We start from the raw sequence: 144,179 nt of genomic DNA on the forward strand, positions 1-144,179 counted from the left end.
TGAGCGACGAGCTGCGTCAATTCCTGCTCGACAGGGGCACCGCCTCTAGCAGGACGACCAGCTATAACCCTCGGGGTAACGGACAGGTCGAGCGGGAGAATGGTACCATCTGGAAGACCGTACTACTGGCCCTCCGGACCAGAAATCTCCCTATTTCCCGATGGCAAGAGGTGATCCCCGATGCCCTGCACTCTATCCGCTCACTCCTCTGTACTGCAACTAATCAGACACCTCATGAACGTCTTCTTGTTTTCCCCAGGAAGTCGTCCTCCGGATCCCCTCTCCTGACGTGGCTGGTCACCCCCGGGCCCATCTTGCTCCGGAAGCATGTGCGGGTGCACAAGTCCGACCCGTTGCTGGAGCATGTCCAGTTACTCCACGCTAACCCGCAGTACGCGTATGTGGAGTACCCCGACGGTCGGCAGGACACGGTCTCCCTCCGGGACCTGGCACCCGCCGGCGTGCGGCCCCCCCCACCACAGACCCCCCCTCCCCTTTTTCACCCCAGCACCCCACTCAGCTTCCCCATCCCTCATCCATGGCGTCTCCGCGGCCAGCTCAGGTGACGGAGACTACTCGAAGTCTATCGCTCCCAGACTCCAGGACATCAGCAGGACCATCAGCCGATCCGACGTCAACTCCTCCACTGCGGCGCTCGGCCAGGACGTCAAGGACCACCAAAAGACTGATCGAATCCTTCTAGAGTTCTACAGCCCCATGGACTTTCGTTTTGTAAATATCGTTATGTCTGGGCCAGTGGGAAGCCCCCAAATTTGATAAGGGTATGGAGAGAAAATTTATTCTCCCGACGGCTACTCATATCACCAGTTCTTCCCCCCCCCCCCCCCCCACCCACCCCACCCCACCCTGGGTCTCGTTCACACCCCCCCCCCCGCCTTCCTTCTCCGTAGGGGGTGAATGTGGTGATATGATCTGCATACTCGTCTGCCATTGGGCCAGAACGTCGGCTTACCATTGGCCCTGGTCGGTCATGTGCCTCTCGACCGATTGGCCGAGAGGCTGAGTTAACCACGCCTCTATTAACGAGGTATAAATGGTCAGACGCCTGACGATCGTCCCTTTCCATTGTAGACGATCGCAGAGCTGTGTTCTAGTCAATTAAAGCCAGACTTTGGTAAATCACTCGCCTCGCGTACAATTGATGGTACATCAGTAAGGAAACGGGCTGTGGAGGAGGAGTCGATTTGGATGCGGGTGGAACTGGCATCGTGTACGAGAACGAGCTTGAGGGCTTTGTTGTTGGATCTTATGCTGTTGGCCAGGTATTCCGTTAATCCAGTGGAGGTGTCGACCTTGAGGGTCTGGGGGCAGTGTCGGCAGCACATGGGGTCAGAAGATATGTCGTGTGGGTGCTTTTTTGTGATAACCATAGGTTTGTGCCTGTGAGACTGGATGTGAGGTTCCGGGGGGCTGGCGGCAGGTGGGGAGTGAGTACTTCAGGGACTTGTTTATAAGGGGCAAATTTGCGGGGCTGGAGGAGTCGGAGTCATTGTATGAGTTGCCCAAGGGGAATGAGTTTAGGTACCTGCAGGTTCGGTATTTTATGAAGAGAAAGGTGCCGTCTTTCTCGGGGTTGCCATCTCAGGTGCTGCTGCTGTCAGAGGATGAAATGGGGGAGGGGAAGGTCTCAGATGTGTTTACAAGGAACTGATGGAGAGGGAGGGCGCCCCTGTGGAGGAGGTTAAGTGCAAATGAGAGGAGTTAAGAGAGGAGGGGGGGCTGGGACATGGGCCAAGGCTTTGCAGAGCGTGAATGTGTCCTAATCATGTCACATGAGTTTTAAAATGGTGCATAGGGCCCACATGCAGTGGCGAGGATAGGTTTGCGCGTTCCCCGGGGTTCCACGAATCATGTCCACATGTTTTAGGTGTATCCAAGATGGAGGCGGTTCTGGCAGAGGTTCTCAGATTTTATGTCCAAGGTTCTGGGGGGTCAGGGTGCCCCCGAGTCCGGAGATTACAATATTTAGTGCGTCGGAAGACCCGGGAGTGCAGTGGGGGAGCGAGGCTGAGGTATTGGCCTTTGCCTCCCTGATAGTCCGGAGGTAGATTTTGTTACATTGGCGGGATTAGGAGCTGCCAAAGGCAGGGGTGCGGGTGAGAGACCTGGCAGAATTCCTGCGATTAGAAATCAAGTTCGCTCTGCAGGGTTCGTTAGAAAGGTTCACTTGGAGGGGCCAGCTGGGGCGCACGGTGGTACAGTGGTTAGCACTGCTATCTCACAGCGCCAAGGACTCGTTCGATCCCGGCCTCGGATCATTGTCCGTGTGGAGTTTTCACTTTCTCCCCCTTTCAGTGTGGGTCTCACCCCCACAATCCAAAAATATGCAGGGTTGGTCGATTGGCCACGATAAATTGCCACTTAATTGGAAAAAAAGAATTGGTTACTCTAAATTTAAAAAAAAAGATTGAGAGGGCAGCAAGGGGAGGGGTCTTTTGGGGGGGTTAAGGGGGTTAAAAAGGAAAAGGAGGGACATGGACAAAGGGCAGCGCGGAGCACAGTGCTTAGCACAGTCGCTTCAATGCTCCAGGGTCCCAGGTTCGATTCCCGGCTTGGGTCACTGTCCGTGCGGAGTCTGCACGTTCACCCCGTGTTTGCGTGGGTTTCCTCCGGGTGCTCCGGTTTCCTCCCACAGTCTGAAGATGTGCAGGTTAGGTGGATTTGTCATGCTAAATTGCCCTTAGTGTCCAAAAGGGTTAGGTGGGGTTACTGGGTTACGGGGATAAGGGTGGAGGTGTGGGGCTTAAGTATGGTGCTCTTTCCAAGAGCCGGTGCAGACTCTATGGGCCGAATGGCCTCCTTCTGCACTGTAAATTCTATGAGTCTATGATTCTGTGGTTGAGGGTCAGTGCCAGGGGGTCTGAAGGGTTGGGGTTGTTTTGTTGGGTTGATGTGATATTCTTCTGATGCACTTTGGTTGTTCTTTTGATATTTTGTACATATATATTTTGTTGAAAAGCCTTGAATAAAAATATTTTAAAAATAAATAAATAAAAAGAGAATTGTTTCAGGACTGTTTCTTGGTGTTTAAAACGCCAGTGTTGAGGGTGGACAAACTTTATCAAAGGTTTAAATGAGGTTAATATAAAGGCCAGTATAAACTTAGGCTGAGATGGTCACCATCTTCAGATCAGGGACTATGTTATGCAGAACTTTCCACCGTGAGAGTAAATGTGGGACAAGCTTATTATGATTGTGATCAAAAACTGTAAAGATCTACATATAATGGAAGATCTTTTGATTTTCAAACATCTTTCTTTTAAATTCAAAAATGGCTCTCTACAAACTGCATGTGTTTAATAATAAACAGGAACTGTGGCACAGTGTTCTCAAAGGACCATCGATATGCCCCAAAATAGAGTAAAGAATAAGGAAATGTGGAGTCAGGACGGGAGTGGAATGGATTGCTAACTGACTTCAAAGAGAGAAACTGGGAATAAAAGTTATTCAGAATGCTAGAAGGTGAAGTGGTGGTTCAAAAGATCAGTGCTGGAGTCACTGCTGTTTACACAATTTACACTAACAATTTGGACTTGGAAACAAAATTGCAGTTGACATCAAATTGGGGAGTGTCAATACTGAGGAGGACTGGAACAAAGTACGGGGACATTATTAGCCATGTCGAATGGGGGGAAAATTGTCACAGTTGAATGAAGTAGTACATTTCTGTAGAAAGACTAGAGGTCACTTAATACTTGCAAGGCAGAAATCTATGTGGGGTGGAGAAACAAAGGGATCTTGGAGTACAAATGCCTCATTGAAATGTCGTGCTGCAGGTTAGCAAGGACATTAAAATGGCAAAAGAAGCACTAGGCTTTATTCCTAGAGGAATAGAATTGAAAAGCAGGGAAGTTATGCTAAACCTGTATTGAACCTTGGTAAGGTCACGCTTAGAGAACTGAATGTAGTCTGCTCATCAGTCAGATGATACAAAGACACTGGAGAGGGTGCAGAGAAGATTTAAAAGAATTATCAAGTGGGAAAGGAAGAATAATCTCAGTCGAAGCTAATAACTTTATTTCAAATTAAAATCCGAAATGGTAACTATTTACTGAAAGAATAACGACACAAGATTCCACAGTTTAAAATCAAAGAATTTTTATCACTCAAGAATCAAACTAAACAGGCATTAAGTATTACTTCAGACAACTACTTCTATTCCAAAATCTAGGATCAACATAAGTTAAACATGAACTGACAGGTAAAATGTGGGTGATTATAAACTGTAAATTACACAATAAATGGCAGACGTGACTAAAACATTATGGGCACGAGGAGAAAGGCAGGAGAGCCCCTAATCAAGGTATGCACTGGGCGGCAAACGGAGCATCATGCTGCCGGGCACTGAAATCATTTAAATATGCATATCCGGATTCTAGCCAGAGTCTCCCGGCTCCCGGGATTCACCACCCCCATCAGCACAGCGTGAGGCCAGCGGAAATCACGATTGGCTCTGTCAACAGAGACCTCTTATGGGTCAGGGTTTAGAGAACCCCAAAGTGTATCATGGAGTTCACCTGACCCACAACATTTAATAGATTGTGGTATGGGGCGCACACGGCCCACTCTACAGGGGTGGTACAGCAGAAATGGAAAAGTATTTTTTAAAGCAACACAATGTTTATTCTATGAACTCAAGTTAACCTTTTTAAAACATACAGTGAACATCTTAGCAACCATCAATTCAAATACAACCCCAAAGAATACAATACTAAGTAATCCTTAATAAACTTCCCAAACAACATCCAGAAGACAAAAGAAACACCTTTTAACAGAAGCACATTAAGTTTACATTCACTACTGGGAACATTTATAATTCTGAATTCACCAAATGATTAAGAGATAGTCTTTTCATGGCAGAGAGATCAACAGTACACCTGCTCTGTCTGGCTTCAGTTCCAACACTGAAAACGAAACTAAAGCACACCCTACAGCAAACAGCCTAAAACAAAAATAAAAAGCTGACAGACAGCCCAGCTCCACCCACACTCTGACATCACTGATAAACACCCACACAAGTAAATTCTTTAAAGAGATCTGGCACCTTCTTATCAATCACCTCTTGATCAGGCTGTACAATCTTTTGCACCTCCTTCGCTTCACTTGGGTTTTCCTTTACCACTTGAACAAACCCCACTGTCTTATCCTGTTTTACCACATCAGCCTTCCCAGTGCTTTTCTTCAACCACCAACACTGTGACTTTACATGGCCTAGTTTATTACAGTGAAAACATTTGAAACTTTCCATGTCTCTTCCAGTCTCCTGGATTTCTTTTTTAGTCTGAGGTACACTTCCCTTATTATCTCCCATCAGATCACCTTTACCTTTGCCATTTGAGTATTTCGCATGTCCCCAGCTTCTATCCCTCACAGGCTAAAACTGATGTCGGAAACCAAGCTCTGATTTATGAACAAATTCATAATCATCTGCCATTTCTGCTGCTAACCTCACAGTTTTAACCCTCTGCTCTTCCACATGAGTTCTCACTACATCAGGAATTGAATTTTTAAGCTCCTCCAAAAGCATAATTTCTCTGAGAGCTTCATACGTTTGGTCTATTTTCAAAGCCCTTATCCGCCTATCAAAATTACTCTGTTTGAGCCTTTCAAACTCCATGTATGTTTGACCAAATTCTTTCCTTAAATTTCTAAACCTTTATCTGTAGGCTTCAGCCACTAGCTCATATGCACCTACAATGGATTTTTTCACCTCCTCATACGTCCCAGGGTACCTCCTCCGGTAGTGATGCAAACACTTCACTCGCCCTACCTGCCAGCTGTGTTTGAATCAGTAACACCCACATGTCCTGTGGCCATTTCATTTGTTTATCTACCTTCTCAAATGAAATGATAAGGGCTACTACCTCCTTCTCATAAAACCTTGGCAATGCTTGGACATATTTAAATAGATCCCCACCAAGCCTTCGACTATGCCACTCTTTCTCACTATCCTCATCACTATCATCCAACTGTACGTTTCCCTTTACGTCTGCCAATTTTAACTGACTGTCATGTTTCATGGCCATTTTTTGAAGTTCAAACTCTCTTTTTATCTTTTTCCCTTATCTGTATCTCTCTTTCTCTTTCTTTTTGTTCTGCTAGGGCTATTCTTTCTTTTCTCCTTTCTTCTCTCTCCTTTCCTTTTCCTCTCTCTCTCTCTCTTTCGTATTCAAGTTGCTTTAATTCTTTCTCATGTTCCATTTATTTAATTTGTAACTGAATTTTTGCCATTTCCAATGAGTCAAACTGTATCTTAGGCAACTTTAAATGCTTAGCCACCACCATAATTACCTCACCTTTTCGCATTTTGTCAGGTAATGTTAACTGCAATGTTTTTGCCAAATCTATCAGTCTATTTTTAGTCTCTGTCCGTAAGGTGCTGCATGTGACCGTCGCCACCCCAAAAAACTTCAGAGCCTCTGAAAGAGCCATTGTCCACAACACACTCCCCACTTAAAATGGAATACGACACCTGTAAAGCAACCACAATATGCTCACCCCTCACTGTCTTTAAGTTCACTAAGCCAATCCAGTAGATAGACTTTTATTCCCCCCCCCCCAATTTGTTATGGGCCAGGGCTTAGAGAACCCCAAAGTGTATCATGGAGTTCACCTGACCCACAACTTTTAATAGATTGTGGTATGGGGAGCACATGGCCCACTCAACAGGTGTGGGACAGCAGAAATGGAAAAGTATATTTAAAGCAAAACAATGTTTATTCTATGAGCTCAAGTTAACCTTTTTAAAACATACAGTGAACATCTTAGCAACTCTTAATTCAAATACAACCCCCAAAGAATACGACACTAAGTAATCCTGACTTTCCTTTTAACATCCGTAAGACTTAAAAAACCTGTTAACAGAAGCACATCAGGTTTAAATTCACTATGGAGAACAGTTATAACTCTGAATTCACCAAATGATCAAGAGGTGGCCTTTACGTGGCAGAGAGAACAACATTACATATTCTGTGGCTGACTGCAGCTCCAACACTGAAACGAAACCAAAAACCCACAGATACACCCAAGCTTTTCTCAAAGTGAAACTAAAAGCTGACAGACAGCCCAGCTCCACCCACACTCTGACATCTCTGCAGTAATAAACACCCATTTCTTAAAGATACACCCACTACAGTTATTCTATAAAAACACCCATTTCTTAAATATACTCTCACATGACAGTACAGGTATAAATAGAGTGTAGAGACTAGTGTTAGTTGAGTGTAGATTGTAAATTACTAGGAGTAAGGGTCGAGCTTTAGAGTGGGCGTGAAGAGGATGTTTCCACTTGTAGGAAAAAACCGAAGCAGAGGACACAATCTCAGACTAAAGGGACGATCCTTTAAAACAGCTGAGGAGGAATTTCTTCAGCCAGTGGGTGGTTAATCTGTGGAACTCTGCGCAGAAGGCTGTGGAGGCCAAAACACGGAGTGTCTTTCAGGCAGAGATAGATAGGTTCTTGATTAATAAGGGGATCAGGGGTTATGGGGAGAAGGCAGGAGAATAGGGATGAGAAAAATATCATCCATGATTGAATGACGGAGCAGACCTGATGGGCCGAGTAGCCTAATTCTGCTCCTATGTCTTATGGTCTTTAATAAATAGCGTAAATAAATGTTAGCTTTGTTAATGAACTTAGCTTCTGTGGTATTTGTGAACACTGCAACATTCATCCTGAGAACAAGAATCACAAAGAACACCACATGTTCCTCAATATTCAGACATCGTGGTCACAGGTGTCAGTTCGGAGTTACTCTTCCTTACATTCTGTAAACGTTTGATCTGTGCATTGCAAACTGTCCTTTAAATAGGTCATTTGTCTAACGGTCTCATTTCAGTTGACTAAAACTCCCCACCATGTCTGCAAGCAGTCATTTTAGCACAAACAGGACCTTATCACTACACTATCCCTCAACATTTCAGGGAGGTACAGCCCAAACTCGCAATGCTGTACCTTTTATGTCCTCATGTTCCGGGATGGGGGTTCCACAAGTGAATCTGGAGTTTTCCTTTGTCCTCATCGACAGTTTAGTAACTTGAGGAAGCCAGCAGTTGTGGAACAAGGATTTATTGAACTTTGTACAATATTCTGCCAACTCTCGCCCAATCCAGTTCTTGTTCGGACAACCAAACACTGCAGGCCCTGCTTGGGTCGGCTTTTATGTGTAGTCTTTAATGAGCTCCAGCACCCTACCTGGGATGCCCGTACACCAGAAGTCTCACAAAGAGATCGGCAATGGCTTCCCCGTGGTCCTTGTGGGGGTAATGACAACGTCTATGCTAAAAGCCTGGTCAAACGGGTTATTGAGAGACTTCTGGTGGTGACCATGGAGTGAGCGGTCACATATTTGGCAGCTCCCGCTCATGGTGGTCTTTTTGTGGCCTTTACGCTGGTTTGTCGCAAGAATTTTGTGGGGAAAAAGGTGCAGAAGTGGGAGCAGAAGAGAGTGGGAGTGAGCTGAAGATCAATCTGGGGGGGTGGGAAGGGGAGTGGGAGTGGGGGGGGGGGGTTGGGTGGGGGCGGGGTCCGACAGCTGATGGGGAGGGGACTTTCAATGTGTATTCCCGGATAGACTTCTTTGTGATGGACAAAACGCCTCTGGCTGAGGTGGTAGATACTGAATATTCAGCAATAGTGGTGTCAGACCACGCCCTGCACTGGGTGGTCTTGTAAGTCAGCAAGGGAAAGGCCCAGAGCCCGCAATAGAGCTTGGATGTAATAATCATAATCGCTTATTGTCACAAGTAGGCTTCAATGAAGTTACTGTCAAAAGCCCCTTTGTGGGGCTGTTTGTGGCGGATGTGAGCGGGTGAGGGAGGCTATTTGGGGATATAGAGGGATCAATGACACGGGTGAGGTTTCGGCAGGGTTGTTTGGGAGGCACTGAAGGTGGTCATTAGGGGGGAATTCATCTCAATTCGGGCCCATAAGAAGGCTGAACGGGCAGAGTTGGACAGGCTGGTAGGCAAAATTTTACAGGTGACAGGAGGTATGCGGAGTCTCCAGATGATGGGCTTTTGAAGGAACGTCAGAGACTTCAGCTGGAATTTGGGCTCCTGTCGACAGGTAAGGTGGAGGGACAGCTGAGGAGGGTAAAGGTGGCGGTGTATGAGTATGGGGAAAAAGCCAGCAGGATGTTGGTGCACCAGCTGAGGGAGCAGGAGGCGGCGAGAAAGATTTGGAAAGTATGAGATGCAGGGGGGAAGGTGGTTTTGGATCTGGCGGGAGTAAATGATGTGTTTCGGGAGTTTTATAGTAAATTATATAAATCGGAGCCCCCAGCCAGGGAGGAGGGTATGAAGTGATTTCTAGGGGGACTGGAGTTCCCGGGGATAGATGAGGAGTTGGTGGAGGGTTTGGGAGCCCCAATTGGAGAGGCAATAGACAGATTGGGGGTGATGCAATCGGGTAAGGCCCCGAGACCTGACGGATACCCTGTTGAGTTTTATAAAAAGTTCTCCGGGCTGTTGGGGCCGCTCCTGGTAAAGGCTTTTAATGAGTCCAAGGAGCTGGGAGTGCTCCCCCCCCCCCCCCCCCCCCCCCCCCCCCCAACGTTATCGCAGGCATTGATTTCCCTTATTTTGAAGCGGGATAAAGATCCGGAGAGCTGTGGCTCCTATAGGACAATCTGCCAGTTAAATGTAGATGCAAAATTGCTGGCAAAGATCTTGGCCACACGCATGGAGGATTGCGTTCTGGGGATAATAGGGGAGGACCAGATGGGATTTGTGAAGGGACGACATCTGTCGTCCAACATTGGGCGGCTCCTAAATGTGATAATGATGCCTGCGGAGGGGCGCGAGGTCGAGGTGGTGGTGGCCATGGACGCAGAAAGGCCTTTGATCAGGTGGAGTGGAAGTACCTGTGGGATGTTCTGGGAAGGTTTTGGTTTGGGCAGGGATTTGTGTAGTGGCTCCGGATGCTATATCAGGCACTGGTGGCAAATGTGAGGACAAACCGGGTTTGATCAGAGTATTTTAGTCTGTGTCGGGGGATGAGGCAGGGGTGTCCACTCTCCCCACTATTATTTGCCCTCGTGATAGAGCCCTTGGCAATGGCGCTGAGAGTATTGAACATTTGGCGAATGTTAGTGAGAGGGGGGTGGACGATTTGCTCCTCAGACCCGTTGGGGGGAATTGCAGGAATTATGGGAATACTGGAGGAATTTGGTCAGTTCTCAGGTTACAAACTGAAAATGGGCAAGAGTGAGGTTTTTGCAATCCATGCAAGGGGGCAGGAGAGGAGACTGAGGGAGATGCCGTTTAAAGTGGTGGGAGGGAGTTTTAGGTACCTGGGGATTCAAGTGGCAAGGGACTTGGGTCAGCTACATAAACTAAATTTGGGCAGGGTGATTGAGCAAATGAAAGGGGACTTCCGTAGGTGGGACGTACTCCCGCTGTCATTGGCGGAGAGGGTACAGACTGTGGAAATGACTGTCCTCCCGAGATTGCTGTTCATATTTCGGTGTCTTCCAATCTTCATTCCCAAGGCATTTTTTAGGAAGATGAATGCAGCGATCTCGGGTTTTATATGGGCCGGGAGAGGCCCGAGGGTGAAGAAGGTCCTTCTTGAATGGGGGCGTGGGGAGGGGGGCTTGGCACTTCCAAACTTTATTACTTACTACTGGGTGGCTATTATATCGATGGTCAGGAAATGGGTAGTGGGGGAGGGGTCGGTGTGGGAGTGAGTGGAGGCGGCATCTTGCAAGGGCACGAGGCTGAAGGCTTCGTTAACGGCACTCTCTGCCATTCTCGCTGGCGCAGTACTCCACAAGCCCAGTGGTAGTGGCAGCCCTGAGAGTGTGGGGGCAATGGAGACAGCACATGAGACTGGAGGGGGTGGTCGGTGTGGTCACCAATCTGTGACAATCACCGTTTCACTCCGGGGTGGGCGCTGGACGGGGGCTTTAGGAGGTGGCAGCGGGCTGGGATTGAGAGATTTGGGGATATCTTCGTTGAGGAGAATTTCCCGAGCTTGAAGGAGCTAGAGGAGGAGTTTGAGTTGCCGGGTGGGAACGGGTTCCGGTACCTGCAAGTACAGGATTTTGTTCGGAGGCAGGTCCCGAGCTTCCCTCGCCTCCCACTAAGGGGATTAAGGATAGGTTGTTGTCTAAAACAGGAGTTGGGGAGGGGTGGGTCTCGGAAATATACAAGGAATTGATAGAGTGGGAAAGGGTCCCAATTAGGGAGGTGAAGAGGAAGTGGGAGGAAGAGCTGGGAGGGGAGTTGGAAGTCGGGTTGTGGGAGAAAGCCCTGAGTAGAGTCAATGCATCCTCATTTTGTGCCAGGCTTAGCCTGATCCAGTTTAAGGTGGTCCACAGGGCACACATGACTGTGACTTGGATGAGTAGGTTTTTTGAGGAGGTGGAGGACAAGTGTGGGCGTTGTGGGGGAAGTCCGGCGAACGATGTACACATGTTTTGGGCGTGTCCGAGGCTGAGGGGATTTTGGCAGGGATTTTCAGATGTCATGTCAGAGGTCCTGGAAGGGAGGGTGATTCCGAGTCCAGAGATGGCAATATTTGTAGTGTCAGAAGATCCGGGAGCCCAGGGGTGGAGAAAGGCCGACGTTTTCGCCTTTGTCTCCCTGGTGGCCCAGAGACGGATTTTGCTGGGATGGAGGGACTCGGAATCTCCAAAGTTGGGGGTTTGGGTCAGTGACATGGCGGGGTTTCTTAGCCTGGATAAAATCAAGTTCGCTTCAAGGGGTTCACTGCAGGGGTTCGCTCGGAGGTGGCAGCCATTCATCGACCTCTTCAAGGAAAATTGACCTTCAACAGGGGTGGGGGGGGGGGGGAGAGAGAGAGAGGCATGGAAGTGATGACTAAGGGCAGGGAATCTAATGTGTGGGTAGTTAGGGTTTAGGTTGGGGGGGAGTTGGGTGTGTTATTGTGGGGTTTTTTTGCGTGTGTTAGATCTCTCTGTTTAGAATGTTAAAAATGTTAAAACTATAAATGCCTCAATAAAATATTTCCTCAAAATAAGGGGTTATTGAGATAGAATAACAGCAAAGGGAACATATATATAGCAGGGTTAATTGGAGACAGTAGTGTGGTGATATGCATCACTGTAGATAGGGTTGATTCAATATCACGCCCACCACGTGGATTGTAGCAGACTGGTTCGTCAGTCTGAGTAAGTATAGAAGGATTAACAGTAGAGGCAAATCCGAGTAGGAGAATTATAAATAGTTTAATAAACGTGTTGAAGTTATCTCCACGTCTGAACTTTCCTTTGTCAGAGTGCCAAGAGCATAACAAGACAAGTAGTAGAGGAGAGAGAGAGAAAGAAATAGCTAGCAAGCAGGACTCTCCCATGAAGCACAGAACTCCAGTCTAAAAGCTACTGGGTTTTAGATACCTCAGAGAACAACTACACTAAATGGAAGAAAGGCTCTCCCAAACCTAAAGATAACTCATTGGTGGTAATCATCGGCTTGTTTTAACTCACAGAGTTACACTGAGTGGGATGTTGCTTTGGGAAAGGGACATTTCTCAGAGTTCGGGAATGTCGATAAATGAGAATGGGGTTAATTTCATAAGAAACTCTGTGTGTGTGTATGTGTAACCTTTCTGGTAGTTAAGTGTACTGTTGGCTTGTACTCCAGACTTTCTTGTGTGTGTTTTTTTAAAGTTAATGACCTGGATTCTCTGCATTGCGACACCGGAAATGTGGGGCTGGAAATTGCATTCGGCGATCGGCCGGAGAATCACAGTCCCCGAACAAATCGGGGGTGGCGCTGCTTTCGCGATGCCCCACTCACTCTAACGCGGCATACTCTCCGAGTGCACCCCTCGACGTAGCGACGGCCTCAGGGCATTGGGGGTTCCAATTTATACAATTTACTATAAAACTCCCAAAACACATCATTCCACCCCCCTGCCAGATCCGCCCTGTATCTCTTAATTTCCCAATCTCTCTCAGCACCTCCTGCTTCCTCAGCTGGTCAGCCAACATCCTGCTGGCTTTTTCCCCATACTCAAACACCGCCCCCTTTACCCTCCTTAGCTGTCCATTCACCTGACCTGTGGACAGTGATGTGTTGGGCTGGCTGGGTCAATGTGGGCTGCACTTGATGCAGTGTAGCGAGAGGCAGACCTCCAACACTTGATAAGATACAACACGATTTTATTTAACGTCTTAACTACTATACATGTCCAACTGTGGATTGACACTATACTGTGTAGCCTAGTGTAGCCACCTGGGGTGGCCACGTCCCGATTACAAAATGGACACTTGCAGAGAATGAAGGGAAAAATGGACAATGCTGAGAAAGCAAGCAGATGCAAGGTTTGTCTGTTGACTGGAGTTTGCAGCTTCCAGACAAGACCGATACTGCAAAACCATTAGCATACAAATGAGCCATCTCCGGGAACAAAAGAGTAGCATTTAAGTAAACGATAAAGCAGAAACCCCGGCGCCAGAGGGGATTAGAACAAAGCAGGCCAACGGCCACCAAGGGCAGCAACCCCTTCATTGGAGGAAATCGATACCAATGATCAGGATACGGTCCAATTAATTGGGACCAAGTTCAAGGCCCGTCCAAAAGCGTGCGAAGCCCCCTTTAGGTATAAGAAGAAGCCCCCAAGAGAGAATCATTCTTCTTGGCCTTGGCTCTCAGCGACAAGGGACCTGCCGAGCAGCTGCACCAGAACAAGTAAGTCCAAAGTCAACGCACGCTACAAGATAGACGCACCTAGCTACTATTCTGTACCAGCTCGACCCCAGCAGCCTCAAAACCGGACAACGGCCATTGTTCCTCTGACTGAGTGGGCGCCCGAAGCTAAGTATAGGCTTTAGTAGTAGTGACAGTTTAGTTGGTAGAGTTTGTGCATGAGTATAATTGACTGTGTGTAAATAAATGAGCATTGATTTCGAACTTACTAACTGGTGTATCGAGTCTTTGATCAGTGTTCGGTTTTGAACCTTGTGGCGGTATTGAAAGATACCTGGCGACTCTTGAGCAAGCGTAATTAGAATTAAGGAAGGCGACCATATTAACCACCATAAACAAAGCCAATTAAAGAGAGAACACAACGAGCAACACTAGTAGTAGCCTGACCAGACTTACTAGCGACCGCATGGTGTTTGCACTGGCTCGCTCACAAACTCTGACTATCTCAGTGGCTGAGTCCAGAGAGAGCGGGAAACCTAGTGCCCTCTGGCTTTATAGTGGTAGTCTCCTGTCTGGTGATTGGCTTCTTGGTTCTGTGTGCTTACTGGTCATCCTGTGTGTCAATCACTGCCTGCCCTTCATTATATGCATAGATGTATATTATGACATCTCCCCCCCGTTTTTTTTAGATAATAAATATTAAGGTGCGTGTGCGTGGGGATGTATATATGTGCGTGACTATATACAGAATGTGCTAAAATTAAGTTATATACATAGGAAGGTGTCACTAGTGCAGATATAGGGCAGATGAAACGGTAAACCGATATTTACAGATGTCAAAACGATGAGGTAACAAGATGTACAAAAGTTCAGTCTATAAATCTAGTCTTTGTAGCGGGCGACGAATTCTGGTTGATCGCCGCAAGGGTGGATCAGGGGCCGCCTGCACTTGGATAGGCGGGACCGCTGCCAATGCGGCGGGCGCAGGGGTCGGCAGGATTGCTGGTAGATCGGTGGCCTCGTGGTAGGGCACGTCCGGAGGAAGCATTGTGGGTGGCGGGGCATCTCAGTCAGGTGGCGGGCGTGGAACTCTGCGCAGTGCCCTTCTGTTGCGTCGTAGGAAGGAGCCATCAGCCATACGGATGAGGAACGATCTCGGGGCCACTTGCTTAACCACCACAGCTGTGGCGGACCAGCCGCCGTCAGGCAACTGTAAACGAACACAATCAGTTGTGACCAGCTCGGGGAGATCCGTGACATGAGCGTCGTATGCTGATTTCTGTTGGGTCCGAGACTGCTGCATCTTTTGTATGACCGTGAGGTAGTCAAGGTCTGGAACATGGATGGCTGGAACCGTGGTTCGCAGAGTGCGATTCATGAGCATCTGCGCTGGAGATAACCCAGTGGAAAGCGGGGTTGCCCTTCCGCAGGGCCAGGTTGAAGTCGGAGCCTGAGTCTGCAGCCTTGCATAGCAATTTCTTAACAATATGGACCCCCTTATCGGCCTTCCCGTTTGACTGCGGGTAGTAGGGGCTGGAGGTTACGTGACGGAAGTTGCATAAGTGTGCAAAATCAGACCATTCCTGGCCGTAAAAACAGGGACCATTGTCACTCATCACCGTGAGCGGTATCCCATGCCTGGCGAATGTTTGCAGGCCTTAATCACTGCCTGCGACGTGAGGTCGGACAGTTTCACCACTTCTGGGTAACGGGAGAAGAAGTCGACCAGGAGGACATAGTCACGCCCCTTGACGTGGAAAAGGTCGACACTGACTTTGGAACATGGGGAGGTCACTATCTCATGTTGCTGCAAAGTTTCTTTGGGTTGAGCTGGCTGGAATTTCTGACATGTAGGGCAGTTGAGGACCGTATTGGCAGCGTCCTGGCTGATGCCTGGCCAATAGACTGCCTCCCGAGCTCTGCGTCGGCATTTCTTGACCCCCAGGTGACCCTCATGGAGCTGGCCGAGCACCATAGCTCGCATGCTCTGAGGAATCACGATTCTGTCGAGCTTCATGAGGATGCCGTTCACCACCGTCAGGTCATCTTTGACGTTGCTGTGTCAGTTGAGGGAACCATCAATTCAAGGTGACCAGCTGCACTTGCGATTACTGGAACTCAGTAGAAATTCAAGTTAAAACTTGTCAGGTGCAAATAAGAATTGTTTTATTTGTCTTCTATTGATTACAAATAACTTGAAAGTCATTTAAAAGGCAATTCGTAGTCTATTTGAAGCTTTCAAAGAATCACAGGAATTATCTTCTTAGATAAACAGCTCGAAACATAACTTTTAAAAGTCAAAGTCTGAAGTCAAAGTCTGAAAATGAAATATGAATACAGAGAGACAGTGAATAGTTCAGATCAAAGTATAGATACTTCTAACCTACCAACAAAAACTATCCTCAAACTCTTTCTCTCTCTCTCTAACCCTCTCTCTCTAACCTGACCTAACCTAACCCTAACCCTAACCTAACTCTAACCCTAACCTAACTCTATCTAATCTAACCCTAACCTAACTCTCTAAAATGGCAGCAAAATCTTCTATTGTTATACTGTTTCATATCTGTTTTAAGCGATCTGATCACACCCCAATATAATCCTAATTGGTTTGGGTTAGACTCAAACACATTTGATTTGATAGTAAGCTGTCCATCTTCACTATGTAACATTATTTCTAATTGTTACCTGTCTGCCTATTTGTGCATGTTAAAGAATGCGATATTGTGCTTTATCAAAGCCAGCAAAAACTGGTTTCATGCTGACCTGACTACTGTAACAATGGAGGCCTCATGCTATCTCGTCATGCCATGCTGGACATGACTCCAAAAATATAATTCAAACTGTCTATTTCAATCTAGTAAAGTAAATTATGCTGCTTTTATAAAATTGTTGTTTTGAGAATGTTGGAATGAAATATATATTTGATTCGATGTTCTAACTGTCCATTTATAAAAAACAAGGCAACATAGTCTAAAATGTTTCAGCTTGTATAAGTCATGGGATGTGTTTCGCCCTAATCTCGAACGGCGTGAGAACAGTAGAACCTTCGCTCCTGCCACCTCGTTGCCATGGATTCAGCCCTTGTCCTTGGAGAAATGTAATGAAAAGTGTTTGTCTTATCAGACTTCTGTGTTACTTTAAAACTATGACAATGAGTTTGCAAAATATGTGCTTTCATTAATTTTAAAACTCGGGATTAATATTTATGCTTAAACAGCTATCTTTTACCTATATTAGGTGTATTAGAAATACCTTATTTCTACATAGGGCAGTTGAGGACCGTGTTGGCAACGTCCTGGCTGGTGCCCGGCCAATAGACTGGCTCCCGAGCTCTGCATCGCCATTTCTTAACCCCCAGGTGACCCTCATGGAGCTGGCCAAGCACCATAGCTCACATGCTCTGAGGAATCACGATTCTGTCGAGCTTCATGAGGATGCCGTCCACCACCGTCAGGTCATCTTTGACATTGTAGAACTGGGGACACTGTCCCTTCTGCCAGCCATTTGTAAGGTGCTGCATCACCCGCTGTAGCAGAGGATCCTTGGCTATTTCCTCACGAATTTGGAAAACCCTCTCATCAGAGGCCGGAAGGTTGGAAGCACACAATTGTACCTGCGCGTCGATTTGGCAGACGAAGTCCATTTGTTCACAGGGTGTGGTAATTGACCTGGAAAGGGCATCTGCAACAATGAGTTCTTTGCCTGGCATGTAGACAAGTACAAAATCATAGCTGCGTAGCTTGAGAAGGATTTGCTGTATCCGAAGCGTCATGTCATTTGAATCCTTCTGGATTATGTGGACTAGTGGTCTGTGGTCTGTCTCTACCGTGAATTTTGGGAGGCCATAAACATAGCTGTGAAACTTGTCGATTCCCGTTAGGAGGCCCAGGCATTCCTTCTCAATCTGAGCATACCGTTGCTCAGTGGGCGTCATGGCTCTGGAGGCATACGCAACTGGGGCCCAGGAGGAGGAGTCATCCCGTTGGAGGAGCACCGTCCCAATACCGTCCTGGCTCGCGTCAGTGGAAATCTTGGTCTCCTTGGTTGGGTCGAAAAACGCCAGAACCGGTGCTGAGCTGAGCTTTGCCCTCAGTTCACGCCATTCTTTTTCATGAGCGGGCAGCCACTGGAATTCCGTCGACGTTTTGACGAGATGGCGGAGGGCTGTGGTGTGGGACGCCATATTGGGAATGAACTTCCCGAGGAAGTTGACCATCCCTAGAAAGTGGAGGACCGCCTTCTTGTCCTCTGGGGTCTTCATGGTGTTGATCGCCGAAACCTTGTCAGCATCTGGCTGCACGCCTTGCTGCGAGATGTGGTCACCAAGGAATTTGATGTCTGATTGACGGAACGGGCACTTGGCCCTGTTGAGCTGGAGACCATGCTCATGGATTCTGTGGAATACCTGCTTGAGGTGAGCGATGTGTTCTTGGGGAGTTGTGGACCAGATGATGACATCGTCAACATACACTCGTGCCCCCTCGATACCCTCCATCATCTGTTCCATGATGCGGTGAAATACCTCTGAGGCAGAGATGATGCCAAAAGGCACCCGGTTGCAGCAGTAGCGACCGAATGGGGTATTGAATGTGCGCAGCTTGTGACTGGATGCGTCCAGCTGTATTTGCCAGAACCCCTTGGAGGCGTCCAGCTTTGTAAAGAATTTGGCATGAGCCATCTCGCTGGTCAACTCTTCTCATTTTGGTATTGGGTAACGCTCACGCATGATGTTGTGGTTTAGATCCTTGGGGTTGATGCAGATCCGAAGCTCCCCTGACGGCTTCTTGACGCAGACCCTGGAGCTGACCCAGTCCGTTGGTTCTGTGACCTTTGATATAATGCCCTGGTGCCCTGGTCCTGGAGGTCCTGTAATTGCTGCTTGAGGCAATCCTTGAGGGGTGCCGGCACCCGACGTGGTGCGTGAATCACAGGGGTGGCGTTTGGTTTGAGCAGGATTTTGTATCGGTATGGGAGCGTGCCCATTCCGTCTAACAGACTGTGGTACTGCGTGATGATGTCATCAATTTCAGCCTGGAAGTTTTCATCAGGCGAGACCGTCGCCTGTGAGGATGACATGGTGTGGACTCACTGAACCAGGTTCAGGCGTTTGCAGGCCCGAGCACCGAGCAGGGATGCTCTGTCAGGTCCTATGATCTCAAACCGCAGTGCCGCTTTAATTGACTTATTGGACACAACAAGTTGGCACGAGCCACTGGCAGCTATGGCATTGCCATTGTAGTCAAGGGGCTGGCAGGCCGGTGGAAGAATTCTTGGTCTGACGCGGATGGTGTCGAGATCGGATTTGAACCGGATGCCAGCCTTGTTGACTGTGAGGACAGCACACCACTCGTCGTCGGGATCCACGCTGAGGATCGGGAGGTGGTTCACTATCTTGGTGCAGCGCATGCTTCGTAATGATGCCCACCCGGTATGGGGTTCTAAGGCACTCAGCATCAGGATCTGTTGGGCTGTCGGGGTCGGAGTCTGGCACGGCCTGCTGTATTGAACGGACGCTTCTGCGCCGTGGCTGGGATCGCTGGCTGCTGGGCAGTGCAGCAGATCTGCAAAGGGCTGCGTAGTGGCCAAGCTTGCCACACTGTATGTTAAGTAATGGGTTAAGAAACATTGCAATTAGTTTGCTCATTTATGTTAAGTGTTCAATGATTGTCTCATTTATGTTAAGTGTTCAATGATTGACACTGATATGTAAAGGGGCTTCAGGTGGACTCTGGATCTTGTGATGTGATGATTGAGTTTAGTGCAGAGTCTGTTAAAGTGAAATAAAGGTGTTTGTGAAAAGGAGCTGGACTTTTGTCTCTTCACACCACAGCATCCATTCGTTTAACAAATGGTAGCAGAGAATGGTTGCTGTGAAAATGTGAAGGGTTGAAAGATACAATTTTTCCAGATCAAACCAAGGAGTGAAAAAAAAAAGGGGATATATGGCTGAACCCAGGACGAAGATGGCCGGATATGATTATCCTCCCTTATTCTCTGAAAGGGAATCATACGACCAATGGAGAAGTGCGGTAGTTATGTGGACTAAGGTGACTGCTTTAGGAAAGAGAAAGCAAGGTATGGCATTGGCTCTTTCTTTACCGTATGGCAGTAAAATCCGAAACAAAGTGCTTACTGAGCTGGTGTCGGAAGAGTTAGACTCAGAAGAAGGTCTGGCGACTTTATTACTTTATATGGATAAGATTTATAAGAAAGATGACTTGTTAAGTGCGTATGAAGCATGGTCGGATTTTGATAAGTTCCGGAAAATGGAGGATTTATCTATGGAAGACTATATAATGGAATTTGGCAGACTATATAAAAGGCTGCAGAAACACAGGCTGGAATTTCCACAGTCTGTGTTGGCCTTTAAATTACTTGACTGTGCTAGAGTGAGCAACATGGATAGGCTCCTGGTTTTGACAGGAGTTCAGTTTACGGATAAGGATACCTTATTCGAACAGATGACAACAGCTTTAAAAACATTTTTGTGGAAACATTCAATTCCAATGGCTCTGATGACCCAAATAGGTCAGCCTGCTATAAGGCAGCATATGGAAGATACACTACTAACAGGATGCCTAAATCGTATGGCTACGAACAGGCCTCAAGACTATAAAAGGAGACCAAGACAAGGAAATTATGAAGACAGAAACCCAGTTAGAACCTACAATAGGAGGATGAACCCCAGAAATGCACGGGGCATGATAAATCGATGTTTTCGATGTGACTCTCAATACCATTATGCTTTCAACTGTCCAACTCGTTATGATAGAGTATTTGAAGCGACACATGACACAGAAGAGTCAGAAGAGGAAAAAGATAGTGACCAGAAAGAAGGCATTGTCCTATTAACAAGCTGTTTTACACCGGTAATGAAGGTGTTGGTTGCAGAATCTTTTAACTGCTGTATTGGACAGTGGCTGCACATCTACTGTGTGTGGGATTGACTGGTTAAAATGTTATCTGGACTCATTGGATGCTGAAAATCGTAACAAGGTTAAGGAATTTAAAAGTTCCACAAGTTTCAGGTTTGAGGATGATAATACTCTGAAGTCGCTGAAAAGAGTGGTGGTCCCTTGCAATATTGCTGGAGTGAATCATTTTATTAGCACGGATGTTGTATCAAGTGAGATACCTTTGCTTTTGAGCAGACCGTCGATGAAGAAAGCACACATGAAGCTGGATATGGAACAGGATAAGGCAACAGTTTTTGGAAAGACGGTGGACTTACAATTTACACAGTCGGGACATTATTGTATTCCATTATTGACAAATAATGTTTCAAGTAGAGTGGTTAAGGATGTGTTAATGGCAGTTGATAACGCGACTTTAGCTGGTAAAAAGCTTATTGTAATAAAACTGCACAGGCAATTTGCACATCCGTCTCCTCGGAGGCTGAAAAATTTATTAAAGGATGCAGGGGTAAGGGATGACGACTATTCTAAGCTGATAGAACAGGTTAGTGATCGCTGTGAAGTTTGCAGGAAGTACAGAAGGACACCAGCACGACCGATAGTAACCCTACCTTTGGCCAGGGATTTTAATGACATTGTGGCCATGGACCTTAAGATCTGGGATAAAGCAAATAATATATTTATTTTGCATTTTGTAGATTTAGCAACTAGATTTAGTCAATCAACGATTGTCCGAAGTAAAGAAAAGAGAGTAATTTTGGATAAAATTGTGGAAAAATGACAGGACAGGGACAGGAATGGGTCCACCAGCAAAAAATTTTACGGACAATGGGGGAGAATTTGCAAATGATGAGTTTAGGGATATGTGTGAAAACATGAATAACAGAGTTATGAACACGGCTGCAGAAAGCCCATTTAGTAATGGTGTCTGCGAAAGAAATCATGCTGTTATTGATGACATGCTTCGGAAAATTTTGGTAGATCGACCAAACTGCACGCTAAATTCAGCTTTAGCATGGGCGGTACTTGCAAAGAATTCATTGCAGATGGTTGGGGGCTATAGTCCTTATCAATTAGTGTTTGGTAGAAATCCTAAAATTCCCTCCATTTTGGATGGCCAGCCTCCAGCTTGGGAAGGGACTACAATTAGCTCAGGTTTTTCTGAATATTTAAACGCGTTACATAGCAGTAGAAAAGCTTTTTTGGAAGCAGAAGTCTCTGAAAGAATTCACAGAGCTTTAAGACATAATGTACGGCCATAAGATGCCGTTTTTCAGCAAGGAGACATGGTATACTATAAGAGAGACAATTCTAATGAATGGAAAGGCCCAGGGAAGATCATAGGCATAGATGGCAAAACATTTATTTTGCAACATGGTAATCAAACTGTTAGGGTACATTCATCAAGGATAATGGGTACTGATTACAAATTTTCAAATTTAGACAGAGCAGACAGACATGACGAGGAACCAGAGTCATCTGGTACGCATGTGTTACAGAACTATGAGGACCAGTTAACTGATATAGACAGGGTTTCTGTAGAGGAACACGACACTTCTGATAAATTAGATCAGGCCATTTTTCCAAAAGGGCAACTGCCAAAGGTTGGTACAAAAGTGACATACTTGCCTGAGGGGTCTAGTCAATGGAAAGATGCAACTGTTATTAGTAGAGCAGGGAAGGCCACTGGAAAGTATAAACATTGGTTGAATGTACAGCATTCAGGGGAGGAAGTTAAGACAATGGATTGGGAAAACGAAGTTCAAAAATGGAAGGCACAGAAACGCAGTGCCAGTTCAGATAGTACATCGGATAGTGAACAGGTTTGCAGGAAAAGGTCGAGAACTATTGAAAGGACATCCCGCTACAGAAGAGAAAGATCAAGCAGTAGCAGTACAGAACGAGATACCAGGCAGGAAAGGGGACGTAGTTTATCAAGATCTCGGAACAGGAGTAAGACTACGAATACTAATAGAAGTAGAAGCCCACATGCACGTGAGATTTCTGTAGCTTCAAATAAATTAGATGAAAAAGTTATCAAAGATGCTAAACAGCAAGAATTGCATAGTTGGAGTGAATTTGGGGTATACACGGAAGTACCGGATAGGGGACAAAAAGCTCTATCCCATAGATGGATTTGTACAGAAAAGGTTCTTCCAGATGGAACTTATAAGGCAAAGGCCAGGCTTGTGGCAAGGGGATTTGAAGAAAACTTAGACGATCAGGACTTAAGGGTAGATTCACCTACAGCAGGAAAGGTTATTTTAAAGATCTTCTTGGCTCTATAAGCCACAAAGGCATGGGAATGCAAATCTATAGATATAAAAGCTGCCTTTTTGCAGAGGCATCAGCTCCAGAGAGACATTTTTCTCCGTCCTCCTAAAGAAGCAGCTAACACAGAAGGGGTACTCTGGAAGTTGAACAAATGTGTATATGGATTAAATGATGCATCTAGAGTGTGGTACTTTTCGGTAAGGTTAGTCTTGTTAAAGTTAGGCTGTTGCCAGTTGAAAGCAGATCCTGCAATGTTTTACTGGTATTATAAATGAAATCTTGCTGGCATTTTCATGTTGCATGTTGATGATTTTTTGTGGGGTGGGACTAGTGATTTTGAAGCTATTGCAATCTCTGGTTTGAGGAAAGAATTTAGGGTTGGAAGTCAGGCTTCCGGTGCATTTAAATATATTGGTTTGGAAATTGGACAGACTCAGTTAGGGATCAGTAAGCAATCTTACTTGGAAAGCATCAGTCCAATAGCAATTAGCCGTGGCCGGGTTTCACAAAATGACACAATGGTTTCGGAGATAGAAAAAGAGCAACTGCGAAGTTTAATTGGGCAACTGAACTGGTTGGGAAGACAGACTAGACCGGACGTGAGTTTTGATGTTTAAAGTTGAGTACAAAGATGAATGATCCCAAAGTGGAAGACATAATAAGAGCAAATAAAGTGTTGGCCAAACTAAAAATGCAGGAGTGTGTTTTGAAGTTCCCAGTTTTAGGTGATCCTAGGCATTTGAAACTCATAGTTTATAGTGATGTGTCCTATGCAAATTTATGTGATGGAGTTTCAAGCGCAGGAGGTTTTATAATTTTCCTTTTGGGGAACAATGGTAAATGTTGCCCTCTTGTGTGGGAAACAAAGAAAATAAGGAGAGTGGTCAAAAGCACTTTGGCTGCTGAGACGTTAAGCTTAGTGGAATCGGTGGATATGGCCTTTTATATAAGTCAGATATTAACAGAAATTTTGGGATTAGGGGATTTGGGTAATATACCTATTGACTGTCACATTGACAATAAATCCCTGTTGGAAAATGTGCACTCTACAAAAAGTGTCAATGAAAAGAGGTTACGGATAGACATTGCAAGTTTGAAGCAGATGTTGGACAGAGGGGAAATAACAAAAATTAAATGGGTTGACAGTAGCTATCAACTGTCAGACTGTTTTACCAAAAGAGGGGCTAGTTCACAGAAACTTTTAGATATTATGAATGACGGCCGCCTGTTTCTGTGAATGTTTTTTTTTCTTCTACTTAAAAAATAAAGGGAGGGAATGACGTGTGTATTTTAGTTTCTTGAAATTTTAGTTTCTTGAAATGTTGTTTTCACCTAATTGTTTTTTTTCTCCAAGGAAGGAGAGACTGTTAAGCAATGCGTTAAGAGACATTGTAATTAGTTGTCTCATTTATGTTAAGTGTTCAATGATTGACACTGATATGTAAAGGGACTTCAGGTGGACTCTGGATCTTGTGATGTGGTGATTGAGTTTAGTGCAGAGCCTGTTGAAGTGAAATAAAGGTGTTTGTGAAAAGGAGCTGGACTTTTGTCTCTTCACGCCACAGCATCCATTTGTTGAACACTGTGGACATCGTCGTGATTTTGCCGGACATTGCTGCTTTAAATGAACGGAGCCACAATTCGGACACATCATGGCGCCAACGTCAGCGCGTTCCGTGCGCCATCGCGCATGCGCAGTGTGGTCGAACGACATACACATTTGCGCAGTCTGGTCATCTGTCTCGCCGTCCACTCGGTCGTGGCTCACATGCGTAGGGGCCTGGGAAAAGCGCGTGAAATGGCCACTCTCGCTGGTCAGATTTCAGCATCACTCACTGGTACCATGATGTGTTGGGCAGGCTGGGTCGATGTGGACTGCACTTGACGCCCTGCATTTGTGCGATAGCCTGCACCCGTTCCGCCTCGCGGGAAGCTAGCTTTGCAGTTTCTGCCGCCCTGATGTGGGAGTACTGGTTGTTAGCATGTTCATGGACAATGCACGTTTCAATGGCAATGGTGAGGGTGAGCTGCTTGACTTTCAGGAGCTGCTGGCGAAGGGAATCGGAGTGGACCCCGAAAATGATCTGTTCCCGGATCATGGAATCAGTTGTCGAGGCATAGTTACATGACTGCGCGAGGATGCGGAGATGGGTCAAAAAGGACTGAAAAGGTTCATCCTTACCCTGAAGCCTCTGCTGGAAAACGTACCGTTCAAAGCTCTCATTCACCTCAATGTCGCAGTGGCTGTTGAACTTCAGCAGGACTGTTTTAAATTTCGTCTTGTCTTCGCCTTCAGTGAATGTAAGGGAGTCGTAGATGTGGATGGCATGGTCACCGGCTGTGGGGAAGAAGAGTGCGATCTTCCTGGCATCCGATGCGGCCTCGAGGTCGATGGCTTCGAGATAGAGTTGGAATTTTGTTTGAAGATCTTCCAATTTGCACCGTGGTTGCCGGCGATGCGGAGCTGCAGAGGAGGGCGGACGATTTCCATGTCACTGGATGGCTGTTTGCTGGTCAATGCTGATTCACTCAAGGTAGGTCCATCAAATTTCAGCATCACTCACTGGTACCATGATGTGTTGGGCAGGCTGGGTCGATGTGGACTGCACTTGACGCAGTGTAGCGAGAGACAGACCTCCAACACTTGATAAGATGCAACACAATTTTATTTACCGTCTTAACTACTATACATGTTCAACTGTGTGTTGACACTATGCTGACTTGACTGGAAACCTTTGTACTAGCCTGACCAGACTTACTAGATACCGCATGGTGTTTGTACTTGCTAGCTCACGAACTCTGGCTGTCTCAGTGGCTGGGTCCCGAGAGAGCAGGGAACTTAGTGCCCTATGGCTTTATAGTGGTAGTGTCCTGTCTGGTGATTGGATGCTGTGTGCTTACTGGTCATCTTGTGTGTCAATCACTGCCTGTCTGCACTCCATTATATACATAGATGTATATTATGACAGACAGGAGCCCAAATTCCAGCTGCAGTCTCTGATGCTCCTTCAAAAGCCCATCATCCGGAGACTCCATGTACCTCCTGCCTCTGGACTGAGTCCAGCTCCAGCACAGGCTGGGGGGAGCCATTCGGGTGGCAGGGGGGGCTTTGGCGGGGGCTGAGGTGACTGGTGGGGGGTGGTCCATGGTGGCGAAGCTGGTTACCTCTATTCTCTCCTTCCTCATGTATACAATAAGCCAACTGTTAAATGCTGGAATGCTCTCTGCTCCATATGGCCACAGGTATTTCACTCCCTGTGTAAAAATAATTCCTACTTTCACTTTGTGGCTATCTTATATATTTAGCTCCAGGTTCTAGACTGACCACAAGTAGAAACATTTTCTCTATATTCGGCTATATCAAGCAAATTCATAATCATTTCCACCTTGCCCTTTGTTCCTCTTATGATATGTTTCTGACTTCTGTTCATCCTGGTGTCCTCTCCCATCCATCACCTTCCACAATTAGTGCAGATAGTTTTTCTTCTTGATCTCACTTTAATATGTTTTTAAAAATTTATTCAGCCATGGGGCATTTATTACCCATCGGCAAGAGTCCTTCAGGTGGTGGTGAACGGCCATCTTAAACTTTTGCAGGTCCATGTGGTGTAGGTATTCACACTGTCCTGTCGGTGGGGAGATCCCTAGACAATAATAATGAAATGGTGTTACATTTCCAAATCAGGACAATGTGAGACTTGTAGGTGTTGGTGATCCTAAACTCCAGCTGCCCTTGTCCCTCCAGGCGCCGCAGGTTTGAAAAGAGCCTTTGATGTTGCCTTGGCAAGTTGATGGAGACCATTTTGTCGATGGTACCTGCAGCAGAAATGTTACATTGATGGTGGAGGGTGTGAATATTTAGTGAGGTGGAAGGGGTGTCACTTTGTTAATCTATTTAGGGTCACAATTGTTTTGTTTGAACTTGTTACTTTGGTGAAAATGTATTGATCTTACATGTTCAGTGCTGCACCATTTCAAACCCTCCAAAGTATGAATTTCTGGCTGGCACCTACTGCAATCCAAACTTACAGCTGATAGGAATGATGACTTAGTCAGTTATGTCCTTAAAGGAGATCATACTTAAATATAGCCATGGTATCATCTAATGCGTGATTACATGAATATAAAAAAAATAAAAAGTTAAAGTTTACAGATTTTTAAAATAATGGATTTGTTGTCGAAATGCCACTTTGACAACTGTTAATCTGACAGCAGCCTAATCAGCAGCACGGATAAAATATGGGGAAAACAATGAGTTCAAATCCTACTATAGCAGTTTGAGAATTTGAATTCATCTTAAATAATCTGGAAATAAATTGCTAGTATCACCAAAAAATGGCCATGAAGTATTGTCACGAAATCTCAACTGATTGACCAATATCCTTTAGGGAAGCAAACCTGCTGTCCTAACCTAGTCCGGCCAATATATGACTCTAGTCTCACACCATTATAGTTGACTACAGTGCCCTCAGAAGTGGCACCTCGCAATTGCTGCAAACCATTACTAAGGGGAAGATACGCACCAGGTGGATAGCAACAGATTCGAGAAAAATACCCAGCATCACCTTCTCAGCGCACAAGGGATGATGGGTAAGAAATGCCACCCTTGCCAGCATTACCCCACAACCTAAATCAAATTTTAAAAAACTACCCAGTGGAATTTATAATTCCTGTTTTGGAAATTAGAAACCTATGATCACATATCCTTTTTAAGTGGCCAAGTATATTTAATTTCTCTCCAGCAAATAAACCCAGTCAGTAAAGACTGTGACCAGTGGAATATTTTGCAATGCTGAACATACTCTCAATATTGCTAATTGTGACTTTCGTCAGGAATGTCTGGATCAATGTGCTCGTCTGAAGAGTTTTTTTTCCCTAGAAACTCCAACCAAGAGAAAATGGGAAAATCCACAGAAACACTTTATTTTCTTTCAAAATGTTCACATTGAAAAAATAAATGCATCAAAACCCCAACAAAAGCCCCCACTGAATTTTTGTAAGGAGAACGATCCAAAACCACAGGAATGAATATGCTCAAGAGAACAAACCATTTTGGAGAGGACTGGTTACTGAGACAATTTTGTTTTTAATAGATCTCTGGACATTCGAACCTCAACTTACTATTGCCAAAGCATTACTTTATTTTCAAGACAATATTAAACAGATTTTGGTTATGAACATTCGAGAATCTTCTTAAGGTGACTGTAAAGTGTATCATGTTCTTGTTTCACCAAAGCAAATATCCACAGCAATACTTTACCTTACAAGTAGAATTATTTCATTTTTTATCTGACATTAGGGAGCTTTTATGCAAAACAACTTTGAATTGGACAGATAAAAAAAAAGGAAAAATAAAACAATTTATATATAATCAGCATCGTATCACATCCCCCAGACGCATCTCAAAGGGCCACAAATTCAATGAATTACATTGATGTGCAGTGACTTGATATGCAGGCAAATGAAACAATCAATTTGTACAGAGAAATATCCCATGAACAGCAATGAGCTGAATGGCTCGGCATGCATATCATGCTGTTTCAGTAGATGGGAGCTCTTACCAGCTATTCAGGATGTTAGAAAAAGCACAAGGGAGCGACAAGATCATAAGAACATAAGAATTGGGAGCAGGAGTAGGCAATTCAGCCCCGTGAGCCTACTCTGCCATTCAATACGATCATAGATGATCCCCTCTCGGCCTCAACTCCACTTTCCTGCCCGTTCTCCATAACCTTTCAACCCATTCCTAATTAAAAATCTGTCTATCTCCTCCTTAAAGTTACTCAATATCCCGGAATCCACCACACTCTGGGGTAGTGAATTCCACAGATTCACAACCCTCTAAGAGAAGTAATTTCTCCTCAACTTTGTTTAAAATCTGCTCCCCCTTATCCTAAAACTATGACCCCCTCATTCTAGAATATACAATGAGAGAAAACATCTGCTCTACTTTGCCAATACCATTTATCATTTCTATTATCTCAATAAGATCTCATCTCATTATTCTAAACATGAGAGAGTACAGACCTCAACTGCTCAATCTCGCTTCATAAGACAAACCCCTGGAATCAATATCATGGTCAATCACAGAAAACTTCCAAGGAACTGAGAGTTTGGAGAAAAGGGGATGGACCATGAACTTCACAAGTGAAAGATGGAAGATATGAATGGGCTCTTCTACCTTGCTATAGCTGGTCAGATTTCTCTTTGGAATACATGTTGACTTGCTCATAAACCTCTTCCACAACATCTTGTGTCCTGTGGAATACAGCACCCATCTGCTTCACCTGCAGCTAACTCTCCCAAATACACACATTCATACTTATTTGCTGATATTTCAACTGTATCTTTTTAAATATTGTTCTATGCTATGCTGCTGCAGCAGTCAGAGAGTTAGTGTGAAGCACTAAAAGAAACATCAATGGGTTCCCAGGGCAGGAAATGCTTTAATTTTGCTTTGAATTTACATGGGAGAATGGCTACCATCAAACATGAAATACTTGGCTCAATTACTATTTCTTAAACTTAAAAAGAACACAGCTTCATTCCATTGTGTCCCACAGCACATTATTAAAGTTGATCCCTAATTTTAGTAAAACTTTTACCAGCTGAGAACGATAAGAACGGGTCAGCCATAAAAATTCCTTTTGAAATAATTTCAACTTCATGACCTTGGGGTGGCACGGTAGCACAGTAATTAGCATTATTGCTTCACAGGTCCAGGGTCCCAGGTTTGATTCCCCGCTGGGTCACTGTCTGTGCGGAGTCTGCACGTTCTCACTGTGGCTGTGTGGGTTTCCTCCGGGTGCTCCGCTTTCCTCTCAGAAGTTCCGAAAGACGTGCTTGTTAGGTGAATTGGACATTCTGAATTCTCCCTCTGTGTACCCGGACAGGCGGCGGAATGTGGCGACTAGGGGCTTTTCACAGTAACTTCATTGCAGTGTTAATCATAGAATGACAATAAAGATTATTATTGGGGTGGGACAAGGTTGCTGAGAAACGGAATTCTGTATTTTGCTACCAAATTGTATCCCCTGCTCACCTGTATTAGGTGCCATGTTAGATACGTAAATACATAGGATTAAGATTTGCTTTCGTCTCATGTGATTTTCAAATATATTGGCTACCCTCCCCCGAGATCTGACCCCTCCCTCCCCAGCAGTGCTCTCCCCACCCCAGTCTCTCAATCACGACCTACATGCCTCCTCTGCCTAACCTCCTCCTTCTCCCAGGTCTCACATCCCTTTCCCACTGTGAGATCCCTCACACCTCCCTAGCCCTGGCCTCCAGGTCTTAGAGTCTGGGGACTGTTTGAAGCTGGCCACTGATACCATTGGCGTGGCTGTGACTACACAGCTGCCGGTCAATCTGATTGGTCAGCATCTCTCTTCATCCTCAGACTACCTACAGTGTAGGAGGAGGTCATTCGGCCTGTCAAGTCTACACCAACCCTCTGAAAGAGCAACCGACCTAGGTCTACTCCTCTTCCCCATCCCCGTAACCCCATCTAACCTGCACATCTCTGGACACTAAGAGGCAATTTATCATGGCCAATCCACCTAATATCAATCTTTGGACTGTGGGAAGAAAGTTAAGCACCCAAAGGAAACCCATGCAGACACAGGAGGAATAAGCAAACCCCACCCAGTCTCCTGAGGCCAGAATTGAGCCTGCTCCTTGGCACTGTGAGGCAGCAGTGCTAACAACTGTGCCACCGTGCCGCCCTCTGTGGTAAATTGTAGTGGGGCTACTGTGATTAACGGGGACGCATTCCCCACCAACTGTTCAACTGTTTGAACCAGGACAGGTGTTAGATTTGGAGGTAGGTGAGCACTTTGGTAATAGTGACCACAATTCGGTTACGTTTACTTTAACGATGGAAAGGGATAGGTATATACCGCAGGGCAAGAGTTATAGCTGGGGGAAAGGCAAATATGATGCGATGAGGCAAGACTTAGGATGCATAGGATGGGGAAGGAAACTGCAGGGGATGGGCACAATGGAAATGTGGAGCTTGTTCAAGGAACAGCTACTGCGTGTCCTTGATAAGTATGTACCTGTCAGGCAGGGAGGAAGTGGTCGAGCGAGGGAACCGTGGTTTACTAAAGTAGTTGAATCACTAGTCAAGAGGAAGAAGGAGGCTTATGTAAAGATGAGACGTGAAGGTTCAGTTAGGGCGCTCGAGAGTTTCAAGTTAGCTAGGAAGGATCTAAAGAGAGAGCTAAGAGGAGCCAGGAGAGGACATGAGAAGTCTTTGGCAGGTAGGATCAAGGATAACCCTAAAGCACTTTTGGTTGCGGCTATGCGGAGCTAAGCCGCACGTTCGGCAGCTCCCACTTTAACAGGACTTGTGGGCTCTTTTAAGGGCCCCAAACGGCACTGATTCGACGATTCCCGGTGGATAAAGGGGTCTGGAGCAAAACCCCCCCGGGATTTATGGTGCGGACTCGAAGTGGGGCGAGGAGAAAAACGGCAGCAGCTCCCCTGAAAAAGCGGGGGAAGATGGACAAAATGGCAGCCAGTGGAGCCCCTGAGGAGTGGAGGCAGTGGGCTGAGGAGCAGCAGGCGGCCCGTCTGCGCTATTTCATGGAGCTGAAAGGGGAGTTGTTGGAATCCCTGAAGGTGACGACGAGTAAGCTGCTGGAGACCCAGACAACCCAGGGTGCAGCGATACTTGAGTTGCAGCAGCAGGCCTCTGAGCGCGAGGAGGAGGTTTCGGCCCTCGTGGGGAAGGTGGAGATACACGAGGCGCTTCATAAAAAGTGGCAAGATCGGTTCGAGGAGATGGAGCTTCGGTCACGGAGGAAGAACCTGCGGATCCTGGGCCTCGAGGAGGGGCTGGAGGGGTCGGACCTGCCGGCCTATGTGGCCGTGAAGTTGAACTCGCTGGTGGGAGCAGGATCCTTCCATCTGCCCTTGGAGCTGGGGGGCCCCACAGAGTACTGGCCAGGCGGCCTAAGGCGAATGAACCCCCGCGGGCGGTGCTGGTGCGGTTCCATCGGTTCAGTGACTGGGAGTGTGTTCTCCGATGGGCCAAGAAGGTGAGGAGTAGTAAGTGGGAAAATTCGGTACTGCGTATCTACCAGGACTGGAGTGTGGAGGTGGCCAAGCGGAGAGCCGGGTTTAACGGGACGAAGGCGGTGCTCCATGGAAAGCAGGTGAAGTTCGGCATGTTGCCGCCGGCGCGCCTGTGGGTCACCTACAAGGACCGGCATCACTACTTTGAGTCCCCGGAGGAAGCGTGGGCCTTTGTGCAGGCTGAAAAGTTGGACTCGAACTAGAGATTGGGAGCTGTGGGAGTTTTTTTATTTATGTATCATTGTTTATGCTGTAGCGGGTTATTCTTTTTGTTTTTGTTTTTTCTCTCGCTTTCGGATGATGTTGGTTATCGTTTTGTGTTCTAAGGGGGGTACTGGGGTTTGTGGTTGATCTGTGTCTTTGTCTGTATGGAGTTGGTGGTTGGGACTGCGGTTTGGGAGCTGCGTTGGTGGGGTGGGGCAGTGTGAAAGCGCGGGCTTTTCTCTGGTTTCCCGCACGGCGGGACGAGGGGGTGGAGCTGGTGGCGAGGGGCGTGGTTATTAGACCGGGTTTCCCGCGCTGAAGCGGTGCCCAGGAGCTGATGCAAGGGAGGAGGGGGGACCTCATATCGGGAGGGGTCGGAGTTAGAGCGGCAGCTGTCGGGGGTCAGCAGAAGGCTGGCTCATGGGAGTACAGTGGAGGGAGAGTCGCGGCTAGGAGGGGTCCTAGCCTGGGGGGGGGGGGGGGGGGGGGGGGGGCTGGTTAAGCGGGCCCGGGTGTTTTCGCATCTGAAGGGGCTGAAGGCGGACGTGGCCATGCTCCATGAGTCAAATTGGGATGATGCTGGTTTCATGAGGCGTATGTTGGGCCGCATTCCTGGCCTGGAGGTGGGAGGCTTGATCATGGGGGGGACTTCAATACGGTGCTGGATCCCCTACTGGATCGTTCTAGTTCAAGGACAGGCAGGAGGCCGGCGGCGGCCAAGGTGTTGAGGGGGTTTATGGACCAGATGGCAGGAGTGGATCCCTGGAGGTTCGGGAGGCCGAGGGCTTGGGAGTACTCTTTTTTTCTCCCATGTGCACAGGGTTTATTCCCGCATTGATTTCTTTGTTTTGAGCAGGGGACTGGTCCCGAGGGTGGAGGAGGCCGAGTATTCGGCTATTGCGATTTCGGACGATGTTCCGCATTGGGTGGATCTGGAGATGGGGGAGGTGCGGGACCAGCGCCCGCTTTGGCGTCTGGACGTGGAGTTGTTGGCTGATGAGGAGTGTGTGTAGGAGGGTTCGGGGATGTATCGAGAGGTACCTCGAGATCAATGATACTGGGGAGGTCCAGGTGGGGATGGTGTGGGAGGCTCTGAAGGCAGTGATTAGGGGGGAGCTGATCTCCATCCGAGCCCATAGGGAGAGGGGGGAGAGGAGGGAGAGGGAGAGACTGGTGGAGGAGCTGTTGAGTGTGGATAGGAGGTACGCGGAGGCCCCGGAGGAGGGATTGCTGGGGGAGCGGCGTAGCTTGCAGGCCAAGTTTGATTTATTGACCACCAGAAAGGCGGAGACACAGTGGAGGAAGGCGCAGGGAGTAGTCTATGAGTATGGAGAGAAGGCGAGCAGGATGCTGGCGCACCAGCTTCGTAAGCGGGACGTGGCTAGGGAGATTGGTGGAGTGAAGGCTAGAGATGGGAATGTGGTGCGGCAGGGGGCAGAGGTCAATGAGATCTTTCGGGACTTCTATAGGGAACTGTACCAGTTGGAGCCACCGGCGATGGGTGTGGGAATGGAGAGTTTTTTGGACAGGCTCCGATTTCCAAGGGTGCAGGAGGAGCAGGTGGAGGGACTGGGGGCGCCGATTGAGTTGGAGGAGCTGGTCAGTAGGATTGGCCACATGCAGTCGGGGAAGGCGCCGGGACCGGATGGGTTCCCGGTTGAATTTTATAAGAAATATGCGGACCTGCTGGGCCCCCTGTTGGTTAGGACCTTCAATGAGGCATGGGAGGGGGGGTGTTCTGCCCCCGACAATGTCTCGGGCGCTAATCTCCCTGATCCTGAAGCGTGACAAGGACCCTTGCAGTGCGGATCATACAGGCCGATTTCACTGCTGAATGTAGACGCCAAGTTGCTGACGAAGATCTCGGCCACTAGAATAGAGGACTGGGTGCCGGGGGTGGTACATGAAGATCAGATGGGTTTTGTGAAGGGGAGGCAGCTGAACACTAACGTGCGAAGGCTGCTAAATGTGATAATGATGCCGGCAGCAGAAGGAGAGGCGGAGATTGTGATGGCATTGGATGCGGAGAAGGCCTTTGACAGGGTTGAGTGGGGGTACTTGTGGGAGGTGTTGGAGAGGTTCGGGTTTGGGGTGGGGTTTATTAAGTGGGTGAGGTTGCTGTACGAGGCCCCGATGGCGAGTGTAGCGACAAATGGGAGGAGGTCCGAGTACTTCAGGCTCCACCGTGGGACGAGGCAGGGGTGCCCCCTGTCCCCCTTGCTTTTTGCGCTAGCAATTCAGCCTCTTGCCATGGCTCTTAGGGAGTCGAGGAGGTGGAGGGGTTTGGTGCGCGGTGGGGAGGAGCACCGAGTGTCGCTGTATGCGGACGACTTGCTGCTGTATGTAGCAGACCCGGTGGGGGGAATGCCGGAGGTGATGGAGATTCTTGCTGAGTTCGGGAGTTTCTCGGGATATAAATTGAACCTGGGCAAGAGTGAGCTGTTTGTCATGCACCCGGGAGATCAGGAGGAGGGGATTGGTAGGCTCTTGCTAAAGAGGGCAGTGAGGAGTTTTAGGTACCTGGGGGTTCAGGTGGCTAGGAGCTGGGAGACTCTGCACAAGCTCAATTTTACTAGGTTGGTGGAGCAGATGGAGGAGGAATTTAAAAGGTGGGACATGCTGCCGTTGTCGTTGGCGGGTAGAGTACAGTCCGTTAAAATGACGGTGCTCCCGAGATTTTTGTTTTTGTTTCAGTGCCTCCCCATTTTCGTTCCGAGGGCCTTTTTTAGGAGGGTGAACAGCAGCATTCTGGGATTTGTTTGGGCGCACGGGACTCCGAGGGTAAGGAGGGTCTTTTTGGAGTGGGGCAGGGATAGAGGGGGTTGGCGCTGCCCAACCTCTCTGGGTACTATTGGGTGGCTAACGTCTCGATGGTACGTAAGTGGGTAATGGATGGGGAGGGGGCAGCATGGAAACGGATGGAGATGGCGTCCTGTGGAGGCAGGAGCCTGAAGGCACTGGTAACGACGCTGCTCCCTCCAACGAGGTACACTACGAGCCCGGTGGTGGTGGCTACCCTCAAATTTTGGGGGCAGTGGAGGCGACACAGGGGGGAAGTGGGGGGCTCGGTGGAGGCCCCGCTGCGGGGGAACCACCGGTTTGTCCCAGGGAACATGGATGGCGGGTTCCTGGGGTGGCACAGGGCGGGCATTAGGAAGTTGGGAGACCTGTTTATTGACGGGAGGTTCGCGAGCCTTGGTGAACTGGAGGAGAAGTTTGAGCTCCCCCCGGGAATATGTTCAGGTACCTTCAGGTCAAGGCGTTTGCTAGGTGACAGGTGGAGGGGTTCCCTTTGCTGCTCCCGTGGGGGGTAAGGGATAGGGTGCTTTCGGGGGTGTGGGTCAGGGATGGGAAGGTGTCTGACATCTACCAGGTAATGCAGGAGGTGGGGGAAGCGTCGGTAGAGGAGCTGAATGCTAAGTGGGAGGTGGAGCTGGGGGAGCAGATTGAGGAGGGGACATGGGGGGACGCCCTGGAGAGGGTGAACTCCTCCTCTTCATGTGCAAGGCTGAGTCTCATCCAATTCAAGGTGCTGCACCGGGCCCACATGTCTGGATCCAGGATGAGTAGGTTCTTTGGGGGCGAAGACAGGTGCGTCAGGTGTTCGGGGAGTCCAGCGAACCATGCCCATATGTTCTGGGCATGCCCGGCACTGGAGGAGTTTTGGAAGGGGGTGGCGAGGACGGTGTCGAGGGTGGTGGGATCCAGGGTCAAGCCAGGCTGGAGACTCAGGAAGGAATAATTTGATTAGGGATAGTCAACACGGTTTTGTGAAGGGTAGGTCGTGCCTCACAAACCTTATTGAATTCTTTGTGAAGGTGACCAAACAGGTGGACGAGGGTAATGCTGTTGATGTGGTGTATATGGATTTCAGTAAAGCGTTTGATAAGGTTCCCCATGGTAGGCTATTGCAGAAAATACGGAGGCATGGGATTCAGGGTGATTTAGCAGTTTGGATCAGACATTGGCCAGCTGTAAGAAGACAAAGGGTGGTGGTTGATGGGAAATGTTCAGCCTGGGGTTCAGTTACTAGTGGTATACCACAAGGATCTGTTTTGAGGCCACTGCTGTTTGTCATTTTTATAACTGACCTGGAGGAGGGCGTAGAAGCATGGGTGAGTAAATTTGCAGATGACACAAAAGTCGGTGGAGTTATGGACAGTGGAGAAGGATGTTGCAGGTTACAGAGGTACAGAGGTTACCTCTCTCTCTGCATCTTTGATGATTTGATTGCCTGCAGGTGCTCGCATTCCGGGGCATCTCTGACTGTGTCTATATAAACATTTCTGGAACAAGCCTTTCCATTCACCTGAAGAAGGAGCCGTGCTCCGAAAGCTCGTGTTTGAAACAAACCTGTTGGACTCTAACCTGGTGTTGTAAGACTTCTTACTGTGCTCACCCCAGTCCAACGCCGGCATCTCCACATCAGGTTACAGAGGGACATAGATAAGCTGCAGAGCTGGGCTGAGAGGTGGCAAATGGAGTTTAATGCAGAAAAGTGTGAGGTGATTCATTTTGGAAGGAGTAACAGGAATACAGAGTACTGGGCTAATGGTAAGATTCTTGGTAGTGTGGATGAGCAGAGAGATCTCGGTGTCCATGTACATAGATCCCTGAAAGTTGCCACCCAGGTTGAGAGGGTTGTTAAGAAGGCGTACGGTGTGTTAGCTTTTATTGGTAGAGGAATTGAGTTTCGGAGCCATAAGGTCATGTTGCAGCTGTACAAAACTCTGGTGTGGCCGCATTTGGAGTATTGCGTGCAGTTCTGGTCGCCGCATTATAGGAAGGATGTGGAAGCATTGGAAAGAGTGCAGAGGAGATTTACCAGGATGTTGCCTGGTATGGAGGGAAGATCTTATGAGGAAAGGCTGAGGGACTTAAGGCTGTTTTCGTCAGAGAGAAGAAGGTTAAGAGGTGACTTAATTGAGGCAGAGAAGATGATCAGAGGATTAGATAGGGTGGACAGTGAGAGCCTTTTTTCTCGGATGGTGATGGCTAGCACGAGGGGACATACCTTTAAATTGAGGGGAGATAGATATAGGACAGATGTCAGAGGTAGGTTCTTTACTGAGAGAGTAGTAAGGGCGTGGAATGTCCTGCCTGCAACAGTAGGGGACTCGCCAACATTAAGGGAATTTAAATGGTCATTGGCTAAACATATGGACCACCCCGTCTTCAGACTCCTTAAGTGTGCAAAGACCCACGATCTCTTCACCGGTCCAGTCAGCTCTGCACGTTCCATGTTATGAGCCTTACTGGAGGCTTGCGCCTCCACTCCCCTCTACTGTCTGCCATCCTCCCCTACCGATTCTGCCCCCTTTAATTTCAGCTTATGCCATGCCCATCCAAAATGGGCTCCTTCTCCGCCCATGACCATGCTTCTCCTCCAACACTTCCACCTTGCATCTCTCCCCTCTCCCTGTGGCCATCTCCACCACCTTACTTCTGTTCACCAGCATTACCCACTAGGATGGCAGCTGATGCCTGAAGGCTCCTCCTACCTACCCCTCCACCCCTCCTCCTTGATCTGTACAAACGGCTCCCTCCCCCATCCAAACAAAGACACACCATCCAACTTCTACATACCCGTGTCCTCCAGCAACTCCATTGTGCCAACTCCGCCGTCTCCCATCAAAGTTCAGTCATCCCCAGTTTATACTCTTTAATAAAGTCATTGGCTTCTTCTGGGGTTTCAAAATAGTACTCTTGGCCTTCGAAAGTCATCCACAGTTTCGCCGGGTACAGATCTGCCGTCGATAGAGGTGCCGGTCCTGTTAAACCCAGCACAACTTTTTTTCCAGCTCTGTTCCAATGCCCTGGTATATTCAGACCTTGTTCCCCCCATTCTCACCACCCGATCACTGTGGTCAGACATCACCCTCTCCATCTCCCAGATCTGCAACCCCTGTGCTTCTAAACACTTCTCAACCCTCTCCATCGAGGCTTTCAGGGATGCAACCGCTCCTTCGATGGCCTTCGATCAGTCTTCCTGCATTTCCTTTCTTTGTTGGCAAAACTCCTCTCTAATAAACGGTATCAATTGCTCCATCTGGCGTTTTCCACTCAACGTCGACCCTTCCCCCTCCACTATTGCACCACAGGTCTCTTCCAGTTCCATGGCCAGGTCTTACACCTTCTTCTGCCAGGTCTGATAACCAGCAGATATGCCACTGCCAGAGGGCAACTTCTTCTTCACACCTTGAACTACACTTTCCTGTCAAAATTCTCCTGTTTTCAGGTAAAATGAGCTCAGTTCTATGACCTTCGAGCCGGAGCTGCCCTATGTGCGACCACTCACTCCGTGGCCGCCACTGAAAGTCCCGCCAGAGGGCTATATCTGTGGTACCCTGTTCCAATGTGCATCAGTATATTTAATAGAAGAATGAAAGGACAGGAAATTGGGAAGGAGAAAATAGCGCAAGATGTTTCATAAACCCCAAATCAAGTTATTTATAATAATGGGTGTGTACCTCATAGAAATCTATACCACTGGTCAAGTAGGTACACCACCCATATTTAGAGGAGGGGTTGTTTTTGTAATTTTGTGGTGTACTCTGTTGGTGATGGCAAGTATTCCTGTAAAACTGTTGGTTAAGGAGTGCACCATTCAGAGAAACAACAGCTGTCTCTGGTTATTGTAGCCCAGGATGAATCAAATTGACTGAGTGGAAAACCGTGGCAATGCTATTATCACCCCAAGATATTCTCTTCTCCACACTTTTGTAATATTCTCCACTTTCCATGATCCATTGTTCCACAGGCACAAACAGTCATCCAGAATGGCCAAATTACCATTCTTCAGGTCACAGCCGAGCAACACGACTGTCAAAATGTTACACATCCATGAAGTGCCTTCCAGTCAAAACCCGATTCTGTTCCAAACCACAGTCCACATTTTGTCTAGCGCAAGGCACTGGGTGCTAATTGAGAGCAGGAACACTGAGAATGTTTTCATCCTTTTGGCAGCCTAGAAACAATGAGTCTAATTGTAGAACCTCAAATACAGGCCTAAGTGAGATCATCCAAATGCTCAGAATGAGATTTGAATTCGTGACCTTCCGCCCCCTGGATAATTTAGTACTAAACTAGATGATGCCTCTGTTCACTATCAGAAGAAATTGCATTCTGAACTGTTGGTGGACAAGTTACACCAGGTCATCCAGTTGCAAGTTTTTACACCTGTGAATGGAAGCTAATCCTAGCAGGTCTTTTCCTGTGTTCCTGTTGAGGGAATATTTTAGCATTTGTGCTAAATCTGTTGGGTGTTTCAGTATTAGCAAAATCTGATGCCCACAGGAGTAAAAGGATGAAAATATCTAAGGGACAGAAAGTAGAGAGTGATGGTGGATGGTTAGTTTTTCAATAGACAATTTCAGTAATGATTTAATTTAATATAATGCGTGAAGTGGTGTATTTTGGAAGGAAGAATTGAGAAGGGACAATTTGAAAGGGGCTGCAGAAATAGAAGGACATAGAAGTTCAAATACACACACTTTTGAAGAAGGCAGGACAAGTTAAGTTGGTTGTTAAAAATCTACATGGGATCCCTGGCTTTTATAAATAATGGCATTTGGGTACTGTAAGGGCCAGGTGAGGAGGAATTAACCGGCGCCCCTTTATTCAGCCCTTTGGTTAGTCACAGCAATGTTTTAAAATAAATTTATTTGCCCCATAAATGCCTTCTTCAATCCACCCAAATGTATTTACTTTTTAATAAGGAACCAATCAAACCAGATTTTCTCAAGTCAAAGAAATAATAAGTTTATTAGTTACTAAACACGAGAAAAATAATAAAACATGCAATGGTACACACACACATCTCAGAAATAAGAAAAATTAGAGTCCAAATAAAATTAAAAAAAATATATGATTAAGTCCTTTGCTTGTTCTTGAGATGTCAATTGTTGAACATTGTGCCTGTTTGAAGTTAGCTGGTTTCTTTTAAAATACTGGAGTTGAATTGAAGTTCAGATAATTGGGCTTTGCTTGAGACAATCTTAGCTTCAGAGAAAGGTTCTTTGGGTCCAAAGATGTGTAGGTTAGGTGGATTGGCCATGCAAAATTGCCCTCATATTGTTCATCAAAGTTATGTGGGGTTACTTACTGAGTATGGGGATAGGGTGGCGGCATCGGTATGAGTAGGGTGCTCTTTCAAAGGGCCGGTGCAGACTCAATGGGCCAAATGGCCTCCTTCTGCACTGTAAATTCTATGATTCTAAGATTCTTTATTGCTTCCTTCAGCAATTTTCCAGATATATTTGATTATTCCACTCTCTTTCCGATATGCCAAAACTAGTTCTTGAACATCCTGCCTGTATACGCCAAGAAAGAATTTGATGAACATGTCGTGCAGTCATTGTTGTAGAACAAGCAATCGCATTTTTGAGCTTTCATCTCAGAAACTTTTAACAGGAGACAGGATTATTTCATCCTCCAGAGGGAATTTTGAGTGTCTTTTTAGTGTATCGGGCTGATTAGCAGACCCATTGTCTTTACTGATGATCAAAATTCTTTGCAACTTTAAACCCTTCCTTTCACGTTTTGAAGTGAACCTTGAGACCCCTAGGTGTGAAATTCCTTGAGGAGCAGACCTGCAGTGCAATCCATATCAGAGCTTTCCACAACAGTGATCAACTTACAATACCAGACATCAGGTGACTAGTTGTAGCCATCTGTAGTCAGCCACAAACAACGGTGAAGGACTCATAATCAGTTAATTATTTATATCTTTGCATTTTGTCATTGAATGTTAATTTGACCAAAAGCTTACCTCCTCTATTTTTGACCTTATATTTTTCATGCTAGTATATGTGTGTTTGTTGCCTTATTTTGATATTTTTATAGATTTACTTGGATACGTTTTTAGCACAATAAAACTTACATGTTCAAACTGAAGAAAGTCTATCTGATTGAGTTATTTGAAATCAGTTCATAAACAGTTAAATACATACACTGAATTGGCATATTTTATTTAAGAGTATCTTCACACCCACACAGCTTTTCCCTTTGGAGAATAATGGGGAAAGTGGTGGAAGGATTCCCGAGTTGATTATCAGCCCATTGAATCGCGTTATGAATGCCCCTTCCATGGCCAACAAGCATTGGCATTGGACTCAAACCATTTAACCTTGTGAATTAAAAAATCCTTTTTACAATCAATCGAGGATTAAGAAACAAGGGAGAGTCCTTGCAACCGCCAACGCTTGGTTTCAACAGAGGGTACAAAAGATGCTAGAATCACATCAAAGATGACGCATTACAGTTATTTGGATAGACTGCAAAAACAGGAGAACTAAATAGTAAGTATAATTCAAACGCTGAACTAACATCATGGATTTCATAGCAAAATACATCACAGAAGCAGGCCATTTGACTCATTAAGTCAGCCACTTTCTCCACATGAGCTGCCCAGCCCATTCCAACTCCATCCCCAAATTAAGCTAGTATCATTAGAATTGTGTTTTGGCTCCTTAAATACTTTTACTAATTGGCCAACGTTCGAAACCTACGCCGGCCGACCTTCACGACCCATGCTGGCTGACCTTCATGACCCACGCCGACCAATCTTTGCGACACACCATTTTTGCATACCTTGAATGCGACAGGTGAGCCTGCTTGGTTCTCATGATCTCACTTGCTTTGCTATTCAATGTTACATTTCTGCCCAGGACTTCAGCTGATGATTTGAGTTCTCACTGCATCCTTTGAAAAAGATCAAGAAGCTTACCCTCAAATTTGCCATGCTTAATCTTCAAATGCCCTTGAAGTCTTCAGGGTTTTAAACTCTCATTTACCAGCACTTCCCTGCACATAACGCAGCTAACATAGATAATGGGCTTTGCATCATGATTTGCTTTGGCACAAGTATCAAAGCCATGCCTCAAGAAATAATTTTTATAAAGCCTTGTTCCTGATTTCATTTTTTTCTTTGTTTAAAACAATCCATGTTTAGTTCTTCATAGTCCCGTTGCCTTGCTTGGTCGCAGCTAGAAAATGAAGGAATCTCTCCTCTATGATTTTGAGCCAAAAGCACAGATGCACAGGGCTCATCACACCTGTTTATATGACAGGCGCATGACACGCTCTTAGCAGCCGCTTCTGGCTAGAGGACTGCATCGTTCCAGCTAAAAGCCAGTCGCAACCGGCATTCTCAATTTAAAAGCTGGTAATGGCTGGAATTCTCATTTCAAAAGCCGTTCTGGCCATTGGGTGCTTCTCCGACAATCGGGAACACCGTGACTGACCGCTCCACGACCCTCCCAACACCTACCCACGACCCGCAGTTTGATAAACCCTGGTCTAAACAATGTTTGTAGTGTTAGGAAAACAAAGATAGTTTTAAGGTATATATTTGTATTGGTTAACACTAGAAATAAGGTGTAGTATTACGTGAGATTAATTTAATGTTTCTGTGCCTGGAGGTGTAAAACCTATGGTTAGATTTATGATGAACAAAGGTATATGTATGTGTGGGGGTTATTTTCAATTCCAACTGTGATTCTATTGTGCTTAGAGAAAACCACGGCATGAAGAGCAAATAAACCAGCAGTGGCAGCTTAGCACCTGGGGCCTTGTAAGGTAGACAAGCTTTTAATATAAGAACATAAGAATTAGGAGCAGAAGTAGGCAATTCAACCTTTCAAGCCTCCTCTGCCATTAAATCAGATGATGGCTGATCTCTTCCTGGTCTCAAATCCACCTCCGTGCCTGTTTCCAATATCCCTTCAGCCCTGATTTTGATCAGAAATGTATCTATCTGCTTCTTGAAAACATTTAATAATTCCGTCTCCTCCCCATTATAGGGCAGCGAGTTCCACAAATTCACCACCCTCTGCAATAAGTAGTTCCTCCTCATCTCAGTTCTAAATCTACCGGCTCTCAACATATATCTGTGGCCTCTCGTTCTACATTGTCCCACAAGGGAGAACATTTGGTCTACGTTACTTTATCAATCCTTCTTAGTATTTCACGTAGCTCGATCAGATCCCGTTTCATTCTTCTAAATTCCAGCGAGTACAAGCCCAAACTGTCCAATCGGTCTTCTTGGGCGGGATTCTCCCCTACCCGGCGGGGCGGGGGGTCCCGGCGTAGCGGAGTGGCGCCAACCACTCCGGTGTCAGGCCTCCCCAAAGGTGCGGAATTCTCCACACCTTTGGGGGCCAAGCCCTCACATTGAGGGGCTAGGCCCGCGGCGGAGCGGTTGGCACCACGCCGACTGGCGCCAAAACCGGCACCAGCGGCCTTTGACACCCGCCGCCTGGCGCCGGAGCTGGCCGAAAGGCCTTCGCCGGTTCGCGCATGCGCGCTGGGGGATTCGCTTCCGCGTCCGCCATGGAGGCCGGTGGAGGCCGGTGGAGGCCGTGGCTGCGGCGGAAGGGAAAGAGTGCCCCAACGGCACTGGCCCGCCGGCCGATCGGTGGGCCCGGATCACGGCCTGGCCACCATGGGGGCACCCCTCGGGGTCCGATCGCCCCGCGCCCCCCCCAGGACCCTGGGGGCCCGCTCGCGCCGCCGATCCCGCCGCCACCAGAGGTTGTTCAAACCTCGGCGGCGGGAGAGGCCTCCCAGTGGCGGGTCTTCGGCCAATCACGGGCCGGAGAATCGCCGCAGGGGGCTCGCCGCTCAGTGCGGCGCGTTTCCCACCCCCGCCAATTCCCGGGTGGCGGAGAATTTCTGCCACGGCGGGGGTGGGATTTTCGGCGGCCCCAGGCGATTCTCCGACCCTGCTGGGGGTCGGAGAATTTCGTCCCAGATGTCTCTCCTCCTACCTAAACCCCTCTGCCAGACACATTTTAAATCTGCTTTCAATTTAGATCATAATTTGCCTTTTTGGGCAGCACGGTGGTTAGCACCGCTGCTTCGCAGAGCTGAGGACCCGGGTTTAATACCAGTCCTGGGTCACTGTCTGTATGGCGTTTGCACATTCTCCCCATGTCTACTTGGGTCTTGCCCACACAACCGAAAGATTTGCAGGGTAGGTGGGTCCACCACACTAAATTGTCCCTTAATTGGAAAAAAATAATTGGGTGCTCTAAATTTATAAAACAAAAAAAAAATTGCCTTTCTATTTTTTCGGTCCAACTGGATTTATCCATATTAAACTTCACCTGCCAAATTTTGATCCATTCTCCTAGCCTATCCATATTCATCTATAAACTCTTTATCTCCTCTTCACTGCCTGCTTTCCCACCTATTTTGGTATCATCCCCAAATTTTGCTCGGTTACACTCTGTCCCTGCTTGCAGATCGTTTATATGAATTGTAAACAGTTGAGGCAGCACGGTTGCACAGTGGTTAGCATTGTGGCTTCACAGCGCCAGGGTCCAAAGTTTGATTCCCGGTTTGGGTCACAGTCTGTGCGGAGTCTGCATGTTCTCCCCGTTTCTGCGTGGATTTCCTCCGGGTGCTCCGGTTCCTCCGACAGTCCAAAGATGTGCAGGCTAGGTGGAATGGCTGTGCTAAATTGTCCTTAGTGTCCAAAATAGGTAAGATAAGATGGGGATAGGGTGGAACTGTGGGGATAGGGTGGAGGTGTGGGCTTCGGTAGGGTGCTCTTTCCAAGGTAGGGTGCAGACTCGATGGGCCGAATTGCCTTCTTCTGCACTGTAAATTCTGTGATTCTGTGAGCTCCCAGGACTGAACCCTGCAGCACTCCGCTAGTTACAGTTCGGCAGCCAGAGAAGGACCCATTTATCATGACCATCTGCTTTCTGTCAGTCAGCCAATCCTCAATCCAATCTAGTACTCTACCACCAATCCCCTGCGATCTCACCTTCTGGATTAGTCTTTTATGCGGCACCTTGTCAAATGCCTTCTGGAAGTCTAGATATACCACATCTGCAGGTTCTCCATTATCAACCTTACTGGTTACATCCTCAAAGACCTCAAGCAAGTTTGTCAAGCGTGATTTACCATTTATAAAACCATCCAACAATGGTGGATTAAGCTTTGTCTTTCCAAATGTTCAGTCATCTCCACCTTAATGATTGATTCCAGCAACTTCCCTGTCTCAGTGGTCAAGCTAACCAGTCTACAGTTTCCTACTTTTTGCCTCTCTCCCTTTTTAAATAGTGGCATCACATTAGTGTGTTTCAATCCACCGGTACTTTTCCAGAATCCAGGCAATTTCAAAATATCATAACCAATGTATATACCGTGGGTGGCACGGTAGCACAGTGCTTAGCACTGCTGCCTCACAGCTCCAGGGACCTGGATTCGATTCTGACCTCAGGTCTGTGTGGAGTTTGCACATTGTTCCCATGTCTGCGTGGGTTTCCTCCGGGTGCTCTGGTTTCCTTCCACAGCCCAAAGATGTGCATGTTAGCTGAATTGGCCATCCTAAATTGTCCCTTATTGTCCAAAGGTTAGGTGGGGTTACAGGGATAGGGCGGGGGGATTGGGCCTTGGTAGGATGCTCTTTTGGAGCAGGTGTTGGTGCAGACCCGATGGGACAAATGGCCTCCTTGTGCACTGTAGGGATTCTATGATGCTACCTCTGTTGCCACCTTCTTTAATACCCTAGGGTGGAGGCCATCAGGTCTCTGCCGTTTATTCAATACATTTTCCTCATTGCACGAAGTTCTTCTGCATTAACTGCAGTTTTTGGAAAATTCTTATTATCCTGTCCAGAGGCAAAATATTGGTTCAGTGCAGCCGCCATCTCTGTGTTTCCCATTGTTACCTGACCAGCATTGCCCACTAAAGGGACAAGATTTACTTTAGCTATTCTATCTTCATAGAATCATAGCATTTACAGTGCAGAAGGAGACTATTCTGCCCATCGAGTCTGCACCGGCTCTTGGAAAGAGCATCCTACCCAAGCCCGCACCTCCACACCATCAGTGGCAGACTGGGTCTAAAAATATTGGTTGCCAGGAGACAAAGGGGGCCCACCCACAACTACAATGCCATCATTTAATTTTCATAACGAATAAATAAAATTTTCAAAAATTACAAATGGAAAAAAGGGTACAATTAAATTTTTTGTGGAAAAAATGTGTATTTCTTAGTAATTACAGTGTACATGTACTGTACAAATTACTGGCAGTAGATACCAAATGCAAATACAGAATGTTATAATTGAATTTTTTATTTTTTTTTTATATTTTAAGTAATTGGTTGATATTTTTAAATTGTTTACTGCACAATTTACACATTAACAGATAGTTCAAAAGCACAATAGAGCATTGCATGCAGTCCACTATATTAAGAGCAATCATTTGTGTTCGCTAGATGATTGTGCGAACCTGCCAATAATTGCTTCTGCATCCAATTCATCTAACAATTCCTTTTCAATGGATAGCAACATGTATGATTCCAAATTCTCCTCAGACAGCGAATCTCTTAACCTTGTCTTTATGATCTTTAGCTTTGAAAATGTCCTCTCACATTGGACTTGAGTAACTGATAGTGTGCAGATGACTTTATAAAGTTCATAAAGGTTATCATATGCCTTGCCATGAAGTCTGTTGGATGCCAGCATTTTTAGTACACACGATGGGCAAGTGCTGCAAATTTTACAATTGTTGCAAATGGAATCCATATTCTCACCATCATTAAGCAATAGCTTTAATAAATCAAAGTTTGAAGCAAAAGAAAACAATTCCAATATTACTTGATCTTTGCTGATTTGTGGAAACAGCTTAATAATACCTTCCAATGCTTCATCTTCAAGGCCCTTCTCTGCAATAGTTTTAAACTTTGCTGGGTCCAAGCAGGACAAATCTTTATACAACTGTTTGTGTTGTACAAAGCGTGATTCTAGTGACTGGACAATGCGATCCACTATTAGGTTAAACACACTTACTCGAAAATCAGCTAGAGAATCTGAGGAATTTCTTTCATCATCAATAAGCTCATCTGCCATTCTTTTCTTCTTCCTCTGCCTCTTAACTGGCAATGCTGTTTCCAACGCATCAATTTCCAATGTTTGATTTTCATCCATATTTATCTGTGAAATCCTGTCATTACATTTATTTACAAATTCCAAAGCCTTGCTGTGAACATTATCAAATGTTCTTGTCTGTTCCTTCAACTTTGTTGTAGCTGAATCTACCAAACTCCATGCAGTAAACATATCTAAACCACTTGTCTGTAGATAACTTGATAACGGGGTTGTAGTTTCAAATATATACAAGTAAGTAAATGCTGTCAATATGGTTTCAAACTTTAGAAGACTTTGAAGTAAAACATTTGCTTCATGTTTTGTTTTTGCATCAAAATTTTCTGAATCGTGTATCATTGATAAGCATGTCAATAGATTTACGAAAGTACTGGCAGCGGCATCATCAAAACGTCCAAATATAGTTGTTGCTGCATTGGATTTTCCTGACCATCTGGTCTCACCAATTAGCTTTAATCATTTCATTTTTTCTTGTCCTAGATGTTTTCCAACAACTTCTATCCATACAGCCATTCTCTTGTATGATGCTTTCACAAAAGTTGCTATATTCTGGAGCAAATTGAAAAAAGAAACTGCAGGCACACAACATTTTGTTGTTTCAGTTATCACCAAATTCAAGACATGGGCATAGCACCATATATGAACATGTTGATCAGCCACATCAGCAATTTTACTTTGTAAACCATTATACTGGCCATGGTAGCTTGCAGCGCCGTCTGTGCTATCAGATAAACATTTTTGGGGGTCGATTTTAAGATGCTGTAATGTTTCAATCAATAGATCAAAAAGTCCCTGTCCTGTACCACCATTACTTGGCACAACTGAAAGTAGTCGCTCACAGATAATACCTTTAAGCACATACCGAATAATAATGCTAAACTGATCGATGGATGAATTATCTTGTGTTGAATCAACCTGAATAGAATAATATTTTGCTTGAGAAACTTCATGACTAATTCTTTCTTGTATCATATTCTTCATAATTTTGATTAACATGTTTATAGTTGTTTTACTCAGGTATGTAACAAGTCCACCACGGCCTTTACTTTGAGCCTTTCCTTGTTGCTCTAATCGTTTGATTCTTTGTTTAGACTTGTTTTGCACTGCAGAAATGTGAGCTGCCATAATGGGGTCATATTTTGCCATCAACTGCACTGTAGCTAAAAAATTGCCCTGATTCAGAACCTCATTATCTAGAGTGTAGGCCGATTCATTTCTGTGACCTCGAAAAGGAAGTGCTTGCTTGCCTAACATCTTTATGATGTCTATAATCCTCATGACAATACTTTTCTGCTTCAATACTTCTTTTCTTTTAATTAGTGATGCTGCAAAAAATTTATCTAAGGTGCCATCATTAACCACACTGATATATTGCTGAGCATTTCTGACATGTGTTGTTGTCGATTCATGTAAAGTCAAGCTCTGGCTAATACGCCTGTAGTCACTAAAGCCACATACAAAGGGTGATGGATTACAAGTGTTGGGAAACTCAAAGGCTAAGCAGTATGAACAATATAGGCATCTATTTTCTTTGTTATATGTTAGCCATTTTCTTGGGACTGAGTCATTCATAACTTTCCTCTCATACAAACGAGCATCAAATGGCAGATCATCAAGTGGCTGAAGTGGATGTTCAGCAAAAAACTGTTTTAGCTTTGCTCGTGATGGATATTTGAAGATTCCAGTAATTGATCTTTCATTTTCTTGCATAGGTTCATTTACAGGATGTGCTTCAGAAACCAAGTCATTTATGCTTGAAGGAATATCTGATTCCCTGTCACTAGTTGAAGCTATGTGTTCAGATGTTGCAACTACAGGCAGTACAGATACCGGAACAAGGAAGCCAGAAGAAATATTGGGCCTGGGTTGATTAGTAATGGATGCACTTGTATTTGTCTCTACATTCAAAGTAGCTCTTCTCTGTTCTTGTAACTCGCATGTCATTGCATCATCACCATGAGCATTGTTTCTTGCTTCTTGATTATTTGTTGCAGAACTGGATATTGATGTGGATTGTGCTTGTGGTATTATAAACTCTGTAATAGGCCTGCATCGCTTGGCTGATTGCTTCCTTTCTGCTTCTTTTTGTTCTTTGCGTTTTAGTGACCCAGATGTATGCTTTTTCTTTTCCATGCTGGTAGGGGTAATATTCCTGAAATAAAAACTTAATTAAAAATAGCCCACATTGGGAAAAATGAATATTGATGATTGCAAGAATAACTTGAAGGAACGCCAGATAAACCCCTACTTGATAAAAAATATAAAACAACTTACTTACATTTCAATAGGCTATGTTCATTAGTCAATACTACTGTGGCCAATGCAGCTTCAGAAGAGGAGACAATCCACTGTCCAGTGTTCACACCAGCAAGCAACTGAGAAAACTGTTGAAACTTAGAAGTTTGGTCCGACTATAGTAAAACATTAAGAATAGTCCCACGACCAAAGTTAACATGTCCAGTTTGATACCAGTGTAGTGTTACAAGTCGCAACCCTTTGAGTTTACCGATCATGGCTTATCACTCCAATATCTTTGACCTCATGATTCACGGTCAAAGGTACCGCTTCTCCTTTTCGGTGACCTCACGACCCTATGTACTGCTTGATATCCTTTCAAGTTGCTGACCATCTCAAATCATGAACTGTAACTTTATCTTTAAATTCACACACTCTTGCTGAAAACGTGGATTTCCAACTATGTCCAACCCGGGTGAACCAGCCCCCCCCCCCCCCTCCCCCCGCCCCCCTCCACTCCTTTTCACATCTGTTTAACACTGCTTCGTTCCTTCATACACTGAGTGATTATTTGTTTGTTTCTTTATTGCATTTCATTTGGTATTGCTCTTTTTAAAAACAATTATATTTTATTAAGTTAGAATACAAATCTCAGAAAAGAAGTTGGAGATTTATTTATCTAATTAATTATAATTTTTAAGGGCCCTTCAGAGATTCACGGGCCCCTTCTTGGCTCTCCGGGCCCCGGACCGATGTGCCGGCTGAACCAAGACTACTGCTTGATATCCTTTGAAGTTGCCGACCATCTCAAATCACAAATTATAACTTTATCTTTAAATTCACACACTCTTGCTGAAAACATGGAATTTCCTTAATTATGCCCGACCTGGGCCCCCCTATTCCACATCCTTCCACTACCTCCCCTGCTTCATTCCTTTTCATGCACTGCTTATTTGTGTCCTGTTCTCTTTTTTCTCTTATTCCTTTTTATTACTAAAACAGTTGTCTGTGTTTGTTTCTTTATTGCATTTTTATTTGATATAGGGGGCCCACTTCATCAGGGGCCCACTTGCCATCGGGCAAGCTGACACCCTGGCCAGTCCGCCACTGCACACCATCCCCATAACCCTTTAACCCCACCCAACACTAAGGGCAATTTTGGACACAAAGGGGAATTTAGCATGGCCAATACACCTGACCTTCAAATCTTTGGATTGTGTGAGGATTTTCCTCTACATATTTATAGAAGCTTTTGGTACCAGTGTTTGTGTTTTCTGCGAGGTTTTTTCGTAGTTCACCTCAGCTCTTTTGATTTTATTTTTAGTAACCTTTTGCTGAACCTTAAAGCTCTCCCAATTCTCCAGTTTACCACTAGCTTTTGCAGCATGGTCTGCCTTCGTTTTTGCTTTATGTCCTCTTTGACTTCCTTGTTTAGCCATGGAACGTTTTTCTACTTTTCCTCTTCCTCTTGTTTGAGAATGTAGATTGAGGACGGATATTTGAAGGTTGTACTTTGTAATCGGTGTTAACATAGAACATACAACATACAATGCAGAAGGAGGCCGTTCGGCCCATTGAGTCCGCACCGACCCACTTAAGCCCTCACTTCCACCCTATCCCCCTAACCCAATAACCCTTCCTAACCTCTTTTTGGACACGAAGGGCAATTTAGCATGGCCAATCCACCTAACCTGCATGTGTTTGGACTGTGGGAGGAAACCGGAGCAGCCGGAGGAAACCCATGCAGACACAGGGAGAATATGCAGACTCTGCACAGACAGTGACCCAGCAGGGAATTGAACCTGGGACCCTGGCGCTGTGAAGCCACCGTGCTAACCACTATGCTACCGTGCTGCCCATTAATCTTAAAATGTCTGTGTAATTGTTAAGCTATAGGGGGAGTAAAGGAGTATTGTATCATAAGCCAGCTTTTCATGTTTAATAAAAGTTTTTTTCTTGGTGTTAAAACTAATTAGTGGTTCTGTGACTCTGTTCCTCCATGTTATATACAAGAAAAAAGTTACGGGGCGACGCTGGAATCGGGAAACATGATTGGCCGGAGAATCAGGCACCATGTCAAGGCCGACACCAGCGCCGGGTGTTAATGCCATGCACCACTCCCTCGACAGCCACGTGCATGCATTCCTCACCACACACAAGCCTGGCTGTGCAAACTGTACAGTAAATGCCACTGGCATATTATTAATGGGCCTGACCTGGCATTTCCTAGGCCTCCCGCAATGCTCCACCTTTGGCAGGAGGAATTACCGGCAGCGCGGTTTACTTGTGGTATTTAAAAATCATGAAACAGGCGCCTTGATTGCTGACGGAGAGAGAAGGGGTACGAAAAGTGCCCAATATCGCGATAGTGTGCTGCTACTTGTGCCACTGGCCAGGAGGCATCTGCCAGGACCGGGGTAGTAGAGGGGGTGGCCAGAGGGTAGACCCTGGGGTCGGGGTGGCTGAGCATGGACCACCATTGCTGCGGCCTGGAAGGTAGCCAACCGATTGCGGTCAGCACGCTTCTGAATGCCCATTGTGAACTTAGCGCCACTGATGTTATGGGTGCCCACCCAGCCATCTCCCTGGCCCCAGCCAACCCATCAATGAGATGGGCATGCTCCAGCACAGTCAGTGACATTATCTTGGCTGGGATGAGGGTTAGCATGCATTGGAATTGCACAAGTTCTCCGTGGCGTCAGTGCTGGCCCAGTAACAGGACCTGAATAGCTCAGGGACCGGCACCGCTTTCGTGAAAGTAGAACATACGCCATTCAGACCCGGCGTCAGCACTTAGTCTCTCAAATGGAGAATCCCGCTGATGGGCTTTTAAGGCAGTGTTCCATTCTGAGATTTTCCTATCCAGTTATAACATCAACTGAGATCGTAATTTTTGTCAATTTTGGTAAAGATTAATTCTCCAATTCTCCTAATTGTTCAATTTCTTAAAGTGAATAATAATAAATGCGGGGTCTATGGAATCCCTATATTTAGTAACCAAGGTAGTGACTAATTTCAAATTTTCAGACCATCTTCCAAGGCAGAAAATTCAGTTTTAAAGAAAATTCATTTTATTGCTGAATAAACTACATGCAGATTGAAAATGTGAGGCAGCTCTTACTTTAAAGAAGTCAATGTCTCATATTAAATGAAGGGCGCTCTTCACCCAAAAAATGACAAAGTGTCACTTTAGGCGGGATTCGTGGGGTGTTTGGCGCTGGCTGTAAATGCACGATCGAGATCTCTATTAACCCACACTCAGTGCAAAAAACAAGCCCACACATGAATCTTGGCATCCCTGAGTCCCTCGCCATCTGATTCACCTGGCTCATGCCTCAACTGCTCACCACCACTAAGGCAGAACTGCATTTGAATGCTTCCTCAGCACTCACCCCCAGTCAAGCCAGGAGGATGTACTCCTCACTTTGAGGATGCCAACCTGGTTAGGCTTCTAGATGTTGTGGAGGTGAGGTGGGGTACCCTGTACCCCCTTGGTGTTAGGAGACCCAGCAGCAGGGTGAGCAATGCTGCCTGGAAGGCAGGGGCAGTTGCAGTGAGTGCAGGCAGCATGACCAGGAGCACCACAGTCCAACGTAGGAAGAAGATGAACAACCTACTATGAGTGGCAAGTGTAAATTACCACCTCTCTTCTGGCATCAATCCTGTCTGCCACCCTTCATTTCCCAACTTATAGCCTGCCTCCCCAACTCCCCCTGCCCCCACACTACCTCCCCCACCTGCTCCACCAAATCCACGACACCTCGCGCCCACCCAACACCCGAACTCCAAACTTGTTCCTCAGAACCACCTGGCACACACCATCAGAACCCCTTAATGTCTCGGAGTGGTGCCCACACATGCCACATGGCTTAGACCAGTGTTCTTCAAACTTTTTTTCCGGGGACCCATTTTTATCAACCGGCCAACCTTCGCGACCCAACCCGGCCGACCTTCGCGACCCACGCCGGCCGACCTGCGTGACCCACCATTTTCTCTTACCTTGTTTGCTGCTGACAAAAATGGAGGAAATGGTTTTGGGTCCCTTTGGCCCCCGTACGCACTCCTCCAATGGAACCTGTTGGATGAAGGTGAAGTCTTCTGGTGTCGGAAAGTATGGAGTCTCCAACTGTCCAAAGTTCTGAATATTTTCCTGTAAAATTTTATCAAATAAATCCCCCCGCGAACTTGGAAAAAATAAAATGAGTAAAACAAATGAAAAAAAATGAACAAAACCCCCCCCGAACGTGTAAAAAAAAATTAATAAAATAAATGAAAAAAATAAAAATTAAATGAATAAAAACCACTACAGAACTTGTAAAACAGAAAGCTGCAACCCTTTAAAAAAACAGCGGCTGCACTGCGCATGCGTGCCTAATCATCATGGGGGCATGTGCAATGTGGCCGAATTTTTTTAACATGTTTGCGGAATGCGCATGCACGCGTTATGAAAAGGCGGCTGCTGCGCGGGGATTTACGCGATCGGGAGCACCGCGGACAACGGCTCCGCGACCCTCCCGAAACCCGCCCGCGACCCACCCGCGTGTCCCGCCCCCGACTTTGAAGAACACTGGTTTAGACCCCTGACACGTCAAGTGTGCCGCTCACAAAATCCTCCCTTTGCCCCCGCATGAGAAGATAGTCCATAATAAGCGGGAAAGGGTGAAGATGGGGGGGGGGGGGGGGCGCTCCCGGAGATTTGAATCCTCATCCCCTTTGAGGAACGGGCCCTGGAGATCATTGGGTTGCCCGAGGAGAGAGCAGTGACTGACAGCGCAGTTGATCTGCACCAGAAAAGTGAGGATCCACTGTCCCTTCATCCAGATGAATTGTCTCAAGTGAGTTGTTGATGTCCCACAGGAGAGCCTCAAGGAGAACACCGGCGATGAATCACAGCTATCACCCGTACTTTCCATCAGCGCAGGGACACACACCTCAGTGGGCGATATTAATGGACAGGCTTCAGCGTACTGTCTGGTGAGAACCACACATCTGCTGATGCACTTCATGAGTGGTGGTATCCAAGGCATGGCTCAGTCTCTGATGACCATGGCTGATTGCCTCGACATCGTGTCCCAGTCACTGAGGGACATGTCCCAGACACAGATGGATATTGCCGAGGCACTCCAGAGCATGCTACAATCTCAGAGGACCATTGCTGAGGGTTTCAACACCATGGTGCAGACATTGGGGGGCAGCCAGGACTGGGAATGCCAGATGACTCAAATGCTTTTGGAGCTCACTCCAGCTGCCCATCTATACATGGAGTCACCCAGTTTCCCTCTTGGTCCTTCTCCTGAGGCGAGACTACCTGTTCATCCTCCTCCTCCTTGTCCAGCAAGTCGCTCCACTGCTGTGCCAGTTTGTGGAGGGTACAGCAGACTACCACAAAGTGGGAGACCTTCTTGGGGGTATTCTGTAGAGACCTGCCAGAGTGATCCAGGCATCGGAACCGCATTTTCAGCAACATGATGCACCGCTCAATAACAGCATGGGTAGCACCATGGGTCTCGTTGTATCGGGTCTCTGCACTGGTGTCATCAGCCATTACCTCAGTGGGTATCACTTGACCCCCAAGAGGCAACCTGTCATTATGGAGTGGTCCTCAAAGACACCGGGGATCTCTGAGTGCCCCAGGATGTAGCTGTCATGCATGCTCCCAGGGTAGTGGACACATACGTACATGATCCTGAGGCAGTGGTAGAATGGGGTCTGTACATTTACAGAGTGGAATCACTTCCTGTTAAGATAGACCTTTCCCTGATGCTCCGGTGCTCACAGGGAGACACATGTGATATCATTGGCCCCCTAGACCTGGTGCAGCCCAGCAATGGCAGCGAATCTTGGTGAGCCTGTTCCAGGTCGAAGGTGATGTAGTTTGACTCCTGGGCATACACAGCATCCATCACCTCCTGAATGCACTTGAGATTCACCTGAGGAAGGAGCTGCGCTCCGAAAGCTCGTGTTTGAATCAAACCTGTTGGACTTTAACCTGGTGTTGTAAGACTTCTTACTGCACTTGAGATTGACAATTGTAAAATGTCACATAGGTCTTCACTCGAGCCCTGGAATGACCCAGGTGCATTGAAATTAAGGGCTGGTCCGGCCTTCACGGCTACCGCGAGCGGGTATCCTCCTCCTCTACAGAGTGCCAAGTCTGCGAGGTGTGGCATTGGTGCCGCACTGCCTCCCTGCTGAGACGCAGTCTTCTGCGGCATATGGGATCAATCAGCTCATTGGATGACCATCGACTCCTGTACACCCTGGCACATCATTGGTCTCCCCTTCTGGCCCTCTCCCCAGCCTGACAGGTGACCATGTTTTGAGGGTGTGCAGCGACCCCCTGCAGATGTGGAGCCTCTAGATTCACAGCTGAATTCTACTTCAAAGGAGGCATTAGCCTCCAGCCTACGTCGGCCTTGATGCCTTCGGCGAAGTCTGCCTGTCTCTGCTGCGACAAGCAGAACAACTGCAGTCTCCGCAGGATCAACGCTCACATTCATCTTTGATTTGGAGGAGAGAGACAGACAATCAATTAGATCTACCATTCCGGAATCCTGAAATCCCCCAAGCCTCCACCACCCTTACCATGACTGTCCCATCTTCTCTGAGTGCCATGCAGCGAGACAATTGTACCTTCGCTCTTCACACTCTCTCCTAACCAAATCAGGAACCCCTAGAATCCAGACCTCTGCCAGAAATATTAGGGAGGTCGTGCTCAGCTGTTATTTGCTTGTCCTCAGTGGTGAACCCCTGTTCTTTACTGGTTGATTGTTGCCAGCTGGTGCTGACTCACCTAGAGTTCAGGCACACTGTTCAGGCATCAGAAGTTGCAGGACATCCAGTCCACACATCATCCTCTCAGACAGGCCACCTTTTCATTTGAGGAGGCATTGGAGAATTCCGCCACCACCAAGTGCTCTCACAACTAACAAGGCTAATGCCTCCTTTGAAATAGGCTTCAACTGTGAATCTAGAGGCTCTTCAGTCAAAAGGGATGAATTCACTTTCAGGAGAGAAGCTGCAGCAGGGCTTTGTCCTGGGAGAGTTTGATTCCCCACCCATTGCTATCCATCCAATATGTTCATTGAACCTATTTGCATTAAATTATATGACTGCAGTGCTCCAGCTGGGCATATAAAGTTGCAGTTGTCAACATTTGGTGGAGAAAATTTGCTTCTTTTTGCTTCGACTGATGCTGAAAACAATTAAGATCCCCAGAGCCACTGTGTTGTTCAGAGATGGAAAATAACCAACAATGGATTTTTTTTTCCCATGTTGCTCACGCGCCCCTTCTGGTGCTTCAAACAAGCAAAGCCATGAACCCAGACATCCCTGATACCCAAAGGAAGAAAAATTGTACCATGTAATTTTGAATGACAAAAAGAGATTATAGTTCTCAAAATTTCCCAGAGAACACTTATTCATAATTGCACACTTAGTGGTGAGAAGGGTTAAATCCAATTTTGTTATGTGCACCTATGATAATTCATTAGTTTAATGATAATTAAATTGTTAATATTCCATATAATTCTTCTTGAATGTATTTATGAGGGAAGAAATGATACCCTCTATAAGAGGTTCTACTTTAGTGTAACTTTGATGCAACTTGCAAGCAGATACTGGATTACCCGTAAATCGATAATCCCATAAGGCCAAGTATGCCAGGTAATGGGGAACATCAATTAAGTGCTGATGTTCACATGTAAGAGGTTGATGAATAGTGCGAAAGTCAAACTCAACTTAAAACAACAATTTGTAAGGGCAAAATAATCAGTAACCTAATAGAATCATAGAATCCCTGTCGGGCAGAAGGAAGCCATTTGGCCCATCGAGTATGGACCAACCCTCCAAATGAGCACCCGACCTAGGCCCACTCCCCCACCCTAGCCCCGTAATCTAACCTGCACTCCTTTGGACTGTGGGAGGAAACTGGAGTAACCAGCACAGATCCTATTGGGTAGGGACAATTGGTTACCCCATGGATCTTGGGAATATGAGCTCCCTTGATTTTTTTTATAAATTTAGATTACCCAATTATTTTTTTCAATTAAGGGGCAATTTAGTGTGGCCAATCCACCTACTCTGCACATTTTTTTGGGTTGTGGGGGCAAAACACACGCAGACACGGGGAGAATGTGCAAACTCCACACGGACAGTGACCCAGAATCGAACCTGGGACCTCAGCGCGTGAGGCAGCTGTGCTAACCACTAGGCCACCGTGCTACCCTATGAGCTCCCTTGATGAGGGAGCAGGGCAATCGTTAACCTTTTCTGTTGTATAAAGTGAACTGGTCAGTTAGGTACCGGAGAGCTGCTGGCTGATCTGTAAGGCAGGAGGGGTGGAGGTCTTGCATGCAGACACTTTAATAATTAATTAATAATCTTTATTATCACAAGTAGCCTTACATCAATTGCAATGAAGTTACTGTGAAAAGCCCTAGTCGCCACACTCCGGCGGCTGTCCGGGTACACAGATGGCTGCAGAACACTTGGAATGAGAAGGTCCGAAACAACACACTGCCATCCGAAAAATTCAGGCCAGTATGAACTGAGCAAGCTTTCAGAAGATGCTAAATGAGGGAGTCTTTGAGCCTGCTGTCGGACATTGTGAGAGAGTATGGGCATTATGCTTACTGAATGGTATCTGTCTAGATAGGGGATGGGATCAAAAGAGATCTGGGAGTGTTAACTCAACATGTACAGATGTATCTCAGGCTGAATTTTCACCTCCTGCGGGCGGGTGTTTCGGATCTAAAACATTCAACCTTCTCTGAACTAAAACCTATACCATAGAATCCTTACAGTGCAGAAGGAAGTCATTTGGCTCATCGAGTCTGCAGCAACCCTCTGAAAGAACACCCTAACTAGGCACACTCCCTAGCTCTAACCTTGTAACCCCCTCCCGCCGCCCCACCACCCCCCCAAACCTGCTCATCTTTGTACACTAAGAGGCAATTTATCACGGCCAAGCCATCTAACCTGCGCACCTTTGGACAGTGGGAGGAAACCGGAGCATCCAGAGGAAACCCACGCAGACACGGGAAGGCCGTGCAAACTCCACACAGATGGTCACCCAAGGCCAGAACTGAACTTGAGTCCTTAGTGCTGTGAGACAGCAGTGCTAACTACTGTGTCACCGTACTGCCCCACCATACCTTGCACCACATGATGTAACATTGAGCCAAACTGGGTCCCAAATTAAGGGTGGATTTCTCCGAGACTGAGACTAAGTGCCGGCGGCAACAGAGAATCGGTGGGTGATTCACGGTGGTAAAGTCGGCGTGAACCCCTCACCGATTCCACTACCGGCGAGGGGCTAGCACCGGTGCCGTGTGGTACACCTGCAGATTGCGCAGAAAACGTCCACAGAATTGCCGGGACCTGGGTCGCGCATGTACAGGGTTGACGAGTTGCGCTGGTCGCTCCGGAAAACATGGTGTCGGCCCTAAACTGTCCACCCTGACGCCACAGCCCACCCCGGCCACCCCCAACCCTAGCAACAGCCCCCCGGCCAGCAGTACGGACCCCAGAAGAGTGCGGCAGCGTGGCACTGTCCGCAGCCGGCACGCCAGGTTCATGACCGCTGGGACCACACGTGACCTGTGCCATCGGGAACTCGACCCATCGGTAGCGGAGCATCATGGGTGGGCCGGCTGATGATGCGCCAATGGACTGCCCTGTTGTCTTAACAATTGGTTTCACGACTCAAAAATGAATAATGAATGAGACAAAAGCAGAAAAAGATGGAATTCTGTAGCTGGTCAATCATCACTCACAGGCCCGGCAGCCTGTCTCTCTTCCACAGTCCATTTTGTGTCTAGGTGGCCCTGCGGGTCCATTTTGGAGCATTTCATGACAAATGTGATTCCCAGACAATGCAGCATCTGGCAGAGCTGATATGATTTTGATTGATACGTTTTCTTTTAGTTTGCGCAAGGGCAACTAGCACGATAATTTGAACATAGAGGCAGCACTCGTAGAATTGTTTTCCTGCTTTATCCCAGGAGCAACCCAAGGTAATTGTCAACTCAAAATAGACTTTGTGGAGAGAATAGAGCGGTGAAGTTTTGGATTAGCAAATCCTGCTCTCGATCTGAGAGCGAGCCACACCTTTACAGCAGTGAAAGTCACCACAATCCAGCAGGAGAGTAGAATGGGAAAAATAATATAGAAACAGAAGATTCTGGATAAACTCAGCAGGTCTGGCAGCATCTGTGGAGTGAGAAACAGAGGGCGAAATTCTCCGCACCCGCGGAAAATCGTAAAACCGTCGTAAAAATCGGGAGCGTTTTACGACGGTCGCGAAGGCTTCATTTCCCGACGGATTCACTTCCTGGAAATGGGCTAGTAGCGCGGCCGCGTCAATTACGTGCGTGATGACGACGGAACGCGACGACGACACGATCACGCCCACGTGATGCCGCCTGACGCCGTAAAAAGGCGCGGGCGACCACAGAATCTGTCGGGCAGGATGTCGAAGCCGAGGAGAGCTGCTCCTCGCTTTGTTGATGTTGACGTCGAGGCGTTGCTCGATGCCGTGGAGCAGAGGAGGGGCATCATCCGCCCGCGGAGAGGGCATCGCCAACCTGCCAGCGCGGTACGCCAGGCCTGGCGTGAAGTGGCTGCTGCCGTCAGTGCTGTGGGGCAGACCCCTCGCTCAGCTGAGCAATGTAGGAAGAAGCTACACGACCTCACCAGGTCTGCCAGGGTAAGTGTCATGAGGGTGCCCCCTAGTCACAACCATCCCTCCCCCTTAACTTAAGCACCCCCCCCCCCCCCCCCCCCCCCGGCACGGGAGGGGGGGGGGGGAAGAGGGATTGGGGCAGAGTTATTTGAGGATGGTTCACAAAGTTGTCGCAGACCCAGCGCTCTGGCCCCGAGGAGAGATGCAATCGTCTTATGACAACTTGCCCCCCCCCAAACTGTGCCAGTATCTGAACGGACTGCTGATACCTACCGTTTTGTAATGATCTACCTATGTTCCCTCCCCCAACAGGCCAAGGCCGCTCACAACCACCGTGAGCGGCACAAGACTGGAGGGGGTTCGCCCAACCTTCACCCCCTCAGCACCTTTGAACAGAGGGCCCTGGACCTTGTTGGGGGGTCTGCCAGCCGCGTTATCGCGCTATGCGAGGTTGGCGGAACTGCAGCAAGTGAGACAACCCTCCCTGACAAACACTCACCCCTCCCCCATCCTCTGTCCCTTCACACACCCTGCCCACTGGGACACCTCCCCCATCCTCTGTCCCTTCACAAACCCTGCCCACTGGGACAACTCCCCCATCCTCTGTCCCTTCACAAACCCTGCCCACCGGGACACCTCCCCCATCCTCTGTCCCTTCACAAACCCTGCCCACTGGGACACCTCCCCCATCCTCTGTCCCTTCACAAACCCTGCCCACTGGGACACCTCCCCCATCCTCTGTCCCTTCACAAACCCTGCCCACTGGGACACCTCCCCCATCCTCTGTCCCTTCACAAACCCTGCCCACTGGGACACCTCCCCCATCCTCTGTCCCTTCACACACCCTGCCCACTGGGACCGTCCAGCGGCCTGCCGAGCAAATCAAAATAACCCGTCTCATTCTCTTCCCTAGGACGTGATGCCGAACGACCAGGGCCGTCTGCCTCCAGACGGACACAGGAATCTGCCGCCACCTCACCCGGGGCCTCACAACAGAGGGTGCCCGATCAGCGGGCAGCCCCATCCGCCCCAACCCAATCTGCGGACCAGGACGCACAGAGGGTTCGAAGTCCACTACCACCAGAAATGGCCAGGGACAACCCTCCTGTCGCTGAGCAGCCCCACACCCTGGAGGAGGCCCTAAACATTGAGAGCGTCGGGCTTGCGGCACTGCTTTCTCCCACCACATCCATCATCCCAGAGATACACACCCCGGCGGGCCTATTTAGTGATGAGTCTCCTGGGGCACAGTCTGGTTGGCACATCACAGCTGAGCAGGTACAGCAGGTGGAGGTCGGAGCAACAGAGGGCCCGGACTCGCGGAGGCCAGACCAGGCCCAGGATGCAGCTGGCTCCCAGACGTTTTCTGAGTTCCTGGAGTTTATCAACCCACCCGCACAGCCGATGCCTCAGGAAACCCAGGGAAACAATGGCGGGAGGAGGGCTGCCTTCCTGGCTCTGCAGACGCTGTTAGAGGAGTCGAACCGCGTCCAAGAGCAGGGAGTGGTGCCGCTCATGGCAGAGACCCAGTCCGACACCGCACGGGTGGCATCCGCGGTGGAGGCAATGGGTCAGGTTATGCAAGACGTTGGGGTTAATGTGCACGCGTCATCCTCGGCCCTGGACAGGGTTGCCCTCTCACAGGCAGCAATGTGCCAGAGCCAAAACGACATTGCCGGCGCCATGCGGGCCATGGCCGAGTCTCAGCACGCCATGGCACAGTCCCAGCAGTCGATAGCACAGTCCCAGCAGTCGATAGCACAGTCCCAGCAGTCGGTCGCGGAGACCATCAACCGCCTGACACATGTGCTGGATGGCGTCGTGCACACACAGGTTGAGGTCGCACAGTCCCTGGTGGGAATGTCTAACTCCCTGGACTCCGTCTCTGCAAACCTTCAGATCCTGGTGGATACCGTTGCAGGCCTCCAGGACTGGCAGCGCCAGGTGTCGGTTGTGCGACGGGGCACCTCCCCGCTCGCACCTCTGTCCCAAAGTGAGGCCCGGGGGCCACCGGGCTCCCCGAGGGAGGAGGAGGTTTCAGGGCCCGTCCCATTAACTCCATCACTCGGGACGTCCCGGAATTCTCGGCATCCCCCCGTCCCATCCCTGGTGCATCGGGTGGGCAGCAGGCAGAGCAGGGTGGCACAATGTCACCCGAGACGCCCGCAGAGCAGCCTGGCCCATCAAGGCCGGGTCGCCCCAGGAAACGCTTAGCCAAGGAGAAACGAGTCGAGGGGGGCGATTCGCAGCAATCCTCCTCCACTCCTGCTGTATCATCTGGGGAGTCACTTAGACATAGTGGTAGGGCCCGTAAGGCAACTAAGATAGACACTGAGTAAGTTGGCACGGGTGAAGGGCACAGTTTAGTTGTAGGGGCTAGGGCACCTGTAAATAATTGTTAATATTAAACGCACTGTTCCACCTTACTTGTAATACCGTGTGATTGTTCCACAGCCACAGGAATCGTGATGGTGACCGAGTGTCGCTGGGGGTGACGGGTGGTGAAACCTCGGTGCCGGGTGTGCAGTCCCTGCCCCTACCCCCTCCCACAGCTAGCCCACGCAGGCACGTGATGGAGTGTCAGTGACGAACTCAGCGGCCACCAAGGTGGATGGTTCAGCTATTGCCATGGGTCAGACTCTCTCTAACGATTCTGAGCTCACAGCTCTTCGCAGAGCGGGCTGTCATCATTCCACATGGCACTGATCACACCCGCTGACACAGCCATCAATGTTGTGCCATTCCGCCTGTACCCAGCGATAAGCGTCATGTCGAAGTGGAGCAGTGTACACTGAGGGGGGGGCGGGGGGGGGGGGGGGGGGGGGGTTGTGGTGGTGGCAGTTGTGTGTTGACCCTCTGCATGACTAGCGATGCAGGTGGTGGTTTGGTGTTCATCGGGGACGTCACATGCGATGCGTGAACCGTGCTGCCACCAGGGCGTCGCGTGCCCGCCGTCCTTGCCGGGTCCGTCGTGCCGCCTCCTGGACATCACCAGCACCTGGGTCGTGTCTGCGTTCTGCGCCCGCCACTCCGCCAGCCTCCTCCTCCTCCTCCTCCTCCTCCCTCGCCTCCTCCTCCTCCTCCTCCTCCTCCTCTGTGCTGGCACCACTGCCACTAGCTTCTCCCTCCGCCTCCTGCAGCAGGTCATCTCCCCTCTGCATCGCGATGTTGTGCAGCGCACAGCAGACCACTACAATGCGAGCGACCCTGTCGGCCTGGTACTGCAGGGCCCCTCCGGAGAGGTCCAGGCACCTGAATCTCATCTTCAGGAGGCCAAGGCAGCGCTCCACCACACCCCTGGTTGCTGCATGGGCCTCGTTGTATCGTGTTTCCGCATTGGTCTGAGGCCTCCGTATATGCGTCATCAGCCAAGACCTCGATAACCCCTGTCGCCTAGCAACCAGCCCCTCAGCCGGGGGGGACGTCCCTCAAACATCGCAGGGATGAACGACTGCGCCAGTATGTAGGAGTCATGCACACTCCCTGGGAACCTTGCACAGACGTTCATGAACCTCATGTGGGGGTCGCATACCACCTGGACATTAATGGAGTATGTCCCCCTTCTGTTTGTGAACACTTCCTTGTCCACAGCAGGCGGGTGCATGGGGACGTGAACACAGTCGATTGACCCCTGAACCCTCAGTATCCCGGCCACACTGGCAAATCCACGGGCTTGTGAGTCTTGACTTGCTTGGTCCTCGGGAAAGGTGATGTAGCGGTCCGTGATGGCATAGAGGGCGTCGGTCACATCCCGGATGCACCTGTGCACCGATGACTGGGAGATCCCGGAGACGTCCCCGCTCGGAGACTGGAAGGAGCCGGTAGCATAGAAGTTCAGAGCGACCGTCACCTTGATGGCAACCGGGATCGCGTGTCCTCCCCCCGTTCCACGTGGGGCGAGGTGCGACAGGAGTTGGCAGATATGTATCACCGTCTGCCTACTCAGCCGGAGTCTTCTCCTGCAGGTGATGTCCGGCATTGTTAGGAAAGAGACCCGGACACGGTACACCCTCGGCTTTGGTCGTCGCCTCTGGCGCCGTGGCTGCACCCTCACTCTCTCCTCTTCCGCTTCCTCCTCCTCCTCCCCCCCATGCTGCTCGACGACTGGCAACTCCTCGGCCCTTCCCTCTGCTGCTGCAGCTGGCCCTGCAGCCACTGCGGGTTGTGGGTGTGGATGCTGCTGCATCTCCAAATCCAGTAGAGCGGCCCCAACCACTGCACAGAACATAGCCGTTCTGTTCTCATACATCGTGCTAACCTACAGAAGGGTGGTGGGAGGCAGAGAAACGGGACATGTTAGACGGAGGTTAGTCGACACCTCGGCAGCCGCCAGCCATGGGATACCAGTGTGTCCCGGTGGCCTGGTCGCGCTGCTGACACGCGGGAAGCCTAACCCCTGGTCACTTTCTGCATCCAACGGCCAGTAAACTATGGCCTCCTCACGGGTGCGTCAGTGGCCTGTGTCCGGAAGCCACAGGGGAACCAGCGGCCGTGTCCTCGTGACCGGCACACCATGGCACGCTGGCAGACATTTTGTTACGGGGTTGGACGGCTCACTCTCTACCTAACCCCCCCCCCCTCCGTCGCCCCCAACTGCCTCCCCCGTCGCCCCCCACTGCCTCCCCCGTCGCCCCCCACTGCCTCCCCCGTCTCCCCCACTGCCTCCCCCGTCTCCCCCACTGCCTCCCCGTCTCCCCCACTGCCTCCCCCGTCGCCCCCCACTGCCTCCCCCGTCTCCCCCACTGCCTCCCCCGTCGCCCCCCACTGCCTCCCCCGTCTCCCCCACTGCCTCCCCCTGTCTCCCCCACTGCCTCCCCCGTCGCCCCCCACTGCCTCCCCCGTCGCCCCCACTGCCTCCCCCGTCTCCCCCACTGCCTCCCCCGTCTCCCCCACTGCCTCCCCCGTCTCCCCCACTGCCTCCCCCGTCTCCCCCACTGCCTCCCTCGTCGCCCCCCACTGCCTCCCCCGTCTCCCCCACTGCCTCCCCCGTCTCCCCCACTGCCTCCCCCGTCGCCCCCACTGCCTCCCCCGTCTCCCCCACTGCCTCCCCCGTCGCCCCCCACTGCCTCCCCCGTCTCCCCCACTGCCTCCCCCGTCGCCCCCACTGCCCCCTCCGTCTCCCCCACTGCCTCCCCCGTCTCCCCCACTGCCTCCCCCGTCGCCCCCCACTGCCTCCCCCGTCGCCCCCACTCCCCCCGCTCTGGACCCCCTCCCGATCTCAGGGATGCCTTCCCCGTTGTGGCCAGACTCGAGCGGTGCGCTGAGCGGTGCGCTGAGCGGTGCGCTGAGCGGTGCGCAGAGTGGTGCCCTGACCTCCTCCAAGCTGCCGTCAGCCAGGCCGACTGGTTGACGAATTTAAAAAGCAGGTGTGTTTCACGACGTGCAAACAGGGCGCCATGACGTCGGGACTTCGGCCCATCCGGGCCGGTGAATAGCGGGGGGGCTATCAGTGGCGATTCTGGTCGTGTCAGGGGCAGGAAGGAGGCGTTTGTCGGGAATGGCGACTCCGACATTTTGCGGGTTTCGGAGAATAGCGGGAGGGCGTCAGAACAGCGTCGCCGTAAAAATTTCCGACGCCCGCTATTCTCCGACCCGTCGTGAGTCCGGAGAATCGCGCCCAGAGTTATTGTTTCAAGTCTCTGTGATCCTTCTCCAGAGGCTGTTTAGCACAGGGTTAAATTGCTGGCTTTGAAAGCAGACCAAGGCAAGCCAGCAGCACGGTTCAATTCCTGTAACAGCCTCCCCGAACGGGTGCCAGAATGTAGCGACTAGGGGCTTTTCTTAGTAACTTCATTTGAAGCCTACTTGTGCCAAGAAGCGATTTTCATTTCAGTAAAAGAGCCAGAGTTTTATGTTGTTCAGGCAATGAGTGCTCCATCAGAAGCACGTGAATCCACGCTAAGAGACGTCGGGCATTTGCCCCGATGTCATCACGCACAGGTGTAATATTTTGATCAATCGATCAGGCAATTGAACCCATTCAGGTGCCAATTGAATGCATTTTTATGTGTCCGCCTGCTTTTCCTAATGGGGGACAGGCCGATTGGCCAGGTGGCCTTTACGTTTGAGCTTTAACCTCAATACAGGGCGGGATGAACTGTCAGGGTTGAAATAACATTTTAAAAGATATCTGGGGGCTGAGGCTTGTGTTTGAATGTGCTGCCTAGACATACTGCATGGTTTCTCCATTGCAATATTTTTTTTACAGGTCTGCTCCCTGAGACAGCTCCGCAGCGGCTGTTGCCCTGGGGGAGCACATTAGAAGCACCAGCTCGCACCCTCCCTTTTCTCAGCTACCGCCCTGCAGCGCTGAACCTCTCCCAGTGCATGGTTGGCTGGCTGGCTGGCCAATTAGTAAAATCACATTCTGGTGCCAACCACGGCCAGGAGCACATTTAGTGCCCACTTACAGGCCCACCCATGCACACGCTCGACAGACAGGGGTTGGATTCTCCAAAAATGCGGTTCCCACACCGGCGTAAAAACAGTGGCTTTTCACGCCAGACTTTCCTTAAAAGAATTTACAGCTATTCACCTAACTTGAAGGGGCTGGCAGGGCCCCAGAGTACTTCTCGCAGCTTCAGCTGAGGATATGGGCCCCCTGCACTTTGGTTGTGAGTCCGCGCATGCACACGACGGCAGCCTGCAGCAGCCACGCCAAACGGGATGGCGGATTCGGACCGCGGACCAAGACCAACTAAGAAGGTCCCAACGATCTGCCTCGCGCCGCTCAATCTAACATGCCCGATTGCCGCCCCGGTCGCCCATAGGGCCCCCCCCCCCCCCAGTACCTAATACCCCACCCCCCACCAGAGTGGCCGCGGACTGAGTCCCGACCGGCCAGACGTGGTTGGAACCATGCTGTCGGGAATTCGGCCGATCGGGACCAGAGCATCGGTGGGAGGGCCTGTGGCTGTGGCCCCCAGCCGTGCCACGTAATGCGCGCATGAGCGGTTCTCCGCCCCCGCGCCAAACGCGATTTCGCGCAGGGCTGCGGAGAATCCAGACCAGGATTTTTTCCCCAATTGCACATTGTCTGGTATACAATATTGAAATAGTTCTCAAATAGTTAAAATAATGGATCTTTTAATGTTGTAACGCTTAAATTGTGACCAGAGAGTTCAAAACTGTTAGATTCTAGGATCAGATTGGCAAATGTTTTTAAGATTCTGCAGTTCTTCGGAAACATGTCACCTCATGGGAGGAATGGGTTAAGGAATAAACTTTGAGTTCTTGCAGTTAGAAATAATCCCTTCCTTCTGACAATGAGACATTCCATCCCATGCAGTCTTTAATTTTCATGGGAAAGATCATTGTGATTTTTTTAATGCATAAAATGGGTTGATCTTGCCCAGTAACACTTTACCGTGATCAAAGCATTTCTTCCACAAAAGATCTTTGGATCCCAAACTGTTCTCAAATGGACTCTGGAAAATATGATCAAATGCTTTCCATTTTTAAAAAAAATTTCATTTAGCTTCAGCATGAGAAGTGGTCGCTTGGGACAGTTTATTAGCACAAGTGAAAGTACAGACCTAACCCAAACATTGGAGCCCTTATTTTTGTCAGCTAACAAGCTGAAAAACTGCAGAGGGAAACACTTTCTATGGAGTTGCATGGGAGTAGACAATGGTTTTCTCAAATTAAAATAAATCACAAACTGGGAAAGTGGAACACCATGTTGTCTGTTGTTGGGATTAACTCTTTGGAGACAAGGGCATCTTATTTCTTGTGGACATGACTGCGGAAGGTTTTTTTCATCCTGTCAAATTTATTTTATTAAATGAAGTTGTGATATGCCCTTTGTGATAACTAATCACCTTCTTACATACCATTAACTTCAGAAATTACACAAAGTGAGTCTGATCAGCCACCAGGCTCATCCTTCAGTCGTACCTATATTACTGCTGACCACCATTCCCTACATCAAACTGCCACCTGAGTAATCCTAGAATCTGTGCCTCTATCATCCCACCCAGATAACCGTCCTGAGTATTGAACTGTCTTGCTTATAATTTCTAACAGCAATTTTGAATTTTTATCGCCCTGGTCTCGTTGTTGTGGTTCAACTCCAGACTTCGCAAAATCACGGAACAGTTCCATAGAACCCTACAGACGAAAGCCATTCAGCCCATAGAGTCTACATCGACATTCTGAAAGAGCACCCTACCTAGGCCCAGTCCCCTACCCTATTCCAGCAACCCCACCTAACCTGCACATCTTTGAACTCTAAGGGTCAATTTAGTATGGCCAATCCGCCTAAACTGCACATCTTTTGACTGTGAGGAAACCGGAGCACCCGGAGGAAACCCACGCAGACACTAGGAAAATGTACAAACTCAACACACAATGGCCCAAGGCCAAAATTGAATCCGTGTCCCTGCCGCTGTGAGGCAGCAATGCTAACCACTGTACCACCCAGTTACAGTACTGTAGTAATCCACGGGAGGCAGGAGTTCCGTCACCACACCAATATTTATTTACAATAACGATATTACAGGAGCAGCTACAAACAGTGCTGCTAGCAGTCCAGTCAACTTAAGACTGCTCACAAAACCTACACAGGTGATTATTGGCCAACCAATAAAGCCAATTGGAGTTCATTACACCCCTCCCCCCCCCCCCCCCCCCCCCCCCCCAAGGTCCGAGGAATTCCTGCCAGCTGGCATTCCTCTGAGCTTCTTCCTGCTCCTCATGTCTGGGTCTGTCGCGGCGGTCTCGGCGAGTGTGTCCATCTCCGATGGCTGGATGACGTGGTCTGGAGAAATTGCTCGGGGCTGGGGTATCCTTTCCGTCTGGGCTATCCCAGCTTGAGGCGGTCCTGCTTCGCTTCGCCTGCCTCCAGGTGTGGTTCCGCTGCCCTTATTTGGTCTAGGTGTTTCTTCAGCACCTTACCTCCTATTGAAACCTCATAGGATATGGGCCCTGTTTGGGACTCTACCGTGCCTTTGACCCACGCTGGTCCATTCCCATAATTCTTGACCCAAACCGGTGCCCCCACCTGGAAATGTCTCTGCTGCCGACTATTATCACGCCCCCTGCGTTGGGCCTCCTGTTGTTTCTCCACTTTCCCCGTTAAATTTGGGAAAAGGATACTCAGCCTCGTTCGCAGCCGCCTTCCCATTAAGAGTTCAGCTGGCGGTATGCCCGTTGTGGAATGCGGTGTGGTCCTGTAATCAAACAGCCAGCGGGAGAGCTTTGTGTCTATTGACGCTGCCGGCTGCTTCTTGAGTCCCGTTTTAAGTGTCTGGACCGCTCTCTCTGCCAGGCCGTTGGTCGCTGGATGGTAAGGGGCCGTTTTGATCTGATGGACTCCGTTTTCCTTCAGGAATTTTCCAAATTCCCCACTTGTGAATGCCGTTCCGTTGTCCGACACCAATACCTCCGGAAGTCCATGTGTTGCAAAAGAGGCCCTGAGCTTTTCAATTGTCGATGCTGTGCTTGCCGTGTTTACCCGGTGGACGTCCAACCATTTGGAGTGGGCGTCCACTATCACCAAAAACATTGAGCCCATGAAAGGGCCGGCGTGGTCAATATGCAGCCGGGTCCACGGTCTGCCTGGCCATTCCCACGGGTGCAATGGCGCCGCTGGTGGCACTCTTTGCCCCTGTTGGCACTCCTGGCACCGACATACCAAGGCTGCTACGCCTGTGTCCAAACCTGGCCACCAAACGTAGCTTCGAGCTAGCATCTTCATTTTAGACACCCCTGGGTGTCCGTGATGTAACTCAGTTAAGATTGCCTGACGGCCCTGAGCTGGGACGATTACCCGGGCTCCCCATAGTAGGATACCGTCTTCTACGGTTATTTGGTCCCTTCTACTCCAGTATGGGTGCATCTGGGGCTCCACTGGTCTTTCCAGTTCCCCTGTTAGCAGTAAATGCTTCACCTTGGCTAAAACTGGGTCTTTTTGCGTCCACAACCGAATATGTTGTCCGTCTACTGGTAGGGTGTCCAAAACATTTAGAGTCATTACTGTCTCCTCTAATTTTGGTATTTGCGGCGGAGTGTCCGGGAGGGGAAGTCTGCTCAAAGCAACTGCATGTGCTACTCGCGTTCCCGGTCTGTGCTCCAGAACGTATCTATATGCCGCCAGTAGCAACGCCCAGCGTTGGATTCTAGCTGATGCAATCGGGGGTATTGACTTGTCTTCTTTTAATAACCCTAATAACAGCTTATGGTCCATCACTATGGTGAATTTCCGCCCGTACAGATACTGGTGAAATTTTTTACTGCGAATATCACCGCCAGTCCTTCCTTCTCGATTTGGGCGTACTTCCTCTCAGCCATCGCCACGGTCCTTGAAGCATAGGCTATTGGCCGTTCTTCCCCATTCCTTCCTCTATGGGCTAAGACGGCTCCTACCCCGTAGGGGGATGCATCACAAGTGACCACCAACTCCTTCCTTGGGTCATAATGCTCTAGGACATTTTCGGATGACAGCTGTTCCTTAATGTCCCTAAATGCTCGGTTTTGGCGGGTGGACCATTTCCATTCTTGCCCCTTTTTTAGTAGCTGGTGGAGGGGTTCTAGGATGGATGCCCTATTTTCAATAAATTTTCCATAATACGTTACCAACGCTAGAAATGATCGTAACTCCTGGACCGTGGTGGGAGCTGGGGCTTCTTTTATTGCCCTTACTCTGTCTTCTAATGGATGTAAGCCTGACTCGTCTACTTTATATCCCAGGTACGTCACTTGTGGGGCCAGAAAAACAAATTTTTCCCTTTTTAGCCGTACGCCTGCCTTTGCGAAACGCCTGAGCACTTCCTTCAGGTTCCTTAAGTGTTCCCTGTTTGTCCTACCCATGATTAAGACATCATCCAAATAAATCGCCACCTGCGGTAGTCCCTGCAGAATATTTTCCATCGTACGCTGGAATATAGCGCAGGCTGATGACACTCCAAAAGGTAGCCTAGAATAACGAAAAAGGCCCTTCAGGGTGTTGATCGTAGTGAACTTCTGGGAGCCCTTGTCCAGTTTTAACTGCAGGTAGGCGTGGCTCATGTCTAATTTCGTGAACAAAAGCCCACCTGCCAATTTGGCATATAGGTCGTCTATTTTCGGGATTGGGTATTTGTCCAGCAGTGCGTATTTGTTTACTGTCTGTTTGAAATCTCCACAGAGACGTATCAAGCCGTCTGGCTTCAAAATTGGTACCACCGGCGCTGCCCATTCCGAAAATTGTACTGGTCTGATAATGCCGTCGCGCCGTAACCTTTCTATTTCGTCATCTACTTTCTTCCTTAATGCAAAAGGTACCTTTTCTAGGGACAGTGTGAGCTGTAACGCCTACCTGCAGTCTAGCTCCGTTTCTGCCAACAGGCGTTTCTGTAATGTGAGGTTGTTTATACCACACACTAACCGGTCCCGAAGCATTTCATTTAGTGTCGGGCCGAACTCACATTTTTCCGCCAGCCTTCTCAGGCGGGTCAAGAAATTTGTGACTGACTCCCTGTCTTCCCGCTTCGCTGTGTAGAATCTGTACCTACGCAAATTGAGGGGTGGTTTTGGGTCGTAGTGCTCTTTCACCAATTCCGTTACTTCTTGGAAAGTTTTCATGTCCGGCGCATCGGGATAAGTCAGACTACGTGTAATGGCGAAAGCGGAGGGTCCGCACGCTGACAGCAGGATAAGCCGTCTCCTTTCGTCCGTCAGTATATCATTTTGCCCGGAAGAAGTAACACATTCTCTCCACATACTGGGACCAGTCCTCAATAGCCGGGTCGAATGCCTCTAACCTCCCAAAAAATGGCATTTTTTAAATGGCAAGGCTTATCCTCCGAGTGCGGCAGCTGGTCTCCGCAAAATTTGTAGTTTACCTCGTCGCCACTGTAGTAATCCACGGGAGGCAGGAGTTCCGTCACCACACCAATATTTATTTACAATAACGATATTACAGGAGCAGCTACAAACAGTGCTGCTAGCAGTCCAGTCAACTTAAGACTGCTCACAAAACCTACACAGGTGATTATATGGGCCCCCTCAATGAACCATCATTGAGGGAGCTCATACTCCAATTGGCCAACCAATAAAGCCAATTGGAGTTCATTACAAGTACAGAGGAGATAAATCAGCCCATCATTGTCTGTGCGGGCTCTCTGGAAAAAAAACAATTCCCCTGGTGCCACTCCCCCATCTTCTCCATGTAACCCTGTGCAATCTTCCTTATCAGATAATAATTCAATTCCCTCTTTAAAGTCTTGATTGAATCTGCTCCACCACACTCTCAGGCAGGGAATTTCAGACCCTAACCACTTGCTATGTGAAAAAGCTTTTCCTTGAGGAGAAAAAAAATCTGTGTTCTCTCATTCCCCACTTTTCCACCACTGGAAAAAGTTTCTCCCGATCAACTCTATGACCCCTCATAATTTTAACCATCTCCACCAAATCTTCTCTCAATCTTCTCTTCCTCAGGTAAGTCCCAACTTGTCCAGTCCATCTTCATACCTAAAGTTTCTCATGTAGGAAACCAATCTCATGAATCCTTTCTGCGCTCTTTCCAAAACTTTACAGCTTTCTGAAAATGGATTCCCCAATTTTGAGGCTATGTCCCCACGCCGGCGCAGGAACAGTGGTGTTTCACGACAGAAAATATAGCATTAAACGGCCACCGATCCTCCGGTTGGCTGGGGGCTAGCATCAAGGCAACTTAGAACCCTCGACTTTAGCTGCCGATATGGCCCGGAGAATTGCCGGGCCCATGGCCATGCATGTGCATGGCGGCGGTCTGCAGCGGCCGCACCGTGCAACATGTCGCCCAGCCGCTCGCGGACCCAGCCTGCAAAATAATACCTCCCTTTGGCCAGGCTCGCCATCCCTGGACTACCCCCCAAAAGTGCCCCCAGCCCTTGCCAAAGACCCCTTTGCCCGCGGATTGCCTGTCCTCCGACTGTGGCAGCACTGGACTGAATCCACAGCTGCCATGCCGAGTTCTCAATGGATGAGACCTCACACGACCAATGCCGTCGGGAAGTCGGCTGGTGGGGGAGGAACATCGTGGGGGGATGGCCTCAGGCAATGTCCTGAGGCCGTCGATATGGCGCTTTGGAGGTGGAGCATCGCGAAAGCTGCGCCGCCCCCAATTCGGTCATGAACGGGGATACTCCGGCCAATTGCTGAACATGATTTCGGTGTTGGCGACCGGAGAATCTCACCCCGTGGTGTCCAGAACGGGATACAATCTTCCAGCTGAGGCCAAAACAATGATCAAGTATAACATAAAACATCCTTGCTCATGTACTCTATTGAGTACAAGCCCAGAGTACTGCATGCTTTATTAATCACACTCTCAACCTTTCTGCCACCTTTAATGATTTATGCACATGTACACCAGGTCCCTCTGCTCCTGCATTCACCCTCTTTAGAATTGTACCTTGTTTGCCTCTCCATATTCTTCCTACTAAAATAAATGACTTCACACATCTTTGCATTAAATTTCATCTACCACTTGTATGCCCATTCCAACATTCTATGTCCTTTTGAAGATCTGTACTATCCTTTTAATACTTCCAAGTTTTGTATCCTTCACAAATTTTGAAACTGTGCCATGTACAACGAGGGGATGGATTCTCCTTTGCCATTGCCGGTATCCGGATTCACGATTGGGCAGAGAATGGCAGGTTGCCCAGAAAACAGGTTTGATGCCCGGCGTCTGTTCCTATGTTCAGGTCCCCCCCCCCACCCCCCCACCCCCGACAGTGGCAGCGGAAGCATGCTACCTGCCCCGCACCAGCGGAAACATGTAAATCAATGTTATGCATGCAATTAACGGACTTGAAGACCAAGTCTCCCATCCTCCCCACAAGGTGATTCTCCGACCCCTTCATCAGGAAGTCCATTGGGTGGGTTTTGGTGTGAGGTTGGCCATGAGCCCTGGCGAGGTGGAACCCCCGGCGGGGGTGGGGGTGGGGTCAGGGCACGATGTAGTACCTCTTTGCCACTGCCAAGCTGCAGAAGAAGGGTTCCTCAAGGGTCCTGGGGGTTGGGTACCTCCAGTCCCCCAACAGTCACCCCCATCAGCGAACCAAATCAGACCCTCCCATCAGAGAACATCATCATACCGCCCCCATCAGAGAACCCCATCAGACCCCTCATCAGAGAACCCCATCAGACCCCCATCAGAGAACCTCATCAGACCTCCCTCCATCAGAGAACCCCATCAGACCCCCCTCAGAGAACCTCATCAGACCCCCATCAGAGAATCCCATCAGAACCCCCCTCCATCAGAGAACCCCATCAGACCCCTCATCAGAGAAACCCATCAGACCCCACCTCTATCAGAGAACCCCATCAGACCCCCATCAGAGAATCCCATCAGACTCCCATCAGAGAATCCCATCAGACTCCCATCAGACCCCCCCATCAGACTCCCATCAGAGAAACCCATCAGACCCCCCTCCATCAGAGAACCTCATCAGACCCCTCATCAGAGAACCCCATCAGACCCCCTCCATCAGAGAACCCCATCAGACCCCCCCATCAGTGAATCCCATCAGACTCCCATCAGAGAACCCCATCAGACCCCCCATCAGAGAACCCCATCAGACCCCTCATCAGAGAACCCCATCAGAACCCCCCTCCATCAGAGAACTCCATCAGACCCCCCCATCAGAGAATCCCATCAGACTCCCATCAGAGAACCCCATCAGACCCCCCATCAGAGAACCCCATCAGACCCCCCATCGGAGAACCCCATCAGAACCCCCCTCCATCAGAGAACCCCATCAGACCCCCCCTCCATCAGAGAACCCCATCAGACCCCCCATCAGAGAATCCCATCAGACTCCCATCAGAGAACCCCATCAGACCCCCCATCAGAGAACCCCATCAAACCCCCCATCAGAGAACCCCTTCAGACGCCTTATCAGAGAATCCCATCAGACCCCCCATCAGAGAACCCATCAGACCCCCCCATCAGAGAACCCCATCAGACCCCCCATCAGAGAACCCCATCAGACCCCCCCGATCAGAGAATCCCATCAGACCCCCCGATCAGAGAATCCCATCAGACCCCCCATCAGAGAACCCCATCAGGTCCCTCATCAGAGAACCCTATCAGACCCCCCATCAGAGAACCCCATCAGACCCCCCCGATCAGAGAGTCCCATCAGACCCCCCATCAGAGAACCCCATCAGACCCCTCGGGTGAAATTCTCCGACCCCCAGCAGGGTCGGAGAATTGCCTGGGGGCGCCTAAAATCCCGCCCCCGCCCTGGCAGAGATTCTCCACCACCCGGGAAGTGGCGGGGGCAGGAATCTCGGCACTCCGATTGGAGAGGCCCCTGCGGCGATTCTCCGGCCCGGATGGGCCGAAGTCCCGCCGTTGGGAGGCCTCTCCCGCCGCTGAGGTTTAATCCACCTCTGGAACGGCGGGCTCAGCGGCGCGAGCAGGCCCCCGGGGTCCTGGGGGGGCAGGGGGCGATCGAACTCCGGGGGGGTGCCCCCACGGTGGCCTGGCCCGCGATCGGGGCCCCCCCCCTCAGAGTCCGGGCCAGTGCCCTGGCTGCACTAGTTTCTTCCGCGTCCGCCACGGCCTTCGCCATGGCGGAAGCGGAAGAGAACCCCACATCGCGCATGCGCCGGCAGTGACGGCAGCTGGCCGCTGATGTCACTGCCGGCGCATGCGCGGACCAGCGAAAGCCTTTTGGCCAGCCACGCTGCCGGGGACGCCGGTTTTTTGCGCCGGTCTTCTGGTGGCAACCGCTCCGGCGCGGGGCTGGTCCCCAAAGATGGGGAGAATTCCCATGACCTGCCCTTTACGAACCCATGCTGCGTCTGCCCAATGGGACAATTTCTATCCAGATGCATCGCAATTTCTTCCTTGATGATAGATTCCAGCATCTTCCCTACTACCGAAGTTAAGCTCACTAGCCTATAATTTCCTGCTCTCTGCCTACCTCCTTTTTTAAACAGTGGCGTCACGTTTGCTAATTTCCAATCCACCGGGACCACCCCAGAGTCCAGTGAATTTCGGTAAATTATCACTAGTGCATCTGCAATTTCCCTAGCCATCTCTTTTAGCACTCTGGGATACATTCCATCAGGGCCAGGAGACTTGTCTACCTTTAGCCCCATTAGCTTGCCCATCACTACCTCCTTAGTGATAACAATCCTCTCAAGGTCCTCATTTCTATCAGTCGCTGGCATGTTATTTGTGTCTTCCACTGTGAAGACCGACCCAAAAAACCTGTTCAGTTCCTCAGCCATTTCCTCATTTCCCATTATTAAAACTCCCTTCTCATCCTCTAAAGGACCCATATTTACCTTAGCCACTCTTTTTTGTTTTATATATTTGTAAAAACTTTTACTGTCTGTTTTTATATTCTGAGCAAGTTTACTCTCATACTCTATCTTACTCTTCTTTATAGCTTTTTTAGTAGCTTTCTGTTGCCCCCTAAAGATTTCCCAGTCCTCTAATCTCCCATCAATCTTTGCCACTTTATATGCTTTTTCCTTCAATTTGATACTCTCCCTTATTTCCTTAGATATCCACGGTCGATTTTCCCTCTTTCTTCCATCCTTCCTTTTTGTTGGTATAAACCTTTGCTGAGCACTGTGAAAAATCGCTTGGAAGGTTCTCCACTGTTCCTCAACTGTTCCATCATAAAGTCTTAGCTCCCAGTCTACCTTAGCTAGTTCTTCTCTCATCCCCTTGTAATCTCCTTTGTTTAAACACAAAACACTAGTATTTGATTTTACTTTCTCACCCTCCATCTGTATTTTAAATTCCACCATATTGTGATCGCTCCTTCCGAGAGGATCCCTAACTATGTGATCATGAATCAATCCTGTCTCATTACACAGGACAAGATCTAGGACCGCTTGTGCCCTCGTAGGTTCCATTACATACTGTTCTAGGAAACTATCGCGGATACAGTCTATAAACTCCTCCTCAAGGTTGCCTTGACCGACCTGGTTAAACCAATCGACATGTAGATTAAAATCCCCCATGATAACTGCTGTACCATTTCTACGTGCATCAGTTATTTCTTTGTTTATTGCCTGCCCCACCATATCGTTACTATTTGGTGGCCGATAGACTACTCCTATCAGTGACTTTTACGCCTTACTATTCCTGATTTCCACCCAAATGGATTCAACCTTATCCTCCATAGCACCGATGTCATCCCTTACTATTGCCCGGATGTCATCCTTAAATAACAGAGCAACACCACCTCCCTTACCATCCACTCTGTCCTTCCGCATAGTTTGATACCCTCGGATATTTAACTCCCAGTCGTGACCAACCTTTAACCATGTTTCAGTAATGGCTACTAAATCATAGTCATTTACGATGATTTGTGCCATCAACTCATTTACTTTATTCCGAATACTCCGAGCATTCAGGTAAAGTACACTTATGTTGGTTTTTTTACCTCTGTTTTGAATCTTAACATCTCCAGTTTTATTCCTTTTGTTATTACTGAGCCTATTCACTGAGCTCCCCTCAGTCACTGTACCTTGTACTGTCGCCCTTTTAGATTTCTGACTATGTCTTCTCTGCCTTGCACTTTTCCCCTTACTTCCTTTTGCTTCTGACCCTGTTTTACTACCTTTCAACTTCCTGCATCGGTTCCCATCCCCCTGCCACATTAGTTTAAACTCTCCCCAACAGCTCTAGAAAACACCCCCCCTAGGACATCGGTTCAAGTCCTGCCCAGGTGCAGACCGTCCGGTTTGTACTGGTCCCACCTCCCCCAGAACCGGCCCCAATGCCCCAGGAATTTGAATCCCTCCCTCTTGCACCATCTCTCGAGCCACGCATTCATCCTATCTATCCTGACATTCCTACTCTGACTAGCTCGTGGCACTGGTAGCAATCCTGAGATTACTACCTTTGAGGTCCTACTTTTTAGTTTAACTCCTAACTCCCTGAATTCTGCTTGTAGGACCTCATCCCGTTTTTTACCTATATCGTTGGTGCCTATGTGCACCACGACAGCTGGCTGTTCACCCTCCCCCCCCCCCCCCCCCCCCCCCAGAATATCCTGCAGCCGCTCCGAGACATCCTTGACCCTTGCACCAGGGAGGCAACATACCATCCTGGAGTCTCGATTGCGTCCACAGAACCGCCTGTCTATTCCCCTTACGATCGAGTCCCCTATCACTATAGTCCTGCCATTTTTCTTCCTGCCCTGCTGTGCAGCAGAGCCAGCCACGGTGCCATGAACCGGGCCGCTGCTGCCTTCCCCTGGTGAGCCATCTCCCTCAACAGTATCCAAAGCGGTATATCTGTTTTGCAGGGAGATGACCGCAGGGGACACCTGCACTGCCTTCCTACTCTTGCTCTTTCTTTTGGTCACCCATTTTCTATCTCCCTCAGTAACCTTCACCTGCGGTGTGACCAACTCGCTAAACGTGCTATCCACGACCTCCTCAGCATCGCGGATGCTCCAAAGTGAGTCCATCCGCAGCTCCAGAGCCGTCAAGCGGTCTAACAAGAGCTGCAATTGAACACACTTCTTGCACGTGAAGGAGCCAGGGACAGTGGACGTGTCCCTGAGCTCCCACATCGCACACGAGGAGCATGACACGGGTCTGGGATCTCCTGCCATGTCTTAAACCTTAGGTAACCTTAAACAACTACAATCTCAAAGTAAAAATAAATAAATTAGACAATGAAAAGAAAAACTACTTACCAGTCACTTACCAGGGTTAAAAAGCACCTCCTCACACTCTGCACCGAATTACCTCACTGCACCAAATTACCAAGTTTCAATCCCCACTCTGGATGAGTCTCACTCCGGATGTGTCTCCTGGAAAAGTGCTAGCTTTTAACAATTTCAAAATAAAAATAAATAAATTAGACAATGAAAAGAATGAAAAGAAAAACTACTTACCAGTCACTTACCAGGGTTAAAAAGCACCTCTGAAAAAGCACCTCCTCACAATCTGCACCAAATTACCTCACTGCACCAAATTACCAAGTTGCAATCCCCACTCTGGATGAGTCTCACTCCGGATGTGTCTCCTGGAAAAGTGCTAGCTTTTAACAATTTCAAAATAAAAATAAATAAATTAGACAATGAAAAGAATGAAAAGAAAAACTACTTACCAGTCACTTACCAGGGTTAAAAAGCACCTCTGAAAAAGCACCTCCTCACACTCTGCACCAAATTACCTCACTGCACCAAATTACCAAATTGCAATCCCCACTCTGGATGAGTCACATCATTGGGACATCCCAATTGGTCCTGGTGTCTTATCAACTTTTTAAGTACAGACAGCCTATCCAATTCTTCCTCCTTATCAATTTTAAACACTTCAAGTATCTGAACTACCTCCTTTTCACCATAACCCGAGCAGCATATTCTTTGTTGGTAAAAACTGGTGCAAAGTATTCATTACCTCAGTGGTGCCCCTCCCTCCATGCGCTAGTCCCCTTCTTTGTCCCTAATCAACCCCATTCCTCTTTTTACAGCAATTTTACTATTTATATGCTGATTCCCTTTTATGTTCGTTGCCAGACTTTTTTCAGATTCTCCCCCTGCTTCACTTATTTGCATTTTCAAATCTCTTTTGAACCTTCTATATTCAGCTTGGTTCTTAGTTGCATTATCTTCTTGACACTGACATTAGCACATGTTATTTCACATTCTATTTCATTCTGCATCTTAATCTTTTGTCATCCAGGGAGTTCTGGATTTGTTAGCCCTAACTTTTCCCCTAGTGCCAAACTATCTCTTCTTAAATGGAATCCCATTGTTCAGTTATAAATTTGCCTGTCAACATTTGATTCCAGTTTATCTGGGTTAGAACCATTTTTGCTTCATTGTTTTCCCCCAGTTCATTCTTGTTCCTTGTCCGTTTTTATAGCCAACCTAAACTTAATTATACAATGATCATTGTCCCCGAAGTGCTCCCCTACTGACACTTAGTACACTTCATTCCAGGTCTAACATTGCCTCCTTTCTCATCAGAGTGAATACATATTGATGTAGAATGTTTTTGTGAAAACATTCAAGGAACTCTTATCCCTTTATGTTCTTTATACAATTATTTAACCCAATTTATATTCAAGTAATTAAAGACCCCCATTATAAGTACTCTATAATTTCCTTGTAAATGTGTTCCTCTACATCTTTCCAATTACAAATACATAAAGGGCAAAAGAGTAACGAGGGAGAGAATAGGGCCTCTTGATGATCTACAAGATCATCTATGTGCAGATCCGCACCAGGTGGGTGAGGTCCTAAATGAATATTTCTCATCGGTATTGACTGTTGAGAAAGGTATGAATGTTAGGGAAATTGGGGAAATATATAGTGATGTCTTGAGGAATGTACTTTTTACAGAAAAGGAGGTGCTGGAAGTCCTAAAGCGCATCAAGATAGATAAATCCCCGGGACCTGATGATATGTATCCCAGGATGTTGTGGGAGGCTAGGAAGGAAATTGCCGGCCCCCTAGCAGAGATATTTAAATCGTCGACAGCCACAGGTGAGGTGCCTGAAGATTGGAGGGTAGCAAATGTTGTGCCTTTGTTTAAGAAGGGCCGCAGGAACAAGTATGGGAATTACAGACTGATGAGCCTAACGTCTGTGGTGGATATGTTGTTAGAAAGTATTCCGAGGGACAGGACCTACAGGCATTTAGACAGGCAAGACCTGATTAGGAACAGTCAGTATGGCTTTGTGAGTGGAAAGTCAAGTCTCACGAATTTGATTGAGTTTTTTGAAGGGGTAACCAAGAAGGTAAATGAGTGCAGTAGGGTCGACGTTGTCTACTTGGACTTTAGCAAGGCCTTTGACAAAATACCGCATGGTAGGTTGTTACAAAAGGTTAAATCTCATGAGGGATCCAGGGTGAGGTAGCCAACTGGATCCAAAATTGGTTTGGCGACCTACGCCAAAGGGTGGTTGTGGAGGGGTGTTTTTCAAACTGGAGGCCTGTGACCATGGTGTGCCTCAGGGATCGGTGCTAGGTCCACTGTTATTTGTTATTTAGGAGGCATGGTTAGTAAGTTTGCAGATGGCATAGTGGACAGTGAAGAAGGTTATCTAGGATTGCAACGGGATCTTGATCAATTGGGCCATGGACCAATAAATGGCAGATTGCATTTAATTTGGATAAATGTGAGGTGATGCATTTTGGTAAATCGAATTGGGGCAGGACCTACTCAGTTAATGGTAGGGAGTTGGGGAAAGTTATAGAACAAGGAGATCTAGGAGTACAGGTTCATAGCTCCTTGAAGGTGGACTCGCAGGTGGACAGGGTGGTGAAGAAGGCATTCAGAATGCTTGGCTTCATTGGTCAGTTTGCAGTATTGGTCAGAGCATTGAATACAGGAGTTGGTATGTCTTGCTAAAGTTGTACAAGACATTAGTAAGGCCACACTTGGAATACTGTGTTCAGTTCTGGTCATCCTATTATAGAAAGGATATTAGTAAACTAAAAAGAGTGCAGAAAAGGTTATTAGGATGCTACCGGGACGTGATGGTTTGAATTATAAGGAGAGGCTGGATAGACTGGGACTTTTTTCCCTGGAGCATAGGAGGTTCAGGGGTGATCTTATAGAAGTTTATAAAATAATGAGGCACATAGATAAGGTAGATAGTCAACATCCTTTCCCAAGGGTAGGGGAGTCTAGAACTAGACGGCATAGGTTTAAGGTGAGAGGGGAGAGGTACAAAAGAGTCCAGAGGGGCAATTTTTTCATGGGTCGGGGTGGACCAGAGATGGGGGGCTGGTCCTGAAGAGGGAGTGGGTGGTGGGCCGGAGAATGGAGCGTTGGGACTGGAGAATGAGGGCGGGACTGGAATGGGGGGGCTGGATTGGAGAGATGGGGCAGGGGATGGATTGAAGAGAGAAACAGGGGTTGGACTGGGACAGACCCAGCCTGGGTGGGGGGCAGGGGGCTGTTAGGGGGGAGTTGGATAGACCGGAGGTGGTGGGTGGTCAGACCAGAGAGGGGTCGAGGGGAGGGTTGGACTGGCAGGGGGCTTGGGGATCAGACCATGACGGTGGGGCGTCCCCGTCTGGAGGGGGAGATCAAACCGGTGGAGGGGTGGGATTGGATGGAGGGCAGGGGGGGTTGGACTGGAGAGGGGCCAGTTGAACCAGAAGGGTTGTTGGACCGGGGGGGGGGGGTGTTGGACTGGAAAAATAGGGGTGGGATCAGGCCAGCAACTTGAGCTGGGTTGCACTGGAGATAGAGGGGGTGTGTCAGACTGAAGATGTGGGGTGTTGAACCAGAGTGAGGGGTGTTGTCAAAATGAGGGCGGGAGAGGGGGGGGGGGTGTGGGGGGGGGGGGGGGGGGGGGGTTGATGCAGGTGCCAGACTGAGGTGGGGGGAGGATGGAATCAGACCAGAGGAGAGGGTCGGACTGGAGGGGAGGGTTCAGACGGAGTATGGGGGGGGTGGGGGGTGGGGGGGGGGAGAGGAGGGTTGGGAATGGAAGAGGGTGGCAGGATCAGAACGCAGGTGATTCAGACCCAGGGAGGGGGGGTCAGAACAGAGGGGACGATGGGACTGGAGGCAGAGGTGTTCATACCCGTGAGTAGGGAGGAAGCAGTCCATGGGTGGATGGGTTCAGTCCGGGAAAGGAAGTTCAAATCGAGTCCCACCAGGAGTGGGTGGGAGAGGGGGCGGGTCGGGGCAATCCAGGGCACGTGTGCGGGTTGCATCGGGAGGGGGATTGGACTAGGCTGGGAGGTGGGAGTCAAGGGTGTCGGGGTGGGGAATGGGGGTGCTGTGGAAGGTCACGGGCGGGGGGGGTGGTTGTGTGTAACAGGGGGTGTCCTGTGTAAGTTAGAGTTCAGAGTAACTATCAGGGTAAAATTGACAGAACCATCCGAAGTGTGATCGAATGTAAGAAATTTGTGTATATATTGCACGATATGTATTTGTTGCAGTAATATTTTTAAAAACTGAATTAATGTCTGTTTTTATCTGCTGCAGTAATATTTTAAAAAATCTATTTTAAAGGACAGTCAGATCTGATGGCAAAAAAGTGCAATTAAGGTATCATAGAAGTGAGATAACCTTGGGGGGGTCCCGTAAACCATGTTCATATATTTTGGTTTTGTCCTGTCCAAAGCTGCAGGATTACTGGAAGGAGGTTTTTAGGGTAATCTCTAAAGTGGTGCACATGAAATTGGACCCGGGCCCTCGGAAGGCCATATTCAGGGTGTCGGACCAGCCGGGGTTGGAAACGGGTGCGGATGCAGATGTTGTAGCCTTTTCCTCATTGATCGCCCGAAGGTGAATCCTGTTGCAATGGAGGTCAACCGCTCAACCCTGTACCCCGGCGTGGCGGGGGACCTGCTGGAATTCTTGAATCTTGAGAAGGGTAAATTTGAACCGAGGGGAAGGATGGAGGGGCTCTACAATTCATGGGCATTATTCATTATGCACTTTCAAGAGTGACTTCCGGTTGCGGCTATGTGGAGCTAAGCCGCACGTTCGGCAGCTCCCGCTAGAAACGGACTTTGGGGCTCTTTTCAGGTCCCCGAACGGAGCTTTTTCGACGATTCCCGACGTGGGAAGGGGTCTGCAGTAGATCCCCAGGGTTCTATGGTCCGGACCAGGAGTGGGGTGAGCAGAAAAGCGGTGGCAGCGCCCCTGGAAAAGCGGGGGATGGGAAACAAAATGGCGGCTGGTGGAGCCCTCGAGGAGTGGAGGCAGTGGGCGCAGGAGCAGCAGGCGACTCTTCTGCGCTGCTTCCAGGAGCTTAAGGTGGAGTTGCTGGAGTCGCTGAAGGCTACCACCAGAGAGCTGATGGAGACCCAGACAGCCCAGGGGGCCGCAATCCGGGAGCTGCAGCAGCAGGCCTCAGAAAGGGAGGATGAGGCCGTGGCCGTTGCGGGGAAGGTGGAGATGCACGAGGCGCTCCATAAAAAGTGGCAGGAGCGGTTTGAGGAGCTGGACAACCGGTTGAGGCAGAAGCATTTACGGACCCTGGGCCTCACGGAGGGGCTGGAGGGGTTGGACCTGGCGGCCTATGTGGTCGTTTTGCTGAACTCGTTGATGGGAGCTGGGTCCTTCCAGGGGCCCCTGGAGCTGGAGGGAGCCCACAGAATACTGGATAGGAGGCCCAAGCCGAATGAGCCGCCGCGGGCGGTGTTGGTGCTGTTCCACCGGTTCGTTGACCGGGAGTGCGTGCTCCGGTGGGCCAAGAGGGAGCGGAGCAGCAAGTGGGAGAACACGGAGGTGCGGATATTCCAGGACTGGAGTGCGGAGGTGGCTAAGCGGAGGGCCGGGTACAACCGGACGAAGGCGGTGCTCCACAGATGGAGTGTGAAGTTTGGCATGTTGCAGCTGGCGCATCTGTGGGTCACCTACAAGGACCATCACCATTATTTTGAGTCCCTGGAGGAGGCGTGGGCCTTTGTGCAGGCCGAGAAACTGGACTCAAACTGAGGGTCAGGGATGAGGGTTTTGTATGTAAATGCAACTGTGTCTAATTTTTTCTCTGGAGGGGGGGGGGTTCTCTGTTTAATGCAGGATGTGTGTTGGCTTTAGAGTGGGTGGGGCGATGTCTTTATGTCTTTTTGTATGGGTCTGGTGGACAGGTTCAGGCAGGGAGGTAAACTGGGAGTGCGGGGAGCTGGTGGTGGGGACTGGCAATGGGAGTTGCCCTAGAGGAGGCGGGGTTGGGCAGGGCGAAAGCGCGGGCTTTTCTCTGGTTTCCCGCGCTGCGGGATGATGGGGGCAGGGTCGGGGCTGAGAAGCGCGGGCCTTTGCTGGTTGTTATTTTCCCGTGCAAGAGCGGTGGGGGGGGAGGAGGGCCAGTTGATGGGCACGAAGGAGGAGGAGTAGTCCCACGTGGGGAGGGGTCGGAGGTGTGGCGGGAGTCGCCGGGGTCAGCAGAAGTTAGCTGGCTCACGGGAGTGCTGCAGAGGGGAGGGCGCGGCTAGGAGGGGTCCTAGCCTGGGGGGGGGGGGGGGGTTACCAGGTTGCTGCTGCAATGGCCAGGAAGGAGCTGGAGTATGCAAGGGGTGCTTGGGGGGGGGGGGGGGGGGGGGGGGGGGAGTTGCCGCCGTGGGGAATGGGCCGAGCGGGGGACGTTGGCCAGTGGCGGGCGGCGGATGGGTTATGGCTAGTCGGCAGGAGAAGGGGGCAGAGAGTCCTCTGATCCGGCTGATAACCTGGAATGTGAGGGGGCTGAATGGGCTGGTCAAGCGGGCCCGGGTGTTTGCGCACTTGAAGGGGCTGAAGGCGGATGTGGCCATGCTCCAGGAGACACACCTGAAGGTGGCGGACCAGGTTCAACTGAGGAAGGGGTGGGTGGGCCAAGTATTTCATTCAGGGCTGGATGAGAAGAATCGGGGGGGTGGCGATCCTGGTGGGAAAGAGGGTGTCGTTTGAGGCGTTAAATGTGGTGGCTGACAGTGGCGGTAGATATGTGATGGTGAGTGGTAAGCTGCAGGGGGAGCAGGTAGTGTTGGTGAATGTTTACGCCCCAAACTGGGACGATGCGGGGTTTATGCGGCGCATGTTGGGCCGCATTCCGGACCTGGAGGCGGGGGGCCTGATCATGGGGGGGGACTTCAACACGGTGCTGGATCCCCCATTGGATCGATTATGCACTTTCAAGAATTGGATTACATCGAACATTAGGAGGGGGCGGTTGGGAGGGTTGGGAGAGGGGAACTGTATATGTTAATGGTGACTATGGGTGATTACTGATTCATTTTTGTTTTTTGTTTATGTTAGCATGCGGGCTGCTGTTTGGGGGTTTGGTGGGAGGGTGGGATTGTTGTTGATAAGGGGATTGGCATTGCATTTGTTACTGCTTATTGTTTGTTGGAGGATGTAAATTTGGAAGAAAATGTGAAAAAGGAAGAGAATAAAAATATTTAAAGAAAAGTGAGATATCCTTTCTTTCAAGACATGCTTATGTTTGTAAGGAGAGGCTTACTGGGATTTTGTTATAATTTCTGGGGAGTAGATATGAGAGTCATTGGGCGCAATTTAACAGAAAAGAAACAGAGTCCCGCGTCTAGTGCATTTAGCCAGGTGTTTCCCAGCGCTGGCAGCGGCTAGAACGACTAGGCTATCAAACGGGACTCTGCTTAATTTCTGTCCCACCAAGGCCATACTTAGTCTCATTTCCTGCAAGAGCAAGCTCTGCTCACCAGTGCAGGAAGCGATCTCCAGACCTCCAGCCACAGCCTCCGGACCCTCTAATTCACCAATAAGGGGGTCATCAAACCCCTCCGCACCCCATCTGATAAGGGCAGGGCACCCCTGGGCCTGACCCCAACATGGGCATGGTTCTCCTGGGCACCTTGTCCCTGTCAGCCTGCCAGTGCCACCTCGGCAGCAGTCAGTTGTAGATAGTTTCTTAAAACTGTGAGCTGGACAACAACTTTTGCAGAAGGCTGTCAGATTCAACATTAATAGGCAGGGATCTGTAGGCTGCTTACTGAAAGGATCTCTCTCTCTCAGCAGTCTTTCAAAGAACTTTCTATCCAGAACGGCATATAATTCCATGTTTGCTAACTTTATTTAAAGGTGGGTTTTAACCTGTGATTGGTTTTGCTTGATTGGGGATAGGGAAAGTATCAGTTAGAAGTTAAAGTGTTTCATTGTATTGTTAAGCATTGTTTAACTGGCAAATGTAAGCTATATTTTGTGGTGATATGCATGCAGACGATGAAAAAAAGCAAAGCCATTCTTCGGATGCCATGGCCCAGGGACAAATTGGGCATTTTGCATATCCTGGGAATGATTAATTTTGTGGAAAAGTCTTTTCCTAACCTTTCCTCCAAGACATCCCGGTTTAGAGAATCCATAAAAAAAGATGTTGCTTTCCAGTGGCCGCCAAAACACGAGCAGGCGTGGAAAGCACTGTGTGTCTCACTAAGAATGTTGCCCGTCCTTTCCTTCTTTGATCCGATTAAGAATGCCAAAATTTCCACTGATGTATCTCAGGACGGTATTGGAGCGGTACTCCTGCAGCAGGATGCAGATGGTGATTGGCTGCCAGTGGCATATGCTTCGAGAGCTATGACTGACACAGAGCGCAGATATCCGCAGATCCAGAAGGAATGTCTGGGGCTAGTTGCGGGCCTGGAGAAATTTCATGACTACATATATGGGTGCCGACGTTTTTGGTTGAGACAGACCACAGGCCACTAGTTGCAATTGTTCAAAAGAACTTGTTTCAGATGTCCCCTAGAATACAACGACTAATGATGAAGCTCCAGCATTATGACTTTGACCTTGTCTATCCGCCAGACAAGTTCCTACCAATCGCCGACACGCTCTCTCGTGCCACGGCCATCAATGAGGTCTGTCGGGGGATGACGAAATCCAGCTGCTTGCTAATACTGATCCGGTCCTGCAAAAAGGTCACTAAATGTCTCAAAGAGGGCTGGCCAAAAGGCTCCTGCTCTGCAGACTATAATATACATTCCGAGTTCAGTGAGGTGAATGGCCTCCTGCGGCAGCACAGAATTCTCATCCTGGAGTCGCTGAGGCCGCTCATGCTTAGGAAACTTCACAAAGGGCACCTGGACATTGGGAGGTGCAAGTGCAGGGCCAGGAAGATGATCTTTTGGCGGCCGGGCATCACCCAAGACATTGCAGGTGTGGTCGATCACTGTGGCACATGTCAAAAACTTTGCGGCAAAGAGAGCAAGGAGCCAATATATGTGGACAACGTCATCGCTAGACCATGGCAGAAAGTGGGTATGGATTTGTTCCATTTTAATGGAAATGACTAGCTAGTCGCAATTGACTACTTTTCCAACTATCCAGAGGTGGCGCAGTTGGCTAATTCGACTGCTGCCGGTGTAACACAGCAGGCTAAAGCTGTGGCATACCATCGGCATGGCATACCATCCATTGTCATGTCGCTCAATGGACCGTGTTTCAATAATCATGATTGGACTGAGTTTGCCTGCCTCTATGACTTCAGATACATTTCCTCCAGCCAGCTATATCCCCAATCGAATGGGAGGGTGGAAAATGGCGTACACATTGTGAAGCAGTTACTGATGAAGGCCCTTGTCAGCCAGGATGATATATATCTGGCATTGCACAATTATTGCTCGGCCCCACTTGTAAATGGCTTTTCGCCAGCACAGCTGCTCATGAATAGGCAGCTGCAGCCAACCCTGCCTTCTATGGTGGCTCCCATGATCAATTGGCAACTCAAGAAGAAGTTAGTTCTTCAGAAGAAAAGGCAGAAGGAGGTTTACGACAGGTCTGCAAGAGCACTCCGGCCATTGCAGATAGGGCTCACTGTGAGAATTGAGGGCCCCAATGGCAAGGGATAGGTGAAACTGACAAGGGCCGTGCAACAGGCAGATCTGCAGTCATTCATGATGATCACTGAGGACTGTTCACTCCTAAGCCAGAACCAATGAGCGCTCCTAAAAGTACAACAGTCTTTTGAGCTGAACCCGGTGAAAGAGTGTGGGTGTACTCCCAAGCTTGAGGAAGACACAGAATGTCCAGCACAGCCTAGAGTCAATGTTACATCTGTGGTGGTGCATGGGGAAAGACCGACAACTTATGAAAGTGGGGCACACTCACCAACTCAGCCATTGCTCAGAAGGTCAACCAGAGTAAGGCGCAAGCCTGACAGACTGAACTTATAACAAAATGTATATTATATGTGTTTGTAAATATCTATATCTCCAGAGGAAGGGGGATGTGGTAATATGCGTACATGCATATCTGTGTATAACTGTATAAATGTGTAAAGCCATTTGAAATGAAAATGAATGAAAATCGCTTATTGTCACGAGTAGGCTTCAATGAAGTTACTGTGAAAAGCCCCTAGTCGCCACATTCCGGTGCCTGTTCGGGGAGACTGGTACGGGAATTGAACCGTGCTGCTGGCCTGCTTGGTCTGCTTTAAAAGCCAGCGATTTAGCCTGGTGAGCTAAACCAGCCCCTTTAATCAATTTATCAATGTCTGTAATCACAGGTATGACCTCCAGCCAGTGGGTGGCACCAAACATGCATCTCGTGTATGGTGTGACTCGGCAGTTGGTAGTAGGACATACAGGAGGAATAACTGCACTTAGAGTAGCTCCCTAGGAACTTGAGTAACTTTGTATATAGACCTGTTAGTTATCTTTCCACGTGTCTGACAATAAATCATCATTCTAGTTCAACACATTTATGTTCTGTGTGTGTCTTCATCATTGGGAGAACCACGGAACACAACATATTTATGTGATGTTAAAGTAGTCTAATAAAGTTTGTTCTAATGCACCATGTCCCTATTTGTGCATGGAATCACTCCTGGAATGAAGATTTGTTTCTTCACAGCTTTATTGATTTTTTAAAAGTGTTAGAGTTCTCGTCCAGTATCCTTTTTTAAAAAATATTTCTTTAAAAATTGAAATTAATTATTAATTCTTAGAAAATACCCAAAGGTTTTGGTCTTTGGCTGCCCAATAATTACAGTCACCATGTTTGTAAATTTAAACACAATTAATCTTCATTAATAACAATAATTATAATTAAATAGGTAGCAAATGCAACTGATTAACTATTATTTAATTCCTAACTCCCCTTATTTAACTCACCGCATCCTCTACACACAAGATAGACAAACACAGAGGCGAAACAGGGATGTAAAAAAGAATAATACAAAAAAATAAAAGGATAAAAGTCTCTGGGCGCGATTCTCCACCCCCCACGATGGGTGGGAGAATAGCGGGAGGGCCTCCCGACATTTTTCACGCCCTCCCGCTATTCTCCACCCCCCCCCCCACGCCCGACCCACGCCACGAATCGCCGCTCGCCGTTTTTTACGGCGAGCGGCGAATCTCTGAGGCCGATGGGCCGAGCGGCCGGGCCTTCACGCCCGTTTCACCACGGCAGCAAACACACCTGCTCGCTGCCGTCGTGAAACGGGCGCCAGATGCCCGGTTGGGGCATCTAGAGGCCCGATTGGCACAGGAGCACCACGACTGTGCTCGGGAGGGGACAGGCCCGCGATCGGTGCCCACCGATCGTCGGGCCAGCGTCCAAAACAGACGCACTCTTTCCCCTCCGCCGCCCGGCAAGATCAAGCCGCCACGTCTTGCCGGGTGGCTGAGGAGAAAGACGCCAACTGCGCATGGAACGCCAACCCGCGCATGCGCGGCTGATGTCATCGGCCGTGTCAGCCGCCGTGACGCTTGACGTGCGGCCTTGATGAACATCGGCCGTGACGCACGGGGCCGCGCTCCTAGCCCCGCCCGGGGGGGGGGGAGAATCGGCCCCGGAAGTGGCCGTGAAGGCTGCCGTGGGTCACGGCCTGTCCCACGGCAGCCTTTACGTCTCGCCCCTCTGTTTCAGATAGACATCGTCCAGTTAGAGTCTCAGTCTGGACCGCCAGTTGGATGTCTTTGCTTTCAGTCTGTAATGGATTTCTCTGTTTACTCATCAAAGTCTCGAAACGTCTCTGCAGATTCAGAAACAGCAATCAGGAAACATTTGAAAGAGAGAGCAAATCACAGCCTCTTCATCTGAAAACCCCCACCTGGCTGAATCGAATCACTGTCTGTCACCGGGCAGAATACGGTCTTTGGCCAATCCATCGGCACCAGTAAACCAAACAAGCCAAATCCCTCTGATCTCTTGTTCGCCAGAATGTCTGAGTCCTTCTGCTTAAAATCTAAATCTTCATAGCAGCACAGTAGCACAAGTGGATAGCACTGTGGCTTCACAGCGCCGGGGTTCAGGTTCCATTCCCCACTGGGTCACAGTCTGTGCGGAGTCTGCACGTTCTCCCCGTGTCTGTGTGGGTTTCCTTCGGGTGCTCCAGTTTCCTCCCACAATCCATGGATTGGGCATGCTAAATTGCCCTTAGTGACCAAAAAGGTTAGGCGGGGTTATTGGGTTACGGGGATAGGGCGAAAGTGAGGGCTTTAGTGGGACGGTGCAGACCCGATGGGCCGAATGGCCTCCTTCTGCACTGTATGTTCTATGTTCTATGTTGTTCTGTAGCATAGTGTACTATTTTGCAACTTTTGAGTTCCTCACTTCCTGTGCTCGACTTAAAGGTATATTAAATATCTATGGATCAAAAATGTTAACGACAAAGTAAAAGAAATGGGAAATAAGGGAATCACCAGGAAGGCCCTTACAACCAAAACTCAAATCAAAACTTATGGGAAATGCGGTGTAAGTTCTGCAGCTGCCATTGCTTCATACAGATCCACAGAGTCTGTCAGACTGAGAGAGTTGGGGAAGAAGATTCACTACAGGTGCTGCTCTGTCAGGCAGAAGAAAAGGACTACTTTTGGCTTAACCCCTGACAAGGATTTTGGAGAGTTAAGAATCAAATCCTAACAAGGATTTTGGAGAGTTAAGAATCAAGTCGTCACCAGGAAGCCATTTGACGATGCTGAAAAAGATTGAGTGAAGGAGACTTTTATTAAAAATTGCATTGGAAGATTCACAGGGGGAATAGATCCTGTCCGGCACGGTGGCGCAGTGGTTAGCACTGGTGCCTACGGTGCTGACGACCCGGGTTCAAATCACGGCACCGGGTCACTGTCCGTGTGGAGTTTGCACATTCTCCCCGTGTCTGCGTGAGTTTCATCCCCACAACCCAAAGATGTGCAGGGAAGGTGGATTGGCCACACTAAATTGCCCCTTAATTGGAAAAAATAATTGGGTACTCTAAATTTAGAATAAAAAAAGAGAATTGATCCTGTTAAAGCTGCGCGGAACTTGGGACTCTTAAACACAAGACTGCGTTTCTGCTGAGAGTTTGGTATAATATGTGAACATGGCAATGGGTTTTCAATTGTTTTTAAAAATAAGGAACACCATTTCTGTAGTTTAGTGTATATGTTGCCAGCTGCTAAGTAATGTTCAATAAATTTTAATTTTAGTATAGCTCACTGGAAAATACAAATCTCTTTTGGAAGTTATCTGTCTCCATAGGAACACTCTTTATGATCTGCATTTCATCCCAGCTTTGGGGGATTTCCCACTTTTGCCACGCTCCCACCCATTGACCATAGAGTTGGGTGACCCAGTACGAAAAAGACATAGTGGCCATTGACCCCAGAAACAGCATCGCAATGCTGCAGGAAGAACTTGCTGCACATGACATGACAATCTTTCTGACAAGCTGCTACCCACTTTCTACTCCAATTGCTAATTGGATTTATACATTGCAGCTTTAAGTTGCATTGTCAATAACTCAACCAGACACACGGGCCGGGATTCTCCATTGCCCAACGGCGATATCGTAATCGGCGATCGGGTGGAGAATTGACTCCGACACTCAAATCGGGGCTAGCGCCAGTTTGACACAGTTCAGTTATGCGTCCCGCCTCGGAAATGGTGTAATCGTGTCGCGCACCATTGCAATAGCATTGGCGCATCATTGGCAGGCCCTCCCATGATGCTCTGCCCTCGATGGGCTGAGTCCCCAACAGCGTGAGACACGTGTGGTCTCAGCAATCAGGAACCCGGTGTGGCGGCTGCAGACTGTGTCCAGCGCTGCCACACTCTGCCAGGATCCATGCTGCTGGCCGGAGGGGCTACCCCGAGGGCTGGGGGACTGGTGCGGGGCCTGTGGGGTCACGGATGGTGGCTCAGGTCCACACGCAGTCGGCGCCATATTGTATGGCGCGACTGCTGCAGGTCGTCGCCGTGCGCGTGCATGGCTTTGGACCTGGCCATTCTCCGGCCATTTTTGAGACTGGAGCCGGGACTTTCACCCGGCTTTGCTTCTAGCCGATCACCAGTCCTGGAATCGGTGAGGGGTCGGCGCCAATTTTTCGGTCATAAAATTCCCGTGAATTCTCCGTTTGCCCAGCACTTAGCTGCTGAAATGGAGAATCCAGCCCACGGACTTTGCACCTCTGGAGCCAAGGCATTTTCCTGGTGGCCTGGACAACCTCTGTCCGATAATCAACGGCAAGAAAAGAATATGTTTCCAGAGATGAGGAACTTCAGTTATGTAGATGGGTTGTAGAAGTTTGGACTGTTTTCCTTAATGAAGAGAATATTGAGAGGATATTTGATAAAAATATTTGAAATCATGAAACGCCTGGGAGAATCATGAGAGCAGATAGAAAACAAAAGTTCCTACTGGTGAACGGTTCAAAATTGCAAGGGCACAGATTTAAGGCAATTAGTAAAAGAAGGAATGGAGATAAGAAGAGAAACATTTTGGCACACTGAGTGGTTAGGATCTGGAATACACTAGCTGAGAGGGTGGTGACAGTAAGTTCAATCGAGGCATTCAAATATGAATTGGATTATTATCTGAAAAGGAAGAATGTGCAGAGTTATAGGAGAAGGCAGGAGAATAGCACTAGGTGCATGGCTCATTCAGAGAGCTGGTAGAGAACGATGGGCCAAATGGCCTCCTTCTGTGCTGTAACAATTTTGTAATTCTATGAACTAGTCACTTATCCTTTTGCTACTTTTGGGACCATGGGCAGAATTCTCTGTCGCCCGATGGTGAAATCGTAATCAGCGATTGTGCGCAGAATAACTTCCGATGTTGGAATTAGGGCAAGCGCTTGTTTGACATCGGTTCTCAATGCTCCCCCATCCAAATCGGCGTCCTTGGGTTGTGCACTCCGCGCACTCATAACGCCATTGGCGCGTCATCAGTCGGCCCACACGGGATGCCCTTGATGGGCCGAGCTTTTGACTGCGCGGGTCACATGTGGTCCCAGCAGTCGGGAACCTGCCTGACGGCTGTGGACAGTGTCCAGCGCCTTCACACCCGGCCAGGATCCATGCTGCTGACCGGGGGGGGCTTCTGCCAGGGCTGGTGGGGATGGTGAGGGTTGGTCAGGGGATGGACTGTGGGGTCATGGTGGATGGGTACATGGTCCAGCATGACCAGTGCCATGTTTTCTGCTGCGACAGGTGCAGCTGGTCAGCCCTGCGCATGTGCGGCTCAGGACCCAGTGATTCTCCGGCTTTTTTCCGCGCGATCCACGGGTGTTCACACTTGCAGGGCTAGCCCCTAACCAGTCCCGGAATCGGTGAGGCGTTTGCGTTGGTTTTCCCATCGTGAAATACCCGTGGATCCTCCGTTGGTGCCGGCACTTAGACTCAGGAAAGGAGAATTCCGCCCTCTATATTTGTCTTAATCTCCCAATTGGTTGCAATATTGACCTGCATAACAAAAATGGCTACACTCGAGTATTTCATTGGCTCAGACGCACTTTGGGGTAAATAAAAGCAAAATACTGCAGATGCTGGAAACCTGGGCCGCGATTCTCCCAAAGGGTGACAAAGTGCCGACGGCGGAGTGAAAACCGGAGTGTTTCACTCCGGCGTTAGAGGCTGTTCCTCGCCCCTATTCTCCCACCCCCAGGGGGCTAGGAGCGGTGGCGCGTCTATCCCGCGCGCCGGGCCTTGACGCTTGCGTCAAAGCGGCGCCGCCTGAATGATGACGTCACCCGCGCATGCACAGGCTGGCCGGCGCCAATCAACGCATGCACGGTTGCCGTCTTCCCCTCCGCTGCCCCGCAAGACATGGAGGATTGATCATGCGGGGTGGCGGAGGGAAAAGAGTGCGTCTTTCAGAGACGCCGGCCCGACGATCGGTGGGCACCGATCGCGGGCCAGACCCCTCCTGAGCACCCCCCTTGTGCTTGATTCTCCCTCCGCCCCCCACAGGCCCCACACGCATCGGTCACGCGCTGTTCACACTGGCAGCGACCAGGTGTGGTTGGCGCTAGCGTGAACCGGTCGGATTCGGCAGGCCGCTCGGCCCATCTGGAGCGGCGATTCTCCGAGCGGCTGTCACAAAACGCGACACGCCGTTTTGGGGGGCGGTGGGAGATTCGCGTGCGGGTGCCAGGGTGGCGTGGCGTGATTCGCCTGGCACTCCCGCGATTCTCCCACCCGGCGTGGGGGTCAGAGAATCGTGCCCCTGAAATAGACACAGAAAATTGTAGATATACTCAGCGGGTCTGGCAGTATCTGTGAGAGGGAAACTCTTCAAAAATGATTCTCCTTTCGCACTTTCGGGTGTTCTGATACTGTACAGCTAGAGGCCAAACAGATGCTAGTAATTATATTGTTTCTGCATACAGATTCTTTTACTCATAAAAGTTTTATGAGTCAAATATTTGACAGTAGAGATTTGCACAAGTTTGCGAAAAAGCAATAATAAAATGTAATGTATTTTGCTGAAACAATTCCGCTGTCAATTTGAGAGATGGAATTATATTTTGAACATATAGCAATCTGCAGTTTGTTATTATTATAGTCATGTGAGAGTACCTCAAGAAATGGGTGTTTATAATTGGGTGTGTATATACGTATCTGTAGTGAGAGTACCTTGAAGAAATGGGTGTTTACTACTGCAGTGATGTCAGAGAGTGGGTGGGGGAGTTGGGCTGTCTGTCAGCTTTTTGCTTTCGTTTTAGGCTGTTTGCTGCAGGGTAAGTTTTAGTTTCATTTTCAGAGCTGGATAGCTGCAGTCACAGCCAGAATGTGTAGTAGAGTCTCTCTTTGTAATCTAAAGACTGTAAATCGATCCTGGTGATTTAAAACTAATAACAGTAGTGACTTTAACCTGATGTGCTTTCGGTAAAAGGTGTTTTAAGTCTTATGGATGTTAAAAGGAAAGCTTAAAGGATACTTAGTGTTGTATTCTTTGGGGGTTGTATTTGAATTAATGGTTGCTAAGATGTTCACTGTACGTTTTAAAAAGGTTAACTTGAGTTCATAGAATAAACATTGTTTTGCTTTAAAAAATATTTTTTCCGGAGACTTCCGGTGGCGGCGATGTCCGAGTGAGCCGCACATTCGGTGGGCTCTCACTCCGGCCGGCTGGAACAGCTGTTTCCCCGCGATAGCGGGACTACGGAGGCGGCAGAAAGGCTGCCTGGAACAGAGGAGGAGAGCGGGCTGCAGATGATGTAAGTGTGGGAGGCCAGCAGGTGAGGAAGAAGGAGAGAGAGAGAGAAGGAGGAAGCTGACCTGCATGGTAAGATGGCGGACCCACGGACCTTCCTTCCTCCAGGACAAAGGGAAAAAGAAAAAGTTTGGAGTTGCTGAGGAGGGACAGCTTGGACCCACTTCAGATGCCCAGGAGGTAAAATTGAAGGAGCTGGGCGAAGGAAAGCGGCAGCGGAGGCGCTGAGGAGCGGGCTGCGGCATATGGAACAGCGGGATTCCAGAAGGCAGAAGAAGAAGGAGAAAAAGGGACAGAGACAAGGACCGGAAGAAAATTACCTGGGACCTAAGATGGCGGACACACGGAACCTGGACTCAGCAATCCAGCTGGCGCTGGATAACATGCTCCAGGTAATGAAGTCCAGTTTTGAAGCGCTGAAGCGGGACAGCTTGGACCCAATCCAGAAAGCGGTGGATCAGCTGAACCAGAGGCTGGACGCCCAGGATGTTAAAGTTAAGGAGCTGGGAGAAGCGGTGGAGGAGCAGGCGGATGCGCAAACGGTTGCAGCGCTAGAAGTGGACGGCCTGAAAGAGCGGCAGAGAAGACTGCTGGACAGAGTGGAGGAGCTGGAGAATAGAGTCCGCAGGAACAATCTGAGGATGGTCGGCCTCCCGGAGGGGGCGGAGGGAGCTGATGCTGCAGCGTTTGTAGCAGACCTGCTGAAGCAGCTGATGGGGGCCGAAGCCTTTCCGCGACCGCTGGAGCTGGAGGGGGCACACAGGGTGCAGGCAAGGCAGGGGCGGCTGGGCGGACCCCCCCGCCCGATGGTGATTAGGTTCCACAGGTTCATGGACAAGGAGCGGGTGCTGCAGTGGGCAAAGAGCGCCAGGAGCAGCACGTGGAATAACAGTGTGCTCCGCATCTATCAGGACCTAAGCCAGGAGGTGGCTCGGCGGCGAGCAGCCTTTAAGAATGTCAAGGAGGTGCTGTTCAAGAAGCACGTGAAGTTTGGTCTGCTGTTCCCAGCTCGGCTATGGGTCACGCACCAGGGTCAACACCACTACTTTTCCGAGCCCGAAGAAGCGATGGATTTTGTGAGGGACCTGGGGCTGGTCCCGAAAGGAGGCCCCAAGGACGCGAGTTAGGGCCCGAGGATTTCTGTGGGGAGGAACGCCGAATGTGCCTGGACTGCTGCTCAACGGTTTGCTGGGCCAATGGGGCCAAGTGGAACATTTGAGACTCTTTCCTTTGTTCATGGACATTTATGTGCTTTTTCTCTTTTTTCTATGTTTTTTCCCTTTTTTTTTTCTGTTTGGGCTTTTTGTGCAGCTCGCGGAAGACACTGGAGCCGGCTTGCCCCAGTGGGTGGGGAGGAGGGCGGGGAAACAAGGGGAATGGGACAGGAAGGCGCCGGAGTGTTGAGTCACCGGGCTAGCAGATTGGCTAGTCAAGGAAGTCAGATGGGGGGGAAAGCTATAGCCAGTAGATGGCAGGGGTGGGGGTATCGGGAGATGGGGTTAGGGGAGGGGGGGGTTGTTCTGCTGACGGGAGAGGGACTTGAAATAGGCACTGGAAAGGAGGTCGAGGGTGGAGGCAGCTATAGGGCGGGCCAGGAAGGGCGCGACGCACGGGTCAGGGGCCGGCCCGAGAAAGGCTATGGCTGACCGGCGGGGTGGGGGGGGTGGGATGTGCCCCCCGACCAGGCTGATCACCTGGAACGTCAAGGGACTGAATGGGCCGGTTAAGAGGGCGCGGGTGTTCGCGCACTTGCGGGCCCTGAGGGCGGACGTAATTATGTTGCAGGAGACACATCTGAAAGTGTCAGACCAGACCAGGCTAAGGAAGGGCTGGATTAGCCAGGTCTTCCACTCGGACTTGGACTCGAAGTCCAGAGGGGTGGCAATCATGATCAACAAGCGTGTGCAATTTGAGGCAGAGGGCATATCCGCAGACAGGGGGGGCAGATACCTGATGGTACGGGGCAGGCTGGAGGGGAGAAGAGTGGTGCTGGTGAATATATATGCCCCGAACTGGGATGACGTGGACTTCATTAAAAGAGTGCTGGGGAAGATCCCGGACTTGGATTCTCGCAGGCTAATAATGGGAGGGGACTTTAACATGGTCCTTGACCCGACTTTGGATCGGTCGTGTCCCAGAACGGGTAGACTCTCAGCAATGGCAAGGGAGCTGAAAGGGTTTATGGAGCAAATGGGGGCAGTGGACCCCTGGAGGGAGGGACAGCCAACAGGAAGGGGCTACTCGTTTTACTCGCACGTCCACAAAGTATATTCCAGGATAGATTTCTTTGTGCTAAGCAGGGACTGTAGGGGGAGGTAAAGAACACGGAATACTCAGCAATTACCATTTCAGACCATGCCCCGCATTGGGTGGACCTGCAGTTAGGGGGAGCGAGTTATCAACGCCCGCAATGGAGGCTAGATGTGGGATTGCTGTCGGAGGAGGGGATCTGCGAGAGGCTTCGGAAATGTATAAAAAATTACCTGCAGGTGAATGACACTGGGGAGGTCTCAGCGGCGACTGTGTGGGAGGCGCTAAAGGCAGTAGTGCGGGGGGAGCTGATTTCAATTGGGGCCCATAGAGCCAAGGCAGACCGGGCAGAGATGGATAGATTGGTCAGGGAAATGGGCCGGATAGATGAAGAGCACGCGGAGTCCCCGGGGGAGGTTTTACTCAGGGAGAGGCAGAGGCTACAGGCGGAACTGGGGGCACTATCCACGAGCAGGGCCGTGGAACAGCTTAGGAAGGCGAGGGGAGTGGTGTACGAGTATGGGGAAAAGGCTAGCAGACTGTTAGCGCAGCAACTTAGGAGGAGGGAGGCGGCCAGGGAAATAGGTAGAGTGAGGGACGAGGGGGGGCACAAAGTGGAGGATCCGGCAGAATTGAATAGGGTATTCCGGGACTTCTATCGTAAGCTGTATACTTCGGAGCCGCCAGAAGAACCGGAGGGGATGAAAAGGTTTCTGGATGGGTTAACATTCCCAACAGTTGGGGGGGGGGCGAGTGGAAGAGCTGGGGGCCCCGATTAGAGTAGAGGAGGTATTGGGGGGCCTAAAGGCCATGCAGTCGGGGAAGTCCCTGGGGCCGGATGGATACCCAGTAGAGTTTTATAGGAAGTTCTCGGAGCTGGTGGGCCCGGTCTTGGCGAGGGTTTTCAATGAGGCAAGGGACAGAGGGACCCTGCCGCCGACGATGTCTCAAGCCACCATATCTCTGATATTAAAGCGGGGTAAAGACCCGGAGGTGTGCGGGTCCTACAGGCCAATCTCCCTGATTAATGTAGATGCCAAGCTCCTGGCAAAGGTACTGGCGGGTAGAATGGAGGACTGTGTACCGGAGGTGATTGGGGAGGATCAAACGGGGTTCGTGAAAGGTAGGCAGCTGGCGGCCAATCTGAGGAGATTGCTCAATGTGATAATGATGCCCCCGGCGGGTAGAGAGGTGGAGGTAGTGGTGGCTATGGACGCCGAGAAGGCCTTTGACCGGGTGGAGTGGGAATATCTATGGGAGGTGCTCGGACGGTTTGGGTTCGGGGAGGGATTGGTGGATTGGATCAAATTATTATATCAGGCCCCGAGGGCCAGCGTCAGGACCAACAGAGAAGTGTCGGAGTACTTTAGGTTGTACCGAGGGACCAGGCAGGGCTGCCCGCTCTCCCCGCTGCTGTTTGCGCTGGCCATAGAGCCGCTGGCGATTGCGCTGAGAGCCGCAGAGGGTTGGAAGGGGATGGTGAGGGGCGGGGTTGAACATAGGGTTTCTCTTTATGCAGACGACCTGCTCCTGTATGTGTCGGACCCAGTGGCCGGGATGGGAACTATACTGGGAATGCTGAGGGAGTTCGGCCAGTTCTCAGGATACAAATTAAATACGGTCAAGAGTTAAATGTTTGTGGTACAGGCAAGGGGCCAGGAGAACAGATTGAGAGGGCTACCGTTTAGGTTAGTTGAGGAAAATTTCCGGTATTTGGGAATCCAGGTGGCACGAGACTGGGGCAGGCTGCATAAGTTAAATTTGGCCAGGGTGGTGGAGCAAATGAAGGGAGAGTTTCGGAGATGGGATGCACTCCCGCTGTCGCTGGCAGGGAGGGTGCAGACTGTAAAGATGACAATCCTCCCTCGATTTTTGTTTATTTTTCAGTGCCTCCCGATCTTTATCCCACAGTCCTTCTTCAAAAGAGTTAACGGGCTGATCATGAGCTTTGTCTGGGCGGGAAAGTCTCCGCGGGTGAAGAAGGCAATGTTGGAGAGGAACCGTAGCGAGGGGGGGCTGGCGTTGCCGAGTCTGGTCAATTATTACTGGGCGGCCAACATCGCTATGATAAGGAAGTGGATGGTGGGTACGGGGTCTATTTGGGAGCGGGTGGAGGCGGCTTCGTGCAGGGGCTCCAGTTTGGAAGCCCTGGTCACGGCTCCTCTACCGCTGCCGCCGGCCAAGTACACCACCAGCCCGGTAGTGGTGGCGACCCTGCGGATATGGGGCCAGTGGAGGAGGCATGTGGGGGAGATGGGGGCGTCTGTCTGGGCGCCAATCTGCGACAACCATCGGTTTGCCCCCGGCAGTATGGATGGGGGGTTCCGAGTATGGCGGCGAGCAGGGGCGGGAAGGGTGGGTGATATGTTCCTGGAAGGGAGCTTCGCGAGTTTGAGGAGCTTGGAGGAGAAATTTGGGTTGGTAAGGGGAAATGATTTTAGATACCTACAGCTGCGGGACTTTGTTCGTAGACAGGTCCCATCTTTCCCGCGCCTCCCGCCAATGGGGATCCTAGACAGAATAGTCTCTGGGAGGGACGAAGGGGAGGGTAGAGTCTCGGGTATTTATAAGGTGCTCATGAGGGAGGAAGGGTCCCAGACAGAGGAACTGAAACTTAAATGGGAGGGGGAGCTAGGCGGGGAAATGGAAGATGGGCTGTGGGCAGAGGCCCTGAGTAGGGTAAACTCGACCGCGACATGTGCAAGGCTCGGGCTGATCCAATTTAAGGTCGTTCACCAGGCCCATATGACGGTGGCTCGGATGAGCAAATTTTTCGGGATAGAGGACAAATGCGCTAGGTGCGCGGGAGGACCAGCGAACCATGTGCACATGTTTTGGGCATTCCCCGAGCTGAGGGGGTACTGGGAGGGATTTGCGGGGGTCATGTCCCAGGTGCTAAAAACAAGGGTGGTGATGAGTCCAGGGGTGGCAATTTTTGGGGTTTCGGAAGACCCGGGCGTCCAGGGGGAGAAAGCGGCCGATGTGCTGGCCTTTGCTTCCCTGATAGCCCGGCGACGAATATTATTGGCGTGGAGGGACTCAAAGCCCCCGAAGACTGAGTGGTGGCTTGCGGACATGTCAAGTTTCCTGGGGATGGAAAAAATTAAGTTCGCCTTGAGGGGATCTGTGCAGGGGTTCACCCGGAGGTGGCAACCATTTATTGACTTCTTTGCGGGAGAGTGAGCGTCAGCAGGGGGGTGGGGGGAGGGGGGGGGTAGAGTAGAGTAGGAGGGAAAATATGGCGGGTAGTACGGGTGGGAGGGGAGCGGGCTTGTGCAATACGGTACGATGGAAGTATTGAAAGTACGTGGATGTTTGCACATTTTTGCCTTTTTTTTGCTTCCTTTCTGATGATGTCTGTAACTGTTTATAAAGCCAAAAACTACCTCAATAAAATTGTTTATTAAAAAAAAATATATTTTTTCCATTTCTGCTGTCCCACACCTGTTGAGTGGGCCGCGTGCTCCCCATACCACAATCTATTAAAAGTTGTGGGTCAGGTGAACTCCATGATACACTTTGGGGTTCTCTAAACCCTGGCCCATAACATTATTGTTTACTAATTATAAGCTCATCATTATGTTTTACTTATTAGAAGCTCTATGTATATTATATACATGTACTTCCATCTTAAAATTTATATGATTGTTGCAGAATATTTTCTAACAACAGCTTCCATTCTCGAGCACCATTTAGATTTTTTTTTAAGCTGCCCAAGGTGCTTCTCAGATGGTGTATGGGAATTAAACGCCAGGCCAAAAAAAGTCCTTCAATTTTCAGACAGTCTGATCGCAACGAGACCTGCCAAATGATGAAGTTCATCGAAGGATCCAACACAAAATGAGGCCCTTTAGCCCATCGTGTCTGTGCAAGTATTTGCAATGAAGTACCGTTAGAAGGTACCACACTCATGCTATTCACATTATGACACTGTTTTCGACAGTACAGAAGTGACAGTTTTCCTAAATAGTTCATTGGCTATAAAGCGCTTTGGGAGGCCATGAAAGGTACCATAGAAATGCAGTTTTACCTATCTCACTGGACGTGAACAGAGAAAAATGTGAGAGTGACTGCCCACTGAAAAGCAGAAAGTGGCATCTTTAAATAAACCGACAAACTAGCCATGGAAATATTCGTAACTCGAATCAAAAATGCTGTGGCCCGTATAGGTTTCATTTACACTGCTGAGCTGCTACTCCATTTCCCAAAATAGCATAGATTAAATAACAAGAAAAAACAAATATCATCCCAATGCCCAGACTTGCTTTGAGGCTTTCTAAACAGCTACTATTATTGTAAGGCTCGAACGCATAATTTAATCACTGAGGAATGCATATCCTGCTGAGTGTAAGCAATGTGAGAATGTCGCTGTATCTGTCTTTCTGCATGATTTGACATCTGTCAAACCTGCAGACTGGTAATTCAGCACCAGATTACCTATCTGCATGCAGAATACACAGTCCATTTAATTCAAACTGATTGAGCAGGTCACAGGACATGAATTTCACAAAGAAATTGTCTGCATTGAAACCCCCTCCCAGGTCTTGATGGGTTCAGTGATTTGAAATAGTTGAATGTTTGATGGGGTTTTTCAGTTAGAGAGTTTGCGTGGCTACAGTTTGTTCAGTAGATTCCAACTCAGTACGAGAAAGGAAACTGTCCTACCACAGAGGCAATTGTGGAATTTGGCCCAGAATTTTGAACTTGCCTAGTTATTGAGCAGACAAGGTCAGCAGTAGACTTGGTTTCAAAAGTTGGGTCTATCGAGTTACAACATTTCTGTCTAGGGCCATAGTTCTAAGGGACAACTTAGGTGAATGCAACTCCCAGGGGTTCAACAATACACCACCATTAATATGTGGATCTGCAGCTGCAATTTCATACACTCACACATAAGACCGAAGTGCCACAGATTTAAGATTTTGAGCCAAAGGGGGGTATGTGAAGAAACCTCATTGCAGTGTTAATGTAAACCTACTTGTGAAACTAATAAAGATTAAATCAAATTAAATTAAATTAATGACATGGAACTCACTGGGCTGGATTTTCGCTTAATAGGTGGGATGATCAAGTTGGACAATTTCCATATAAATGGCCTCTGCATGCATTATTTTCACTGCAGGAGGCCAGGGCAGGATTACCCCAGGTTCACCAACTCCAGATGCAATTCTGATGTCGGCATGGAGACTGAGGAGGGCTAAATAGAACAGGCATTGTCAAACTCGGGGGCACGATCCACGGTGGGTCGCGGGCGGGTGTGGGGAGGGTCGCGGAGCGGTCCACCGCGGCGCTCCCAATCGCGCACATCTACGCGCAACAGCCACAGCAGCTGGTTGTTAAAAACGGCAGCTGCAAGCAGCCTTCAAAATGGCCGCGAACATGTAAAAAAAATGCGGCCACATTGCACATGTGTGCCAGATCATCAGCGCGCAGCGCGCATGCGCAAAACTATGTGCACGCACCGATGATCGGGCCCGCATGCGCAGATTGGCCGCTTTTTAAAAAATGGTCGCAGCTTTTTGTTTTACAAGTTCGGGGGGGTTTATTCATTTTATTCATTTATTTTATTCATTTACTTTTTTTTTTCATTTATTTTATTCATTTTTTTTACAAGTTCCGGGGGGGGTTTATTTGACAAAATTTTACAGGAAAAAAATGCAGAACTTTGGACATATGGAGACGCCATACTTTACGACACCAGACACCAACAGGTTCCATTGGACGAGCGTGTACCAGGGCCAAAGGGACCCAAAACCATTTCCTCCATTTTTGTCAGCAGCAAACAAGGTAAGAGAAAATGGTGGGTTGCGCAGGTCGGCCAGCATGGGTCACGAAGGTCGGCCGGCGTGGGTCACAAAGGTCGGCCGGATTGGGTCCCGAAGGTTGGCCGGTTGGTAAAAATAGGTCCCCGGGAAAAATGTTTGAAGAACACTGGAATAGAAGACCATCCTCAGTTCTCTGGGACTATGCCCAGCTGTACTAAAGGCTTTTAGGCCCTCTCTCCCTCAACCCTCACAGCCCATTATCCATAACACCCCAATGCCCCCCCATGCTCCCTCCACGCCCTCTCACCCAGTATGTACTGATGTGTTAGGCAGGTTGGTTCGACATGGACTGCACTTGATGCAGTGTGGCGAGAGACAGACCTCTAACACTGGAGAAGATCCAACACGGTTTTATTCAATGATATAACCAATATACATGCTCAGCTGTGGGTCGACACTATACTGAACTGACTGGAGACCTGGTACTAGCCTGACCAGACTTACTAGCTACCGCATGGTGTTTGCACTGGCTAGCTCGTGGACTCTGACTGTCTCAGTGGCTGGGTCTAGAGAGAGCAGGAAACCTAGTGCCCTCTGGCTTTATAGTGGTAGTGTCCTGTCTGGTGATTGGCTACTCTGTGCTGTGTGCTTACTGGTCATCCTGTGTGTAAATCACTGCCTGTCTGCACTTCATTATATACATGAGTGGATATTATGACATGTACCATGAACCGAACTAATGAGCCATTGAATAACAATGAAAAGTCTTGAAGTTCTCCTGAAAAAATATCAATTCAGAAATGTGCTTTGAAAGAAACTGTTGCTCTCGCAAACTTATGAAAGTATCACTCAGACACCACTATTCAATATTGAAGTAACAGAAGCTTTACCCCATTCAACCTCAATAATAATAATAATGATTGTTTATTGTCACAAGTAGGCTTCAATAAATTTACTGTGAAAAGCCCCTAGTCGCCACATTCCGACACCTGTTTAGGGAGGCCGGTGCAGGAATTGAACCCGTGCTGCTGGCCTTGTTCTGCATTACAAGCCATCTGTTTATCCCACTGTGCTAAACCAGCCCCTAATTTTTCTCAAGTAAACAAAGATTGAAAAAACAGATCAAAGAATAACTTATTATAACCTTGTAAAGATGTCAATCAATCAAAGCTAATATTGCACTTCAGCCTGTCTGGACACACCCCTTCTGAGCTAATGCATCAATGAAACTTGGAGCTCAGCCAAGCATTCAGAATGAAGCCATCTGGAGAAACATATTTCTGGCCATCTGTTTCTGTTGATATAGTTCTCAGAGAGGCTCTGGCAAAAGGTCTAATACCAGCTTGAGGAGTATAATCCTTTCCTAAAAGCATTGTGGGTATACCTACACCACATAGACTGCAGAAATTCAGGAAGTGGCTCACCACTACCTTCTTGACAGAAATTAGGGATGAGCAATAATTTCTGGCCTTGCCATTGATGCCCAGATCTGGAAAATGAATAATAATTTTAAAAAGGTACAAGTTTTGAACAGCTCCCAAAATCAACCAAAAATATAATTTTCAACTGCTTACTGTTATTGAAACATCAGTGGGACAGTCAGCACTTGGCTAACATGTAATTAGTACTGGGCATTGATCAAGCCGAGCCTGGTGTACATATGACAACATCTGCAGCAGAGCCCAGCTTTGCTTGGCTTGAGCAATATGAAGCTGGCCGTGTAACTCAGGCAGAGAGCTTTCAACCACTGTTAGGAAGAACCAGCCTCAAACAGGCAACCACAGGGTTACTACACCACTAAAATTAGAAAGTGGAAGTGGATGATGGATTCTTATCACAGTGTCCTTTTACCACAGGCTTCTGCCCAGTTTACTGGCAGCAATCTCCAAGGGTCGTGTGTGAAATGTCCTTGGGCAGTACCAACACCTTTTCTAGTGGGTCTGAGCTCACTGTACAAAAGTATCCACAAACATTCAGTCACTCAGAGAGGGCCACAGCAAATTTGAAACTGAATTCTATCAATTTGCTCTTTTATTGGACTAGTATCAGAGCAAATGACCACAAAAGCTTCTGAATTGTAATAAAAAAAACCAACTGGCTCATTAATGTCTTTTGAGGAAGTGCATCTGCCACCCCCAATGGGTCAGACCTATATGGGTCAAATCTGTCACTCTTGGCCAATTGTTAATAATTTCAGACAGCCAGGCAATCGAAACCGACTTACCAGCATTGCTCATATCCTAAGAGTATTTACTTTGCCGTTATCTCCATGCCATAGTTTATCTGTCATTCCTTTCTTCATTTAATGCCTTTGCAATCTATAGTTCGGGCCGATAGGGGTAGTGTGGAAGGAAGAAGAACGTGTGCCCACCCATTCTCCCCTCAATCCTGGAGCAAAGAATTTTAAAATCTTTTGTAAGCTTTTTTTTCTCAAGCTGAATGAATATAGGGTCATGAGCTTGGGCTGCAAACCAAACAGTTACTGGCTAGTAAAAGAAAAGTTTTGGGGTCATTCACTGGGAAGGTGTGTTCCATGCCACACACAGCAAGTGGCAGATAAACATAAGATACGTAAATAAAAGATGGGTTTCTCCAGCAAACAGCTCAGATGCACGTGAAGCCTTGTACAACAAACTCAAACCATCTGCTGTGGAGAGCAGCGGGGAGTATTCTGTTTTTAGCCACTATTTATTTAGGATGCTTCATTGCTTGCCAGGAGGTTGTAAATTATGATCCTGCAAAAAGGGAAAGATTACTGTCACCAGTCATGGGTTTTTCTACAGTCAGCAACTATTTTGGTTCCTCTTTCCCTGCTCAGCTGTAAATAAGGAAGTTTGGATCTCAACATTGACCATGTGAGAGGTTTATTTTTAATAAAATACCTTCCTGAGCTTTAAGCATGAAAATAGACACGCTTCCTCATCCTTTTTGGGTACATTGAGAGGACAATTATTGAGTCAATGCAAACTGATAAATCTTTGGACCAAAACTATATTATAGTCTAAATGTGGTCTGAATTCAGTGCCAGGAACTAACCTGATACTGGACAGATAGGGAGAGAGGATCCGTGGCCCTGCATAGGCACTGATTCCAAAGTGAAGCAGAGCAAAACTTCCATGCTTAGGAAATGTCACTCTGGAGTCAGTTCCGGCATCTTCTCCCGGCTCACATTCCGCATCAATTGTTGCTTCACTCCAACATTAACATTTTTACACCAGGAACTCCCCAGAGGTGTCTCCTGATTCTCCAACATAACTTTGGTAGAAACTCAAATGAGGTATCCATCAAATGTTCACCAGAAGAGCGAAGTCCCAAGGAAATTGGCGGTTTTCATCTTTATCCATTGCTAATTTACTTTAATTATCCTCTTCTATACTCAAATCGGAAAGTTACCGTTGATAGTTCTATTGTGAACTTTATGGGGGCAATTCTCTGAAATGGAGGCCAAGTGTTCGCGCTGTCATGAACACTGTCGTGTTTCACGACGGTGCGAACCGGGCCCGGGTACAAGCGATTCTCACAGGGGGCCAGCATAGCGCTGGAGCAGTTCACGCTGCTCCAGCCTCCTTTTGCGGCGCCAAATGGGTGCCACGCCAACCCACGCATGCGCAGTTGGGTCACGCCAACCTGCACATGCGCGGGAGACTTCTTTAGCCCATCGGCCCCGACCAACATGGCGTCAGTGTTCAGGGGCCGGCCACGGCAGAATGTAGGCCCGCGGGGGGAGAAGCCGGCTCGCCGATCGGTGGGCCCAGATCGCGGATCAGACCCCATCAGAGGCCCCTCCGGGGAAGGAGCCCCCCCTCCTCACCCCCCCACAGGCCGTCCCCTGACCGTTCACAAAGAGGGCAGCGACCAGGGATGAACGGCGCCGGTGGGCCGTATCGGCACGACTGCTCGGCCCATCCCGCCAGGCGCATGGCTCGGAGAATCGACCCCTATGTCTTGGTTGAGTGGGTAACACTCACAATGCTGAGTGTGACAATTGGGAGATTTCAGGAAAATTGGATTATTACTGTATGGGGCAAAGCTTGGGGCTAGAATTTGTTTGACTGCAATAGTCATTTAAAACAAAGTATTCTGCTCTGCAGGGCCTGGGTGATTTAGCAGTCAGCAGGTGAAATTGACAAATGTGTTTTACAGTCTAGCTAATGCATAATGGTTTGACTGGGGAAGTCCCTGAGGAGTTAATGTGGTTTCAGTCCCTTGGAGGTTTGTTTGTTTTTTAGCTTGGGGAGATGCTGGGTTGCACTCGGAGAGAGACTGAGTTTTGTAGACAGGCTTTTGGAACTGAAATCTGATCTGGAAACCCTTGCTTGTTTTGAGACTACAAGGAAAGGCAGCTTTCTTTCCCAGTAGGATAGTTTTTTAAAAAAGTAATATTTTAAAAGCAGAGCAGTCTTGTCTGAGGACAAGGAAGAGGCTGCAAAAACCCAATCGAAGCAGCTATTTGAAGATATTCAGAGACTGAAAGGGTTCTAACAAGAGCCATAATCTGGTATGTACCACAAGTAATACTCTATGCCCTGCTGACTTTTAAAGCTGGATTGAGACCTGTGTGTTTCTTTGATTTGATTTGGTTTGATTTATTGTCACATGTACCGAAGTACAGTAAAAAGTATTTTCTGCAGCCGAGGAATGTACACAGTACGTACATAGTAGACACAAGAATAATCAACAGGGAACATTGACAAATGGTACATCAACAAAATAGTGATTGGTTACAGTGTGGAACAAGGGGCCAAACAAAGTAAACCAAGCACATACATGAGCAAGAGCAGCATAGGGCATCGTGAATAGTGTTCTTACAGGGAACAGATCAGTCCGAGGGGGAGTCGTTGAGGAGTCTTGTAGCTGTGGGGAACAAGCTGTTCCTATGTCTGGATGTGCGGGTCTTCAGACTTCTGTACCTTCTGCCTGATGGAAGGGTCTGGAAGAAGGCAATGCCTGGGTGGGAGGGGTCTCTGATAATGCTGTCTACCTTCCTGAGGCAGCGGGAGGTGTATACAGAATCAATGTGGGGGTGGCAAGTTTATGTGATCCGTTGGCCTGAGTTCACCACAGTCTGCAGTTTCTTGTGATCTTGGACCGAGCAGTTGCCATACCAGGCTGTGATGCAGCTGGATAGGATGCTGTCTATCGCACATCTGTAGAAGTTTGTGAGAGTCGATGCAGGCATGCCAAATTTCTTTAGCTTCCGTAGGAAGTAGAGACGTTGTTGGGCTTTCTTGACTGTTGCATCAACGTGAGTGGACCAGGAAAGACTGTTGGTGATGGTGACCCCAGGAACTTAAAGCTATCGACCATCTCCACTTCGGAGCCATTGATGCAGACAGTGCGTCGTGCTGCGCTTCCTAAAGTCGATGATCAGTTCCTTGGTCTTTCCAACCACTTTCCCTCCTATAGTCTGATTCGTCGTTGTTTGAGATGCGGCCCATGTCATGTGAGAGTACCTTTAAAAAATGGGTGTTTATAAATGGATGTGTATACAAATATCTGTAGTGAGAGTACCTTTAAGAAATGAGTGTTTATAAATGGGTATGTATATAAATATCTGTAGTGAGAGTACCTTTAAGAAACATGTGTTTATTACTGCAGTGATTTGTTATGGGCCAGGGTTTAGAGAACCCCAAAGTGTATCATGGAGTTCACCTGACCCACAACATTTAATAGATTGTGGTATAGGAAGCACACAGCCCACTCTACAGGGGTGGTAGAGTAGAAATGGAAAAGTATTTTTAAAAGTAAAACAATGGTTATTCTATGAACTCAAGTTAACCTTTTTAAAACATACAGTGAACATCTTAGCAACCATCAATTCAAATACAACCCCCAAAGAATACAACACTAAGTAATCCTTAAGCTGTCCTTTTAACATCCATAAGACTTAAAAAGGAATTTTTAACAGAAGCACATCAAGTTAAAGTCACTACTGAGAGCAGGTATTAGTTTTAAATCACTAAAGGATCGATTTACAGTTTTTAGATTATAGAGAGAGAGACTAATACCCCTTCTGGCTGTGACTGCAGCTATCCAGCTCTGAAAATGAAACTAAAACACACCCTGCAGCAAACAGCCTAAAACGAAAGTAAAAAGCTGACAGACAGTTCAGCTCCACCCACACTCTGACATCACTGATAAACATCCATTTCTTGAAGGTACATTTCTTAAACACCCATTTCTTAAAGGTACTCTCACATGACAGATGTCAGAGAATGGATGGAGCCAGGCTGTCTGTCAGATTTTTACTTTTGCTTTAGGCTTTTTGCTGCAGGGTGGGTTTGGTTTCATTTTAGTTTTGGAGAAGCTGCAATCACAGCAGGATGTGTGTGAATCTCTGCAAGCTTGTGAGTGTCCATTTGCTGATTTCAACGTGGTAACTGTTCTCAGTAGTGAAGTTAAGCCTGATGTTTTTCTGTAAAAAGGTGTTTTTAAGTCTTATGGATGTTAAAAGGAAAGGTTAAAAGATTACTTAGTGTTGTAGTCTTTGGGGGTTGTATTTGAATTAATGGTTACTAAGATGTTCACTGTATGTTTTAAAAAGGTTAACTTGAGTTCATAGAATAAACATTGTTTTGCCACTCTTTTTTGTTTTATACCTTTGTAGAAACTTTTACTATCTGTTTTTATATTCTGAGCAAGTTTACTCTCATAATCTATCTTAATCTTCTTTATAGCTGTTTTAGTAGCTTTCTGTTGCCCCCTAAAGATTTCCCAGACCTCTAGTCTCCCACTAATCTTTGCCACTTTGTAAGCTTTTTCCTTCAATTTGATACTCTCCCTTATTTCCTTAGATATCCACGGTCGATTTTCCCTCTTTCTACCGTCCTTCCTTTTTGTTGCTATAAACCTTTGCTGAGCACTGTGAAAAATTGCTTGGAAGGTTCTCCACTGTTCCTCAACTGTTCCACCATAAAGTCTTTGCTCCCAGTCTACCTTAGATAGTTCTTCTCTCATCCCATTGTAATCTCCTTTGTTTAAGCACAAAACACGAGTATTTGATTTTACCTTCTCACCCTCCTTCTGTATTTTAAATTCCACCATATTGTGATCGCTCCTTCCGAGAGGATCCCTAACTATGAGATCATGAATCAATCCTGTCTCATTACACAGGACAAGATCTAGGACCGCTTGTTCCCTCGTAGGTTCCATTACATACTGTTCTAGGAAACTATCGCGGATACATTCTATAAACTCCTCCTCAAGGCTGCCTTGATGAACTGGTTAAACCAATCGACATGTAGATTAAAATCCCCCATGATAACTGCTGTACCATTTCTACATGCATCCATTATTTCTATGTTTATTGCCTGCCCCACCATGTTACTATTTGGTGGTCTATAGACTACTCCTATCGGTGACTTTTTCACCTGACTATTCCTGATTTCCACCCAAATGGATTCAACCTTATCCTCCATAGCACCGATGTCATCCCTTACTATTTCCCGGATGTCATCCTTAAATAACAGAGCTACACCACCTCCCTTACCATCCACCCTGTCCTTCCGAATAGTTTGATACCCTCGGATATTTAACTCCCAGTCGTGACCATCCTTTAACCATGTTTCAGTAATGGCCACGAAATCATAGTCATTCACGATGATTTGCGCCATCAACTCATTTACCTTATTTCGAATACTACGAGCATTCAGGTAAAGTACACTTATGTTGGTTTTTTTACCTCTGTTTTGAATCTTAACACCTCGATCAGTAATCTCTCCTAAGTTATATTTCCTGTTAACCTTTCTCTTAATTTCCCTTGTTGTTGAACCCATATCTTCATGTAACAACCTGCCACGTCGCATACCATTAATGTTTTTACTTCCCGTTTTATTCCTTTTAGTATTACTGGGCCTATTCACTGAGCTCCCCTCAGTCACTGTACCTTGTACTGTCGCCCTTTTTGATTTTTGACTATGGCTTCTCTGCCTTACACTTTCCCCCTTACTTCCTTTTGCTTCTGTCCCTGTTTTGCTACCTTCCAACTTCCTGCATCGGTTCCCATCCCCCTGCCACATAAGGTGGGTGAACTTGCAGCATGGGTTGGTACCTGGGACTTCGATTTTGTGGCCATTTCAGAGACATGGCTAGAGCAGGGACAGGAATGGTTGTTGCAGGTTTCTGGGTTTAGATATTTCAGTAAGCTCAGGGAAGGTGGTAAAAGAGGGGGAGAGGTGGCATTGTTTGTCAAGGACAGTATTACGGTGGCAAAAAGGACGTTTGATGAGGACTTGTCTACTGAGGTAGTATGGGCTGAGGTTAGAAACAGGAAAGGAGAGGTCACCCTGTTGGGAGTTTTCTATAGACCTCCAAAAAGGTCCAGGGATGTAGAGGAAAGGATTTCAAAGATGATTCTGGATAGGAGCAAAAATAACAGGTTAGTTGTTATGGGGGACTTTAACTTTCCAAATATTGACTGGAAACGCTATAGTTCGAGTACTTTAGATTGGTCCGTTTTTGTCCAATGTGTGCAGGAGTGTTTGCTGACACAGTATGTAGATAGGCCAACAAGAGGCAAGGCCACATTGGATTTGGTACAGGGTAATGAACCAGGACAGGTGTTAGATTTGGAGGTAGGTGAGCACTTTGGTGATAGTGACCACAATTCAGTTACGTTTACTTTAGCGATGGAAAGGGATAGGTATATACCGCAGGCGGGTCAAGAGTTATAGCTGGGGGAAAGGCAATTATGATGCGATGAGGCAAGACTTAGGATGCATAGGATGGGGAAGAAAACTGCAGGGGATGGGCACAATTGAAATGTGGAGCTCGTTCAAGGAACAGCTACTGCGTGTCCTTGATAAATCAGGCAGGGAGGAAGTGGTCGAGCGAGGGAACCGTGGTTTACTAAAGGCGTTGAATCATTTTTCAAGAGGAAGAAGGAGTCTTATGTAAAGATGAGACGTGAAGGTTCAGTTAGGTGCTCGAGAGTTACAAGTTAGCTAGGAAGAACCTAAAGAGAGAGCTAAGAAGAGCCAGGAGAGGACATGAGAAGTCTTTGGCAGGTAGGATCAAGGATAACCCTAAAGCTTTCTATAGGTATGTCAAGAATAAAAGAATGACTAGGGTAAGAGTAGGGCCAGTCAAGGACAGTAGTGGGAAGTTGTGCGTGGAGTCCGAGGAGATAGGAGAGGTGCTAAATGAATATTTTTCGTCAGTATTCACGCAGGAAAAAACAATGTTGTCCAGGAGAATACTGAGATACAGGCTACTAGACTAGAAGGGCTTGAGGTTCATAAGGAGGAGGTGTTAGCAATTCTGGAAAGAGTAAAAATAGATGTCCCCTGGGCTGGATGGCATTTATCCTAGGATTGTCTCGGAAGCTAGGAAGGAGATTGCTGAGGCTTTGGCTTTGATCTTTATGTCGTCATTGTCTACAGGAATAGTACCAGAAGACTGGAGGATAGCAAATGTTGTCCCTGTGGTAGTCGGTATTAGGGGTATTACGGTACCCTGGACAATGCTGTAAGACGATTGGTGTGGGAGGTACCTAAGACTGCTATATCATTGGTGAAGCCTGCCTGCTGGTTCCGCCCAGTAAGGCAGAGTATAAGAGCCCGTGTCTCCTCAGCAGCTGCATTCTGTACCTGCGCTGCTGGGGGAAACATCTAGTACAATAAAGCCTTCAATTGTTGTCCAATCTCGCTTCTGGAGTCATTGATCGAACATCAATTTATTGTACTAGATTTTAAAGAATGGAGCTCCGAATCAAGCCGGAGTGTCTGCAACTCAGCCCCCACGCGGCAAACGCAGCTGCAACCTTCAAACACTGGCTGGCGACCTTCAACAGGTACCTCAGGACGGCCACAGCTACACCCACGGAGGACCAGAAGATGCAAGTTCTTCACTCGAGGGTGAGCCCAGAGATCTACATCCTCATCGAGGATGCGGACAACTTCGAGGCCGCGGTGGCCCTGTTGAAAGGACACTATATTCGCCCAGTAAACCAGGTCTACGCCAGACATCTGCTAGCGACGAGGCGACATATCCCCGGGGAATCGCTGGAGGAATTCTACCGTGCGCTCCTGGTGTTAGGTAGGAACTGTGACTGCCCACATGTTGCAGCCCGCGACCAGACAGAACTTTTGATCCGGGACGCATTCGTTGCAGGTCAGCGGCTGCTAGAAAAAGAGACACTGGGCCTCAAGGAGGCATGGGCCCTTGCTAGCTCCATGGATCTGGCCTCCTGAAACGCCCGCGCATATGTCCCCGACCGCGCAGCAGCCCCTTGGGCAGCGTGGAACCCCCCCCGCGGCCAACTCCGATACTTCCCCCATCCCCCCACAAGCTTGTGCTGCACGACTACCAGGCAACCCTGGGGGGCCCCACTGCTATTTTTGTGGGCAAGCCACGCACCCCCGGTGGCTCTGCACGGCCCGCTCCTCCACCTGCAAAGGGTACGGCAAAAAGGGCCATTTTGTGGCGGTATGCCAGGCCCAGGCGGTCGCCGCGGTCTCCGGGGGCGAACCGGGACCACCACCCCAACCTTCTCCACGAGCCATGTGCGGCCAGCGGGTGCCCCATCTTCCTTTCCCAGAGCCACGTGCGGATCCCAGGCGCCGCCATCTTGCTCCCCAGTGACCACGTGCGACGGATGAGCGCCACCATCTTGCACATACCCAGCTATGTGCGACCAGTGAGCGCCGCCATCTTGGCTGGAGTCTCAGGACCCCGACTCCAATGATCACACGCCACCCGAAGAAAACTTCCAGCTTTTGCCACGACTTGCCTCGGTGACCCTGGACCAGTCTCGGCCCCGAACGCTCTTGGCCGCGACGACGACCGTGCTTATCAATGGGCATAAATGATCCTGCCTGATCGACTCCGGGAACACAGAGAGCTTCATACACCCCAACACGGTAAGGCGCTGTTCTCTTACCATCCACCCAGTTAATCAAAGAATCTCCCTGGCCTCCGGGTCTCACTCGGTAGAGATCAAAGGGTTCTGTGTAGCGAACCTCACGGTCCTGGGAAGGGAATTAAAACATTTCCGTTTCTACGTCCCCCCTCACCTCTGCGCTGCCACACTCCTAGGGTTAGATTTCCAATGTAACCTCCAAAGTTTAACTTTTAAATTCGGCGGCCCTATATCCCCCTCACTGTCTGCAGCCACGTGACCCTCAAGGTTGAGCCACCTTCCCTTTTTGCGAACCTCACCCCGGATTGCAAACCTGTCGCCACCAGGAGCAGACTGTACAGTGCCCAGGACCGGACCTTCATTAGGTCGGAAGTCCAGCGGTTACTGAAGGAAGGCATTATCGAGGCTAGCAACAGTCCCCTGGAGAGCTCAAGTAGTGGTTGTAAAGACCAGGGAGAAGGATAGGATGGTCATCGATTATAGTCAGACCATCAACAGATATACGTAGCTCGACGCGTACCCTCTCCCCCACATATCTGATTTGGTCAATCAGATTGCACAATACAAGGTCTTTTCCACGGTGGTTCTGAAATCCGCCTACCATCAGCTCCCCATCCGCCCTAGCGGCCGCAAATACACTGCATTCGAAGTAGATGGGCGGCTCCACCACTTCCTAAGGGTTCCCTTCGGTGTCACCAATGGAGTCTCGGTCTTCCAATGGGAGATGGACCGAATGGTTGACCGGTACGGCTTGCGGGCCACATTTCTGTATCTCGATAACGTCACCATCTGTGGCCACGACCAGCAGGACCACGACATCAACCTCCGAAAATTCCTCCATACCGCAAAAATCCTTAATCTCACCTACAACAAGGACAAATACGTGTTCAGCACCGACCGTCTAGCCATCCTCGGCTACGTAGTGCACGATGGAGTTATAGGCCCAGATCCCGAACGCATGCGCCCCCTCATGGAGTTTCCCCTCCCACTCTGTTCCAAGGCCCTGAAACGCTGCCTGGGATTTTTTTCATATTATGCCCAGTGGGTCCCCAGCTATGCGGACAAGGCCTGCCCACTAACCCAATCCACGGTTTTCCCCATCAGCAGAGGCCCGCCAGGCCTTCAGCCACATCAAAGCGGACATTGCAAAGGCCACGATGCACGCAATCGATGAATCCCTTCCTTTCCAAGTCGAGAGCGACGCGTCCGATGTAGCTCTGGCGGCCACCCTCAACCAAGCGGGCAGACCCGTGGCCTTCTTCTCACACACCCTCCAGGCTTCAGAAATCCGCCATTCCTCAGTTGAAAAGGAGGGTCAAGCCATAGTAGAAGCTGTGCGGAATTGGAGGCATTACCTGGCCGGCAGGAGATTCACTCTCCTCACTGACCAACGGTCGGTTGCTTTCATGTTCAATAATGCACAGTGGGGCAAGATAAAGAACGATAAGATCTTATGGTGGAGGATTGAGCTCTCCACCTACAACTATGAGATCTTGTATCGTCCCGGGAAGCTGAACGAGCCTCCTGATGCCCTACCCCGCGGCACATGTGCCAACACACAAGTGGACCGACTCCGGGCCCTCCACGAGGACCTCTGCCCCCCAGGGGTCACTCGATTCTTCCGTTTCATCAAGACCCGCAACTTGCCCTACTCCATCGAGGAGGTCAGGACCACCACCAGGAACTGCCAAATCTGCGCGGAGTGCAAGCCGCACTTCTACAGGCCAGAGAAAGCGCACCTGATAAAGGCTTCCCATCCCTTTGAACACTTCAGTATGGACTTCAAAGAGCCCCTCCCCTCCACCGACCGCAACACGTACTTCCTGAACGTGATTGATGAGTTTGCCTGGTTCCTATTCGCCATCCCTTGCCCCGACATGACGCAGCCACCGTCATAAAAGCCCTCCACAGTATCTTTACACTGTTCGGTTTCCCTGCCTACATACACAGCGATAGGGGGGGTCCTCCTTGATGAGCGACGAACTGCGTCAATTCCTGCTCAGCAAGGGCATTGCTTCGAGCAGGATGACCAGTTACAACCCCCGGGGAAATGGACAGGTAGAGAGGGAGAACGGAATGATCTGCAAGACCGTCCTCCTTGCCCTACGGTCCAGGAATCTCCCAGTTTCCCGCTGGCAGGAGGTCCTTCCTGATGCTCTTCACTCCATCTGATCACTGCTGTGTACCATGACCAATGAAACACCTCACGAACGTCTCCTTGTCTTCCCTAGGAGGTCCTCCACTGGGACCTCCCTCCCAACCTGGCTGGCAGCTCCTGGACCCATCCTGCTCCACAAACACGTGCGGGCACACAAGTCGGACCTATTGGTCGAGCGGGTCCACCTCCATCATGCTAACCCTCAATACGCTTACGTGGAGTACCCCGACGGCCGACAGGATACGGTCTCCCTTCGGGACTTGGCGCCTGCTGGATCCCCACACCACCACCCCCCCTCCCTCCCACTGGCGCACCCCATAGCCACTCCCTTCCCAGGTGGATCAGTCCTCCCACCGGTCCCATCCAGGGTTGATGAAGCTGCCAAAGAAGCCGAAGCCATGCTTCCGGAGCCACGAATGCCCGAGCCGGCCTGCATCACCGCTGAAGCTACGACGAACGCAGAGGACGACCAGGGCCCCCGATCGACCATATGCTTCATTTTGAATGTAAATAAATACTGTAAATAGTTAAAAGATGTAACGAGGCAAAACACTGTGCTAATGTATACCGGGTACCACCATAACCTCAACCTCTACCACTGTATAATGCAAGACCACCACCCCACCGGATTCTTTTTTTTTAACAGGGATGAATGTGGTAGTCGGTATTAGGGGTATTACGGTACCCAGTTTGATGCTGTAAGACCATTGGTGTGGGAGGTACCTGAGACAGCAGAATCATTGGTGAAGCCTGCCTACTGGTTCCACTCAGTAGGGTGGAGTATAAGAGCCTGGGTCTGCCTAGCAGCTGCATTCTGTACCTATGCTGCTGGGGAAAACATCTCGTCCAATAAAGCCTTCAATTGTCGTCCAATCTTGCCTTCTGGAGTCATTGATCGAGCATCAGTCCCCTTGTTCAAGAAGGGGAGTAGAGACAACCCCGGTAACTATAGACCAGTGAGCCTTACTTCTGTTGTGGGCAAAGTCTTGGAAAGGTTTATAAGAGATAGGATTTATAATAATCTGGAAAGGAATAATTTGATTAGAGATAGTCAACACGGTTTTGTGAAGGGTAGGTCGTGCCTCACAAACCTTATTGAGTTCTTTGAGAAGGTGACCAAACAGGTGGATGAGGGTAAATCAGTTGATGTGGTGTATATGGATTTCAGTAAAGCATTTGATAAGGTTCACCAAGGTAGGCTATTGCAGAAAATCAGGCGGCATGGGATTCAGGGTGATTTAGCAGTTTGGATCAGAAATTGGCTAGCTGGAAGAAGACAAAGGGTGGTGGTTGATGGGAAATGTTCAGACTGGTGTCCAGTTACCAGTGGCGTACCGCAAGGATCTGTTTTGTGGTCACTGCTGTTTGTCATTTTTATAAATGACCTGGAGGAGGGCGTAGAAGGATGGGTGCATAAATTTGCAGATGACACTAAAGTCGGTGGAGTTGTGGACAGTGCGGAAGGATGTTGCAGGTTACAGAGGATTAGATAGGGTGGACAGTGAGAGCCTTTTTTCTCGGATGGTGATGGCTAGCATGTGGGCGCATAGCTTTAAATTGAGGGGAGATAGATATAGGACAGATGTCAGAGGTAGGTTCTTTACTGAGAGAGTAGTAAGGGTGTAGAATAACCTGCCTGCACAATAGTGGACTCGCCACCATTAAGGGCATTTAAATGGTCATTGGAGAAACATATGGATGATAAGGGAATAGTGTAGATGGGCTTTAGAGTGGTTTCACAGGTTGGCGCAACATCGAGGGCCGAAGGGCCTGTACTGCGCTGTAATGTTTTATGTTCTATCTACCATAGAGGAAGACAGACCTTGGGCTGCATTTTCTGTGCCTGGTGGGGGTGGGGTTGGAGGCACATAGAATATGGAGGGTGGGTGCCCACGTGGGTGCCCACCCCACCACCTTCCAGCCCACCCCTGAGCTCACCCCCATAATGCAATGTGGTGGATGGGCACTGAAATCGACAGCCAACCCACCATATTTAAATAAATATTCAAGGGTCAGTTGGGCTTGTTACCAAGCCATTTGACCCTACTAATAAGCTACCTGCGCCATAAAATGGTTGGCATGGGCAGTTGGGTGGGAGAGGGCAGCTCAATTTTTTAGAGCGCTGGAAGATAGGGGGCGGGGTTCTCTGAGCCCCCACGCCAAAATCACGATCGACGCGGGGACAGAGAATGTGTATCGAAGCCGAAATCCGGTCCCAGGAGAATCACCGCGAGTCGCGCGCGCGCTGTCTATGCAGCGCGGATAGGGGGCCATTGACAGAGCCCCCCCGCTGCGATTCCCCAAATGTACCTGGCTGAGTTCCCGATGGCATGGTTCTCTAATAGTCCCACCCATTGGGAACTCGGCATGGCGGCTGCGGACTTAGTCCACAGCTGCCCTGGTGGGGGGCAGGGTGATCCTTCACCGGGGGGCCTCACAGACCGCCAGGCTATCGATTGAGTGCTACCGATGGGCGTGCACGCACGATCTCGGGGAGACCTATCTTTTTGGTGCCGGTCTGCGGTGTGAGTCCACCATGTTGTGCGGAACGGCCCACCCAGGCCGCCTCCTGCGCATGTGTGGACCTCCGACCAGAAGTGCAGGGCCCCGTATCGGCAGCCGGAGCTGCGCAGACTACTCCAGGGCCCTGCTAGCCTCCTCCAGGTAGGAGAATCACTCTGGACTTTCTTGAGGAAAGTTCAGAGTAATTCCCCTGTGTTTTCATGCTGGTGTGGGGACAAAACCCCATTAGTGGAGAACCCCACCAGGGGTGTTTCTATCTTTGGGGGCTGTCCTTTGTGGATTGAGCAGGGGGGTGGTGGGACGGCGAGGTATTCTGTTCTTCGGAGTTGGATAGAGCTCATCAGGGATTCCAGCAGACGCCGCAGCCAAATGAACCACCACAGGCAGTGATTATCTGCTTCCACAGCTTCCAGAGGAAAGAGCGGTCCTGGAGTGGGCAACAAATAACTGCAATCAGTGTACCCGAACAGGCACCGGAGTGTGGCGATTAGGAGATTTTCACAGTAGTTTCATTACAGTATTGATCTATGCCTACTTGTGACACTAGTAAAGATTACATATACATTGACTGTGATGGGTGTGTAGTGCGGATCTGCCAGGACCCTTGGGACCCAGCTGGCAAAGAGGTGTGCGGCCTTCAATAAGGCGAAGGTGGTGCTATATAATAATAGGGTGTGATTCGTGATGGTATATCCTGCGCGATTGAGAGTCATAATGGACTCAAAAGACCATAGCGTTGACGCCGGGACTAAATTGCGAGCGGTTCGCATTACCATTGGAGGTGCTATTTAGGGAACGAGTCAGGACATGCAAATGAACCAGTACTCTGCCCACGTGAATCTAAAGCAATTTCTATTTCCACTAGAGTTGATTCGTTGGGGCTGGAATTGGCACTGGAGAGCCTGACAAGCTGGAGCTGCTTATAAGCACTCCACTCCCCACACACTCTTTGACAAAGAGTCATCCATCTCTCCACAGATGCTGTCAGAGCTGCTGAGATTGTCCAGTATTTTCTGTTTTTGTTTCAATTGCCAGCATCTGCAGTAATTGGCCTTTAACATTGTTTACAAGGTTTCTTCATTAACTGCAAGCTCATCCATAGTGCATTATTCCTAACTAGAAAAACTCCCTTTGGAAAGATTCCCCGTGGTGTTGATTGGTTGGTTCAGACCCCGTGACCCTTACTCAGTAAGGCTGGTCTTAAAGTGACAATCATGTCAGTCCTCCAGCTTTTCAGAGCCCCCCACTCTCCTTATTTGGAGACTACTCTGAGGAAAATCCCCTCTGAGTGACTCTTTACCCCATGTCCTATCCTCTGTTTCTGGTCCCCACTCACGGAGGGAAAGTTCAGCCCATAGCAACATCAGTATTTTGTTGGTGTCTTACTTAAAAGTATGTTTGATCTGTGAGGATACCTGAGCAATTATTTTTGGTTCAGCTGCAGGCTTCATTATAGATTGCCACATCACAAAAAGTAGACATAAGCAGTTTTGTGTTCCACAGTCTGTAACAGTCTTATCGTATGAAAAAAGCAGCCTGGAGTTTTATTTGAGGCTCATTGTTCAGTGGCTAACCTCACAGTTGGTGCTGCAATTGCAACAAGTATTCTCTGGTTAACAGTCTGGCAATTCGAGCATTTTACCACCTAACTCCATGGCTCCTGTTGCTTATAAACCGTTCCAGAAATTTCACTTGGTCTTATTTGCTATGACCTCTCTTTTGGAATACAATCAGTTTTCAGTGAAGGAATATCTTGCTACAATCAACCAATATCCGTACAAAATATTTACAGCAAATGCAAATCGCTTAATTAATTTTCAGAGCAATGGGTCTCAAGGGGACTTGAACACACCAGAAGATATAGTTGGATTCGGATGCCAGGCAGGAAATGATGGGCAAGATTCTTCATCGGCCGACGCCGATGTCAGGAAACGCGATTGGACGGAGAATCGATTCCGATGCCTATATCGTAACGGGCGGCGATTTGACTCCAAATCGTAATTCTCTGTCGCCTCGACAGCGGCACCAATGCGTTCCAAAAAATATAAGTACAGTAAACAACATTTGCATATCATTAGCAGGCCTGACTTGTGCTTTTAAAAATCATGAAACCGGCGCGTGGCTCATAAGGGAGCTAGAGGAAGAGAGGTGTGACTGTGGGCTGCTGGGTTGGACACGGGCCTGGCTGGCTGGGGTGGGGGGGTCTGCCAGGGCCAGCGGGTTGGGGGTGGGGGGGGGGGGGGGGGTTGATGTGTTGGGTAAGCTGGGTCTGCGAGGACTGCGTTTACTGCAGTAGTGAGAGAGACAGGCTTCCAACACTTGAAGAAATGCAACTCGATTTTATTGAACACTTAACTATAATACATGCTTTAACTGTGGGTTGACACTATGCTGACTTGACTGGAGACCTGAGGCTAACCTGACCAGACTATCTCACTACCACATGGTGTTTGGTCTAGTTGCTGCTCACGAGCTCTGACTGTCTCAGGGGCTGTATCCCCAGAGAGCGGGAAAACTAGTGCCCTCTGGCTTTATAGTGGTTTTGTCCTGTCTGGTGATTGGCTGCTGTGTTCTGTGTGTTCACTGGTCATCCTGTGTGTCAATCATTGCCTGTCTGCACACCATCATATACCTGGATGTATATGATGTCATCTTCCCCCCCCCACCCTTTTTTTAAAAAAATGTGTCCAGGTCAATAAATAGTGAGTGTGTGTACAGGAGCCTGACTATATACAGAATACGCTAACGTATTTACATGGGAAGGTGTCTAGTGCAGATAGAGGGCAGATAACACGAGAACAAAACGATATGTACAGATGTGTAAACGATGAGATAACAAGGTAATGCAACATTCAGTCTATAAATTCAGTCTCTGTGGTGGGCGACTAATTCTGGTTGATCGAACGAGCATTTGGCTCTGTTGAGTCAGAGGCCATGCTCGTGGATCCTGTGGAACACCCGCTTGAAGCGATCGATGTGCTCCTGAGGAGTTGTGGACCAGATAATGATATCATTGACGTACACTCGCACCCTTTCGATGCCCTCCATTATTTGTTTCATGATGCGGTGGAACACCTCTGAGGCGGAGATGATGCCAAAGGGCATCCGGTTGTAGCAGTAGCGACCGAATGGGGTGTTAAATGTGCACAGCTTTCGACTGGACGTGTCCAGCTGTATTTGCCAAAACCCCTTGGAGGCATCCAGCTTCGTGAAGAACTTGGCATGAGCCATCTCGCTGGTTAGCTCTTCTCGTTTAGGTATTGGGTAGTGTTCCCTCATGATGTTACGGTTCAAATCTTTGGGGTCGATACAGATTTGAAGTTCCCCTGATGGCTTTTTGACACAAACCATGGAGCTAACCCAGTCCGTGGGTTCCGTGACCTTTGAAATGACGCCCTGGTCCTGGAGGTCTTGCAGCTGCTGCTTGAGGCGGTCCTTAAGGGGTGCCGGCACCCGACGGGGTGGGTGGACCACAGGGGTGGCATTTGGCTTCAACAGGATTTTGTATTGGTAAGGGAGTGTGCCCATACCTTCGAACATGCTATGGTATTGTGCTATGATTTCATCGAGTTGGGCTTGGAAGTTAACATCTGGCGAGGCTGTTGCCTCTGCGGACGACATGGTGTGAACCCACTGCACTCAGTTCAGGAGTTTGCAGGCCCAAGCACCGAGCAGGGAAGCTCTGTTGGTTCCTACAATTTCAAAACACAGCGTTGCTTTTAAAGAACGATGGGACAGCGCAAGCTGGCATGAGCCACTGGCAGCATTGGCATTGCCATTATAGTCGAGGAGCTGGCAGGCCGGTGGAAGAATGCATGGCTTGACGCGGATGGTGTCAAGGTCAGACTTTGAAATGAGTTTTGCTGAAGCGCTGGTGTCCAGCTTGAAGTGTATGCGAGCCTTGTTGACCATGAGGGTGGTACACCACTCATCGTCCGGATCAATGCTCATTATTGGGAGTTGACCAGACTATCTGACTACCACATGGTGTTTGTTCTAGTTTCTGCTCACGAGCTCTGTCTGACTCAGAGGCTGGATCCCGAGAGAGCGGGAAAACTAGTGCCCTCTGGCTTTATAGTGGCCGTGTCCTGTTTGGTGATTGGCTGCTGTGTTCTGTGTGTTCACTGGTCATCCTGTGTGTCAATCACTGCCTGTCTGCACTCCATCATAAACATGGATGTATATTATGACAGGGGTCACGGGGATATAGGCCACGTGGCCAAGGTGAGCCCCCCCCCCCCCCCCACAAGACTGGGGCGGTGTCCAGGCACAGAACGTCATTGCCACAGCCTACAATGCAGCCATGTTGCTGCGCACCCCATTGACCACACACCTTGGCCTCTGGTTCTGAAGAGTGACACCGGCTGTATGGGTGCATCCATCCCCTACCACTGCACCCCAGATCCCACACTTGAACCTAGCTTCCAGTCCCCCCAACCCCGCACCCCATCCTCCGCCACATCCCCCCACTGCCAACGGGCCGCCACCCGCTGGCGGGGCATCACGTAGCCCACTCAAGGGCAATGCACATGGTAGCCCCTACGGAGTATACCGCTGGCAAGAGCAGCCCCAGCCGACAGTACCCCTGGCAGCAGGGACGGGCGCCATGGCCACTGGCCCCCACGGTGTCGGGCACTGCCAGGGCGGGGGTGTGGAAATGGGGGTTATGCGGGGGAAGAGACCACAGTGCCATCCAGGGCCACCATGTAGCCCACTGGACCTAGTTGGGCCCGAGGGTGTGGTGAATGTATAATGCATATAATTCACACTGTGTATCACTATGTCCCTGTGGGCTCCATCTGTGAGTCTTTGCGCGGCTCTGCCCACAGGGGGAGATGAGGAACTTGTACAGGGCTCCACCCTTTGCTCCGCCCATTGCTCCTCCCACTACCGGAAGTGTAAAGTGCTGCGGTCTTGTGAGTCTACCCTCAGTTCTTCTGGTCGCAGGCAGGCTCAGCTGTAAGCCGATTAAAGCCACAGTTTACTTCCTCTCGTGTCATGAGTGAATTGATGGTCGCATCAATTTAATCGACTTTAAAAAACCACCATGGAATCAGCCCTCAAACCTGATCGACTGGAACTCGACCCACAGGCTGCAGAAGTGAAGGAAATATTTCTGCATTGGCTTCGGTGCTTCAAGGCCTACCTGGCTGCGTCGACTACCTCCGCTTTTACTGAATAGCAGAAACTCAGTCTCCTACACGCACAGGTGAGCCATCGCATTTCTACTCAACTCGATAGTACCGACTCGTATACCGAAGCCCTCGCTATACTCGACCGCCTATACGTGCGGCCTGTAAATGAAGTTTACGCACGGCATATTTTCACTACCCGCTGCCAGCGCCCTGCAGAGTCGCTAGAGGACTACCTGCGCAACCTAAAAGCTCTTGCACGGGAATGTAACTTTCAGTCTGTAACTGCCTCCCAGCATATGGAACACGCTGTTCGTGATGTGTATGTGGCAGGGGTCCGGTCCAACTACGTGCGCCAGCGTCTCCTCGAAAAGGGGGCTCAGGGACTTCCGGTGGCGGCGATGAGCAGTTAAGCCGCACATTCGGCGGCTCCAGCGGAGAACGGACTTTGGGGCTATTTTCAGGGCCCCCAACGGAGCTGTAGCGGCAAACCCCAATGGGGGAAGAGGGCAGTAGTCGACCCCAACGGTCCCATGGTCCGGACCAGGAGTGGGGCAGAGAAAAAGCCGAAGAAAGCACCTCTGGAAAAACGGGGGCAGGAAGATAAAATGGCGGCGGGTCCAGGAGCAGCAGGCAACTCTGCTGCGCTGCTTCCAGGAGCTGAAGTTGGAGCTGCTGGAGTCCCTGAAGGTAACTAACAGGGAACTGATGGAGACCCACACAGCCCAGGGGGCTGCGATCCGGGAGCTGCAGCAGCAGGCCTCCGAAAGGGAGGACGAGGTCGTGGCCGTGGCGGGGAAGGTGGAGATGCACGAGGCGCTCCATAAAAGATGGCAGGAGCGGTTCGAGGAGCTGGATAACCGGTCGAGGAGGAAGAATTTGCGGATCCTGGGCCTCACGGAGGGGCTGGAGGGGTCGGACCTGGCGGCCTATGTGGTGATTATGTTAAACTCGCTGATTGGGGCTCGGTCCTTCCAGGGGCCCCTGGAGTTGGAGGGAGCCCACAGAATTCTGGCTAGGAGGCCCAAGCCGAACGAGCCGCCGTGGGCGGTGTTGGTGAGGTTTCATCGGTTCGTAGATCGTGAGTGTGTGCTCCGGTGGGCCAAGAGGGAGCGGAGCAGCAAGTGGGAGAACACGGAGGTGCGGATCTTCCAGGACTGGAGTGCGGAGGTGGCGAGGCGGAGGGCCGGGTTTAACCGGACGAAGGCGGTGCTCCACAGACGGAGTGTGAAGTTCGGCATGTTGCAGCCGGCGCATCTGTGGGTCACCTATAAGGATCGGCACCATTATTTTGAGTCCCCGGAGGAGGCGTGGGCCTTTGTGCAAGCCGAGAAATTGGACTCAAACTGAGGGTCCAGGATGGGGGATGTTGTATAATACTGTATTTGCATTTGCTTGGTTTAGTGTAAGAAGTGGGTTGGCCTTAGGGTGGGTGGGGTGATGTCGTACTGTTTTTTCTATATGGGTTTTTAAGCAGGGATCGGGTGGACGGGTTCGGGCAGAGGGGTAAACGGTGAGTTCGGGAAGCTCGTTGGGGGGGACTGACAATGGAAGTGGCCCTGGAGGAGGCGGGGCCCGGCAGGGCGAAAGCGCGGGCTTTCTGCGGGTTTCCCGCGCTGGGAGATGGTGGGGGCGTGGCCGGGGCTGAGAAGCGCGGGTCGTTGCTGGCTGTTTTCTTTTCCCGCGCAAGAGCGGTGGGGGAGGGGGGACCCGTTGACGGGCACAATGGAGGAGGGGCAGTCCCACGTGGGGAGGAGCCGAAGGTAGGGCGGGAGTCGCCGGGGTCAGCAGAAGTTAGCTGGCTCACGGGAGTGCTGTGGAGGGAGGGGCGCGGCTAGGAGAGGTCCTAGCCTGGGGGCGATTGGGGGGGGGGGGGGGGGGGGGGGTACCGGGTTGCTGCTGAAACGGTCAGGAAGGAGCTGGAGGACGCAGGGGGTGCTGGAGGGGGGGAGTTGCCGCCGTGGGAAACTGGCAGAGCGGGGGACGCTGGCCGGGGGTGGGCATGGGATGGGGTATGACTAATCGGCAGGGGATGGGGGCAGGGAGCCCTCGGATCCAGCTGATAACCTGGAATGTGAAGGGGCTGAATGGGCCGGTCAAACGGGCCCGGGTATTTGCGCACCTGAAGGGGCTGAAGGCGGATGTGGCCATGCTTCAGGAGACACACCTGAGAGTGGCGGACTAGGTTCGGCTGAGGAAGGGATGGGTGAGCCAAGTATTTCACTCAGGGATCGATGAGAAGAGTAGGAGGGTGGCGATCCTGGTGGGGAAGAAGGTATCGTTTGAGGCGTTAAATGTGTTGGCTGACAGTGGCGGGAGATACGTGATGGTGAGTGGCAAGCTGCAGGGGGAGCGGGTGGTGTTGGTGAATGTTTACACCCCAAACTGGGACGATGCGGGGTTTATGTGGCATATGTTGGGCCGCATTCCGGACCTGGAGGTGGGGGGCCTGATCATGGGGGGGGGACTTCAACACAGTACTGGATCCCCCATTGGATCGATCCAAGTCCCGAACGGGTAGGAGGCCAGCGGCGGCTAAGGTGCTGAGGGGCTTCATGGACCAGATGGGGGGGGGGGGGTGGACCCCTGGAGGTTTGCGAGGCCAAGGGCCAGGGAATACTCGTTTTTCTCCCACGTACATAAGGCTTGCTCGAGGATTGATTTTTTTTGTCCTGAGCAGGGCGTTCGTGTCGAGGGTGGAGGATGTGGAATACTCCGCCATTGCCATATCAGATCATGCCCCATACTGGATGGACCTCGGGCTGGGGGAAGAGAGGGACCAACGTCCGCTCTGGCGCATGGAGGTGGGGCTGCTGACAGATGAGGAGGTGGCCGAGAGGGTTCGGGGGTGTATCGAGAGGTACCTTGAGGCCAATGATAACGGGGAGGTTCGAGTGGGGATGGTCTGGGAGGCATTGAAGGCGGAGATGAGGGGGGAATTGATCTCCATTCGAACCCATAGGGAGAGGGGGGAGCAGAGGGAGAGGGAGAGACTGATAGGGGAGATGGTGCAGGTGGATAGGAGATATGCGGAGGCCCCAGAGGAGGGATTGCTGGGGGAGAGGCGTAGCCTTCAGGCCAGATTTGACCTATTGACCACCAGGAAGGCGGAAGCTCAGTGGAGGAAAGCACAGGGGGCGGTGTATGAATACGGGGAGAAGGCGAGCAGGATGCTGGCACACCAGCTCCGAAAGCGGGACGCGGCCAGGGAGATTGGGGGAGTGACGGATAAAGCTGGGAAGGTGGTGCGGAGGGGAGTAGATGTTAATGGGGTCTTCAGAGACTTCTATAGGGAACTGTACCGGTCGGAGCCCCCGGTGGAGGGGGATGGAATGGGGCGCTTCTTGGACAAGCTGCGATTCCCGAGGGTGGAGGAGGAGCAGGTGGAGGAACAAGGGGCGCCGATCGAGCTGGAGGAGGTGGTCAAAGGGATATGGAGCATGCAGTCGGGGAAGGCACCGGGGCCGGACGGGTTTCCGGCGGAATTTTATAAAAGGTATTTGGACCTGTTGGGCCCCCTGTTGGTCCGGACCTTTAACGAGGCAAGGGAGGGGGGGGGGCTTTGCCCCCAACTATGTCACGGGCGCTGATTTCCTTGATCCTGAAGCGGGACAAGGACCCTCTGCAGTGCGGATCATATAGGCCGATTTCGCTGCTGAACGCCGATGCTAACTGCTGGCAAATATCCTGGCCACTAGAATAGAGGATTGCGTGCCCGGGGTCATCCATGAGGACCAGACGGGGTTTGTGAAGGGAAGGCAGCTGAATACAAACGTACGAAGGCTCCTCAACGTTATTATGATGCCGGCTGTGGAAGGGGAGGGGGAGATAGTGGTGGCATTAGATGCGGAGAAGGCGTTTGATAGGGTTGAGTGGGAGTATTTGTGGGAGGTGTTGGAGAGGTTTGGGTTAGGGGAGGGTTTTATCCGGTGGGTGAGGCTGCTCTACGAGGCCCCGATGGCGAGTGTAGCCACAAAGAGGAGGAGGTCGGAGTACTTTCGGCTGTGCTGGGGGTCGAGACAGGGGTGCCCCCTGTCCCACTTCCTCTTCGCGTTGGCAATTGAGCCCCTGGCCATGGCATTGAGGGAGTCAAGGAACTGGAGGGGCCTGGTGCGGGGTGGGGAGGAGCATCAAGTGTCGCTGTACGCGGACGACCTATTGCTGTATGTGGCGGACCCGGTGGGGGGGATGCCGGAGGTTATGAGGATTCTTAGTGAATTCGGGGGTTTCTCGGGGTATAAGTTGAACTTGGGCAAGAGTGAGGTGTTTGTGGTACATCCGGGGGACCAAGAGGAGGGGATTGGTAGGCTCCCATTGAAGCAGGCAGGGAAGAGCTTCAGGTACCTAGGGGTCCAGGTGGCTGGGAGCTGGGGGGCCCTGCACAAGCTCAACCTCACAAGGTTGGTGGAGCAGATGGAGGAGGAGTTTAAGAGGTGGGATATGTTACCGCTGTCACTGGCGGGGAGGGTGCAGTCCGTTAGGATGACGGTGCTCCCGAGGTTTTTGTTCCTGTTCCAGTGCCTTCCCATCCTTATCCTGAAGGCCTTTTTTAAGAGGGTCAACAGGAGTATCACGGGATTTGTGTGGGCGCATGGGACCCCGAGGGTTAGAAGAGTGTTCCTGGAACGTGGCAGGGATAGGGGGGGGGGGGGGCTGGCGTTGCCCAACCTCTGTGGGTACTATTGGGCTGCCAACGCAGCGATGGTGCGTAAGTGGGTAATGGACAAGGAGGGGGCAGCATGGAAGAGGATGGAGGCGGCGTCTTGTGTGGGCACGAGCTTGGAGGCGCTAGTAACGGCGCCGTTGCCGCTCCCTCCAATGAGGTATACCACGAGCCCGGTGGTGGCGGCTACCCTCAAAATTTCGGGGCAATGGAGACGGCACAGGGGAGAAGTGGGGGGCTCGATAGAGGCCCCGATACGGGGGAACCATCGGTTTGTCCCAGGGAGCATTGATGGCGGGTTTCTGGGCTGGCACAGGGCAGGGGTTAGGGGGTTGAGGGACCTGTTTGTGGAGGGGAGGTTCGCGAGCTTGGGGGAGTTAGAGGGGAAGTTTGGGTACCCCCGGGGAACATGTTTCGGTACATGCAGGTTAGGGCGTTTGCCAGGCGGCAGATGGAGGGGTTCCCCTTGTTGCCCCCACGTGGGGTACAGGACAGGGTGCTCTCGGGGGTGTGGGTTGGAGGAGGGAGGATTTCGGACATATACCGGGTAATGCAGGAGGTAGACGAGGCCTCGGTGGAGGAACTGAAGGGTAAATGGGAAGAGGAGCTGGGTGAGGAGATTGAGGAGGGGATGTGGGCGGATGCCCTGGAGAGAGTGAATTCCTCCTCTTCCTGTGCGCGGCTTAGCCTCATACAGTTCAAGGTGCTGCATAGGGCCTACATGACTGGGTCGAGGATGAGGTTTTTCGGGGGCGAGGACAGGTGTGCTAGGTGCTCGGGGAGCCCAGCGAACCACGCCCATATGTTTTGGGCGTGCCCAGCGTTGGGGGAGTTTTGGAAGGGGGTAGCAAGGACGGTGTCGAGGGTGGTGGGATCCAGGGTCGAGCCAGGCTGGGGACTCGCAATTTTTGGGGTGGCAGTGGAGCCGGGAGTGCAGGAGACGATAGAGGCCGGTGTTCTGGCCTTTGCGGCCCTAGTAGCCCGGCGGAGGATCTTGCTCCAATGGAACGATGCGAGGCCCCCAAGCGTGAAGGCCTGGATCAATGATATGGTGGGGTTCATTAAATTGGAGAGGGTGAAATTTGCTCTGAGAGGATCAGTACAAGGGTTTTTCAGGCGGTGGCAGCCTTTCCTGGACTTCCTGGCGGAACGGTAGGGAAATAGGCCGACAGCAGCAGCAACCCGGGGAGGGGGGGAGGGAGGGGGGGGGGGGGAGGGAGGGAGGGAGGGGGGGAGGGAGGGAGGGAGGGGGGGGAGGGAGGGAGGGGGGGGTTTGGATTGGGGGGAGGGACAACTGTGTACATGGGTTTGTGGGGTGTGGCGGGTGCTATCTCTTTCCCTTTTGTTGTTTGGGTGACCTTTTGTTTTTTTTTCTTTTTCCTTTTGTTTGAAGTTGCTCTTGAAGTTGGGGGGGTATTGTTCTTGGGGTGTTACCGCGGTTGTTTGTTAATAGAGTTAAGATGTTTATATTTTGTAAAAATTTCAATAAAAATTATTTTTTTTAAAAAGAAAAGGGGGCCCAGAACCTGGAGGACACTGTAACGCTAGCAACCTCGCTGGAGGTCGCTTTTCAAAGTTTGAACTCGTTCCCCGCCGACCACGCGACCCCATCGTGGACCCCCGACCAGAGACTGCTCCAGGCTTGCGCCACGCGGCCACCCACCCACCACGGCGCCCCATCGTGCCATTTCTGCAGTCAGCCCCAACACCCACGGCAGCACTGCCCGGCCCGCAATGCGACCTGCAGCAGCTGCGGTCAAAAAGGACATTTTGCTAAGGTATGCCTGTCTAAAACTAAACCCTCAAACTATCGCTATTCAGAGCAATCGCTCCTCCAACTCGCAGGCCCGCAGACCCCGCAATGTTGCAGTGTGTCAGCCGACTCCGCCTCTGCACAACATGTGCGAGTCATGGGGGCTGCCATCTTGGGCGCCATCTTCCTCGCTGCCCGCCACGTGCGATCCACGGGGGCCACCATCTTGGCCATCACCCGATGTTCGTCTCGACGACTACGACCTCCGCAGACAGTCATCACGGGGCCGCTCCAGCACCGCTGATCAAGCCACCGACGACCCGCAACTCAACGGCACTGGAGGCACTACCTTGCAGGTAGGAGGTTTACCCTCATCACCGACCAGAGATTGGTTGCCTTCATGTTCGACAACTCGCAACGGGGCAAAATAAAAAACGATAAAATCTTGAGGTGGAGGATCGAACTCTCCACCTATAATTATGATATCATATATCGGCCGGGGAAGCTCAACGAGCCCCCAGATGCCCTGTCCCGTGGCACATGCGCCAGTGCGCAAGACGACCGATTACAGGCTATCCACAATGACCTCTGCCACCCGGGGGTCACCCGGCTCGCCCACTACATCAAAGCCCGCAATCTGCCTTTCTCCACCGAGGAGGTAAAAGCTATCACCAGGAATTGCCCGATCTGCGCGGAGTGTAAACCACACTTCTATAGTTCAGACAAGGCCCACCTGGTAAAGGCATAACAGCCCTTTGAACGACTGAGCATCGATTTGAAAGGGCCCCTCCCCTCGACCAACCGTAATGTGTACTTCCTCAACATCATAGACAAATTCTCCCGCTTCCCGTTTGCTATCCCGTGCCCCGATATGACCTCCCATACAGTCATCAGAGCCCTGCACAGTGTCTTCACCCTGTTCGGTTTCCCCAGCTACGTCCACTGTGACAGGGGTTCGTCCTTCATGAACGATGAGCTGCGTCAGTACCTGCTCGACAAGGGCATCGCCTCGAGCAGGACTACCAGCTATAACCCCAGGGGGAACGGGCAGGTGAAGGAGAACACAACGGTCTGGAAGACCGTCCTACTGACCCTACGGTCCAGGAATCTCCCGACCTCCCACTGGCAGGAAGTCCTCCCCGACGCGCTCCATGCAATTAGGTCCTCCTGTGTACAGCCACTAATCAGACTCCTCACGAGCGATTATTTGTTTTCCCTAGGGGCACTACCATGGGGGCCTCGCTTCCATCTTGGTTGAGGACACCGGGCCCAGTTCTCCTCCTGAAGCACGTCCGGACACATAAAACGGACCCACTGGTAGAGAGGGTACTACTACTACACTCAAACCCACACTACGCCTTTATAGAACACCCCAACGGCCGGCAGGACACCGTTTCCGTCCGGGACCTGGCACCTGCAGGATCCACCACCACCACCACCGCCGAGGTACCCCTCACACTACACCCCAGCTGACCCCCCACACCCTGTGGCACCGCGCCTACAGGTTTCCTGCGCCCCCTTTCGCCCGTCGCACCAGTCAGGAACGAAGCTTTGAACGAACCACCCCCGGAGTCCACCCTCAGATCCGCACCGGACGTCAGCACACAGCCATCCGAAGCGGCTGCAACCCCGGTACTCCGCCAATCCCAGCGGACGACTCGGCCACCGGACCGACTCAATCTGTCGACCCGTCACCCCCGCCGGACTTGATGTTTTTACAGGGGGTGAATGTGGTGAGCCGTTGTGCCGCTCTGCCCACAGGGTGAGATGAGGAGCTTGTACAGGGCTCCACTCTTGGCTCCGGCCATGGCTCCTCCCACTACTGGAAGTATAAAGTGCTGCAGTCTTGTGAGTCTGCCGTCAGTTCTTCTGGTCGCAGGCAGGCTCAGTTGTAAGCCAATTAAAGCCACAGTTTACTTCCTCTCGTGTCATGAGTGAATTGATGGCCGCATCAGGGGTACGCACCATGCCAACATGTCGGGCTTTCACCCCCTGCAGACAATGGATATTGGATTTCGATCAGCAATGGTGGCCTTCCTGTCATTCGAGGACCTGCTCAGTGCACAGGAGGCCCTAAATGCCCAGTTGGGACAATACAATTCAGTGTGGACCGAGCCCAACAGGATGGCCGGGCAGCAGAATTTGCACCATCGACGGGATGTCCCAGGTCCAGAGGGTGATCAACTCTACAGGCACCTACTGATGACAGGTCGCTCAGCACAAACCGAAAGGAGTTCCATTGATGAGCGTGCAGCTGATATGCGACCATCAGGTGTGCATCGTGCACATCTGCGCCCGATATCCAAACCCAGGCAGTGTGAATGACGCCTTCATCCTGGCACACTTGACAGTTTCTGACATGTTTGAGACAGCCCCCCCCCCCCCCCCCCCCCGGCTGAATAGGGGACAGGGCTTGCCGGCTGTGGTCGTGGCTGATGACACCTATCCGGAGGCCCCCCCTCCTCCCCCCACAGTAGCACTTTCCATCATCCACCTGGGTGATCCCTGCTTGCGGGTTGGCCATTCCATCACATGGGCGCATTGGATCCCTGGGGTGACGGCGGTGGGAATGGTTGGGGGGAAGGGAGGGAAGCCCATCCACCCACAATGTCTGCCCATTTCCTCCCCTGCTCTCCCTCTCTGGCTAGACCGTACCAGCCCACCCCTCACACCCACCTAACAGAGCACCAAGGCAGGTTGTAACATTGTGAACGGGTGTTCAATGTGCACAAATATTTACAGATACATGTCCTCGCCCCTGTAACTAAACTGTACCCTGCACCCGTGCCAACTTAACTCGTGTCTAACATCCTGGCCTTACGGGTCCTAAGGCTACATCTAGGTGAATCCCCAAATGGTACATCAGGGTGGAGGCACCCTGCTGTGATTCCTGTCCTTCGACCTGGGTCCCCATTGGCAACAGTCTTCTGGGATGACTGGGCCTGGATGGGTCTGACTGCTGTTCGGGCGTCGCAGGTGGCGTTGTGCCGTCCTGTTCTGCCCGCTATCCACCCAATACGCCAGGGACAGAAGGGGGGGGGGGGGAGTCCAACGTGCTGCGGTGTTACGCCAACTCCCTTGCAAGAGTCACTGGCACAGGCCCCATCACCTCCTCCTCCTCCATCGGGGGTCCCAATGACCCCTGGGATACTCCATGGGATGTGGGTGCGGGCGGAGCTATCCCCTGAGGCTCCCCGCACCTGGCACTGCCAATCCTGGAGGCCCGGTCTGGTCTCGACCAGAGTCTGCATGCTTGCGGCCATGGAGCACAGGAAGTGGACCCTCACAGTATGAGACTGCGCCACATCATCATTGACCTTTAATAATAATAATAATAATAATCTTTAATAGTGTCACAAGTAGGCTTACATTAACACTGCAATGAAGTTACTGTGAAAAGCCCCTAGTCGCCACATTCCGGTGCCTGTTCGGGTACACAGAGGGAGAATTCAGAATGTCCAATTCACCTAACAGAACGTCTTTCGGGAGTTGTGGTAGGAAACCGGAGCAGCCGGAGGAAATCCACGCAGACACAGGGAGAACGTGCAGACTCCGCACAGACAGTGACCCAACCTGGGAATCGAACCTGGGACCCTAGTGCTGTGAAGCAACAGAGCTAACCACTGTGCTACCATGCCGCCCATGGGTCTGTGTCACATCAGCCAGTGACTGCGCCATCTCCCTCTGGGACTGGGCAACATCCCTCTGTGTCTGTGCCACATCATCCAGCATCTGGGCAATGTCGCCTTTGCCCGCTGTGACGGGGCAATGCTCAGGAGCACCGCTGCAATTTCCAGATGAGTCTCGTACATGGCTGCCTGTGAGTCGGCAAACCTGTCCTGGGCCCCAGCCTCTGCCTGCACAGAATGCTCCAGGCCTTGGTCATACTGGTCCATAGCCAAAACCATCGCCCCCAGTGGCTCCATCACGAACGCCACCGTGTCGGCACCACCTCCTGCTGCGGCACGCGATTGGACTCTTCCACCTGTGCCTGCAGGTACTGGATGCTCGTCAACAACCCCTCACCTAATCTCTGGCTCTGCAACTGCATACTAGGAGCTGGTTTAGCACAGGGCTAAATAGCTGGCTTTGAAAGCAGACCAAGGCAGGACAGCAGCACGGTTCAATTCCCGTACCAGCCTCCCCGAACAGGAGCCGGAATGTGGCGACTAGGGGCTTTTCACAGTAACTTCATTGAAGCCTACTTGTGACAATAAGCGATTTTCATTTCATTTCATCCCCACTATGAATGGGACTCTTGTTTCCAGAAGACCAAAACCCATCTGGACAGCAGCTAGTTCCTGAGATTGGTTCGCCCTCCGACCGTCTGCTCCCTCTGGTGTTTCTACCTCCACCTGCTGTCCCAGCTGCGGGGTGCACACCAGAGAGTGTCCCAGGAGTCTCTGCACTAAAGTGCTCAACCGAGGTGAGTGTCTCTGGGATGGTGGAAGGTGTTGGAGACAGCTGTGACGGGAAATCTGTGTCATCCGGACTTGAGCTCCAGGGTGTTTCGGGTCTCAGATCCATGGCTCACGTCCGTGCTTCTGTCCTCATCACTACTCGACATCCGTAGCTCCGGCTGTGGCACTGGCAGGTGGCAGGGGCACCAGATGGACCCGCCCCATCACCAGCAGACCCTGCAAGACACAAGACAAGACGCACGATTAGGCCAAAAGGCCTCCTCCTGCTCCTGTCTTCTATGTATCAGCGGTCACTGGGGAGTTGGGTGCTGGGTTTGAGGGTGGGAGTGAGAGTGGGGGTGAGGGTGGAGATGAGAGTGGGGGTGAGGTTGGGGGTGGAGGTGAGAGTGAGGGTGAGAATGGGGGTGAGGGCGAGGGTGGGGGTGAGTGTGGTGGTGAGGGTGAGGGTGAGGGTGGGGGTGAGGGTAGAGGTGAGAGTGGGTGTGAAGGTGGAGGTGGGTGTGGAGGTGAGGGTGGGGGTGAGGGTGAGGGTGGAGCTGAGAGTGGGGGTGAGGGTGTGGGTGGAGCTGAGAGTGGGGGTGAGGGTGAGGGTAGAGGTGAGAGTGGGTGTGAAGGTGGAGGTGGGTGTGGAGGTGAGGGTGGGGGTGAGGGTGAGGGTGGAGCTGAGAGTGGGGGTGAGAGTGGGGGTGAGAGTGGGGGTGAGGGTGAGGGTAGAGGTGAGAGTGGGTGTGAAGGTGGAGGTGGGTGTGGAGGTGAGGGTGGGGGTGAGGGTGAGGGTGGAGCTGAGAGTGGGGGTGGAGGTGAGGGTGGGGGTGAGGGTGAGAATGGGGGTGAGGGCGAGGGTGGGGGTGAGTGTGGTGGTGAGGGTGAGGGTGAGGGTGGGGGTGAGGGTAGAGGTGAGAGTGGGTGTGAAGGTGGAGGTGGGTGTGGAGGTGAGGGTGGGGGTGAGGGTGAGGGTGGAGCTGAGAGTGGGGGTGAGGGTGTGGGTGAGAGTGGGGGTGAGGGTGAGGGTAGAGGTGAGAGTGGGTGTGAAGGTGGAGGTGGGTGTGGAGGTGAGAGTGGGGGTGAGGGTGAGGGTGGAGCTGAGAGTGGGGGTGAGAGTGGGGGTGAGAGTGGGGGTGAGGGTGAGGGTAGAGGTGAGAGTGGGTGTGAAGGTGGAGGTGGGTGTGGAGGTGAGGGTGGGGGTGAGGGTGAGGGTGGAGCTGAGAGTGGGGGTGGAGGTGAGGGTGGGGGTGAGGGTGAGGGTGGAGGTCAGGGTGAGGGTAGAGGTGAGGGTGGGGGTAGAGGTGAGTGTGTTGGTGAGGGTGAGGGTGAGGGTGAGGGTAGAGGTGAGTGGGGTGAAGGTGGAGGTGGGTGTGGAGGTGAGGGTGGGGGTGAGGGTGGAGCTGAGAGTGGGGGTGAGGGTGTGGGTGAGAGTGGGGCTGAGAGTGGGGGTGAGAGTGGGGGTGAGAGTGGGGGTGAGGGTGGGGGTGAGGGTGAGGGTAGAGGTGAGAGTGGGTGTGAAGGTGGAGGTGGGTGTGGAGGTGGGGGTGAGGGTGAGGGTGGAGCTGAGAGTGGGGCTGAGAGTGGGGGTGAGAGTGGGGGTGAGGGTGGGGGTGAGGGTAGAGGTGAGAGTGGGGGTTGAGGTGAGGGTGGGGGTGAGGGTGAGGGTGGAGGTGAGGGTGAGGGTAGAGGTGAGTGTGTTGGTGAGGGTGAGGGTGGGGGTGAGGGTAGAGGTGAGTGGGGGTGAAGGTGGAGGTGGGTGTGGAGGTGAGTGTGGGGGTGAGGGTAGAGGTGAGAGTGGGGGTGAGTGAGGGTGAGGGTGAGGGTAGAGGTGAGAGTGGGGGTGAAGGTGGAGGTGGGTGTGGAGGTGAGGGTGGGGGTGAGGGTGAGGGTGGAGGTGAGGGTGGTGATAAGGGTAGAGGTGAGAGTGGGGGTGAGTGAGGGTGAGGGTGAGGGTGAGGTAGAGGTGAGAGTGGGGGTGAAGGTGGAGGTGGGTGTGGAGGTGAGGGTGAGGGTGGGGGTGAGGGTAGAGGTGAGAGTGGAGGTGAAGGTGGAGGTGGGTGTGGAGGTGAGGGTGGGGGTGAGGGTGGAGGTGGGTGTGGAGGTGAGAGGGACAGCACAGTGGCTCAGTGATTAGCACTGCAGTCTCACGGCGCTGAGGACCCAGGTCACTGTCCGTGTGGAGTTTGCACATTCTCCCAGTGTCTGCAGGGGTCTCACGCCCACAATCCAAAAAGATGGGCAGGGTAGTTGGATTGCCCCTTAATTGGAAAAAGAATTTGGTACTCTAAATTTATAAAAAACAAAGAATATGGCGGTGAGGGTGGCGTGGGGGTGAGGGTGGTGTGGGGTGGTGTTGGTGGGGGGAACCGCAACTCAGTAGGGTCTCACTTCCCCGCCCACGGCCAATCTCCACCCTGGCGACCTCCCTTTCCTCTCGGCCACCGACCACGTCCAGGGCCGTCTGCCCAGACAAGGTGAGGGGCCGCAGATCCAGTGGTCCCCCTCCAGTTTTTCCCCGCTTCCGGTGGCTCTGGTGCCCTTCTTCTGGAGGAGGGGGAAGAGAAAATGATAGTATTAGACAGGCCGACACTTGGAGTCCAGGGGGTGGGTAGCTGGTGGCCTCAGTGGCCAGGGCACCCGGCCATGGTGGTCGGTATAGGTGCCGGCATGTGGTGCAGGATCAGGGTTCGGCTGCCCTCCAGGTGGGGGGTGGAGAGGGTTACGGGTGTGTAGGATGGGGGTTAGTCCTAGGGGCCTCCTTACCCTGGCTGTCTGTACATTTGTTTTGTATCCGTCAAGCCCAAAGAGCTTTAGAATATCAACAAACTAACACATCTGTGCTTTACATTAAAAATAAATTCTCCCTCTATGCTATTCCTTATTGTACAATGTGCAACATCTGTGAATCATACACTTGGAATAATTCCAGAGAACAGAGCCCTGTTTCAGAATCTCGACAAAACGCTGATTACAGGGGAGCTATTTTCTAATCCTCAGAGTGGAAATCAACAAGTTACAAACAAAAATAACCTGACTTGTCCAATGCCATATGTATAAATATATACATATTTTAAATTGCCATTGTGCATTTCATTTATGACACTCAAAGCGCTGTTTCCAATTAACTAAGACGGGGCTTAATGTCTCCTTGGTTGCCTTGGCGTCAAATTTCCAGAGGGTTGGTTGTTCCCTGTGTGCTTCTGATCCCAGGCATCAGGTTCAAATGGGGTTCAGAAGCCCGCACTGTGTGGGAAACTTTGGGCGGGATTTTCTGGCTGTTCACATTAGGGAGGTCTTATGGTCCTGCCGACAGCACTTCCCCGCTGCGGGTTTCGTGGCAGGAATGGGGTGTTCAATGGGAAATCCTCTTGACAATGCCGGGACCAGAAAATCCCACCGCCGGCGAGCTGCTCTCCGCTGCTGCCACAGAGTGGAAGGAAAATCATGCCGAGACACCTCATATGATTTTCTTCAGAGTGACCAAGCAAAGGTCCATGAGAAGGCTTTGACAAAGAGTAATCAAACTCGAAACGTTAGCTCTTTTATCTCCCTACAGATGCTGCCAAACCTGCTGTGATTTTCCAGCATTTTCTCTTCCGTTTCAGATTCCAGTATCCACAATAATTTGCTTTTATCCATGAGATGGCACTCAATCCAATTAAGGACAGTAAGTGGGCTCTAGATACTGGAGGACCAACAGGAGGAATTCCAGCTTGTGACATTATGATAAATGTACAGAACTGTAAGGGTCAATGTTATGTCCAAATCAGCCTCTAGAGCAGTGTTCTTCAAAGTCGGGGCCGCAACTTTGCCGCGGGCGGGTGTCGGGTGGGTCGTGGCTTTTCATAATGCCGGCTGTAAGCGGCCGCGAACATGTTGAAAACATTTTTTGGCCGCATTGCACATGCGCGCACCATGATCGGCGCGCATGCGCATTCCGCAAACATGATTTTTAAAATTCGGCTGCAGTGCGCCCATGCGCCACACTATGATAATCGGACACGCATGCGCAGTGCGGCCGCTATTTTTTTAAACGGTTGCAGCTTTTTGTTTTACAAGTTCTGTAATGGTTTTTATTCATTTATTTTATTCATTTTATTTTTTTTACAAGTTCGGGGGGGGGGGGGGGTTTATTTGATAAAATTTGACAGGAAAAAAATGCAGAACTTTGGACAGATGGAGATTCCATGCTTTCCGACACCAGAAGGCTTCCCTTTCATCCAACAGATTCAATTGGAGGGGCGCATACGAGGGCCAAAGGGACCCAAAACCATTTCCTCCATTTTTGTCAGCAGCAAACAAGGTAAGAGAAAATGGTAGGTCACGCAGGTCGGCCGGCATGGGTCGCGAAGGTCGGCCGACGTGGGTCGCAAAGGTCAGCCGGGTTGGGTCCTGAAGGTTGGCTGGTTGGTAAAAATGGGTCCCCAGAAAAAAAGTTTGAAGAACACTGCTCTAGAGGGAGCTAGATGCAGAACTATATAAAACAGCGATGCTAAGCCTTCTGGGAGAGTGTTGATGAAAAGGCTAGAAGACAGACAGTGTGAGTGAGAGCAGATCATAGTTATTGTATTAGTGTAGAGATTAGTAGTAGATGAGTGTAGATTGTGTAATTATTAGCAACTATCAAATCCAATTAAGTAGTGTAAATAAATATTTAGCTTTGTTTAATATAAAATCTCGTTGTGGTCTTTGTCAATGCTACGCCAACCAAATGCTTCCAAATACAGGTGTCCTGTCTCCAACTTTCTGAAATTTGAAATTGAAAAGGAAATTTGCAGCTAGGGCCCCCACAATGTGGGTTGATGGGAGAGCTCCTCCACATCTTTCCAGAGTTCCAGATGCTGACAGCTGAGTGAAATCATTTCACTTCATCCCGCCTTGTGACTTTTTTACGACAATTCCAAATCCATGAACGGTGGCCCATGTGTAAAAGGCTTTTTCTGTCCTATTTACGCTATCAAAACATCTGATAGAATTATAGAATCCCTGCAGTGCAGAAGGAGGCCATTCAGCCTCTGCACCGACCCTCTGAAAGTGCACTCCACCCAAGCTCACTTCTCCCCCCCCCATCCAAATAACCCCTTAACCTTTTTTTTCCCAATTAAGGGGCAATTTAGCGTTGCCAATCCACCGACCCTACACATCTTTGGGTTGTGGGGGTGAAACACACACAGTCACGGGTAGAAAGTGCAGACTCCACGTGGACAGTGACCCAGGGCTGGGGTCGAACACGGGTCCTCGACGCCATAGGCAGCAGTGCTAGCCACTGCATCACCATGCCGCTAATAACCCCTTAACCTAACCTACCCATCTTTTTTTGGACACTAAGGGGCAATTTAGCATGGCCAATCCACTTAACCTGCAGACCTAAGGCCGGAATTGAACCCTGATGCCACTGTGCTACCGTGCCGCCTCATCTTCCAGAAAACCTTTATGAGGTCAATTCTTGACCTTCTCAGTTCCAAAGAGAAGAGTACTTTTCAAACCATTCCTCATAACTAGAAGCCCTTCATCCCAGGTAATGTCCCGGTAAATCTCCTCTGTGCCCTTTTTAAAGCCTTTTCACCTTTCCTGAAATGTGGTACCCACAATTATCCACAATATTCCAGCAAAGACTAATCAGTGATATATAAAGTTTTATAAAAGAGAGAAATTCCATCTGATAACTATATTGTGAAGCGCATTGTTTAAAAATTCATTCAGTTTGGGGTAGGTGTCTGTGGCTAAGTCAGCAATTATTACCCATTCTGAATTGCTTTTGAGAAGGGAGTGGTGAGCTGCCCTCTTGAACCGCTGCACTCCATGTGATGGTCATGTTCCCATGTACCTGCTGCCCCATGGGCAGGATTCTCCGAGCCTCCGCGCCAAAATCGCGCTCGCCGGAGAATGGGGTATCAGACCCGCGATCAGGTCTGACGCCTTCCCGCGATTCTCTGCAGACTGGATAATCGCTGCCAGTCACGCGAACGCGGTCGTCGTGGCTCCAGTTGGAGGCCATTGAAAGATGCCTCCGTGGCGATTTTCCGCCGGCGACTGGCCAAGTTCCCGCCACCGCGGTTCCCTCATGGTTCCACCAGGCACTAGGAGTGGCGGCTGCGGATGCAGTCTGTGGCCGTCCTGGTGGCGGGGGCCGGGTGATCTGTCACCGGGTGGGGGGGCCTCCAGGATGGTCAGGGTTCCGATCGGGGGCCACCGATTGGACGGCGTGCACGGTCTGGGGGGGGGGGGGGCTATATTCGCGGGGCCGGCGTGCTGTGCGGATCCACCATGTTGTGCGGGGTCATTGCGTTTCACCATGAAAGTCCAGAATGATTCGCGCCTGTTTCCTCACGGGCGTGGGAACAGAGCCCCATTGACAGAGAATTCCGCCCCTTGTCCTTCAAGGTGATAGAGATTGTGGATTTGGAAGATTTGGCATGAGTCTTGGCCAGTTCCTGCAGTGCATCTTGTAGATGGTGCACACTGCTGTCACTATGCATCGATAATGGAGGGTTTGAATGTTGAAAGTGGTGGACAGGTCATTAATCAACCTGGCTGCTTTGTCCGGATGGTGTCGAGCTTCTTGAATATTGTTGGAGCTGCATTCATCCAAGAAATTGGGCAATATTTTATCACACACTCAACTTATGCCTTGTTGATGGTGAACAGGCTTTGGGGAGTCAGGAGGTGACTCTCTGCAGAATTCCCCGTCTCGGATCTTCTCTTGTAGCCACAATATTTATATGGCTAGGTCTAACTCAATTTCTGGTCAATGTTAACCTCCAAGATGGTGATGGTTGGGGATTCAATGATGGTAATGACATTGAATGTTAAGGGGCGATGGTTGATTCTCTCTTGTTGGAGATTGTCATTACCTGTCACTTATGTGGCACAAATGTTACTTGCCATTCATCAGCCCAAGCATGGATTTTGTCCAGATCTTGCTGCATTTGGACATGGAATACTTCAGTATCTGAGGAATTGTGAATGATGCTGAACATTGTGCAATTATCATCGAACATCCCCACTTCTGACCTTATAATAGGACTTGGGGGTCCTTGTTCACGATTCTCTTAAGGTTACCATGCAGGTTCAGTTGGCAGTTATTAAGGCAAATGCAATGTTAGCATTCATGTCGAGAGGGCTAGAATACAAGACCAGGGATGTACTTTGAAATGAAAAATGAAATGAAAATCGCTTATTGTCACAAGTAGGCGTCAAATGAAGTTACTGTGAAAAGCCCCTAATCGCCACATTCCAGCGCCTGTTCAGAGAGGCTGGTACTGGAATTGAACTGTGCTGCTGGCCTGCCTTGGTCTGCTTTCAAAGCTAGCGATTTAGCCCAGTGCTAAACCAGCCCTTTTGAGGCTATATAAGGCTCTGGTCAGACCCCAGTTGGAGTATTGTGAGCAGTTTTGGGCCCATATCTAAGGAAAGATGTTCTGGCCTTGGAAAGTGTCCAGAGGAGGTTCACAAGAACGATCCCTGGAATGAAGAGCTTGTCGTATGAGGAACGGTTGAGGACTCTGGGTCTGTATTCGTTTGAGTTTAGAAGGATGAGGGGGGATCTTATTGAAACTTACAGGATACTGCATGGCGTGGATAGAATGGATGTAGAGAGGATGTTTCCACTTGTAGGAAAAACTAGAAGCAGAGGATACAATCTCAGACTAAAGGGACGATCCTTTAAGACAGAGATGAGAAGGAATTTCTTCAGCCAGAGGGTGGTGAATCTGTGGAACTCTTTGCTGCAGAAGGCTGTGGAGGCCAAATCACTGAGTGTCTTTAAAACAGAGGTAGATAGGTTTTTGATTAATAAGGGAATCGAGGGTTATGGGGAGAAGGCAGGAGAATGGGGATAAGAAAAATATCAGCCATGATTGAATGGTGGAGCAGACTCGATAGGCCGAGTGGCCTAATTCAGCTCCTATTTCTTATGGTCTTATGGTCTAAGGAAGGTAATTGATGAAGCAGTTGAAGATGTCTGGGCCAAGGATATTACCCTGTGGAACTCCTGCACTGATATCCTGAGGTGATTGAGCTCCAACCACCACAACCACCTTTCTTTTTGCCAGGTATGACTCCAACAAGCGGAGCGTTTTCCGTCTGAATCCCATTGATTTCAGTTTAGCTAGGGCTCCTTGATGCCAACTCGGTCAAATGCTGCCTTGATTTCAAGAACAGTCACTCTAACCTCACCCCTAGAGTTCAATGCTTAGTCCCTGCTTGGACCAAGGGCTGTAGTGAGTCAGGAGCTTAGTGTCCCTGCTGGAACCCAAACTGAGTGGCGGGTTATTGCTGAGTATGTGACATGCGATAGCACTGACCATAATCTTCCAACACTTTTGATGATTGGGAGTCGATTGATGGGGCAATAGTTGGTTGGGTTGGATTTGTCCTTTTTACTAGTATCCAGTACCTTCAGTCATTTCTTGATATCATGTCAAATGAATCGAATTGGCTGAATACTGGCATCTGTGATGTTGGAGAACTTGGGAGGAGGCTGATATGGATAATTTATGAGGAAATATGGGGAATCAAAACTTGAGCTTCGTGACATGCCCAGCACCTCCTCCCACCCCTTCATTCTCTCTCTCTCTCTCTCTTTCTCTCACATACACATACATGTTGGCACAGGAACAAGAAGCGGACCTTCAGGTGAAGAGACTGCCCCTTCCAGCCTCTCCCACCAAGGTTGATCTGACCTTCCTCAGTATTACAATTAATTCAATATATTCTAATTATATACAACATTTACAATCATTACAATATTCACCATTAACAAAAGGTTGCAGATAAATGCAATAAAATAAAATTTGGCCTGGTGATTGATTGGGGTATATAAAGATTTGGAGAAATTGCACTGGGATACCACTCTGGACATTACCGATTCACCCTTGCTTTAATGCTCCAGCATTACAACTGATGGTGTTCTTTGCAAATATGCTTGTACGTTTTTTTAAAAA

Source organism: Scyliorhinus canicula, chromosome 1, assembly GCF_902713615.1.
Source record: "Scyliorhinus canicula chromosome 1, sScyCan1.1, whole genome shotgun sequence".
In the NCBI taxonomy this organism is placed as follows: domain Eukaryota; kingdom Metazoa; phylum Chordata; class Chondrichthyes; order Carcharhiniformes; family Scyliorhinidae; genus Scyliorhinus; species Scyliorhinus canicula.